Raw genomic sequence first — 112,051 nt, 5'->3', positions numbered from 1 at the left:
AGGGCTGTTCTTATACCACGGCTTTCAGCCAATCAGCATTCAGGGCTCGAACCACCCAGTTTATAATATTGGGTAACTCCCCGTTTGCTGTACTTGAGTTGAACTGTTCACTGCTATGGCGCCAATGCATTAGAACAAGGTGATTGGGAACTGCAGTGGAATTTTAGCTTGGTCCCAGAACTGTTCGTGCTCTCTTCCCAACTCCTAAGGTGACAATGACCAAAGGAGTTGGCAAGACAGCACAAACAGATCTTGGACCAGGCTAGTAGAATCATCAAGCACTGGGGAAAAGAGCAGAAAATCTGAGATGACAAAAGAGACAGGACTATGCTATGCACACCAATGGTGCATTGTCACAAACATGAGATGAGTGGAGGTGATCTATAAAAGAAAATCTAAAATAAGATGCAAGAGTCAAAAACCAGAGACAACTCTATATGTTACTGAAATAGATATGTTAAACGGAAGCCTTAATTTGAATACACTCCCCTTAAGAGACGGGCATGTGGGCTACATCGACCCAAACACCCCAATCCAGCTCAGGGAACAACAACAACACTAAGAGGAGAGGCATAGTCTTTTAATCGTTCATCATCCTCCCTCCCTCTTTCTTCCCCTTTGTATTTTTCTTTGGTCCCCCCCCCCAGTCTATTTTTAGATGCATGCTAGGGAAATCCAATACATTAATAGTGATATAAATAGCATGCTGTACATTGACTGCCACGCATGCAATAAACGGTAACACGGTCATAACCATGTCATAATATGTCATAACAATAGACATAACTTGTCATAACATGTCATAATATGGTCAAAACACTGTCATGACCCATATATTTTATGGCTGGTTATGACACCTACATAAGAGTGTCAAAACCCACATTTATTCAAATGTGTTTTTTCCCTGCCAAGAAGTTTCCATTAATTTGAAAGTTTGTTTCTTAAGCCCTTTGTTGTTGTTGCAATGCATTCTTTACAGTCATGTTTTTTTTCATCATACTTTAAATACTTGTAGAAAATACACTTCATGACACTGTCATAAAGCATTATGACCATCCTGTGTCACTTTATGTGGACTAAGAAAATAGGCTTTATGACACTGTCAAAAAGCATTATGACCATCATAATCATATAAGCCAGATAGGCCTATCACATACATGCCCTTATGTCAGTCATCAGTCACAAAGAAGGTGTCTTGTCCTGCTCCTAAAATCTGTGCTTGCATTCATCCCAGTCATTGGGGTAGGTACATGTCTGACATCAATCTGTCCGCAATTACAATGATAATTTAATATGGTCAATTTCAGAAAATGTTAAAATAACATAAACATACTGTTGACAAGTAGGCTATAGTGTAATGGAATGCTTTACCTTGTGTGGTAGGTTTTGTGGGTTTTGTCACTCTTATGTAGGTGTCATAACCAGCCATAAAATAACTACTGTTACGCACGCCTCTCGGAAGAGGGAACGCAACACCCTGCTACAACTCAACTCTCTGTGGTGTGAAAGAGGTATGGGACTGTAGGTGTGAGTAAGGATGACAAAAGACAGAGAATATCGTTAACAGGGGATTTATTCCTTCGCACGGTAAGTTTGGGGAAAAGGGGCTGGACGGAACCAAAGCAAAGAAAGTAAATATCAAAGCCCCCTCTCCTACCTTACCTGCCTACCCACTACTTACTTAACTAGCACCACCTGGTGCACTAACCAAAATACAAGGGATGGTCCGCCCAGGTCTTTCCTAGTGTGCATAGACAGTCAACTTCTACGGGTAATGTATGCCCGCGGGCCTCTTGCCTAAGCACTCTCTAGGTGCCTTCCCCTTCCCCCCTTGGGAACAAATGAAACAAAAATAGCACAAACTGGTTCACAACAAAACCTGAGAAAAAAACTAACTCAGGACATTAAAGAAACTCCGAGCCACAAACTAACACAAAACATTACAATTTGTTCTCAGAGCAACAACAACACAGTACATACCAAACTCTTAGCATACAACCAACATGCTGTAACTCTCAGCAATTCTGGGGCCCCTTTCCTGCCTTTTCTGAGCAACTGGGCTTTATATAGCTTCAGGGGGAGATGGTAAATTGGAGACAGCTGCGTCCTGACGAGGGCGCGGTGTCAGCTCTCCAATCATCAATGTTTTTCAAATCAATCAGCTGCTTGTTGGGGAATTTCAGGAACCCATTTCCTGAAATACCTACATGAGAATACACAAACCATAACATAGAAACTGGGGAACGTAACACGCCCACCACAAAAAATGCAAACATACAGTTTGCAATAACAAAAACCAACGCATCCCCAGTTATTAAACCCTTGATAGGGCGTCGGCAACCACATTTGCCGAGCCCTTCACATAGGCTATCTGTACATTATATCCTTGTACAATCAGAGCCCACCACATAAGGCGGCGGTTCTGATTGTACATTTGCTTTAAGAACACCAACGGATTATGGTCCGTGAAGACCATAACAGGCAAGGCACTGGAGCCCACATATACCTCAAAGAACTGTAAGGCTAGCAATAAAGCCAGCGTCTCATGTTCAATTGTGGAGTACCTTGACTGACACGAGTTGAACTTACGGGAGAAGAAACTGACGGGTCGATCCACTCCATCTTCATCTTCCTGCAAGAGAACCGCACTCACCCCCACTATACTAGCGTCTACCTCCAACTTAAAAGGTTTGTCAAAGTTGGGGGCGGCAAGCACTGGGGCACTACAAAGTAGCGCTTTAGCGGACTCAAAAGCATAGTTACAGTCCCGGGACCACATAAATGGTACCTTAGGACTAAGCAGAGATGTAAGGGGAGCTTCTACTGTCGAGAAATTCTTACAGAATGTACGATAGTACCCTACCATCCCCAGGAATCTGCGCAACTGGCGGCGATTCGTGGGAGCAGGAAAAGCAACAATTGCTTCCACTTTGCCAGTTACTGGGCGCAATTGACCTCGTCCCACTTGTTTCCCTAAGTAAGTCACAGTAGCCTTCCCAAACTCACACTTGGCCAAATTGAGGGTTAAAGAAGCATTCTCCTTAGTTTTAGCTTCCTCCATGGACATTACCGAAGTAAAACACTTGTGAAGACTGGTGTCTCTCTTTTGACATTCAATCACCTTCTCAGGGGTGACAGACAAAAGAATGTCATGTAATTGGGGCGCGATTTCACTTTCCCCTGCCTTAGTTTTTACGGGAGTAAAAACTGTCGGCATAGCAGAATGAATACTCAGTGCATTGTCTTCTACCTCAACCTTCTCAAAAATGGAACTAGCCAAATCCACCACATCTCCTAGCTTGCGAGATTGTGCCCTCGTTAACACACAAGCTGGAAAAACATGTGGAAATGCTTGAACCAGCTTTTCATCTGCAATTCTGATTTCTGGGTTGTCTACTACCTCTAACACAGGAGTGACATTACCACCAGCAATATCATTCCCTAGTAACAATGTAACTCCTTTTACTGGCAGTGTAGACACTACACCAACTCGGAAACATCCTGATACTGTGGGGATCTATTTTCTTACAACTAGATGTGATGCCTAGCTTAGAAAGAATACATTAATGATTAAACATAATAGGTTTGTGCTGTACTGATATAGATTGTTTAACATAACAAGCTGTGATTAATATGAGGAACCGTTAGGGGGTAGGCTGAGATAGACTTCTGACTCACACAAACACTGCCTCTTTGTTAAACCGCTCAAGGACATGTGTACTGCAACAGAAACAACTAACACCTGGCAACAGTGAAGCGCCAAGAGGCTGGGACCAGCCTGAGCGCCAACGATAGGTTGGGTAAGTTTAAACCACACCCAGCCTCTACTCTGACAGGCCCAGCCTGGAGCAGGAACTATCTCTGTCAGAGTATTAAAGAAGAACTTTGGGTTGAAAAAGTTAGTTCTCTGTCTGCCCTGCGTGGTGTTTCAGTGGGCCCGTATATACGAACATCATATTTACCATTCAAGTATTTGCATTAATTAAAATACTAGTCTATTTTAGAAGACGTGTGTTGACCTCTTTTTGTTCCTATACCAGATTTGAATTGACGCAACTTGACAATACCAAGTCTGACACTAAGTGGACCCAGTGTAATGGTACAGGTACTGTTTTTGTCTCGATCCCCTGTAATATGACATGCGAGCCACAATATGTTTCATGAGACCAGGGTAAAGCATCAGTAACCATTACTGACTGCGCCGCCCCGGTGTCTCGTAAGATTTGAATGGGCTTTTGATCAGCTTGTTCTCCAATTAAGGAAACACAACCGGCAAATATAAACGGAGCATAGACAGGATCCGGTTTCTCAAATGCTAAATCAATAACTCGGTCCAACGGACGAGCCAAAGACTTGACTAAACCCATACTTTTCATTTTTGGGGACGGTGACCGGGACTGTTTCGGTTTATTTTTCAAAACCGGGCAGTCCGCAATCACATGACCCTTTTGGTGACAGTAAAAACATTCACGGTTTTCATGAAAAGGCTTAGGGTTGTCAGAGGAAAAGCGACCTGAACGAGGCACTGATGATGTAATCGTTCGGTCTTCAAAACGAGGCGCACCAAAGACAGTCTTGTGTGTCAAAGCGTACTCATCTGCTAACACTGCTGCCTGGGCCAATGTCACCACTTTCTGTTCATTTAAATTAACTACAATTCCATCAGGGAGGTTGCTTTTAAAATCCTCTAACAGCATCAACTCCCGAATCTCAGCAAAGGTGTTAGCTTTGCTGGCTGAACACCAGCGATAAAACAGAGACTCTTTGTCCCTTGCAAACTCAACAAAAGTACGGTGAGATGTTTTTTTGTGGTTCCTGAAGCGCTGTCTATAAGCTTCAGGCACCAACTCATAAGCCCGCAACACGGTAGTTTTAACTGTATCATACTGTAAACTGTCTTCCAGGGAGAGAGCAGCTACTACCTCCTGGGCTTTCCCAGACAATTTACATTGTAACAGGAGCAGCCAAACCTCGCGTGGCCAATGTAGCGCAGCGGCCACACGCTCAAAAGCAAAGAAATAGGAATCAACTTCCGACTCTCGGAATGGAGGGACTAACGCTATATTTTTACTTACATCAAAGTGGGCTTGATGATAAGCAGTTTGTGGAGTCGCACTGAAGCCAGCGTCTAGCTCCAGTTGTCGGATTCTCACCTCCTTTTCCTTTCAATTTCCATTTTCCTTATTTCAAGTTCAAACTGCATCTGTCTCTCTTTATCTTTTTGCTCCATTTCTAACCGGGCCAGCCTCACCTTTAGCCTAGCGGTCCCGCTTGACCGACCTGAAGCAGAAGATAAAGGATCGAATCAGGGCAATGTAAAGGGGGTACGAGCAACCCCTTCCTCCGTCCTGTCCTCCGACTTGGCATCGTAAGGTCTACCCGTCTCCTCTCCTGAAGCCTCCCGCTCCTTATCTTGAAATGAGAGAATTCGCTCTCTCATTAAACCCTCCCTGACTAGCACCAAAAGCTCCGCCTTCAGGGCTTTCTCAGGGACAACAATTCCATAATGGTGAGCAATAGCGAAAAGATCTGTTTTCCAAAACCTCACCAAACTATCAACAGAGGGCGCTTCAATGAACTTGGAGATGGCTGAGGCAGCCATCTTGTATGCAGCAGCCTCCTGAATACACACACAAACTAAACAAGTATCCCAAACTCACAACCTACCATCACACCTCAATCACAACTCAGCTCAGTGCAGCAGGGTCCGGTGGGTTTAATGAAATCCCGGATGAGCCCCCATTATGTTACGCACGCCTCTCGGAGGAGGGAACGCAACACCCTGCTACAACTCAACTCTCCGTGGTGTGAAAGAGGTATGGGACTGTAGGTGTGAGTAAGGATGACAAAAGGCAGAGAATAACGTTTACAGGGAATTTATTCCTTCGCACGGTAAGTTTGGGGAAAAGGGGCTGGACGGAACCAAACAAAGAAAGTAAATATCAAAGCCCCCTCTCCTACCTTACCTGCCTACCCACTACTTACTTAACTAGCACCACCTGGTGCACTAACCAAAATACAAGGGATGGTCCGCCCAGGTCTTTCCTAGTGTGCATAGACAGTCAACTTCTACGGGTAATGTATGCCTGCCGGCCTCTTGCCTAAGCACTCCCTAGGTGCCTTCCCCTTCCCCCCTTGGGAACAAATGAAACAAAAATAGCACAAACTGGTTCACAACAAAACCTGAGAAAAAAACTAACTCAGGACATTAAAGAAACTCTGAGCCACAAACTAACACAAAACATTACAATTGGTTCTCAGAGCAACAACAACACAGTACATACCAAACTCTTAGCATACAACTAACATGCTGTAACTCTCAGGAATTCTGGTTCCCCTTTTCTGCCTTTTCTGAGCAACTGGGCTTTATATAGCTTCAGGAGGAGTTGGCAAATAGGGCGGCAGGTAGCTTAGTGGGTAAGAGCGTTGTGCCAGTAACCGAAAGGTCGCTGGTTCTAATCCCCGAGCCGACTAGGTAAAAAATCTGTCGATGTGCCCTTAAGCAAGGCACTTAACCCTAATTGCTCATGTAAATCGCTCTGGATAAGAGCGTCTGCTAAATGACTAAAATGTAAATGTAAATTGGAGACAGCTGCGTCCTGACAAGGGCGCAGTGTCAGCTCTCCAATCATCAATGTTTTTCAAATCAATCAGCTGCTTGTTGGGGAATTTCAGGAACCCATTTCCTGAAATACCTACATGAGAATACACAAACCATAACATAGAAACTGGGGAACGTAACACTACCATGGTAGGTTTTGTGGGTTTTGACACTCTTATGTAGGTATCATAACCAGCCATAAAATAATACAATATATGTCACAACAGGTCTAAATATATGTGCCATGACAGTGTTATGACAAGTTATGCCAGCTGTTATGACATGGTTATGACCGTGTCATTTACATTTAACATTTTAGTCATTTAGCAGACGCTCTTATCCAGAGCGACTTACAGTTAGTGAGTGCATACATTTTCATACTGGCCCCCCGTGGGAAACAAACCCACAACCCTGGCGTTGCAAGCGCCATGCTCTACCAACTGAGCTACAGTTGCATTTACAACTTGTCTAAGTCCATTCATCAACTGATTTCATTGTGATGAGTGTGATAGATGGAGTCAGGCACAGGAGGGTATATCACCGAATACAGAGTTTATTCTGTCGTACACAATTGCGCTGGATAGCAACAACAGAAAACAGGCACAGGGGAAACCATCTACCCCGGCAATACAAGGTACGAGTAGCTCCACCGAGCTCCACTACTCTCACAATAAACAATCACCCACAAGGACAAGGGGGCAGAGGGAACACATGGAATTATGATATATGGAGTGGCAGTGGCTAGTAAGCCAGTGACGACGAACGCCGAAGCCTGCCCGAACAAGGAGGGGAGGCAGCCTCGGCGGAAGTCGTGACATTCATTCAGTGTATGGCTGCGGATTGACTGCAATGTTTTAATGGAATGTAGGCATATTGGCAGTTAATTACAAAGTTATGTAATCATGTCTCTAAAACTATCAGGCTAGCTAACAAACATAGGCCTACAGTGCAGATAAATTCTTCAAATTCATTATTTTACACAATATCTTATCACAGCACTACAAAGCATGGATTAACAACTCCTCAACAAAAATGGCTGACATTTATACACCAGTTTCATGTAGGCCTAATAAATCCACTTGAGACTGGCATCACGTTCATAGGCTATAACCCCACCCCCACCCCCCAACCAACTCCCACCACATCCCTCAACGTTCATTCTCGCAATATCTACTGTTCTTTCTCACGTCTCTTGCCCATGCCTCGCATACAGAGTCCGACCACCATCACCACTGCAGAAGTTCAACAATTACAGGTAAGACATTAAGCAAGAATCTTTCCTTATTAATCTTTAGAATTAGAATAAGGATTGTATGCAATATGCATATGAAATGCTTCAGAAAGTTTTTTTATATTTGCATGTTAAGTGTTTGCAGAGCATAATTAGCCTAGTATTCATTTTCACAATATTAGCCTACATATCGAAATGCACATAGTTATCCTAAACAATTTTGCGTTGAAATAATGTTTACACAGAAAAGTAACCTACTTTGTACAATGACAGCTATGCCCAAATCAATAGCCGTGAGACTATTTACTTCAGCAAAGTATGCAAATATTCCTAGTGTGCATCAACTGTGTTCAGGCTGAATAGAGACTACTAAAAAGCTGTTAATAACGCAACATCTTATTTTAAATCTGATTTTGTCAGGTTTTTTACCTAGCATGTCTCTCTCTCTCTCTGCTGGTCTCACAAGTGGTAGATGTTAATAAACAGAATGTATTGATCTTAGCCTAGAAGACAGAGGAAGCTCAACATTTAGACAGATCTCCACTTGTAGGTTGTCTTTGTCCATGTACATTCATCAGTATATTCATCAGTTAATCAATGCAATGGTTTTGCTTCTGCTTTCTATGATGCTTCAGTATACAACACATTTTCTTATCCATTCAAGCAGCAATTGGTCAATGACTATAAAGGCATAATTGTTAACCAGGGTGTTGTGCATTTCTTTTCGCAGATAGCAATAGCCTTATCAATGCAATGGTTCTGCTTTATGTTTTCATGCACACACGCGCACACGCACATACACAGTAAGTATTCAGAGCTACTTGCCTCTCCTCAGCTTTTGCCGCACAGTTCTTCTTTACTGACAATACATTTTACATACATACAGTATGCAAATCAAGTGACTTTTCAGGATTCAGACCAAAGATAAGGAAAGTGTGTATCTCTGTGTGTGCTTCTGCATGTATGTTTGTCTCTTTGTGCATAATGTTTTTAATCAAATGTGCACAGTGTGGAGAAGTGCAACTAATATCGAGGTTATCCTCTTATTGTTTAGCCCATACTTTTTGTTCACTCTGCATTGTTATATTCTTACTGAATCTCCCCAATCACCCATCATTTAATGCCACATATACCCCAAAGCTGTATGTTCATGCATTTCAGTATGTGGTTCTGGTTTGTCCTTGAACCAGAACTCTTCCTTAATAATCTTCCTGTGTTTATGTTGGCGATGGCAAAACTCGTCCATATCTGTGCATCTGGGTTACTTGCTTTCTAAAAAGTACATACAGAAACAAACAAAAATATTCTATTGGTTTTGATATGGAGGACAATCATCTTTGTGTATGATTCAAACGAGTTTCGGTAGGTTCAGGTACAGATGTAACTACCTTTACTTCTTGAAAGAAACTGGGGTAGAAATTGTGAGTCATAAACCACTGTTTGATGACCATCACCTAACTTTTGGGCTATTCTATTATCATTACAATGTTCCTAGTGCAGAACACTACCGGTCAAAAGCTTTTTTTTTCTTTCTTTTAAATACTGGCCCCCCGTGGGAATCGAACCCACAAACCTGGCGTTGCAAGCACCATGCTCTACCAACTGAGCTACACAGGGCCCAACGGGGCCCAATGTGTTATGACACTGGGTGTCAAGTAAAGTCTTACCAAAGAAACATGTAAGAAACATAGAAACCTGCTTAGAATTTCAGATCAATGTTGATACTTGAACCTATGCCAATGAATATGCATTTCCAGTATGGCATGATAAAAAGAACAAAGCTATAACAGGAATGTTATAATATAATTCCGCCTACGTTTATGTATATTAAGACGCCACATACGTCAAACGTGTTTCTGTGTGTTTGTTTGGGGGGTGCGTCCTGTTGGAAATTCCCACTCTACTTATAAAGATTGTCTTGAATATTTCCATTATCTTGTTGCTGTGACAACCATGACTTCAAAGAAAGTCTGTCAGAAGAAAAAGGTGGGGTGGGAGAGGGAGAGAGGGAGGGAGGGAGATAAATAATGTATTCAGCAAAAAAATGTGGAGGGGTTTGACAGTGAGCTGTGAGTTGGTGATGGAGGAGGGAGGAGAAGAAGAGAGGGAAGCAGTTGAGGTGTGGTCTACGGAGAGCAAGGGGGAGGGGGATGAGCGTGTCCAACAAAGTGGTGGGGAACGTGGATGGGATACAAACACTGAAATTAACAAGCAGAGTGAGATATACATCAACAGGAATGTATACACAGCAGCTACCTGTATGTACACAGAGAGGGGGGGGGGGGGGAGATGAGGGAGAGAGGTAGAGCAGTTTCATTCTGACTTTTAGATCGAAATTTAGAAGGACAGGGAGGAGGAAGAAATTTACAAATGGTGGGGAGGGAAGAAAGGAAGGAGGGAGGGAGGGAGGGAGGGAGGCTCGAGTGACTGAAAAAAGAGAGGTTTTGCTGTTTCAACCATTACTAAACGGAGTGGTCAGCATCTAATGAGTGCAGGCTGAGGAAGAGGGGAGGACAGAGGAGGTGTGATAGACAAAGAGTGGGAGCGGAAGAGAGAAAATAGGGAGGAGACCGGATAAAATTGGAGTAGTGAGAGACGGAGGAATGCAGTAAAGGAATGAAGCTTGGAATAAGAGATGGGAAGAGATAAGGGAGGATGAGGGGTTGAATGAGAGGAAGAGAAGAATGATGAGGAGAACAACAAGGTTACAGTGGCTGGTAAGGAAGCGAGGAGAAACGAAATATTGGGAAAATGGATGAGGAAATTAGAGAATCGTTGGGGGGGTGAGAAATGTGTCAAGGGTTCAAAAGACGCATTAAGACTTGACGCAAGCTCTGTTTAAGTGTGCCTGAATCTTTTCTTTAGTGTGCAATAACACACTGTATAATATGAGGCAAATTCCACCAAATATTCCAGAATGAAAGCAACAACAGAGTTGATCCTCTTAATTTGGTCCCACTGTATAATATATACTGAACAAATGTTGGTCCCATGTTTCATGAGCTGAAATAAAAGATCCCAGAAATGTTCCACATGCACAAAAAGCTTATTTCTCTCAAATGTTGTGCACAAATTTGTTTATGTCCCTGTTATTGAGCATTTCTCCTTTGCCAAGATAATCCATCCACTTGACAGGTGTGGCATACCAAGAAACTGATTAAATAGCATGATCATTACATAGGTGCACCTTGTGCTGGGGACAATAAAAGGCCACTCTAAAATGTCATCTGCCGCCATCACCTCATGTTTCAGCATGATAATGCAAGGCCCCATGTCGCAAGAATCTGTACACAATTCCTGGAAGTTGAAAATGTCCTAGTTCTTCCATGGCCTGCATATTCACCAGACATGTCACTCATTGAGCATGTTTTGTGTACTCTGGATTGACTTGTACAACAGTTTGTTCCAGTTCCCGCCAATATCCAGCAAATTATGGGACAACATGCCACAATCAACAGCCTGATCAACTCTATGCGAAGGAGATGTGTCGTGGTGCATGAGGCAAATAGTGGTCACATCAGATACTGACTGGTTTTCTGATCCACGGCCCTACCTTTTTTTAAGGTATCTGTGACCAACAGATGCATATCTGTATTCCCAGTCATGTGAAATCCATAGATTAGGGCCTAATGGATTTATTTCAATTGACTGATTTCTTTATATGAACTGTAACTCAGTAAAATCTTTGAAATAGTTGCATGTTGCGTTTATATATATTTTTCAGTATATAATCGCTACTTTGTCGCAGAGAAAAACTTTGCCAAGCCTTTGGATGACATAAGTAAATAAATAATAATATGACTTTCACAGGAGAAAAAACACACGGGGCACATACACAATCTGGAAAAACTGTAGTTAGTTGTCATACATCTCATAATACTTACTATACTGTAGATGCTACGCTAATGAAATAATAAAAGAGAAGAAGGCCCACAGATTAGGAGGATAATTTATGACATAGTCGTGCACATACATATTGTCTAGCAGAAACGAACAGACAAGACATACATATTTATAAGCATATGCATGCATCCACATGGGGACACATGACCAAACACAGATTACACGCCACACATTTCCATAAAAACAGCCTTCAACACGCAGCAACTTCCATCCTCCCGCGTTGGGCAGAAGCCCCAGAAGTCGTGTTCTAATGGCAGAAGGTGCTGGAGCCTACAGGGCATTGGCAGTGAATGTGACTGACTCCTCCTCTCCATCTCTCTATATATAATATCCAGACACATCCATATGTATCTGATTCTGATGAATTGCCTAAATGCACTTCCATGCATCTGGATTAATATGGATTCAATGAGTCCATACATTAGGGCTACTGAGGAATATTAAGTGGCTGTTTTAGAGTGTTTTTGGTCTATGACCCAGTTAGGGGCTCGTGTCTGGCCAAATGAGAGGCACTCTGGGAAGCTGTGTTTTTTAGCCGCTAGCTACTCAGCTCAGGCACATCTGTGACAGAAGCCTTTTGGACCTCCAAATGTGTTTATGAGGACTCAGAGGCTTGAGTCCTCACTTTGCCATGTGGTGTTGAATTGTGAGGACATAGGGATTCCTCATTTTGCCATCCTTACAGTGTATCTTTGAGGATCTCAATGACCCGTGTCCTCACTTTGACATCTGTGGCTGTTTAGGTGTTCAAGTTTACTGAAAGCCTTCGGTACAGTGTGTTGGTGAGGACTCAATGACTCATGTCCTCCCTTTCACACCCAGTGTGTTTGTGAGGACTCAATGACCCATGTCCTTACTTTGATATCCAGTGTGTTTGTGAGGACTTACTGACCTGTGTCCTCACTTTTCCATTTGTGGCTGTTTAGATCTTACAGTTTTCTGAAGGTCTTCAAGTAGATCTTTCAGTTTCTGAAGGTCTTTAATTTAGCTACTGCTCCAATGGTGTATGTGGTATTTAATTCAAAATGACCTGATAATTACTCCAATTTAGGAGTTCATTCAAATATTTGGTACGAGACAGTTACCAATTGTGTTGAATTCTTTAAGGTTGCACCAAAAAGCAATGCTTGCTACCACACCAGTCAAATACCAACTGAAAAGGAACTATAAAATAAAACATTTCTTTACAATCCCTACATTAGTTGAAATCGATATGGAATTGACCCCAACCTTTGTGAAAAAGTTAATGGTCCCTCCAAAGTAGCTACAGACCCTCTCCACTGCCTCCTGAGACCACCGGAGTGATCCTGCCACTACCAATAATTTAATGAGAGAGAGAGAGAGAGAGAGAGAGAGAGAGAGAGAGAGAGAGAGAGAGAGAGACATATTTCCCTCAGATTACAGCGATCCACAAAGAATTCGAAAACAAAGCCAATTTTGATAAACTCCCTTATCTACTGGGTGAAAAGCCACAGTGTGCCATCACAGCTGCAATATTTGTGACCTGTTGCCACAAGAAAAGGGCAACCAGTGAAGAACAAACACCATTGTAAATACAACCCATATTTATGTTTATTTAGTTTCCCATTTGTACTTTAACTATTTGCACATTGTTACAACACTGTATATATACATAATATGACATTTGAAATGTCTTTATTCTTTTGAAACTTCTGAGTGTAATGTTTACTGTTACAGTTTTTCTCAATTGCTAAAACACAATTTCTGAAAACTTGCTCCATTTCTTGAAAACATTAAACACAAAACCTCATCTTCAAGCACTATTTACAAAACCTCTGACTCCTCTCGCAAAATGAAACATTTGCCTCAAAACAGTTTTACCTGTGTTCAAAATCAAACACTGCTCTCAAATCATAAACAAAGTGATCAAAATGATATACACTCTCAAACAGTCAGTAAACAATACACCGAAAAATAGAAAACACATTGTTCAAAGGGAGAAGTAAATTTTTAATCTCAAAACAAATGTCATATTTTTCCGTCATTGTCTTTTGATGAACGAAAACATGTTCTATCATAGTAGTATCAAAATTGATCAGAAATTACTACTCTGCTTTGCTCTTTGCAATTTTGTTTTTTGTTCTTCCTCCTCCTTGTACCCCTATTTTTACAGTACTGTACCATGCATCTCACAAACTTGTCCTTTGTTTCTGTGATACTGTAATTCTTGTTCTTTGTTGATATGAACCTGCAACCAGTCAAAATCTATTGAGCAGTCAGTACTGTTAACAAATGGAAAGCACAATGTTCAGGGCCATACAATTTGTCCATTGTACAGTATACACCCTACAATGCACTGTACTACAGTATACAATACTAAAAGGGACAAAAATCAAAGGAGTAAACATGTGATCAATGTGCTTCTTCTTGTCTTTGGGCTGGGTCAGGCCAGAGCACTTCGTCGACATCACAAGCAATATTGTCCCTCCTGAGGCAACGGGGGAAGAAGCCTCTTGTGTGCCGTATCCAGCCCTGACATGATTCCTCACCTATATCACCACAGGCTAAATCCATGGCTTGCAGCAGATTTACTCTGGTGTAGGGTTGTCTATCAATCACTTTCCATCTCCAAGAGGAGAAAAACTCCTCAATCAGATTCAGGAAAGGCGAGTATGGAGGGAGGTACAAGTTCATAAACTGCCCATTGATGTTAAACCATTCCCTTACCTGAGCAGCTCGGTGGAAACTGACATTGTCCCACACTATCACATAGGTGGGAATGGGATTCTCATGTAGCTCTTGATCCTGCTGCTCTTGAACCTGCTGCTCAAATAAAATATATCTTAGATTGGCAATACATCTTAGATGGTGCTGGGTGTTATATGGCCCGAGTGTAACATGGTGATGTAGAACACCATGGTTGCTGACAGCAGCACAGATTGTGACATTGCCACCTCGTTGACCAGGGACTTCAACATTGGCCCGCTGTCCAATCATGTTTCGGCCTCTCCTTCTCCTCTTTGTTAGATTGAAGCCTGCTTCATCGACAAAGATGAACTCATGGGGTATGTCCAAGGATTCCAAGTCAAATATTGTCTGTGTAGAAATACAATATACTGTATGTAGGATTTTGTAAGTCGTACAGAGACAGTGCTATACTGTAGAGTACAATTAGGCCTACTGTATGCACTTCTGATTCACATACATTGTATGTACTGAAGAGTAATGTCATTCACATAGTATGTGTTAGTACTGTAGACAATCTGGAATACAGTAAATTTTTCTGAATGTACAATTACTTGCACTTACTGAGCTCGCAGTTCTTTCACCCCTGGTGAGTTTTGTTCAAAAGGTATCCTGTTACGATGGAGGACACGGTCAATTGTGGAAATGCTCACACTGTCGATTCCCTGTGTGTTGCCTTGTATCACTCATTCCTGGATTTCTCTGAGTCGTATTGCATTATCTTGAAGGACCATGCCAACTATAACGGCCTCTTGCTCCCGAGTGAATATAGCTGTCCTTCCACCTGCATGTGGCAGCCTTGCAATTCTACAAAAAGTAGTTGTGCAGTTACAAAACATATTCATGCAGTACAATACATACAGTGATTAACTTTACAAATGTCTATTGAAACAGCTGCATATAGTGTAGTACAGTAAATTTGCAATTACAAAAATACAGTAGTATACTGTACCTGTTCTCTTCTCTGAATGTCCTTACTATGGTGGACACAGAAAATCGGCTCAAATTGGGTTGCACTCTAAATCCTGCTTCCCTCATTGTCAGTCCATGGACAAGAACATGGTCTATGACTGTTGCTCGAATTTCATCAGATATTTCCAATCTTTGTCTTCCTCTTCCTCTTCGTCCTCCTCTTCCTCTTTCTTGCCCTCCTCCTCCTCTTCGTCGCCCACCTCGCATACGCACTCGTCCTCGTCCTCTCACATTGTTTCTTCTATCCATTCTCAGACTTTCTCCTTCCCACCTTCAACAACCTGTTTGCTCTCTGAATTGGCTTATAATGGTTGTGTCGCATCATTTGAAACAGGTTAAATCAATTTTGAGTGGTTGTGTTCAATCAATGACATGTGTTCTCTATTTGTATATGATTGTTGCCACTTGTGTTTACCAGTATGGATGACATGTGCATTAGAGTGCAGAATGTGTTTTGAGAATGAGAATGTGTTTAGAGTTTTGCTGAAAAGTCCAAGTGAGATCTGCAAATTGTGTTTTACCATGTGAAATGGTTTAAGGTATTGACAACAGACTGCATAATTAGCTAAATGAGTCCAGACAACTGAGAACTTTGTTCAGCCAATGGGTTTTAGTGTTTTAGCAATTGAGAAAAACTGTAATATTTATTGTTTACTATCTACTTCACTTGCTTTGGCAATGTTAACACACGTTTCCCATGCCAATAAAGCCCTTGAATTGAGAGAGAGAGAGCGAGAGAGAGAGAAAGAGAGAGAGAGAGAGAGAGAGAGAGAGAGAGAGAGAGAGAGAGAGAGAGAGAGAGAGAGAGAGAGAGAGAGAGAGAGAGAGAGAGAGAGAGAGAGAGAGAGAGAGAGAGAGAGAGAGAGAGAGAGAGAGAGAGACTCAAACCATTGCTCCTGTAGCTCAGTTGGTAGAGCATGGCGCTTGCAATGCCAGGGTTGTGGTTCGTTTCCCACAGGGGGCCAGTACGAAAATGTATGCATTCACTAACTGTAAGTAGCTCTGGATAAGAGCGTCTGCTAAATGACTAAAATGTAAATGTGCAGAGGAAAGCATCTTATGGACTGTGCCTCCGGGTCGAGGTAGTAAAATTATCATATATACCATGTTACAAAAGCATATTACTATTTAGATTTCAGGTCTGATTGATAGATTGATACGTCAATGTCATCACATCAGTGAGCATAAAGATATATTGTAGATGTAATTTGGAGTATGTAATGACAGAGGTGGCTCTGAGAAATGTGAGATGTAATCAATCGTTAGATAACTATCTCGCCATCACACACACGCATGCACACACACACACACACACACACACTTCCTCTCTCTTTTACACTCACACATCCGACACACACATTATGTAACCCGCTTTAGGTCAAAATGCAAGAGCAATCTGTTCTTGTTAAACACCCCAGCACAGGACTGTTAATGGGCTTGTTAGGAGACCCAGGCTTGTTTTTTAAATTAATTTGATTAATTAAAGCACTGAAGTGTGCCAGCATTCAACATTGAAGGGGGGAACACCTATGAGACCAACAGTTAAAACGTACCCCTCATTATCTGCCTGTCCCCATATATTAGGGCAGCAGGTAGCTTAGTGGGTAAGAGCGTTGTGCCAGTAACTGAAAGGTCGCTGGTTCTGATCCGACTAGGTGAAAAATCTGTCGATGTGCCCTTATGCAAGGCACTTAACCCTAATTGCTCCTGTAAGTCGCTCTGGATAAGAGCATCTTCTAAATGACAATAACAAATATTACCCATACTACTGTCCCCGTATTACTGGAAAGCAAGGGATGATCAGTCTTCTGCTTTCGTATATTTACATTTTCTCTAATTTCATGAAGTGTAGTTGGCCAGCTTTTTATTATGAGCCAGGTGTGTACTCCTCCCTATGACACTGATGATCATTTGTCAATTGCACCTTTTGCACTTTTTAGGGCATCATGTCCTAAATAAATAAGATACATTTTTGCATCTGAGCCTCCATTTTGGTTTTCTCTTTGTTTTTCGACAGTTTGTGGCTATCTATCCCTCCTACACTCTCAATGTCTCTGTCGTATACAGGACTGTACATACAGTGTGTGTGTAATGCTTGAGTTCCCCCCCAGGACTGCTGACCTGGGACATGAACCTTAAAGGTCTAATGCAGCCGTTTTGATCTCAATATCAAATCATTTCTGGGTAACAATTAAATACCTTCCAGTCATTGTTCTAAATTAAAATGGTCCAAAAAAACAAACAAAAACATAGCTTCTTAGCAAATAGCAATTTCTCAAGCGAAACTGTTTCTAGGACTGTCTGGGAGTGGTCTTAATGGGGAGGGGAAAACTGAAAACTACCTGTTATTGGCAGAGGAGTTTGGAACTCTCTTTCTTATTGGTCTATTAACTAATTTACCCCCATGGTGATGTCACCAGGCAGGTCAAAACACCATCTCACCAAAACAGGCTGAAATTTCAGGCAATCTTTTCAAACAGCTCTTACACTAAAACGGCATAATGTTCACAATTTCACAGTATTATTCCAACCTATTATTCCAAATATATATAAAACACAGGAAAATCACATTTTTGACTGCAACGGGCCTTTATTTTTATTCTGCTAGGAGACATCTGCTACATAACATTTACATTACATTTTAGTCATTTAGCAGATGCTCTTATCCAGAGCGACTTACAGGAGCAATTGGGGTTAAGTGCCTTGCTCAAGGGCACAATGACAGATTTTTCACCTAGTCGGCTCGGGGATTAGAACCAGCAACCTTTCGGTTACTGGCACAACGCTCTTAACCACTAAGCTACCTGCCACATACAGAACATATACACTCGGTTTCGGTTTCCGTTGTCTGTTATGTAAATATATACTCAAACACATGCACACACACAAACACACACACACACACACACAAACACGTTTTCTTTACACACTGCAGTGTACACACTCTACCCCCCTCCCCCCTCTGCCTGTTAGAACACACACATATTTACTCTTCATCATAAATCAACCGCACTCTCTCTCCGGCACCCTCACGCTCATGGCCAGACACACTCTTCCGCACACACTCTCTCTAGCTTGAACACAAGCCCACACTAACTCTCTTTACCTCTCTGTCACATTCACACTCTTCTCTGCATAAACACACTCTTTTTCCCCTTGCCATGTGCACACACACACATACACATAAACACCAGGGAGGCTGCTGAGGGGAGGACGGCTCATAATAATGGCCGGAATGGAATGGTATCAAACATATGGAAACCACGTGTTTGATAGATACCATTCCCCTCTTCCGCTCCAGCCATTACCACAAGCCTGTCCTCCCCAATTAAGGTGGCACCAACCTCCTGTGACACACACATATGCACGTGCATGCACACAATTTCCCCCTTTATCTCTCTGCCACATGCACACACACACACACATGTTCTGCATAAACACACTCTTCCTTGCCCAGAATGTGCACTCACGCGAGCACTCTCCCTATCACTCCTTGTCACATTTTCACACCCCACCATCATCCTCGTTGGTCCTCCTCATCTCATATTCTTAGTGTGGTGCAGTGAGACCCTAGAGGGGGGCACAGCACTGGATCGTTCTGTGACTGTTACCATCTGAGGCTGTAGCCTACTATACCTTCTCTTTTCCCCATCCCTCCCTCACAGGAGAAAATGTACCTAACTCCAAATATATTATTACTTCTGTATCTAAATCGATATAGGCCTGGGCCTGAGTCGGCAGCATTTCAGTGGTGGCGTTGACCAGATCCTTCGAAGGCGTCCAGGCGTCATGGGAATGGGGCTCAAATTAGCCTCGTCGTCGTCGGGCGCCGGCAGTTCTCCAGGAATATGCGTATGGTGAGTGATTCATTCCACTGGCAACCGCCACGCTTTGCTGCAGACGGTGGCGGAAACATGGTACTGCACCTTACGCCGCGTTTCATACATACAAACTCCAACACCAAATGAGATGTAATGTGTTGAGACAGCACAAGAGCATCGACGTATCCGAGGTCGCTGGTGCTTGTGGGTCGTGAAGTTAGCCGAAGCCGCTCTTAGTAAAATCAGAGTTCAAAAGGAGAGAGGGCTAAGATAGTAATTAGTGCTCGAAACACCAATTTGATTTATTAGCATTAGGTCAGTACAGTAAGTGGGGATTCCCAGGTCCCATTTTGGTAGTTCTGCTGCCCTCTGGTGGAGTGAGAAGGACTGTGCTGCAGAACAGATAGAGCAGACCACTATTATGACTCATACATAGTCAATGCCCACCGGCTCGTCTGGCCATCACATGTTCATTTCATTTAGCTTCTTTAACTACAGTATAAATTAAAAAATTTACAGTTCAGAGGCCTTGTTAGGGGGGTGGATGTTGTTCAATGGTTTCCGATTTTATCTCATTCATCTTATATATTAAAAGAAAGAGGTTAAAGGAGCATATTTAACAGAATATAACATTTTCATGTGTGAAGTCTAGGTAGACGAGTAAATAAATATCACCAAATACTGCGTTCCATCTCTTCTAGTGCAGATATAGTGATTAGACCCGGAGCTTGATGCTGAACCAAACAGAGAGCATAAACCTGGGTTGTCCTACCACCCTCTGGCTGGCCTGGGCTACTACCGTTGGCCTGCCAACCGGCCTGTCAAATCACATCAAAGTTTATTGGTCACATACACAGACGTGCAGATGTTATCGCAGGTGCAGCGAAATGCTTGTGTTTCTAGCTCCAACAGTGCAGTAATGCCTAGCAATACAAAACAATACACACACAATCCAAAAAGTTAAAATTAAGAAATATCAGAACAAACAATGTCAGAGTCCGGAATATACACATTTTACATTTTAGTTATTTAGCAGACGCTCTTATCCAGAGCAATTAGGGTTAAGTGCCTTGCTCAAGGGCACATCGACAGATTTTTCACCTAGTTGGCTCGGGGATTAGAACCAGCGACCTTTCGGTTACTGGCACAACGCTCTTAACCACTAAGCTACCTGCCGCCCCATACACTGTATATATGGAGTGTATAGACAGTATGGACAATATATGAACAGAAAAGGTGTGTACAGCAGTAGTTATATAGGATGAGCCATGACTAGAATACAGTATACTGTATACATATACAGTGGCTTGCGAAAGTATTCACCCCCCTTGTCATTTTTCCTATTTTGTTGCCTTACAACCTGGAATTAAAATTGATTTTGGGGGGGTTGTATAATTTGATTTACACAACATGCCTACCACTTTGAAGATGCAAAATATTTTGTATTGTGAAACAAACAAGAAATAAGACAAAAAAACAGAAAACTTGAGCGTGCATAACTATTCACCCTTCAGTTCAGAACTTTGCTTGAATAGGTTTTGGGATGAGAGGTCTTTTAAAAAGTAATGAAGGAAGAACCAATGAGGTTGAAAGAATCCATAGACCTGTCTCCATGGATCTATATATCTCCCCATGTCTATCTCTCTAGCTCTCTGTCAGCTTCTTGCCCTTCACACTCTTTACACCTCTCCACCTCTCTCTACATCTTTTTACCCCCCCCCTTCTCTCACACATGTCTCTAAGCCCTTCTCTCTATCTGTCAAAGTCCACCTCTTCCTTCCGTCTCATTTAAATTCTTCATGTCTTTCTTGGGTTCTAGCCTTCTCCTCTTTTCCCCTCTCCTCTTCGTGTGTGTTCTCTCTCTCCTTTCTCCAGAGGGTGGTGCTGTAGATGTCCTGAGGTCAGGCAGTGTGCCCCCAATGATGCGTTGGGCTAACCGCACCACCCTCTGGAGAGCTGCGGTTGCGGATGGTGCACTTGTTGTACCAGGTGATACAGCAGTGATACAGCCCGACAGGATGCTCTCAATGGTGCATCTGTAGACGTTTGTGAGGGTTCTTGAGGGACTTTGGGGCCAAGCCAAATTTCTTCAACCTCACTCACAGAGGCAGGGAGCTGTGATGTAGTATTGGTCTCCCAGGCAGGAACACAACACTAATTGCATATCAATGCCTGTTTTACATGGCGGACTCATTAACAAGCTCTTCAGCTCCTCATAATGGCCAATATTTAGAAAATACACCTCAAGCTAATAGCCTGTAAATTATTAGACCTCTTTTAAATGTATCCTGTAGTTATTCTCATGTAGTATGCTAAGTGTGAGGTTTATAAGAGGATGTTTGTGAGGAGAATATGAATACTGTATTACTATTGATAGTGTGTTAATTTATTTCCCAGAGTGAGTTGATGCCAAATGGATGTTGTCAAATCATCAACAACAGTGTTGCTGAATGTTCAGTTCAGAACTTTGCTTGAATAGGTTTTGGGATGAGAGGTCTTTTAAAAAGTAATGAAGGAAGAACCAATGAGGTTAAAAGAATCCATAGACCTGTCTCCATGGATCTATATCTCTCCCCATGTCTATCTCTCTAGCTCTCTGTCAGCTTCTTGCCCTTCACACTCTTTACACCTCTCCACCTCTCTCTACATCTTTTTACCCCCCCCCTTCTCTCACACATGTCTCTAAGCCCTTCTCTCTATCTGTCAAAGTCCACCTCTTCCTTCCGTCTCATTTAAATTCTTCATGTCTTTCTTGGGTTCTAGCCTTCTCCTCTTTTCCCCTCTCCTCTTCGTGTGTGTGTCTCTCTCTCTCTTTTCTCCAGAGGGTGGTGCTGTAGATGTCCTGGAGGTCAGGCAGTGTGCCCCCAATGATGCGTTGGGCTAACCGCACCACCCTCTGGAGAGCTGCGGTTGCGGATGGTGCACTTGTTGTACCAGGTGATACAGCAGTGATACAGCCCGACAGGATGCTCTCAATGGTGCATCTGTAGACGTTTGTGAGGGTTCTTGAGGGACTTTGGGGCCAAGCCAAATTTCTTCAACCTCACTCACAGAGGCAGGGAGCTGTGATGTAGTATTGGTCTCCCAGGCAGGAACACAACACTAATTGCATATCAATGCCTGTTTTACATGGCGGACTCATTAACAAGCTCTTCAGCTCCTCATAATGGCCAATATTTAGAAAATACACCTCAAGCTAATAGCCTGTAAATTATTAGACCTCTTTTAAATGTATCCTGTAGTTATTCTCATGTAGTATGCTAAGTGTGAGGTTTATAAGAGGATGTTTGTGAGGAGAATATGAATACTGTATTACTATTGATAGTGTGTTAATTTATTTCCCAGAGTGAGTTGATGCCAAATGGATGTTGTCAAATCATCAACAACAGTGTTGCTGAATGTTCAGTTCAGAACTTTGCTTGAATAGGTTTTGGGATGAGAGGTCTTTTAAAAAGTAATGAAGGAAGAACCAATGAGGTTAAAAGAATCCATAGACCTGTCTCCATGGATCTATATCTCTCCCCATGTCTATCTCTCTAGCTCTCTGTCAGCTTCTTGCCCTTCACACTCTTTACACCTCTCCACCTCTCTCTACATCTCTTTACCCCCCCTCCCCCCCCTCCCCCTTCTCTCCCACATGTCTCTAAGCCCTTCTCTCTATCTGTCAAAGTCCCCCTCTTCCTTCCGTCTCATTTAAATTCTTCATGTCTTTCTTGGATTCTAGCCTTCTCTTTCCCCTTCTCCTCTTTGTGTGTCTCTCTCTTTCTTTCCCCATCTCCTCTTTGTGTGTGTATCTCTCTCTCTCTTTTCCCCTCTCCTCTTTGTGTGTGTGTGTGTGTCTCTCTCTCTCTTTCCCCTCTCCTCTTCATGTGTATCTCTCTCTCTCTTTCCCCTCTCCTCTTCATGTGTATCTCTCTCTCTCTTTCCCCTCTCCTCTTTGTGTGTGTCTCTCTCTCTGTCTCTGTCTCTGTCTCTCTCTCTCTCTCTCTCTCTTTCCCCTCTCCTCTTCATGTGTATCTCTCGCCCTCTTTTCCCCTCTCCTCTTTGTGTGTGTGTCTCTCTCTCTCTCTCTCTCTCTCTCTCTCTCTCTCTCTCTCTCTCTCTCTCTCCTCTCTCTCTCCCTCTCGTGTGTATCTCTCACTCTCTTTTCCCCTCTCCTCTTTGTGTGTGTGTCTCTCTCTGTCTCTGTCTCTGTCTCTGTCTCTGTCTCTCTCTCTCTCTCTCTCTCTCTCTCTCTCTCTCTCTCTCTCTCTCTCTCTCTCTCTCTCTCTCTCTCTCTCTCTCTCTCTCTCTCCCCTCTCCTCTTCGTGTGTATCTCTCGCTCTCTTTTCCCCTCTCCTCTTTGTGTGTGTGTCTCTCTCTCGCTCTTCCCCTCTCCTCTTCATGTGTATCTCTCTCTCTCTTTCTCTTTTCCTGTCTCTTAACTCCTGTGCACTGTCAGGGTTTACTTTGGCCTGGTTTCTGCTCTAGTTTGTCTAGTAGGAACAGGAGAGTGAACAGGCTGTTCAGCCAATATGACAAGTGTTCTGTCATCTATACATAGAACAGAATACGTTAACATGCATTACATACATATGTTACACAATAAACATGCTGTGAATGAATTCAGTGTAGACTCACTCAATATTAGAGAAATTAGTGATATAATTTTAAGTGGTGATATAACTTTTGTATTGCAATAACGGACAATTGTACTGTATACTGTAATTGCAGTGTAACAACAATTCTTTTCTAAGGACAGATTGTATTCTGCACATGTGCTCATGGAGATATGTGAACAGATAACTCACTCTCTCCACGCTTTCCCAATCATCCCTCCCGCACCCCGACAGAAAGAAAAATATAAATGGACGGAAGAGGTTTTAATACGAAAATTATTTTTATTCTGTTCTGCTTGCAGTACAGCACAGTATTGTCTTTTCAGTGGTGCGGCAGCCAACGTAAACACTGTGTTCTGCCCCAGTTTGGCACATTGATTCTCACACAGTGACGCAGTGCAAGTCCGTCTGGACACAGTGTGTAGTAAAGACTGCGCAGGGTTAGCGGACAGAGACAGCGCCGGACGGGGCGCTACAGTGGGGATTATTATGGAGGAACACAGTGTGTTTCTGTTTATTTCAGCATGACAGACGCAGCTTTGCAGAGAGGGAACACACACCACAGTCCTGGTATGGCTCACCATGGATAGTATACTGCTGCATGACGCAAAAAAGCCTGCTGCTGCCCGCTAGGCTGCATTGAGTTTCGGTGATTAAAGAAGTCGCTGTACACTTCAACTCATTGGTCCAGTTGAAATCCAGGCCCAGTATCTCACCAGACAGTGGTGTTATTGGGCAGACTATGCCCTGGTAAAATACCTTATAATCAAATTGTTATTAATAGTGTGTTACAGCCAAGGCCCAAACTCACACTACTACAGTGACACGGTCGTCAGACACACACCTCCGTCACATTGCGAATATCATTGTTAACTAATCGTGGTCGATGGTCGGTAAGAACACAGTTAGGTACTGGTCTCTGATTTCACTGGGTTTTGAGACAAGGGAGGACAGACAAAAAGACAGCTTCATAGATAATACTGTAAATTTAGTAGACAAACTTAACATATAAGATCTTACCTTTGAAATATATTATTATATATAGATATGCTATTATTGAGATTAACGAAATATTCACAGATACTTAATAAAAAATAGGAACGGTTTACAATTGCAGACACTCATCAACACAACAAATAGACATAAGGAGAAGGGGCAGAGATGTTCGTTAATTTGTGGTACAAATACCTTGGCAGGTAACATTTCACCCACGGTTAGCTTCCTCATTGGATTCTTGTAAGCTGTTGATTGTAACAAGCAAAGCACTGCTTCCATTGTGTTCCTATCGCTCTTGGGTTACCCAAGTTTTAAGAATGAAAACCTATACTTTTGGCAACAAAGAGTGCTCCAAGTTGTGGGTGAAAAAAGGGAGATATTTCCTTCACATGGAATATTCATATATTCTCTAATGGCACTGGAATGATAAACAATATCCCCATATCAAGATGCTAAACAACAATTTCTCTAACACTACCCAACTCCACAAATACATATGTGATATATATCTAGATATTCAAAGAAATGCAGATAAACTTTACACAACAATTTTGTGTTAACTTAGGTTACTCTTTTTTTCTTCAGCTGAAGTATGGCTCAGATGCAGTCACAGGCAGATGAATGAGCTAAACAGACTATATGGAGAAGATGGAACTAGCCTTGTGGGTTACTGACAACATGTACAAAAAGTGGTAACAGTATTCACTCTCCGCTACTCAACTTCCTGTTGCTAATGCTAAAGGTTGGTGGAAAACTGGCTGATTTGAAAGTACATCTGACTGTGCAGGTATCAGCTTTACTGTCAAATTACTATGAATAATCTAGCTCTTGATTACGGATTTACAAACACATCTCTGGTAGCATCCTTTAGGCACCTATCATGTTGACATCATTACTGGGACACAGAGAATGAATTCTGACCACCTGTGTGGCCACATGTCCGACAATTCCATCTAGCATATACACAATGGTTTTGTACATAGTCGGCCCCCTCGCCCCCGCCCCGCCAAAATGCTACAATCTTAAAGTGTCTTTATAGTTGCAGCAGACTAGGTCAAGGCTACATTCTGTTTTATGGGGGGGTGGGGGGTGGGGGGATGCTGCCAATGACGTCAGGTAGTTGAAAACATTTTGCGTGTACCCAATATAGTACAGCACAGTGCTTACATTTTGTCATAATGAATACATTTGTCTCAATTTATAATAACACTATAGTAAAATAACCTTTTAAAATATAAAATGCATGAACTGTTGGTCTGCAGGTAATGTATTGCTCAAGAGGGACATGAATGGGGGAGTACCTATGGTATAAATGAAACAGCATTATATGTAAGCTCCACTGAAGTTTGGCACAGTATAAGATCAGTCACAGTCGACTTACCCTGTTGTCAAGAATACAAACACGGTAAAACACAGACACACAGAATATCAAATATGAGTTTGAGAGGTGAGTGGGGAAACAGAGGGGGCTAGCTACTATTCTATTCTCCCTAAACGTGAAACATAGAACATACACAACTATGACCTCAGATTTCACAGGTCTGTGAGGTGTAAACAGTTTGGTAAAGGAACGTTGGAGGTTAATGTTTAGGGATGTAAGTCAAATGTTTCTGCATTGGAGCCCTCAGTAGGGAGGCCTATGAATGAGTACCTGAGCCCTCATGAGAAAATATAATTGAACAATAATAACCACTTCACTTCAAGATCCAAAGACACGCCCTGTCAGTAGGACGGACCCATTTCTGAGATCCCACTTCTAAAACCAATTTCAGTTTACCAACAACACATGTAGTCTTACAGATACTCTGACCAGAATGAAGAGAGTCCCAGTAAACATGACATTGCTGTGCACTCCCTCTGACTGGACAATGGGGGTTGTGCAAGAGTTACAGGACTGCAGTTGCCGCACAGTCATGACCCAAGGTTTCTGAATAGGTCAGCGGTTCCTATCCAGGTAGGTGTCTTTGATTCACCTCACACCTCGCTCTCCACACTGGAGAAGTGTGCGGACCCCCTCCGTGAGCAGAGGCTCTTGGCCTTTAGGGGCAGGTGAGGTGACTGTAACCTTTGGGGCTTGGGCACTGAGCGCAGTCTCTGGTACAGGAGTTTGGCACTAGCAGAAGCCATAGAAGACGGCTGGGGGGCACCTGGGGTGGAGGATACTACAGAGGGAGATGAGACTGAAGAGGAGGAGTTCGGAGGAGGGATGTGGATGGGATGGGATGAGGAGGGAGGGGCAGGAAGGGCTGGGAGTGTTGGTGGAGGGAGGGAGGGGATGAGGGCCTGCGATGTAGAAGGCTGTCGAATGCGGTCCGTCCTTTGGATGCTGAGGTTGGACTGGCTTCCCGATTTGGGTTGATTCTGGGTCCTGTTGGGTTTGGAGGAATGCCGTTTGGAATTGGCGCTGCTCACAAAGCTTTGACAGTGTAGAAATAGTTCTTCCTGGCTACGAGAGCTCACCCTGGCCCATTTAGAGTGAGCGTGTTGATGTTCGAGGGCAGATTGGCAGTTGCAAGCCACAAAACCTTGCCCTTTGACCTTGACCTTCCGTTTCTCTTTCTTCTCCTCCTTCACGGGAAGCTTGTCCACGGACCAGTATCTTCGAGGAGCTGGTGTGGTCAATGGAGGCGGAGGCCACTGTGTACCACCTATCCTCCCTGAACCCCAGGTTCCACCTGATCCACAGCCACCTTCCCCGGCTCCCCCGGCTCCGCCCCATCCCTCCCCACGCCCCAATAACGAGTCATCCCTACTGTTTATGCTGCCTGCTTTTTCTCTGGCGGGATAAGTGCCGAAAAACCAACCTCCCCCTCCTATTCCCCCAACCGCTCTACCCTCATGACCCTCCCAGTACCTTTCGAACTTTCCAAATTCTCCCGAGGAGCCGTCGTTGTCTGAATAGATGCCCACCATCTTATCACTTTCCCTTTCGGACTCTGATGCAGTCCTTCTTCTTCTTTCGTGTCTCTTCTCTTGCTCCACTTTTCTCCTTTCCTTTTCATCCTCATCTTCGGAATCCCACTCATGAAACGACAGACCTTCTTTGGAGTGAACCTCCACTCTCTCATTCCTGCCCAAAAGGGGGCACGTCTCCCCTTCTTTCCCTAGGGCCTCTCTATCTGAACCCTTACTCCTGCGTCTGGATGAGAGAGGGATCAGTGGTAGAAATGCAGATGAAGGAGTCTCTGACGATGGGTTTCCCGCTCCCCAGAATTTGACAGCGGTTGAGGGTTTACTGGAGCTCTGGTACTGCTTGCTGGAACTGGAAGGCCTACCTGCATGCCTGTGGCGAGAGTAAGGACTTCTGTGCCTTTCCTTCCCTCTAGTGTCCTCTCCATCATCTCTTTCCTTATCCTCTCTCTCTCTCCTCTCTTCATCCCGTGGAATATCCCATCCGTAACTTCTGATAGAACTTTCACTCTTTTTCCGCATAGAGTCACGCCTCAGAGCAGGGTAGGAGGAGTAGGCCTCTTGCGTTATCGCTTTGAGCTGCCCTCTCTTCTCACCATCTCCCTCCTCGTGCTCTGATCGCTTGCCCTGATCTCTTCTCTTCAACTTCTCCTCTTTCTTCCTCTTCTTTTTCACTTTATGCCGCTTGCGCTCCCGCTCTCTCTCCTTTTCCTCTCTCTTTTTTTTCTTCCGGCCTTTCTTCCTTCTCTTTCTCTCCCTTTCTCTCTCTTTGTGATGCCGTTTCTCCTCCTTCCCCTCAGCCCTGGTTCCTGTTCCTCTGCGTCTTTCTCTCTCGCCCCAGGAGGTCCACCACTCCTGCAGCTGGGCTAGCTGGCTCCCAGCCCTCTCTCTCTCATACTGTAGACAAGGCTTGCGGGGTGGGACAGGCGGAGGGGGTGGACTGCAAGGCAGTGAGCGAGAGGACATGCGTCGGGATTTGCCCTTTCTCCGTCCTAGCAGGAGGCTAGACTCCTCCGTCAGCTCATCAGTGTCATAGACGTCCTCGACATCCCTACTGCCAGCCCTGTACTTAAAACTTTGTGACGATGTGTATGAGGTGGTGGAGGATGTGGGTGAGTTGGAGCGTGAGAGGGAGATGGAGGATGAGGACGAGGATGAACTGGATGAGGTGGAGGAGCAGGAGCTGGAGGTGTAGAGGGCGGAGTGAGAGGGAGTGGTAGGGGTAGTGTGGGCAGGGGACGAGACAGGAACAGGCAATGGGAGTGGGGGAGGGTGACGGCCTCGTCTGCCACCTCCATCCCTTGCGCCGTACCGCCCTCCCCCTCTTCTCCCCAAGGGGAGGATGTTTTCATACAGAGGCCCCCCGGAGCCCTTTCTTTTCGGGAGGCTGCCTCTTCTCCAAAATGGCGGCCGATGTGGGGATGAGGGGAGCAGTAGAGGGGGCTTGGACATTAAGTGCCCAGGGGGCGGTCCTTTAGAAGGTAGCCGTGGCATTCCTGAGGACTTTGTCCCCCTCTGGTTCATTTTGGGGGTTTGGGAGCCACCTGTTTGTGGGTCAGCATTTGCCCCTAAGCCCTCTGGATCGATCGGGCCATAGTATCGCTTGTATTCATCTAGGCCCCCGTCCCCTCCACTGGCTCCCCCAGCCCAATGAGGGGGCAAGCCCTGTTGAAACTGTGCCATGTCTGGGATCCCACCACTGCCACCAATAGGTTTGTCCATGCTGGGCTTGGGACGGTTCCAGCGGTCTACAACAGCCAATCTGCGGTCATGGCGAGGCAGAAAAGTGGAGCACGGCATAGGACCCTCCAAAAGGGGACTGTTTGATGGCCCAAGGGCCATTGCAGAGTGCCCAGTAGTTGGAGGAGATGCACCAGGAAGCATGCTGTATGCTTGTTGTTGCTGCTGCTGCTGCTGCTGCTGGTGATGATGCATCTGCTGCTGCTGCACCATGACAAGAGTAGTGTTACAGGTTACAGCTGCTGAGATGTGGGATTGGGGTGGAGGTGGCATTGTGGGAACACTCTGATATAGGGGAAGTGTGTTTTTGAGGCCTCCAGAGATGGTCTCATCTTCAAACCTGCAGCAACTGTACATACCCTGGGTAGAGATAGAAGGGAAAGCTAATTAGGATACAGCTAGCAAACTACACATCCCAGTATCCCTAGATGGGAATACTGATACTGAAAGTCGCTTAAAAACTCATGAGTCTCGTAAAGTCTCGTAAAAATAGGTTACATATGTTGTGGTAGAAATGTAGCAGAAATGTGTCCCCATAGAGGTCTGCATACACTTACCTCAGTGTCTGCAATTACAGTGCACTCAAGCTTCAGTTCAAAGGATCTTTTTAAACTACCACCTAGTGTGCTGCGTACTCTGGAGCTCCCACTGCACTGCTCAAACAGTAAGTCAGAACTGACTCTTTTAAAAATTATAATCTCCCCTCTAGCATAGAATGTGACGTGCCATGAATATTGTGGATGCCGCTCTATGCAATCTCTCTCTACTCTGTACTCTGGGAAAGGAGGCAACTGACCACAAAATTCTAATGAGGGCAGAAGATGAACTTATGACAGGTCTAATACAGGTCATTTACTGCCTTAAAAGACTGCTAGGCTACAATTATCGGTTAAGTGTGTTGAATGGCGGGGCCATGGAAATCATAACAGCTTTATCACCTTTACTTGAAGGTGATTCATTCAATACCAATACGTCTTAATGAAAAACAAGAGTCATCCCACTAAATCTGAATTATCGGGAGGACACAAATCTGATGGACATGAATCAACATAGTCCGTTGAGCACATGAATCAACATTCTTTGAAATTGAAAGCGGGAGTCACAGTCGGACATATCCCGGGAACATCAGCGTAGAACGCAGCAGTAAGAAAACACTTGACTTTACACAATGTCACCTGAACTTGGAGAAAATTAGGCTCCATTTTGACTTGGTCACCTTTAAACAAGGTCACCGCATACTTGAATTAATTGAAGTAATACAGCCTATTTTGATAGAAGGACCTACCTTTTGAACAGTACTGCCTAAACATGTGATGTATTGATGCACCAAGCCCTTTCCCTTTCACCATCACCAGGGGGCATCACTACCACCACCACCACTACCACCACCAGGGGGCATCACTACCACCACTACCACCACTCAGTCAGTAACTCACCCTGCTGAGGGCCAAAAGGAAGTCCATGCCACCGGAGCCGCCCAGGCAGTGCCTGATCTTCCAGTACACCAGGTGCTCCCAGGCGAACACCAGCAGACTGAGCCCCATGGCCACCAGCAGCATGTAGAAGACCCCCGCCATGTTGTCAATGTCCAGCTTGGAGCTCATCACCTCAATCTTGTCGTTGTGACAGATCCCCGAAAGCCACAGGCGCTCGAGCATGTCGATCTCGTCTGGCGTTGGGAGAAGAGGGGACGGGAGGGAAATAAAAAACGACAAGAAGGGATTATCAGCCTTTGTTATGGGACATGCAGTGTTGTTTACCTTAAGGGGGAAGCTGGGAAGGTAATAGTTGAGAGGTAAGGAGGAGGGGTGAATGTGTGTCTGGCTCAGAGCTGTTGTACGATGGCAAAAAGAACGCTGAACATTTTGAAAATAGTGTGGGGGGGAGCAGGAATGTGAGAGAGTGAGCCTGTGTGTGTGTGTGAGAGAGAGAAAGAGAGAGAGAGGGGGAGAGGAGGAGAGCGGGAGAGAGAGAGAGAAGCTGCACAGCTTTGATGGAGGTCTGAAATGGCCTGGATACAGAGTCTCCTGTGCTAAGAGTGACCCTGACAGATGAAAGGTAGAGGGCACTAATAGGACTCCCGACACTACCCATTAGTTCCATATATCTAAAACAACTGTTACATTGTGAAGGGAAAATGGAGGAAAACCCAGAGTTTGTGCTCAGCGGAGAACAGACAACATGTATTGAGATGACAGCCACGTCTGACGGCTAAAGCCCCCTGCATTGCAAGAGTAGCTTCTTAAAGGATGTTTTAAAATCCCTGGTCATCAGAGTTATAACAGTGAAACATTAAACTATATTAACCTTAAGTTAACTGCCCCCTGTGTTGGAAATCCCATTGTAAAGCCCAAACTACATGGATTAGAAAAACAGGAATTAACCATGTTGACTGGAATGTCATAATCCACTCCAATAAAACTCAATAAAAAAAGGAATCTACCTAACAAAAACATTGGATATACTCGGAATACATATCCCAAAGGAAATAAATGATCTCACTTCAATACATTTTAATAGAAAGTTAGCAAAAATAGATAAGATCTTACTACCATGGAAAGGTAAATACCTGTCAATTTGTGGAAAAATCACCCTGATTAACTCTTTAGTATTATCCCAGTTTACCTATTTGCTTATGGTCTTGCCTACGCCTAGCGAACAGTTTTTAAAATTATATGAGAAAAAAATATTCAATTTTATTTGGAACGGCAAACCAGACAAAATTAAAAGGGCCTATTTATATAATGAATATGAATTCGGAGGACAGAAATTATTAAATATTAAAGCATTAGACCTATCACTAAAAGCTTCAGTCATACAAAAGTTATACTTAAATCTGAAATTGGTTCTAATAATAATATGCCATTTAGCAGACGCTTTTATCCAAAGCGACTTACAGTCATGCGTGCATAATATATATATGTTTTTTGTGTATGGGTGGTCCATGGGGATCGAACCCACTACCTTGGCGTTACAAGCGCCGTGCTCTACCAGCTGAGCTACAGAGGACCACAATTCTCAAGCAAATTAGTAAGATTGTCTCACCCAATGTTCAAGAATGGCCTTTTCCCCTTTATTCAGATTACAACAACTCATTTTCAGTTATTTGAAAAGGAAATCATCTCCCAAATATCACTATTTCTAAAACAAGCCATAGAAAGTTGGTTGCAATTTCAATTTAATCCTCCAGAAACGACAGAACAAATAATGCAACAAATATTGTGGTTAAATTCAAATATACTAATTGACAAAAAACCTTTATTTTTTGACAGAATGTTTAAAAAAGGTATAATCATCGTAAATGATATCATCGGTAGGACTGGTGGAGCTAACAAAAACATATGGAAATGTCTGCTCTACCCAAAATTACAACCAAATAATTGCAGCCTTACCGCAAAAGTGGAAGAGGAAAGTGGAAGGGGGAGAAAGTACGGAACTTGTCTGTCGGCATTTACATTACATTACATTACATTACATTTACGTCATTTAGCAGACGCTCTTATCCAGAGCGACTTACAAATAGGTGCATTCACCCTATAGCCAGTGGGATAACCACTTTACAATATTTTTTTTTTGTATATATTTTTTAATATATATTTTTTTATATTTTTTTTAAAATATATATATATATATATATTTTTAGGGGGGTAGAAGGATTACTTTATCCTATCCCAGGTATTCCTTAAAGAGGTGGGGTTTCAAATGTCTCCGGAAGGTGGTGAGTGACTCCGCTGTCCTGGCGTCGGCCTTGCATTAAAGAACATAATTGGTTAAGGAAAACTGTGATAAATAAAAAAGTATATCAGTTTCACTTAAGGACCAAAGGATTGACAGCCGTCCCATATAGATTGCAAAATAGTTGGGAAGAGATTTTTGACGTAGCGATCCCATGGCATAGTGTTTATGAACTGACACGCAAAACTACACCGGATTCAAAAATTTGAATCTTTCAATTTAAATTATTATATCAAATTCTTGCTACCAATAGAATGTTATTTATATGGGGGATACAATCTTCCCAGCTCTGCAGATTTTGCTGTGAAGAGACAGAATCATTAGATCATTTGTTTTGGTTCTGTCCATTTGTAGCTTGTTTTTGGACACAGGTCCAGGAATGGCTAAAGGATTACAATATTTACCTGGAGCTAACCTTGCAGATAGCATTACTGGGTGATCTGAAAAGTCATAGTCAATCGATCAACAATATAATAATACTTTTAGCAAAAATGTTTATTTTTAATTCACAATCTGTAGAAGCAATTAGAATAGAAAGGTTCAGAACTTTTGTAAAACATCACAGTACGGTTGAAATATATATGGCAAATAGAAATCCTATATGGATGGTGTTAAGAGATAGATGGGAGGTATTGAATGGAGTTGAAGGATGGGACTAATTACAAATAACAACAAATAATAACAAGATAACTAATAATGTAAGCATACTGTGTCCATAATACGTATATAGGTTGTATGTTGGGAGCTTTTGGAAAAGAGCACAGTTAGAAAGACATGGCATATAGAAGCAAACCGGATGGACATCATGAAAATGATCGGAGAGGTTGAGAGTAGAAGAAGTTCAGGAGCAAAAACAAATAAAATAGAATTATTGTAAAATTGACTGTGTCCATAAGGTGTAGATAGTAAGTATAGACCGGAAGTAGAGGCCTGGGCATTGTTGTTCACTAATTTACCCCAAGTAGGGAAAGGATGGCGGGGTTGAAAAGTAATAAAGGGGAGTATATATATAAAAAACATGGGGGATTGGAAGTGATGCAGACAATTACATTGATATAAGTTACAATCTATCTGCAATATTAAGCTGATCTACCCCCCCAAAAAATAAAAATAAAAATAAATAAAAATAAACATTATTCCAAGAATGTGTAGCTAAGAATTCACAGTCAGAGTTAAAGTGATCTCTCTGATTATATTTTTACATTTACATTTGAGTCATTTAGCAGATCCTCTTATCCAGAGTGATTTACAGTTATTGCGTTCATCTTAAAATACAGTGGGGCAAAAAAGTATTTAGTCAGCCACCAATTGTGCAAGTTCTCCCACTTAAAAAGATAAGAGAGGCCTGTAATTTTCATCATAGGTACACGTCAACTATGACAGACAAAATGAGAAAAAAAAATCCAGAAAATCACATTGTAGGATTTTTAATGAATTTATTTGCAAATTATGGTGGAAAATAAGTATTTGGTCAATAACAAAAGTTTCTCAATACTTTGTTATATACCCTTTCTTGGCAATGACACAGGTCAAACGTTTTCTGTAAGTCTTCACAAGGTTTTCACACACTGTTGCTGGTATTTTGGCCCATTCCTCCATGCAGATCTCCTCTAGAGCAGTGATGTTTTGGGGCTGTCGCTGGGCAACACAGACTTTCAACTCCCTCCAAAGATTTTCTATGGGGTTGAGATCTGGAGACTGGCTAGGCCACTCCAGGACCTTGAAATGCTTCTTACGAAGCCACTCCTTCGTTGCCCGGGCGGTGTGTTTGGGATCATTGTCATGCTGAAAGACCCAGCCATGTTTCATCTTCAATGCCCTTGCTGATGGAAGGAGGTTTTCACTCAAAATCTCACGATACATGGCCCCATTCATTCTTTCCTTTACACGGATCAGTCGTCCTGGTCCCTTTGCAGAAAAACAGCCCCAAAGCATGATGTTTCCACCCCCATGCTTCACAGTAGGTATGGTGTTCTTTGGATGCAACTCAGCATTCTTTGTCCTCCAAACACGACGAGTTGAGTTTTTACCAAAAAGTTATATTTTGGTTTCATCTGACCATATGACATTCTCCCAATCCTCTTCTGGATCATCCAAATGCACTCTAGCAAACTTCAGACGGGCCTGGACATGTACTGGCTTAAGCAGGGGGACACGTCTGGCACTGCAGGATTTGAGTCCCTGGCGGCGTAGTGTGTTACTGATGGTAGGCTTTGTTACTTTGGTCCCAGCTCTCTGCAGGTCATTCACTAGGTCCCCCCGTGTGGTTCTGGGATTTTTGCTCACCATTGCTCCCACAGTTGATTTCTTCAAACCAAGCTGCTTACCTATTGCAGATTCAGTCTTCCCAGCCTGGTGCAGGTCTACAATTTTGTTTCTGGTGTCCTTTGACAGCTCTTTGGTCTTGGCCATAGTGGAGTTTGGAGTGTGACTGTTTGAGGTTGTGGACAGGTGTCTTTTATACTGATAACAAGTTCAAACAGGTGCCATTAATACAGGTAACGAGTGGAGGACAGAGGAGCCTCTTAAATAAGAAGTTACCTGTCTGTGAGAGCCAGAAATCTTGCTTGTTTGTAGGTGACCAAATACTTATATTCCACCATAATTTGCAAATAAATTCATTAAAAATCCTACAATGTGATTTTCTGGATTTTTATTTTCCAATTTGTCTGTCATAGTTGACGTGTACCTATGATGAAAATTACAGGCCTCTCTCATCTTTTTAAGTGGGAGAACTTGCACAATTGGTGGCTGACTAAATATTTTTTTTCCCCACTGTAGCTAGGTGGGACAACCACATACACTATCTCAGTCATAGTAAGAACATTTTTCCTCAATAAAGTATCTATCAGCAAAGTCAGTGCTAGTAGGGGGAAAAAGTCAAGTGCGAGTGTTAGATCACGAACTTCACTATACTTCACTGCCAATTGTGTTTTTAACAATGGATGCTAATTTGCATGATCATAAACTGTGACAGACTCCTAATCTCATTCATCATATTTCAATAAGCACCTCCGTCCCCGCTCTCTTGCACATTCCATCCTTAATCATGACAGCAGCCAAACCCAGGGCTTCATAAAGCTGCTTTGACATCTTTACAAAGACTGCTCAACTGAGACAGAGCTACAACATCCTCGGCACTATCGAAGGAATAACACCACCCTTTAATCACAGAACCAGAGCAAATGAGTGACAGGAAAAAATATGTATTATGAAGAAAAAGTCCCAATTGTAACATTAGCAATACAAAGTATGACACAGTACTTGAGAATACATGTATGGAATCTTTAAGATCTTTTATGATGTAAGGATTAGTGAAACATTCTGGGGTGGTTGCACAGACCCAGATTAAACCTAAAGTACTCATGGACTAAAAGGCATGTTAAATAGAGAATCACCATTGAAGTCCATGTTAAGGCTTAATCTGGGTCAAAACCACCCCTAATAAAACCAACATTCAACATGAATTTACTGTCTTACAGTATGGTAAGCCTCCTGTAAAACAGAGTATGTAGGACTACTCTAAGACATACAGGTAACTGCAGTGCTAGAGGCGTCATTACAGACCCGGGTTCGATCCTGGGCTGTATCACAACCGGCCGTGATTGGGAGTCCCATAGGGCGGCGCACAATTGGCCCAGCGTTGTCCGGTTTAGGGGAGGGTTTGACCTGGGTAGGCCGTCATTGTAAATAATAATTTGTTCTTAACTGACTTGCCTAGTTAAATAAAGGTTAATTATATAAAAAATCAATAAAATAAAAAGTTAATGAGGGATACAAAGTCTATTGAAAGCAGGTGCTTCCACACAGGTGTGGTTCCTGAGTTAATTAAGCAATTAACATCCCATCATGCTTAGGGTCATGCATACAAATGCTGGGCAGACCATTATTTTCGCCAATATTTTGGCTACCATGACTATGCCCCCATAGGATGATAATGCACCCATCCACAGGGCACGAGTGGTCACTGAATGGTTTGATGAGCATGAAAACGATGTAAACCATATGCCATGGCCGTCTCAGACCAGATCTCAACCATTGAACACTTATGGGAGATTCTGGCGCGGCGCCTGAGACAGTGTTTTCCACCACCATGATTTTTTATGGAATATCTACATAGGCATACAGAGGCCCATTATCAGCAACCATCAGTCCTGTGTTCCAATGGCACGTTGTGTTTGCTAATCCAAGTTTATCATTTTAAAAGGCTAATTGATCATTAGAAAACCCTTTGCAATTATGTTAGCACAGCTGAAAACTGTTGTGCTGATTAAAGAAGCAATAAAACTGGCCTTCTTGAGACAAATTTAGTTCCTGGAGCATCAGCAATTGTGGGTTCGATTACAGGCTCAAAATGGCCAGAAACAAAGAACTTTCTTCTGAAATGCGTCAGTCTGTTCTTGTTCTGAGAAATGAAGGCTATTCCATGTGAGAAATTGCAACGCTGTGTACTACTCCCTTCACAGAACAGTGCAAACGGTCTCTAACCAGAATAGAAAGAGGAGTGGGAGGCCGTGGTGCACAACTGAGCAAGAGAACAAATACATTAGAGTGTCTAGAAACAGACGCCTCACAGGTCCTCAACTGGCAGCTTCATTAAATAGTACCCACAAAACACCCGTCTCAACGTCAACAGTGAAGAGGCAACTCTGGGATGTTTGAGGTGTTTGGATCACAAAGAAGAACATTTGTGAGACGCAGACCAAATTAAAAGATGCTGGAGGAATGCTTGATGGCATCTGTCAAGCATGGTGGAAGCAATGTGATGGTCTGGGGGTGCTTTGGTGGTGGTAAAGTGGGAGATTTGTACAGGGTAAAAGGGATCTTGAAGAAGGAAGGCTATCACTACATTTTGCAACGCCATGGATGGTGCTTGATTGGAGCCAATTTCCTCCTACAACAGGACAATGACCCAAAGCACAGCTCCAAACTATGCAATAACTATTTAGAGAAGAAGCAGTCAGCTGGTATTCTGTCTATAATGGAGTGGCCAGCACAGTCATCGGATCTCAACCCTACTGAGCTGTTGTGGGAGCAACTTGACCGTATGTTACGTAAGAAGTGCCCATCAAGCCAATCCAACTTGTGGGAGGTGCTTCAGGAAGCATGGGGTGACATCTCTTCAGATTACCTCAACAAATTGACGACTAGAATGCCAAAGGTCTGCAAGGCTGTAATTGCTGCAAATGGAGGATTCTTTGACGAAAGCAAAGTTTGAAGGACACAATTATTATTTCAATTAAAAATCATTATTTCTAACCTTGTCAATGACTACATTTCCAATTCATTTTGCTATATTTCCTATTCAAACTCATTTCATGTATGTTTTCATGGAAAACAAGGACATTTCTAAGTGACCCCAAACTTTTGAACAGTAGTGTAGGTCTACTGTAAAATGTACAGTATGTAGGCCTACTGTAAGACATACTATGTAGGTCTACTGTAAAATGTACAGTATGTAGGACAAACTGTAAAACTGTGAATGTGTACAGCATTAAACTGAATTAAGCAGTAGGTACTGCAGGAAACAAAACAAATCTTAGACAGATTGATGCTGCCAGCCTGCCACTAACAAGCCAGCACATTTATAAACTTCTCCTGCCTGTCCCCAACCCCTCTCTCCCCCGTCCCTCTCTCTCCCACTCCTTTCTCTCTCCTCACCGTCTCCCACCAGCTGCAGTAGGGCCAAGTCCACGGGGCGTTTCCAGCGGGTGTTCTTATGCAGGGCGATGCCGTAGCCCGTGGTGGCGAACACCTTGCCCGAGCCAATGGTCATCACCTTACAGCCCTCGTCTTTCCTCGCCATGTAGTTTAGCACAGCCGCATCATAGATGAAGGCATCTAGTTTACTGGAGGGGAGGAAGGGAGGGGAGACAGAGAAGACGAGATGAGGGTGAGATGATAAGTGAGAGTCCGGGTGAGGAATATGCTGCTGGTGGTCAAGTCGTCTTGGGGAAGTGATTAAGTGTCTCTCCTCTGCATGAGGCGCACAATTTGTTATAACTACTCTAATGCTTCCAACATGATAAGTGTATGTTTTATCTAATGTAAGCCAAATTAATCCAGTATTTTGCACTATAAACACCGACAGAGAGACATAAACACACATACAGTACGACAGGACCGCATGGGGAGATAAGTGTTGCTAAGAGGTTGCTATGCTGGGTCATGTTCATTAGGGCACACAACGGAAAGTGTTTCAGTCTGTTTTCTTCCGTTTGGTGCCTAATGAATATGGTCCTGGTTGAATGCAATGAAATGAACGGGATGTCATCTTCACAAACACACAAACTGACCCAGTCTTGAGGTTGTCGATGGCCTCCTCCACTCCCTTCTGGTTGTTGCGGATCATGAAGTTGTGCATGTTGGCGTAGTTGCTGCGGATGTTCTCCTCCGTGCTCCCGTTGGGGACGGTGCCAAATCGGAGCGGGGGGTACTGCTCAGTGGGCTGCTGGAACTGGGGGGATAGAGGAGGAACTAGGGGTTGATGTGGGAATTCAGGGTAAGAGTTGAGTGACAAGAGTACATTACATCGTAAATAATGCATGCATAGTGATCTAAGGAAGTTGGACAGGTGGACAATACCTCAAGCAACATGTCAAAAATCAAAGAACTGCCAAAATGCAAGAACATTTGAAAAGATTGCTGCTAAAATCTCCAACACCAACTCAGCAAGTTGAGCATCTATCTTTTGAGATGTTCTTGTGATTTTTGGCTGCATCTCGATGTGCTGTCCAGTGTCCACCCAACTTCCTTAGATCTCATGTAAAAACTGTTTCTTCTTCTCCCCCCAAAGTGAACAGAATTCCGCTCTCCTTGCATTTTTATTACAGAGTTCTTTAGAAAGGGAGAGAATTGAGAGGAATGAAAGTTAGAGATGGATCAATGCATAAATAAAGATGACATTAGCTGAATATTTTTTCATACCACACAAATGACTGAAATGAGTGGCTACTCTCACTGACAAACTGAAAACAATCTGGTCTTGAATTCAAACAAACAATAGCCCAGGCCAATGAAGCGACACACAGATTGCACAATGTTAGGAGGAAATATATATACAGTATATACACTACATGTCCAAAAAACATCTAATTCCAAAATCATGGGCATTAATATGGAGTTGGTCCCCCCTTTGCTGCTATAACAGCCTCCACTCTTCTGGGAAGGCTTTCCACTAGATATTGGAACATTGCTGCAGGGACTTGCTTCCATTCAGCCACAACAGCATTAGGTCTGGCTCGCAGTCGATGGGGTTGAGGTCAGGGCTCTGTGCAGGCCAGTCAAGTTCTTCCACACCGATCTAGACAAACCATTTCTGTATGGACCTTTCTTTGTGCATGGGGGCATTGTCATGCTGAAACAGTAAAAGGCCCTCCCCAAACTGTTGCCACAAATTTGGAAGCACATAATCGTCTAGAATGTCCCTTCACTGGAACTAAGGGGCCTAGCCCGAACCATGAAAAACAGCCCCAGACCATTATTCGTCCTCCACCAAACTTTACAGTTGGCACTATGCATTGGGGCAGGTAGCGTTCTCCTGGGATCCGCCAAACTCAGATTTGTCAGTCGGACTGCCAGATGGTGAAGTGTGATTCATCACTCCAGAGAAATATGTTTCCACTGCTCCAGAGTCCAATGGCGGCAAGCTTTACACCACTTCAGCCAACGCTTGGCATTGCGCATGGTGATCTTAAGCTTGATCTGCGGCTGCTCGGCCGTGGAAACCCATTTCTTGAAGCTCCCGACGAACAGTTAATGTGCTGACGTTGCTTTCAGAGGCAGTTTGAAACTCGGTAGTGAGTGTTTCAACCGAGGACAGACGATTTTTACGCACTACGCCCTTCAGCACTCAGCGGTCCCCTTCTGTGAGCTTGTGTGGCCTATCACTTCGCGGTTGAGCCATTGTTGCTCCTAGAAGTTTCCACTTCACAATAAGAGCACTTACAGTTGACCGGGGCAGCTCTAGCAGGGCAGAAATTTGACAAACTGACTTGTTAGAAAGGTGGCGTCCTATGACGGTGCTACATTGAAAGTCACTGAGCTCTTCGGTAAGTCCATTCTACAGCCCATGTTTGTCTATGGAGATTGCACACCTGTCAGCAACGGGTATGGCTGAAATAGCCGAATCCACTAATTTGAAGGGGTGGCCACATACTTTTGTATATATAGTGTGTATATCATAGGCTACAGTAGGCTACATTATGCAATTTTTTGGAAAACAGTGCTGCTGTTCGCAAAGAATTGGGAGTTGTTGAGAAAAATGTGTTTCTATTGGTTCTACAGAAAGATTAGAATCTGCAAAAGGCAAACCGACAACCGCAACCAACCATAGAAATATAATCCATAGATGGCAGTTCAATTCTGGACTGGCATCCATTGCTAGTGTACCCATGAGTTTAACAGTCAAATTGCCAGGGTAAGAAGTTACAAAACCCTTCTATGGATTATACAGTGAGGGAAAAAAGTATTTGATCCCCTGCTGATTTTGTACGTTTGCCCACTGACAAAGAAATTATCAGTCTATAATTTTAATGGTAGGTTTATTTGAACAGTGAGAGACAGAATAACAACAACAAAATCCAGAAAAACGCATGTCAAAAATGTTATAAATTGATTAGCATTTTAATTAGGGAAAGAGGTACAGTGGGGAGAACAAGTATTTGATACACTGCCGATTTGCAGGTTTTCCTACTTACAAAGCATGTAGAGGTCTGTAATTTTTATCATAGGTACACTTCAACTGTGAGAGATGGAATCTAAAACAGAAATCCAGAAAATCACATTGTATGATTTTTAAGTAATTAATTTGCATTTTATTGCATGACATAAGTATTTGATACATCAGAAAAGCAGAACTTAATATTTGGTACAGAAACCTTTGTTTGCAATTAGAGAGATCATACGTTTCCTGTAGGTCTTGACCAGGTTTGCACACACTGCAGCAGGGATTTTGGCCCACTCCTCCATACAGACCTTCTCCAGATCCTTCAGGTTTCGGGGCTGTCGCTGGGCAATACGGACTTTCAGCTCCCTCCAAAGATTTTCTATTGGGTTCAGGTCTGGAGACTGGCTAGGCCACTCCAGGACCTTGAGATGCTTCTTACGAAGCCACTCCTTAGTTGCCCTGGCTGTGTGTTTCGGGTCGTTGTCATGCTGGAAGACCCAGCCATGACCCATCTTCAATACTCTTACTGAGGGAAGGAGGTTGTTGGCCAAGATCTCGCGATACATGGCCCCATCCATCCTCCCCTCAATACGGTGCAGTCGTCCTGTCCCCTTTGTAGAAAAGCATCCCCAAAGAATGATGTTTCCACCTTCATGCTTCACGGTTGGGATGGTGTTCTTGGGGTTGTACTCATCCTTCTTCTTCCTCCAAACACGGCGAGTGGAGTTTAGACCAAAAAGCTCAATTTTTGTCTCATCAGACCACATGACCTTCTCCCATTCCTCCTCTGGATCATCCAGATGGTCATTGGCAAACTTCAGACGGGCCTGGACATGCGCTGGCTTGAGCAGGGGGACCTTGCGTGCGCTGCAGGATTTTAATCCATGACGGCGTAGTGTGTTACTAATGGTTTTCTTTGAGACTGTGGTCCCAGCTCTCTTCAGGTCATTGACCAGGTCCTGCCGTGTAGTTCTGGGCTGATCCCTCACCTTCCTCATGATCATTGATGCCCCACGAGGTGAGATCTTGCATGGAGCCCCAGACCGAGGTTGATTGACTGTCATCTTGAACTTCTTCCATTTTCTAATAATTGCGCCAACAGTTGTTGCCTATCACCAAGCTGCTTGCCTATTGTCCTGTAGCCCATCCCAGCCTTGTGCAGGTCTACAATTTTATCCCTGATGTCCTTACACAGCTCTCTGGTCTTAGCCATTGTGGAGAGGTTGGAGTCTGTTTGATTGAGTGTGTGGACAGGTGTCTTTTATACAGGTAACGAGTTCAAACAGGTGCAGTAAATACAGGTAATGAGTGGAGAAGGGGAGGGCTTCTTAAAGAAAAACTAACAGGTCTGTGAGAGCCGGAATTCTTACTGGTTGGTAGGTGATCAAATACTTATGTCATGCAATAAAATGCAAATGAATTACTTAAAAATCATACAATGTGATTTTCTGGATTTTTGTTTTAGATTCCGTCTCTCACAGTTGAAGTGTACCTAATGATAAAAAAAATTACAGACCTCTACATGCTTTGTAAGTAGGAAAACCTGCAAAATCGGCAGTGTATCAAATACTTGTTCTCCCCACTGTATTTGACCCCCTCTCAATCAGAAAGATTTCTGGCTCCCAGGTGTCTTTTATACAGGTAACGAGCTGAGATTAGAAGCACACTCTTAAAGGGAGTGCTCCTAATCTAAGCTTGTTACCTGTATAAAAGACACCTGTCCACAGAAGCAATCAATCAATCAGATTCCAAACTCTCCACCATGGCCAAGACCAAAGAGCTCTCCAAGGATGTCAGGGACAAGATTGCAGACCTACACAAGGCTGGAATGGGCTACAAGACCATCGCCAAGCAGCTTGGTGAGAAGGTGACAACACTTGGTGCGATTATTCGCAAATGGAAGAAACACAAAAGAACTGTCAATCTCCCTCAACCTGGGGCTCCATGCAAGATCTCACCTCGTGGAGTTGCAATGATCATGAGAACTTTGAGGAATCAGCCCAGAACTACACGGGAGGATCTTGTCAATGATCTCAAGGCAGCTGGGACCATAGTCACCAATAAAACCATTGGTAACACACTACGCCGTATAGGACTGAAATCCTGCAGCGCCCGCAAGGTCCACCTGCTCAAGAAAGCACATATACAGGGCCGTCTGAAGTTTGCCAATGAACATCTGAATGATTCAGAGGAGAACTGGGTGAAAGTGTTGTGGTCAGATGAGACCAAAATGGAGCTCTTTGGCATCAACTCAACTAGCCGTGTTTGGAGGAGGAGGAATGCTGCCTATGACCCCAAGAACACCATCCCCACCGTCAAACATGGAGGTGGAAACATTATGCTTTGGGGGTGTTTTTCTGCTAAGGGGACAGGACAACTTCACCGCATCAAAGGGACGATGGACAGGGCCATGTACCGTCAAATCTTGGGTGAGAACCTCCTTCCCTCAGCCAGGGCATTGAAAATGGGTTGTGGATGGGTATTCCAGCATGACAATGACCCAAAACACACGGCCAAGGCAACAAAGGAGTGGCTCAAGAAGAAGCACATTAAGGTCCTGGAGTGGCCTAGCCAGTCTCCAGACCTTAATCCCATAGAAAATCTGTGGAGGGAGCTGAAGGTTCGAGTTGCCAAACGTCAGCCTCGAAACCTTAATGACTTGGAGAAGATCTGCAAAGAGGAGTGGAACAAAATCCCTCCTGAGATGTGTGCAAACCTGGTGGCCAACAACAAGAAAGGTCTGACCTCTGTGATTGCAACAAGGGTTTTGCCACCAAGTACTAAGTCATGTTTTGCAGAGGGGTCAAATACTTATTTCCCTCATTAAAATGCAAATCAATTTATAACATTTTTGACATGCGTTTTTCTGGATTTTTGTTGTTGTTATTCTGTCTCTCACTGTTCAAATAAACCTACCATACAAATTATAGACTGATCATGACTTTGTCAGTGGGCAAACGTACAAAATCAGCAGGGGATCAAATACTTTTTTCCCGACTGTAGGCATACCAGTAACTGCCTAAATAAAGGAAACACTTGAGTAAACAAGGGATACAAAGTATACTGTATGTTATGGTGTGGGGTGCATTTTCCTGGCATGGTTTAGGTCCACTTGTAGAATTTACAGTGGGGGAAAAAAGTATTTAGTCAGCCACCAATTGTGCAAGTTCTCCCACTTAAAAAGATGAGAGAGGCCTGTAATTTTCATCATAGGTACACGTCAACTATGACAGACAAAATGAGAAATAAAAATCCAGAAAATCACATTGTAGGATTTTTTATGAATTTATTTGCAAATTATGGTGGAAAATAAGTATTTGGTCAATAACAAAAGTTTCTCAATACTTTGTTATATACCCTTTGTTGGCAATGACACAGGTCAAACGTTTTTTGTAAGTCTTCACAAGGTTTTCACACACTGTTGCTGGTATTTTGGCCCATTCCTCCATGCAGATCTCCTCTAGAGCAGTGATGTTTTGTGGCTGTCGCTGGCAACACGGACTTTCAACTCCCTCCAAAGATTTTCTATGGGGTTGAGATCTGGAGACTGGCTAGGCCACTCCAGGACCTTGAAATGCTTCTTACGAAGCCACTCCTTCGTTGCCCAGGCGGTGTGTTTGGGATCATTGTCATGCTGAAAGACCCAGCCACGTTTCATCTTCAATGCCCTTGCTGATGGAAGGAGGTTTTCACTCAAAATCTCACGATACATGGCCCCATTCATTCTTTCCTTTACACGGATCAGTCGTCCTGGTCCCTTTGCAGAAAAACAGCCCCAAAGCATGATGTTTCCACCCCCATGCTTCACAGTAGGTATGGTGTTCTTTGGATGCAACTCAGCATTCTTTGTCCTCCAAACACGACGAGTTGAGTTTTTACCAAAAAGTTCTATTTTGGTTTCATCTGACCATATGACATTCTCCCAATCCTCTTCTGGATCATCCAAATGCACTCTAGCAAACTTCAGACGGGCCTGAACATGTACTGGCTTAAGCAGGGGGACACGTCAGGCACTGCAGGATTTGAGTCCCTGGCGGCGTAGTGTGTTACTGATGGTAGGCTTTGTTACTTTGGTCCCAGCTCTCTGCAGGTCATTCACTAGGTCCCCCCGTGTGGTTCTGGGATTTTTGCTCACCGTTCTTGTGATCATTTTGACCCCACGGGGTGAGATCTTGCGTGGAGCCCCAGATCGAGGGAGATTATCAGTGGTCTTGTATGTCTTCCATTTCCTAATAATTGCTCCCACAGTTGATTTCTTCAAACCAAGCTGCTTACCTATTGCAGATTCAGTCTTCCCAGCCTGGCGCAGGTCTACAATTTTGTTTCTGGTGTCCTTTGACAGCTGTTTGGTCTTGGCCATAGTGGAGTTTGGAGTGTGACTGTTTGAGGTTGTGGACAGGTGTCTTTTATACTGTTAACAAGTTCAAACAGGTGCCATAAATACAGGTAACGAGTGGAGGACAGAGGAGCCTCTTAAAGAAGTTACAGGTCTGTGAGAGCCAGAAATCTTGCTTGTTTGTAGGTGACCAAATACTTATTTTCCACCATAATTTGCAAATAAATTTATTAAAAATCCTACAATGTGATTTTCTGGATTCTTTTTTCTCAATTTGTCTGTCATAGTTGACGTGTACCTATGATGAAAATTACAGGCCTCTCTCATCTTTTTAAGTGGGAGAACTTGCACAATTGGTGGCTGACTAAATACTTTTTTTCCCCACTGTATGCCAAGACACATTGAAGCTGTTCTGGCAGCTCTTGGTGGCCCAACACCCTTTAAAGAAACTTTATGTTGGTGTTTCCTTTATTTTGGTAGATACAGTGGCTTGCGAAAGTATTCACCCCCTTGGCATTTTTCCTATTTTGTTGCCTTACAACCTGGGATTAAAATTGATTTTTTTTTTTGGGGGGGGTTGTATCATTTGATTTACACAACATGCCTACCACTTTGAAGATGCAAAATATTTTTTTTGTGAAACAGAAAACTTGAGCGTGCAGAACTATTCACCCCCCCAAAGTCAATACTTTGTAGAGACAACTTTTGCAGCAATTACAGCTGCAAGTCTCTTGGGGTATGTCTCTATAAGCTTGGCACATCTAGCCACTGGGATTTTTGCCCATTCTTCAAGGCAAAACTGCTCCAGCTCCTTCAAGTTGGATGGGTTCCTCTGGTGTACAGCAATCTTTAAGTCATACCAGAGATTCTCAATTGGATTGAGGATTCATTCTCAAATCTCTGGAAGACTGAAACAGGTTTCCCTCAAGAATTTCCTTGTATTTAGCGCCATCCATCATTCCTTCAATTCTGACCAGTTTCCCAGTCCCTGCCGATGAAAAACATCCCCACAGCATGATGCTGCCACCACCATGCTTCACTGTGGGGATGATGTTCTCAGGGTGATGAGAAGTGTTGGGTTTGCGCCAGACATAGCGTTTTCCTTGATGGCCAAAAAGCTCAATTTTAGTCTCATCTGACCATAGTACCTTCTTCCATATGTTTGGGGAGTCTCCCACATGGCTTTTGGCGAACACCAAACGTGTTTGCTTATTTTTTTCTTTAAGCAATGGCTTTTTTCTGGCCACTCTTCCGTAAAGCCAGCTCTGTGGAGTGTACGGCTTAAAGTGGTCCTATGGACAGATACTCCAATCTCTGCTGTGGAGGTTTGCAGCTCCTTCAGGGTTATCTTTGGTCTCTTGGTTGCCTCTCTGATTAATGCCCTCCTTGCCTGGTCCGTGAGTTTTGGTGGGCGGCCCTCTCTTGGCAGGTTTGTTGTGGTGCCATATTCTTTCAATTTTTTAATCATGGATTTAATGGTGCTCCGTGGGATGTTCAAAGTTTCTGATATTTTTATAACCCAATCCTGATCTGTACTTCTCCACAACTTTGTCCCTGACCTGTTTGGAGAGCTCCTTGGTCTTCATGGTGCCCCTTGCTTGGTGGTATTTTGTGTATGTCCATTACATGAAATCCAAATAAAATCCATTTAAATTACAGGTTGTAATGCAACAAAATAGGAAAAACGCCAAGGGGGATGAATACTTTTGGAAGGTACTGTACCTGTATGTGAGTGTGATAAAAATGTATCCGTAATAATTTTTTATGAACTATTGATCCTCTGTGGCAAAATGATGCTCTGGGGTGGTTGCATAAAACAATTTAATAATACAAAAAATATCACCAGTTTTTTTTGCCTCTTCAGCCCCTGACTCACACAATTGACCAGTCACACTTATTTATTATGCAGTTTATATATATTTATTTTATTAATCAGTTACCCAATAAAGGCAGGGCCCCCCAGTTACCCATGTGGGCCCCCTACCTTCTCTCCTCCCCCATCTGATGATTAGCAGAGCGGCAGCAGCAGGCTGTCTACACTCATTGAGAGCGGGCTAATGAGTCCTTCTGTGGTTGGCGGTTGCAATAAAAAAATACAAAATATATACTATACTGAACAAAAATATTAATGCAAAATGCAACAATTTCAACGATTTTACTGAGTTATAGTTCATATAAGGAAATCAGTCAATTGAAATCAATTCACTAGGCCCTAATCTATGGATTTCACATGACTGGGCAGGGGCGCAGCCATGGGTGGGCCTGGGAGGGCATAGGCCCACCCACTTGGGAGCCAGGCCTTCCCACTGGGGAGCCAGGCTTAGCCAACCAGAATGAGTTTTTCCCCACAAAAGGGCTTTATTACAGACATAAATACTCCTCAGTTTCATCAGCTGTCCGGGTGGCTGGTCTCAGACAATCCCGCAGGTGGAGTCGGATGTGGAGGTCCTGGGCTGGCGTGGTTACACGTGGTCTGCGGTTGTGAGGCCGGTTGAACGTACTGCCAAATTCTCTAAAGCTACGTTGGAGGTGGTTGATGGTAGTGAAATGAACATTAAATTATCTGGCAACAGCTCTGGTGGAGATTCCTGCAGTCAGTATGCCAATTGCATGCTCCCTCAAACTTGAGACATCTGTGGCATTGTGTTGTGTGACAAAACTGCACATTTTAGAGTGGCCTTTTATTGTCCCCAACATAAGGTGCACCTGTGTAATGATCATGCTGTTTAATCAGCTTCTTGATATTCCACACCTGTCAGGTGGATGGATTATCTTGGCAAAGGAGAAATGCTCACTAACAGGGATGTAAACAAATTTGTGCACCAAATTTGAGAGAAATAAGCTTTCTGTGAGTATGGAAAATGTTGAGGATCTTTTATTTCATCTCATGAAACATGGGACCAACACTTTACATGTTGCATTTATATTTTTGTTCAGTATACATATATAATTGTTTGCTTCCTCTTGGGCCCCCCAAGGGGCTGGGCCCAGGGGCTTCAGCCCTGGTAAGCCCCTGCATACATATGGCCCTGCCACCAATTCAATGCTTTTAAATCCATAGATAAATAATGTGCAAGTGCACACTTTGGGAGAAGTGTGAAGAATTGAGGCATCACTGTGCTATGGAAACAGACATTATGGCCATCTTGGCCTTGGATCAGAACGCTCTCCTCACTCACACACCTTCTTGTCGCTGAGGCCAGACACAGTGTCGATGTACTCCTCCTGGATCATGAAGGCTGCCAGGTTGGCCGTGTAGGAGGCCAGGAAGATGACAGCGAAGAAGGCCCACACCAGCACCATGATCTTACTGGTGGTTCCTCTGGGATTCTCCACAGGCACTGAGTTATTGAAGACCAGAGCCCACAGCAGCCAGATAGACTTCCCTATGGTGAATTTAGAGCCTCCTGTCTCTGGATAGCGAGAGGTCGGGGGGAAGAGAGAGGGGGGAGTGGGAGAGACAATGAGTGAGAGAGAGCATGAGAGAGAGAGCGAGAGAGAGAGAGAGAGAGAGAGAGAGAGAGAGAGAGAGAGAGAGAGAGAGAGAGAGAGAGAGAGAGAGAGAGAGAGAGAAAGAGAGAAAGAAAGAAAGAAATGGACATTGAATGGGAAATAAATATCCCAGGGTACTACTCACACCAGTATGTAACTCATCACGACTACTTCAATTGCTTCAGGTGATAACCTGAAATAATAATGACCATACTGTAATAAATGACTTACTCTTTGCACTTTGCAGGCTGCGGTTGTAGCCGACGGGACTGAAGAACTCGAAAATAAAGACCGTGACAGCGACCACGGACAGGCACATGACGAACATCATCACCCACACAGCTGGGCTGTACGGCTCTGAAATATCACATCAAAAAGACAAGGGTTCTGTTCCAAGGTTCTCACTAGCTTATTACTTAGAATGAAGCTAAGCAAACAGCACCCTACGGGCCCTCGTCAAAAGTAGCACCCTGCAATCTCTTTCTCTGAGCAATTGCATTAGTATAAAATAATATACTTTCCCAATTTTTCTACGTCCCATATTCTACATTTGGTTCCATGTTCCTAGCATGCAATGACTACATAAAGCTTGTGACTCTACAAACTTGTTGGATGCTTTTTCAGTTCATTTTGGTTTTGTTTCAGATTATTTTGTGCCCAACAGAAATAATGGTAAATATTGTATTGTGCCTTTTTGGAGTCACTTTTATTGTAAATAAGAATAGAATATGTTTCTAAACCCTTCTACGTTAATGTGGATAATCCTGAATGAATCGTGAATAATGATGAGTGAGAAAGTTATAGCGGGTCAAAGATTGTACCCCCAAGACATGCTAACTTCTCACCATTACCAATAACAGGGGAGGTTAGCATGTCTTGGGTGTATGATCTTTGACCCGCTGTAACTTTCTCACTCATCATTATTCACAATTCATTCAGGATTATCCGTAATCATGGTAGCATCCACATTAATGTAGAAGTGTTTAGAAACATATTCTATTCTTATTTTTACAATAAAAGTGACTCCAAAATGACAATAATCTGAAACACAACCAAAACGAACTGCAAATGCATCCAACAAGTTTGTAGAGTCACAAGCTTGATGTAGTCATTGCATGCTAGGAATATGGGACCAAATACTAAACTTTTGACTACATTATTTATAAGAACCTTTAGGGGTGTCAATATTTTGGGGGTGGAATACAATATAGCTCAGTATTTGAATTATTTATTTTATACAGTCATTATTGCTCATATTTATCAAGGGTGTCAATAATTTGGGACCCCACTGTAGTAAACTACTTTTTAGTAGAGCCCTTTGGGCCCTCGTCAAAAGTAGCACACTACATAGGGAACAGGGTGCCATTGGGACACAGACAATGTATTGGACATGCATTAGATGATTGCTCCACCTCATCCCTTTAATAAGGCTAGTAAATGCACAAAGTTTTGATATAGAATGGATGCCCATTGTGCATTTACTAACCTTATTAAATATATATGGGTATGTGGTGGAGCATTTGTGTATGTACATTTTTACAAGGCCCAGCAACCCCCTAACAAGTGATGTGTGTTTAACTATACAGACAGATTACAGTCATGCATTCTAAGTGGTATTGCTAGCATTGACATTGGAGCATAGCCAAGGAGGGAATTCTACAAAAAAGCCATTCTCAAACCACTACACTCGTGTCATAGGTAAAGACAGGAGGAATTTAAAGGGATTGTTTTGTGGTACCATGATGTTGATTTGATACCTGTGAAGTAACTAATTACTTGTATTAATGTGTTATTACAAAGTAATGAAGCAATTGCTCTGTAATTGCATAGTAATGAAATTAAGAGGTTATTGATATTACACAAGTGGAATAAGGAATTGTCTTTAAATCATTTTTGGAGGTTCAGATTCTGTCTGACCCTAGTCATAGAGGAGTAACTTACAAGATCAAAAATATTACGGTCAAACCGAGATGGTTGAGAAAATGGCTGATGGTCTCAAGAAAACAGCCTTACAGAAAGAGTCAGGCTTGAAGACCCAAGATTTTCTTGGCAAGAGATTATTCTGGGCTCTGGCCAGCTAATACATACTAAGAGCAAACCAAGGACCCTTAGGTTACCATCAAATCAGTGACCCTTGATTCAGACTAAATTGCCTTGGGGTAAAAAACCTCTGGGTAGCCATTGGATACAGAACATGTCCAGATTGTCTACTAAATCTTAGTTGACAGACAGATATACGTCCATGTTTAAAATGAATCATTCAGGGGGGGAAACGACATACAGTCTGTGTTGTTTGAGTGTCTGAAACTAAGACTACATCCAGTTTGTGCTGTTTGATTGTTTGAAACTAAGACTATATCCAGTCTTTGCTGTTTGAGTGTCTGAAACTAAGACTATATACAGTCTTTGCTGTTTGAGTGTCTGAAACTAAGACTACATCCAGTCTGTGCTGTTTGAGTTAATGTCTGAACTAGCTTGTTTTACTTACAGCACAGCCGTCTCCTATGGCCAGATTGCTGTGTACTACTGAGTCATATCTGATGAGTTGCCATTACCCCGGTGCGTTTCACACTGTATTATCTAAGATCTGTCTGCAGATATAAACATACCATCACATCTCAATCGATGACTGTAGGATTAAAATGTCTGCCTTGTCTGCAGACTGAGTCTCTCTACATGGTTGGGCAAAGTCTAGAATTATGCTAAGGCATTTTGAAATGTAGAGGCGTTACCTTAGAGACATATTTTACTCTTAAATATCTTCACCCTTCATTATCGAGGGGCGGCATAGCCCACTGGAACACAGAATTTCATCAAAGGCAACAGTGAAAAATACATGAGTAAAAAATATAAAGAAAAAAAGAACATATAGACAGGTTTATGGATTTTATTTGAGAAGCCTGTGAAACCTTGCTTGGACAACTTTGATACTAAACCAAGAGAGAGAAATCAAGGTTTTCCTTGTTAATGGGGGATAAAGTTGGTTGGGGTGTCAGGTGTTGTGTGTTACCATAGACCCTTCATAGCCCATCATAGGCCCTTCACAGCCCATCATAGGCCCTTCATAGCCCCCTCATAGCACATCATATGCCCTTCATAGCCCTTCATAAACTCTTAGTCAGCCCTGCTCACCAAGGAAGGCCGACGGCGAAACGGTGCCGTTGCTACGGGAGACCATGACGCTGATGCCCGTCTCCACGAAGGGCACGGAGAACTCCACAGCCTCCGACCTCTCCTTGTTGACGGTCAGGGAGCCAATGGCCATGTCCGCCCGTTTATAAACCACCTGGTGGGCGGGAGGGGAACTGCAGTTAGGAACAGAAAAAAACGGGCCCATTCACGTTCACAGGCACTCACTTCCAGCTGTCTCAGTAGTAAAATGGTTACGTTAATGAGATTCGAGAGCGAGTCAAGCGACTGAGGAGCCTTGCAGCGGGGGAAAAGGGACACCTGCATCTGGTAGCAGGAGCCCGGTGGCTGTGTAAGCACAACAACACACCCTTAGCTGAGCTGTCACTGTGCGTGTGAGCTACACTTAACATCCCCATCTCTTCTCTGTTAACCACCCGTATTAATCCTGAGCACCCAGAGGGGGATTGTCTTCCCTGGAAATAACAAGACATCTGCCCAAGACTCCAAGCCAAACACTTCAGAGTTACTCCTCCATAGGAATATTAATCTATTTGACAGTTCTTGGTCTCATTCTGTCTCCACGTTTACTTTTAGGGGATTTCAAGGAGGAATTGCATGGCACCCCTTGAATATGTTTTTGAATACGTTCTTTTGAACGAGATAAAAGAAAGAGAGAAGAAGAAATACATGACCGCTGACCTCCCCGACCATGCCATTCCACTGCCCATCACTCCCCCTCTTCCCATGTCTGCCATTGGTCACCAGGTAGAGGTCATAGGAGAAGCCCACTATTTTGGCCAATCGCTTGAGGACGTCAATGCAGAAGCCTTTGCAGCAGTGCTTCGACGATTTCTCATCCACCGGCACACTGTGGTTACAGAGAGAGCGGGGGAGGGAAGGAGAGAAAGACAGGGAGGGAGAGGGGAGAGACAGGAGGCAGAGGAGAGAGAGAAACAGAAGGGAGACACAGAAGGCCAAGGAGGAACGTATGAATTATTAGCAAGAGCTGTAGTAGCTGGATCAATACTGCCTGTAGTTTGACTGCTCAGTTTTAGAGAGGGGGGGCACATCAGGACAGACAGGAAAGGAGAAGGAGGACTGCATTAAAACGGGATTAAATGCTATTTTTCTGTGTGGGTTACCCTCAGCAGGGGACGAGGAAATTTAACAGGACATATGTGGACTCTTTCCAAGCATGTAGCTTTACAATAAGAATGTCTACAGAAAAAGCCTGATGGTGGATCAAAAGCTAATTTTAACTGGATAAATATCAATGTGTGGTCCCTCCCTGTATGTCCATTATGATAACCCACCAGTCAGTGCAGGTTTTAAGATTCTAATGGAATGTTCAAAGTAGGCTGATTAACTGGGGCAATCTCCCTGAGCAAATATAATTGATGGAACCTTCAGCAGGTCTTGTTACCAGACATCTTCTCAGAGACAGACTGGGAACACACAACACACTCAGCAGACCTTTAGAGACCAGGACAGACTGTGAAACACTGAGTGAGAGTTTATAAGAGAGGACAAGAGAGAAAATATAACAGCACGTCAATGAGATAAACAGGCAACACATGTGTTTACTGGTTAGACTATGCTGCATCCCAAAAAAGTTACTTTAAGGAAAAACTTCAATCAAATTTGAGGTTTTGTTTGAAACCTTTTATAGTTCAAATGATATTTCTATGAGTGTACAAAACATTAGGAACACCTTCCTATTATGGAGTTGCACCACCTTTTGCCCTCAGAACAGCCTCAATTCATCGGGGCATGGACTCTACAAGGTGTCGAAAGCGTTACACAGGGATGCTGGCCCATGTTGACTCCAATGCTTCCCACAGTTGTCAAGTTGGCTGGATGTCCTTTGGGTGGTGGACCATTCTTGATACACACGTGAAACTGTTGAACGTGAAAAACCCATCAGCGTTGCAGTTCTTGACACACTCAAACTTGTACGCCTGGCACCTACTACCATACCCCATTCAAAGGCACTTAAATATTTTGTCTTGCCCATTCACCCTCTGTATGGCACACACAATCCATGTCTCAATTGTCTCAATGCTTGAAAATCCTTCTTTAACCTGTCTCCTCCCCTTCATCTACACTGATTGAAGTGGATTTAACAAGTGACATCTATAAGGGATCATAGCTTTCACCTGGATTCACCTGGTCAGTCTATGTCATGGAAAATAGCAGGTGTTCATAATGTTTTGTACACTCAGTGTATAAAGAAATTTTTACATTTCAAAGGCGTTATTATTTATTTACCACAATTCAGATGCTAAATCTTTACACATTCTCTGCAATTATTTTCCCTGAATGGCTCGAGGGGAGGAAATGTAACCCTGTGACATCATACTTTTAGGAGTTATGGCCTTTTTAGGTAGTGTGGCGTAAAGCATTGTATTTGAAACACACTCTCAATAAACTATATATGAATAATGAGGAGCAACATGGCCTACCACGACTTTTGAATGAAATGTCCCTTTACACTTATGATAGTTAAAACATTTAAACTACGTTGGTTACATGTTGGTCATGGTTAAACCATGGTCAGTCATGGTTAAACATCTGCATGGTTAGACCATGGTCGGTCATGGTAAACATCTGCCCCAGTAGCAGGCCTTACTTGGTGGTGTTGAGTGGTAGTCTGCAGGGCACCGAGTCCCGGATGCAGGAGTTGGTGCCTGGGTCGGCGGGCTCCACAATGACAAAGGGCCTCTCCTCCAAGGTGACCACCTTGAGGTGCTGGGTGTCATCCAGCGGCTTGAGGAAGGAGCCGTAGCGTGAAAAGGGCTGGATGATGAGATCCAGAACACCGTTCTGCCACGTGCCAACCTGCAGGAGATCATTTAGAGCCACTTAGAAAGAGTATAGGAAAAAGGAAACCTTTGTGCGACACAGTGTCTCTTTTGTTCACCGCGCCAGTTTGTGGTAAGTGTGGCATGTACTAAACACTTGAGAGTGTTTCAGTGTCTCGGCGGTCAAGCTTACATAGGAGACTGCATACTGGGGAAAATAAAAACCAGAAGCGACCGCGACCTGTGTTGAAGTGATTCTCCAATTAATTCAAGTAAGTCCCTGTTTTCTGAAGCACCATTTCCTCAGTTCTCCTTCAGGGCCACTTGAAGTTGTCTGGTTCTAATATCACTAGCAACAATGTATTAGACACTTTTATATTATTATCCTAATATTCTGAATAGTGGTTATGTTATACTATAGGGAACAGTATGTTACAGTACTTATGGATCTATGTAGACTATAAACGCACAGTATATCATAAGTGGTCTGACTTTTTCCATCATATAATGGTCTGGGGTCAACAACTGGTCCTAGACCTCAATCATCCACTGCTTGTTCACTCTCCCCTACTGATCTGAGTCCAGAGCCTTCAGTAAATATACTCAGAGGAGATGGGAAATGAACTGAAGGATCAATACCGCAGGGACCATGTTATCATACAGCTGCAACTGGGTCAGATTAGCCCACCTTGACACTGACAGTATGGACGCAGTGGTGTAAAGTACTTACAGTGCCTTGAAAAAGTATTCATCCCCCTTGGCGTTTTTCCTATTTTGTTGCATTACAACCTGTAATTTTTATTTGGATTTCATGTAATGGACATAAACAAAATAGTGAAAGAAAAAATTTCTAAAAAATAAATAACGGAAAGGTGATGCATGCATATGTATTCACCCCCTTTGCTATGAAGCCCCTAAATAAGATCTGGTGCAACCAATTACATTCAGAAGTCACATAGTTAGTTAAAGAAAGTCCACCTGTGTGCAATCTAAGTGTCACATGATCTGTCACATGATCTCAGTATATATACACCTGTTCTGAAAGGCCCCAGAGTCTGCAACACCACTAAGCAAGGGGCACCACCAAGCAAGCGGCACCATGAAGACCAAGGAGCTCTCCAAACAGATCAGGGACAAAGTTGTGGAGAAGTACAGATCAGGATTGGGTTATAAAAATATCTGAAACTTTGAACATCCCACGGAGCACCATTAAATCCATTATAAAAAAATTGAAAGAATATGGCACCACAACAAACCTGCCAAGAGAGGGCCACCCACCAAAACTCACGGACCAGGCAAGGAGGGCATTAATCAGAGAGGCAATCAAGAGACCAAAGATAACCCTGAAGGAGCTGCAAACCTCCACAGCAGAGATTGGAGTATCTGTCCATAGGACCCCTTTAAGCCGTACACTCCACAGAGCTGGGCTTTACAGAAGAGTGGCCAGAAAAAAGCCATTGCTTAAAGAAAAAAATAAGCAAACACGTTTGGTGTTCGCCAAAATCCATGTGGGAGACTCCCCAAACATATGGAAGAAGGTACTCTGGTCAGATGAGACTAAACTTGAGCTTTTTGGCCATCAAGGAAAACGCTATGTCTGGCGCAAACCCAACACCTCTCATCACCCCGAGAACACCATCCCCACAGTGAAGCATGGTGGTGGCAGCATCATGCTATGGGGATGTTTTTCATCGGCAGGGACTGGGAAACTGGTCAGAATTGAATGAATGATGGATGGCGCTAAATACAGGGATATTCTTGAGGGAAACCTGTTTCAGTCTTCCAGAGATTTGAGACTTGTCACGCCCTGACATAGAGTTCGCTAGTTGGTTTGGTCAGGGTGTGAGTATCTATGTAATGTGTATATCTATGTGTAGATCTAGTATGTTTAGATCTATGTTGGCCGGGTGTGGTTCCCAATCAGAGGCAGCTGTCGATCGTTGTCTCTGATTGGGGATCATACTTAGGTAGCCATTTTGCCTACCTATGTTGTGGGATCTTGACTCTTGTTTGTGTGTAGCCATTGTGAGCTTCACGTTACGTTGCTTTTGTTGTTTTGTCTGTGTTTAATTATTAAATAAACATGTATGCATTCCACGCTGCACCTTGGTCCAATCCTGTACTCAATGAACGTGACAAGACTGGGATGGAGGTTCACCTTCCAGCAGGACAATGACCCTAAGCATACTGCTAAAGCAACACTCGAGTGGTTTAAGGGGAAACATTTAAATGTCTTGGAATGGCCTAGTCAAAGCCTAGACCTCAATCCAATTGAGAATCTGTGGTATGACTTAAAGATTGCTGTACACCAGCGGAACCCATCCAACTTGAAGGAGCTGGAGCAGTTTTGCCTTGAAGAATTGGCAAAAATCCCAGTGACTAGATGTGCCAAGCTTATTGAGACATACCCCAAGAGACTTGCAGCAGTAAATGCTGCAAAAGTTGGCTCTACAAAGTATTGACTTTGGGGGGGTGAATAGCTATGCACCCTCAAGTTTTCTGTTTTTTTTGTCTTATAATATGCCATTTAGCAGACGCTTTTATCCAAAGCGACTTACAGTCATGCGTGCATACATTTTTTTTTTTGTGTATGGGTGGTCCCGGGGATCGAACCCACTACCTTGGCGTTACAAGCGCCGTGCTCTACCAGCTGAGCTACAGAGGACCACAATTATTTCTTGTTTGTTTCACAATAAAAATTATTTTGCATCTTCAAAGTGGTCGGCATGTTGTGTAAATCAAATGATACAAACCCCCCAAAAATCAATTTTAATTCCAGATTGTAAGGCAACAAAATAGGAAAAATGCCAAGGGGGGTGAATACTTTCGCAAGCCACTGTAAGTAAAAATACTTTAAAGTCCTACTTAAGTAGGTTTCTGGGGTATCTGTACTTTATTTTACTATTTATCTTTTTGACAACTTTTATTTTTACTACATTCCTAAAGAGAATAATGTACTTTTTACTCCATACATTTTCCCTGACACCCAAAAGTACAGGACAGGAAAATGGCCCAATTCACACACTGGTCATCCCTACTGATGATCTGGTGGACTCACTAAACACACATGCTTTGTTTGTAAATTATGTCTGAGTGTTGGATTGTGACCCTAGCTATCCGTAAATTTTAAAAACAAGAAAATTGTGCCATCTGGTTTGCTTAATATAAGGAATTTGAAATGATTTACACTTTTACTTTAGCAATTACATTTACTTTTGATACTTAAGTATATTTAAAACCAAATACTTTGAGACTTTTACTCAAGTAGTGTTTTAATGGATGACTTTCACTTTTACTTGAGTCATTTTCTATGAAGGTATCTTTACTTTTACTCAAGTATGACAATTGAGTACTTTTTCCACCACTGTATGGAGGCATGTTGAGCATATCATGATTCATGCTGAACAAATTATTGTTATTGTGGATGGATATCATGGGATCACTAGGCCTTAAGGCAAAAACGTGGGTAAACATACAGAGTACTGAAAGGTTAGTTGAAAACAGCAGGAATGGAGTGAATGGAGAGCTGAGGTAAGAGCATGGGCTTTCTCTCTCTCGGGGGAACAAACATTAGACGTCTAGTTTGCCTGTTAACGAAAGCTAACAAGGTTGACAAAACTTGAAGGAGGGGTAAGTAGGCACATCCGATGGACTGTAATAGTGCGGTTTGCGCGGTTAGCAAGATGAGGGGAGTGTGTGTGTGTGTGTGTGTGTGTGTGTGTGTGTGTGTGTGTGTGTGAGGATGAGTTAGCAAGACTTAATGGGGTGTGGAATGGTGGTTAGCCAGGTAAGCGAGCGTGTCACCTAATTAGCGGTTAGCGCGCTAACTCACTGACCTCCTCCCAGCCTTTCCCCTCGGTGTAGGAAATCACATCCAGTACTGGATTGGACAGGTAGCCATCGCTGTTGAACGAGTAGTCCCGGCCACTCAGCGTAATGTTACTGAAGAACCTGGAAGATAGGAAATGGAGTGAGAGAATGGCAGACAGAAAGAGAAAGATTCAGAGAGAAATAGAGGGACACACTAGACAACTTTAAGCACAGACATATCGACAGACAGACAGAGAGAGAAACAGCCAGAAAAACAAAGAAACTGAGAAATGGACAAACGGAAAAACATAGAAACGGAGAGGCATGCTAGACTTTCAGCAAGCTTCATGTTTTAGCTTGATGTGACAGGGAAGGCAATGAGAGAGTGGCAGAGAGAGAACGAGAGAGAGAGAGAGAGAGAGAGAACGAGACAGAGAGAACGAGAGAAGCAGGGGGCACTTAATACTAGATACAGTACACTATATATACAAAAGTATGTGGACACCCCTTCAAATTAGTGAATTTGGCTCATCTTGAGATAGGCTACTGCCACGACGAGCGCATCGGCCATCATTGTGAGTAGCCTATGGCTTCATCTTCATCATTAGGTGAGACAGTGTGCCACTGGACATTGTATAATGTAGCCTACTGTAGCCTATGATATATATACTATATATACACAAAAGTATGTGGACACCCCTTCAAATTAGTGGATTCGGCTATTTCAGCCATACCCGTTGCTAAAATCGAGCACACAGTCATGCAATTTCCATAGACAAACATTGGCAGTAGAACGGCCTTACTGAAGAGCTCAGTGACTTTCAACGTAGCACCGTCATAACAAGTCACCTTTCCAACAAGTCAGTTCGTCAAATTTCTGCCCTGATAGAGCTGCCCCGGTCAACTGTATGTGCTGTTATTGTTAAGTGGAAACGTATAGGAGCAACAACGGCTCTGATCTGAAAAGTCATAGTCAATCGATCAATAATATAATAATACTTTTAGCAAAAATGTTTATTTTCAATTCACAATCTGTAGAAACAATGAGAATAGAAAGGTTCAGAACTTTTGTAAGACATCACAGTACAGTTGAAATATATATGGCAAATAGAAATCCTATATGGATGGTGTTAAGAGATAGATGGGAGGTGTTGAATGGAATTGAAGGATGGGACTAATAACAACTAACAACAAATAATAACAAGATAACTAATAATGTAAGCATACTGTGTCCATAATAAGTATATAGGTTGTAGGTTGGGAGCTTTTGTGAAAGAGCACAGCTAGAAAGATATGCCATATAGAAGCAAACCGGATGGACATTATGAAAATGATCAGAGAGGTTGAGAGTAGAAGAAGTTCAGGAGAAAAAACAAACAAAATATAATTATTGTAAAATTGACTGTGTCCATAAAATCTTGATAGTAAGTATAAGCAGGAATTAGAGGCCTAAGCGTTGTTGTTCACTAGTTTACTCCAAGAAGGGAAAGGGTGGCGGGATTGGAAAGTAATAAAGGGGAATATATATATTTTTAAGGATAATGTGTATGTATGTATGTATGTATGTATGTATGTGTGTATGTATGTATGTGTGTGTGTATGTATGTATGTGTGTATGTATGTGTGTGTGTATGTGTGTATATGTGTATATATATATGTATATATGTATATGTATGTGTATATATATATATATATATATATATATATATATATATATATATATATATATATATATATATATATATATATATATATAAAACATGGGGGTTGGAAGTGATGCAGACAATTACATTGATGGAAGTTACAATCTATCTGCAATATTAAGCTGATCCCCCCCAAAAAAAAGAACTAATATAAAAATACAAAGAAAAAAAATGAAAAAGAAAAAAAGTGAAGTGGTAGGCCACACAAGCTCACAGAATGGGACCGCCGAGTGCTGAAGCTTGTAGCGCGTAAAAACGTCTGTCCTCGGTTGCAACACTCACTACTGAGTTCCAAACTGCCTGGAAGCAAAGTCAGCACAATACCTGTTAGTCGGGAGCTTGATGAAATGGGTTTCCATGGCCGGGCAGCTGCACACAAGCCTAACATCACCATGCGCAATGCCAAGCGTCAGCTGGAGTGGTGTAAAGCTCGCCGCCATTGGACTCTGGAGCAGTGGATACGCGTTCTCTGGAGTGGTGAATCACGCTTCACCATCTGCCAGTCCGACGGACGAATCTGGGTTTGGCGGATGCCAGGAGAACGCTACCTGCCCCAATGCATGGTGCCAACTGTAAAGTTTGGTGGAGGAGGAATAATGGTCTGGGGCTGTTTTTCATGATTCGGGTTAGGCACCTTAGTTCCAGTGAAGGTAAATCTTAACGCTACAGCATACAATGACATTCTAGACGATTCTGTGCTTCCAACTTTGTGGCAAAAGTTTTGGGAAGGCCCTTTCCAGTTACAGCATGACAATGCCCCCGTGCGCAAAGCAAGGTCCATAAATAAATTGTTTTTCAAGATCAGTGTGGAAGAACTTGACTGGCCTGCAGAGCCCTGACCTCAACCCCATCGAACACCTTTGGGATGAATTGGAACGCCGGCTGCGAGCCAGGCCTAATCGCCCAACATCAGTGCCCGACCTCACTAATGTTCTTGTTGCTGAATGGAAGCAAGTCTCCGTAGCAATGTTCCAACATCTAGTGTAAAGCCTTCCCAGAAGAGTGGAGGCTGTTATAGCAACAAAGGGGGGACCAACTCCATATTAATGCACATGATTTTGGAATGAGATGTTCGACGAGCAGGTGTCCATATACTTTTGTTCATGTAGTGTATCTTTCATGTGTCTTCAGCTTCAGGCTTTGTACTTGAAAGATACAACAAACGGAAGGGGGAGAGTGGCAGAGTGGCAGGTTGAGAGACAGCAGGACGCAGGTGGGCAGTAAGGCACTACACTAGAGATCGCTCTATGTCCCAAGCTGCATGATATTATGTTCCAGCCAAGTACAGTTACAGGTAGCTACATGACATTAAATATAAATAAAACAATGAGTTCATTAATAAAACATGTGAACTTGCCTCTCAAGAGAGGGCTTTGGAGTAACCAAAGTTCTACAAACGGCAGGTAGTTTCTGCATATCACATGGATAATGTGCAACGTGAGTGTTTGAGACTTGCAAAGACTGCAGTATGCAGAGAGGTAGGGTCGGCAGACTATTTTCCATAATCTTCGACGCATCTGTAACTCTTTGATCGAGAGTGCTAATGGTTTCCTAGCCCCACTCTGATAATCAGGGGTAAAAGCTATATAGCAATCCACACTAGCTGTTGGCTTTCATGTGGAATATTTTGCTGTTAGGGTTAGTCTGTCTGTTGCAGAGTCTGAGATGCTTCTGTGTCACCATGACAACACTGCACCTAAAAGCACCATTCACAGAGGACACCAGTTAGATAGAATGTTAAAAACCAAACACCGGTTTGGTTTTTCTCTCCTGTCCTTTGAAAGGCATTTGGAATTTGTCGGCAGCGCTTTCTTGTTTTCATGATGCAGCAATTGAAGATGCCCTCATTTCATTTCCCATTACTTATACGAGGCTGTCATATAAAAAGACTACTACACAATATGAGATTTTTATTTACGTCTCACACACTGACCTCTCGCTGACTTCACAAGAGCATTGAGCTGAATTATGATTTATAATTGATGGGTTTTTCAATATCATACAGTCTGAGGAATTATACGCATTCCGGCGCATGATCAGACAAGCTGGAGCCCTACGGCATGGCTTTGGGCTATGTTGGTTTTCATATCTATCCTGTTGCAACTGTACATATAATGGAATGTAAAGTAATGCAATGCAATGTATGTAAGGGCTGTGTGAAGAAGTCATAAAGGGCATTATTACTTTTTTATGACACACACACCCATACCCTATTACACACAATCACGGTCACACATGATTCGTCAAACCAAGCCCATAAAGAGAACACTGACGGCGAATAGAAATCCAAACCCAAGCATAGAGAAATGAAAGTAGGAAACTGTAAGTCGCTCTGGATAAGAGCATCTGCTAAATGACTAAAATGTAAATGTAAATGAAACGCCCTTGGTCTCCATTCTACATTCAAATGATTGTTTTATTGTTTGGAAAAAGAGAGAGAAAACCTGCTGTCAAGGCGTCAGTGTAATGCGGTAGGCGAAGTCAGGCGCAGGACACAGAGTTAATCAAAAGGCGTACTTTACTCGAAGGTAAAATAATCAACAACAACCTCCACGCAGGGAGGGAACAAACCCGCACACTAACGACAACCGAAACATGAACAAACACGCACAACACACAGTGTGAGACAGAAGGTTAAATAGGGAAGACATAACTACATAATGGGAAACAGGTGTGACCAAATAAGACAAAACAAGTCGAACATAGATACATGGATCGGTAGCAGCTAGTACTCCGGTGACGACGAACGCCGAAGCCTGCCTGAGCAAGGAGGAGGGGCAACCTCGGCTGAATCCGTGACAGTACCCCCCCTTGAAGCGCGGCTCCAGCCGTGCGCCGACCCCGGCCTCGGGGACGGCCAGGAGGACACGGAGCAGGGCAGGTCGGATGACTCTGGTGGAAATCCCTCAACATGGAGGGATCGAGGATGTCCCTCCTAGGGACCCAGCACCGTTCCTCCGGACCGTACCCCTCCCACTCCACGAGATACTGCAGGCCCCCCACCCGACGCCTCGAATCCAAGATGGAACGGACCGAGTACGCCGGAGCCCCCTCAATGTACCTCAGACTCCTGGAGTGGACCAGCTACTACCGGCCTGAGGAGAGACACATGGAACGAGGGATTAAAATGGTAATTAATAGGAAGTTGTAACCTATAACAAACCTCGTTCAATCTCCTCAGGACTTTAAATGGACCCACAAATCGCCGACCCAGCTTCCGGCAGGGCAGGCGAAGGGGCAGGTTTCGGGTCGAGAGCCAGACCCGGTCCCCCGGTGCATACACCGGGGCCTCACTGCGGTGGCGATCGGCGCTCGCCTTTTGTCGCCTGATTGCCCGCTGCAGGTGTACATGAGCAGCGTTCCAGATCTCTTCCGAGTGCCGAAACCACTCATCCACCGCAGGAGCCTCGATCTGGCTCTGATGCCAAGGTGCCAGGACCGGCTGATAACCTAACACACACTGGAAAGGCGTAAGGTTAGTAGAGGAGTGGCGGAGTGAGTTTTGGGCTATCTCTGCCCAGGGGATATAACCTGACCACTCCCCCTGCTGGTCCTGCCAATAGGACCTCAGAAACCTACCCACATCCTGGTTAACTCTCTCCACCTGCCCATTACTCTCGGGGTGAAAACCTGAGGTAAGGCTAATCGAGACCCCCAGACGTTCCATGAACGCCCTCCAGACCCTTGAGGTGAACTGGGGACCCCGATCCGACACAATATCCTCAGGTACCCCGTAGTGCCGGAAGACGTGTGTAAACAGGGCCTCAGCAGTTTGTAGGGCTGTAGGGAGACCTGGCATAGGAATGAGACGGCAGGCCTTCGAAAACCGATCCACAACGACCAGGATCGTGGTGTTCCCTTGTGAGGGGGGAAGGTCCATCACAAAATCCACCGATAGGTGGGACCACGGCCGTTGTGGAACGGGTAGGGGTTGTAATTTTCCTCTGGGCAGGTGTCTAGGTGCCTTACACTGGGCGCACACCGAGCAGGAGGAAACCTAAACTCTCACGTCCTTGGCTAAAGTACTTCCCACTAAGACAGTGCACTGTCTGACCGATGCCAGGATGACCAGAGGAGGGTGACGTGTGAGCCCAATAGATCAATCGATCACGAACCTCGAGTGGCACGTACATCCGACCCTCTGGACACTGGGGGGGAGTGGGCTCGGTACGTAACGCCTGCTCGATGTCCGCGTCAACCTCCCACACCACCGGTGCCACCAGACACGATGCCGGGAGTATGGGAGTGGGCTCAATGGACCTCTCCTCTGTGTCATACAGTCGGGACAGGGCGTCTGCCTTAGTGTTCTGGGAACCTGGTCTGTAAGTGAGAGTAAACACAAAACGAGTGAAGAACATGGCCCACCTTGCCTGACGAGGGTTCAGCCTCCTCGCCGCCCGGATGTACTCCAGGTTACGATGGTCAGTCAAAATGAGAAAAGGGTGTTTAGCCCCCTCAAGCCAATGCCTCCACACTTTCAGAGCTTGAACCACAGCTAACAGCTCCCGGTCCCCCACATCATAATTGCGCTCCGCCGGACTGAGCTTCTTAGAAAATAAATCACAGGGGCGGAGTTTTGGTGGCGTACCCGAGCGCTGAGACAGTACAGCTCCAATCCCAGCCTCGGACGCATCCACCTCAACCTGGAATGCCAAGGAAGGATCCGGATAAGCCAGCACCGGAGCCGAAGTAAACAGGTTCTTCAGATGCCCAAAAGCCCTGTCCGCCTCAGCTGACCACTGTAGACGCACCGGTCCTCCCTTTAGCAAGGAGGTAATGGGAGCTGCTACCTGCCCAAAGCCCCAGATAAACCTCCGGTAGTAATTGGCAAAACCCAAGAATCGCTGCATCTCCTTCACCGTGGTTGGAGTCGGCCAATTACGCACGTCCGAAATGCGGTCAATCTCCATCTCCACACCTGACGCGGACAGGCGGTGTCCTAGGAAGGAGATGGACTCTTGGAAGAACAGACATTTCTCCGCCATTCACATACAGGTCATGCTCCAGTAGTCTACCAAGCACCTGACGCACCAGGGACAGATGCTCGGCCCGTGTAGCGGAGTATATGAGAATGTCATCAATATACACCACTACACCCTGTCCATGCAGGTCCCTGAAAATCTCATCAACAAAAGATTGGAAGACTGAAGGAGCATTCATCAAACCGTATGGCATGACGAGGTACTCATAGTGCCCCGAGGTGGTACTAAATGTCGTCTTCCACTCATCTCCCTCCTGGATACGCACCAGGTTGTACGCGCTCCTGAGATCCAATTTCGTGAAGAAGCGCGCCCCGTGCAATGACTCCGTCATACTCGCAATCAGAGGTAATGGATAGCTGTATTTTACAGTGATCTGATTTAGACCACGGTAGTCAATGCACGGGCGTAAGCCACCATCCTTCTTCTTCACAAAAAATTAACTCGATGACACAGGGGAAGTGGACGGCCGAATGTATCCCTGTCTCAGAGATTCGATGACATACAGTGAGGGAAAAAAGTATTTGATCCCCTGCTGATTTTGTACTTTTGCCCACTGACAAAGACATGATCAGTCTATCATTTTAATGGTAGGTTCATTTGAACAGTGAGAGACAGAATAACAAGAAAGAAATCCAGAAAAACGCATGTCAGAAATGTTATAAATTGATTAGCATTTTAATGAGGGAAATAAGTATTTGACCCCTCTGCAAAACATGACTTAGTACTTGGTGGCAAAACCCTTGTTGGCAATCACAGAGGTCAGACATTTCTTGTAGTTGACCACCAGGTTTGCACACATCTCAGGAGGGATTTTGTTCCACTCCTCTTTGCAGATCTTTTCCAAGTCATTAAGGTTTCGAGGCTGGCGTTTGGCAACTAGAACCTTCAGCTCCCTCCACAGATTTTCTATGGGATTAAGGTCTGGAGACTGGCTAGGCCACTCCAGGACCTTAATGTGCTTCTTCTTGAGCCACTCCTTTGTTGCCTTGGCCGTGTGTTTTGGGTCATTGGAATACCCATCCACGACCCATTTTCAATGCCCTGGCTGAGGGAAGGAGGTTCTCACCCAAGATTTGACGGTACATGGCCCTGTCCATCGTCCCTTTGATGCGGTGAAGTTGTCCTGTCCCCTTAGCAGAAAAACACCCCCAAAGCATAATGTTTCCACCTCCATGTTTGATGGTGGGGATGGTGTTCTTGGGGTCATAGGCAGCATTCCTCCTCCTCCAAACACAGCGAGTTGAGTTGATGCCAAAGAGATCAATTTTGGTCTCATCTGACCACAACACTTTCACCCAGTTCTCCTCTGAATCATTCAAATGTTCATTGGCAAACTTCAGACGGCCCTGTATATGTGCTTTCTTGAGCAGGGGGACCTTGCGGGCACTGCAGGATTTCAGTCCTTCACGGCGTAGTGTGTTACCAATTGTTTTCTTGGTGACTATGATCCCAGCTGCCTTGAGATCATTGACAAGATCCTCCCGTGTAGTTCTGGGCTGATTCCTCACCGTTCTCATGATCATTGCAACTCCACAAGGTGAGATCTTGCATGGAGCCCCAGGCCAAGGGAGATTGACAGTTAGTTTTGTTTCTTCCATTTGAGAATTATCGCACCAACTGTTGCACCTTCTCACCAAGCTGCTTGGCGATGGTCTTGTAGCCCATTCCAGCCTTGTGTAGGTCTACAATCTTGTCCCTGACATCCTTGGAGAGCTCTTTGGTCTTGGCCATGGTGGAGAGTTTGGAATCTGATTGATCGCTTCTGTGGACAGGTGTCTTTTATACAGGTAACAAACTGAGATTAGGAGGACTCCCTTTAAGAGTGTGCTCCTAATCTCAGCTTGTTACCTGTATAAAAGACACCTGGGACCCAGAAATCTTTCTGATTGAGAGGGGGTCAAATACTTATTTCCCTCATTAAAATGCAAATCAATTTATAACATTTCTTACATGCGTTTTTCTAGATTTTTGTTGTTGTTATTCTGTCTCTCACTGTTCAAATAAACCTACCATTAAAATTATAGACTGATCATTTCTTTGTCAGTGGGCACACGTACAAAATCAGCAGGGGATCAAATACTTTTTTCCCTCACTGTATGTTTCCATAGCCGCCGTCTCTTCCTGTGACAGAGGATACACGTGACTCTGGGGAAGCGCAGCGCCTACCTGGAGGTTTATCGCACAATCCCCCTGTAAATGGGGTGGTAATTGAGTCGCCTTCTTTTTACAGAAAGCGAGAGCCAAATCGGCATATTCAGGCGGAATGTGCATGGTGGGAACCTGGTTTGGACTTTCCACCGTAGTTGCCCCTACGGAAACACCTACACACCTCCCCAAGCACTGACTTGACCATCCCTTGAGAGCCCTCTGTTGCCATGAAATAGTGGGGTCATGAGAAGTTAACCAGGGAAGCCCCAACACCACGGGAAACGCAGGAGAATCAATCAGATATAGACTAAATATTTCCTCATGCCCCTCCTGCGTCTTCATCCAGAGTGGCGCTGTGACCTCCCTAATCAGACCTGACCCTAAAGGGCGACTATCTAGGGCATGGATAGGGAAGGGCACATCGACTGGCACAATAGGAATCCCTAACCTACGGGTAAACTGACGATCAATAAAGTTCCCAGCTGCGCCTGAATCTACTAGCGCCTTATGCTGGGAATGAGAAGAAAACTTGGGAAATACAACATTAATACACATATGCGCAACAGGGAGCTCTGGGTGAGTTGGGTGCCTACTCACCTGAAACGGTTCATCAGTGCGCTGCCTACTGCCTCGACTCCTTGAAGGCCCTCCCCAGCACCGACCAGCAGTGTGTCCTCTGCGGCCACAGTTGGTGCAGGGGACGGCCCCTCTACCGGTCTCCCTCATAGCAGCACCTCCGAGCTCCATAGGGGTAGGGTCGGAGGTGCGGGGGATGGAATGGACGGCCCCTGATCCGGACGTCCGTAGGTAGCCAACAGGTTATCCAGTCGAATTGACATATCCACCAGTTGGTCCAGGTTTAGGTTGGTGTCCCTGCAGGTCAATTCCCGACGAACGTCCTCCCTCAAGCTGCAACGGTAGTGGTCGATGAGGGCCCTCTCATTCCATCCTGCGCTGGCAGCCAGAGTCCGAAAGTCCAGTGCACATTCCTGCGCGCTCCTCTTCCCCTGTCTGAGGTGGAATAGACGCTCACCCACCACTCTCCCCTCTGGTGGATGATCGAATACCACCCTAAAGCGGCAGATAAACTCTGCATAGCATACAGTTGCGGCGTCTATTCCCCCCACTCGGCGTTGGCCCACTCCAGCGCTTTACCGGACAGACAGGAGATGAGGGCGGACACGCTCTCGTATCCCGAGGGAGCCAGGTGGATAGTTGCCAGGTAGAGCTCTACCTGGAGCAGAAAACCCTGGCACCCAGCAGCTGTATAGGGATACCTCCTCTCTCCCATCGCTCCATAGTATTCACTACTTGTTCCATAGCGGTGCCGAGAGCCTGGATCATGGCCGCTTGTTGTTGGACGCGTTCCTCCATCGATCCGGCTGGCATAGCTGTACCTGCTGACTCCATGTAGATGGTGCGTGTTTCTGTCAAGGCGTCAGTGTAATGCGGTAGGCGAAGTCAGGCGCAGGACACAGAGCTAATCAAAAGGCGTACTTTACTCGAAGGTAAAATAATCAACAACAACCTCCACGCAGGGAGGGAACAAACCCGCACATTAACGACAACCGAAACATGAACAAACACGCACAACACACAGTGTGAGACAGAGGGTTAAATAGGGAAGACATAACTACATAATGGGAAACAGGTGTGACCAATTAAGACAAAACAAGTCGAACATAGATACATGGATCGGTAGAAGCTAGTACTCTGGTGACGAAGAACGCCGAAGCCTGCCCGAGCAAGGAGGAGGGGCAGCCTCGCCTGAATCCGTGACACCTGCCGACCAATATGAAACTATTCATCCCACTGTATAGTAGTTGCTTTTCTTATAAGATGAAAAAAGACAATGTGTCAATGTTAGCATTCACTTCAACTCTGCAATGCCACTGATCTCTCTTGGTGAGTGCCATGTTGTCATGGCGACACACAGAACATTGTGAGGTGAACAAACAACCAGAAGCTACGGACTATTTGAATATAGATTTGTCTCTCGTGCCGGAACAAAGATAACTCATAATGGCTAATGCATTCAGACAAAGAGAGAGCGAGAGAGCGAGAGAGAGAGAGAGAAGCTAGGAAAGAGAGAGAGAGGATAGGCAGAGAGGGAAAGTGTGTGGCTGTGTGTAACTGCCTCTGACATTTCTACCTTGCATTACACCATCATAACCAATTATCCAATTTACGTGTAAAAGATGCCGCATCAGATCTCTTTTAGAGTAGGGCCAAGGGAGGAGAGAGATGGGGGGAAAGGAAGAGCAGGGAGAGGGAAGAGATGGAGTGATGAGAAAAAGAGATAGAGACAGGGAGAAAGAGAGGAGCGAGAGGGCTGTGAACTGACAATCGATGGGAGAGCGTGGGAGGGAGAGAAGGAGGGAGGATGGAGGGGAGAGAGAATGAGATTAGATTGAGGATGAAATTGAATGGTGGAATAAAAACAATGCATGAAGAGCATAGCTGTGGGAGAGATAGAGGGAGGAGAGAGGGGTGCAGGGATGAGAGAGAGAAGGAGAGGTATGGAAGGGGATGCAGGTGAAATAATTGTGAGATAAAGAGGGGAGAGTGGTGAGAGGTAGAAAATTGTAGTATTGCCCTGACTGGTCAAAGAAATGCATTAAAGAGACCCATTATAGCTGGCACATTAACAATGAATGAACAGTAGGTGGTTATTAATAAATAAATTGGTACCATTTAGGCCTTTGGTAACACTTTATTTGGATAGTCCATCTGTAGATGCTTTACAGACTACAGTGCCTTCAGAAAGTATTCACACCCCTTGACCTTTTCCACATTTTGTTGTGTTACAGACTGAATTTAAAATGAATTAACTTTAGATGTTTTGTAATAATGTCAGATTTTTGGTAATAATGTCAAAGTGGAATTATGTTTTCAGACATTTTTACAAAATAATTAAAAATGAAAAGCTTAAATGTCTTGTCAATTAGAATTCAAACCCTTTGTTATGGCAAGCCTAAATAAGTTCAGGAGTAAAGAATTGCTTAACAAGTCACATAATAAGTTGGATGGACTCACTTTGTGTGCAATAATAGTGTTTAACATGACTACCTCATCTCTGTACCCCACACATACCAATTATCTGTAAGGTCCCTCAGTCGAGCAATGAATTTCAAACACAGATTCAACCACAAAGACCAGGGAGGTTTTCCAATGCCTTGCAAAGAAGGGCACTTATTAGTAGATAAAAAATAAAATAAAAAGCAGATATTGAATATCCCTTTGAGCATGATGCAGTTATTAATTACACTTTGGATGGTGTGTCAATACACCCAGTCACTACAAAGTTACAGGCGTCCTTCCTAACTCAGCTGCCGGAGAGGAACTAAAGGCCCATGGTGACTTTAAAACAGTTACAGAGTTTCGTTACAGAGTTTAATGGCTGTTAGGAGAAAACCGAGGATGGATCAACAACATTGTAGTTACTCTACAATACTAACTTAATTGACTGAGTGAAAAGAAGGACACCTGTACAGAATAATTTGTAAGTCGCTCTGGATAAGAGCGTCTGCTAAATGACTTAAATGTAAATGTAATAAAAATGTTCCTAAACATGCCTTCTGTTTGCAACAAGGCATTAAAGTAATACTGCAAAAAATGCTTTTTGTCCTGAATACAAAGTGTTATGTTTGGGGCAAATTCAATACAACACATAACTGAGTACCACTCTCCCTATTTTCAAGCATAGTCATGGCTGCATCGTGCAATGGTATGCTTGTAATCGTTAAGGACTGGGGAGTTTTTCAGGATAACAAATTAACGGAATGGAGCTAAGCACAGGCAAAATCTTAGAGGAAAACCTGGTTCAGTCTGCTTTCCACCAGACACTGGGAGATGAATTCACCTTTCAGCAGGTCAATAACCTAAAACACAAGGCCAAATCTACACTGGAGTTGCTTACCAATAAGACAGTGAATGTTCTTGAGTGACCGAGTTACAGTTTTTACTTAAATCTGCTTAAAAATCTATGGCAAGACCTAAAAATGGTTGTCAAGCAATGATCAACAACCAATTTGACAGAGCTTGAAGAATTCTGAAAAGAATCATGGGTAAATGTTGCACAACCCAGGTGTGGAAAGCTCTTAGAGACTTACCCAGAAAGACTCACAGCTGTAATCGCCAAAGGTGCTTCTACAAAGTATTGACTCAGTGGTGTGAATACTTATGTAAATGAGATATTCGGTATTTCATTTTCAATACATTTGCTAACATTTCTAAAAACATGTTTTCACTTTCTCATTCTGGGGTAGTGTGTATAGATGGGTGAGAAAAAATATGGGTGAGAAAAAATATAAATGTTGAATTCTATGTTGGCCAGGGTGGTTCCCAATCAGAGGCAGCTGTAGCTTGTTGTCTCTGATTGGGGACCATACTTAGGCAGCCTGTTTGGCACGGTTATTTTGTGGGATCTTGGTCCGTAAGGTTTGTTTTGGTGTGTTAACTTAGGACTTCACGTATCGTTTGGTTTGTTGTTTTGTTAGTGTTGTGTACGAAATAAAAGATGTACGCATATCACGCTGCGCCTTGGTCCGCTTCATCTTATAACGATCGTGACACCAGGCCTTATTAGTTATTATGGAATACATCCTCATCATTTCATTGAATCCCCCAATGCTAGTCAATAAACTAGCTTGATTCGCATAGAAAAGTAATGTATCTTCAACTTGAGTCGCATGGATGCAAGAAGTTATCTTTAACTTGATTCACGTGGACTCAACAAGTTATGTATCTTTAACTTGATTAGCAGGGACTCAACAAGGCTTGCAACTTTAACTTGATTCATATGGACATAAGTCATGTATCTTTAACTTGATTCACAAATTAACATGGTTCATGCATCTTTAATTAAACACAGGAACATGGCTCATGTTCTGATTCTGATTCATGGCTCATTACTTTATGCTGACACATACTGTATATGGACGGACATGGACATACAGCATGTACACATGGCTCATGTATCTTTCAGGCAAGTGTACTGAATGAATGACATGAGAGGGACTTGGAGGAGTTGCCTATGAGACACGGCTGACAGGCAACAAAAGACAGACGGAGGAAGATAAAGAGACTTCCCATACACAACTGGGAAACAGTCAGGGAGAGAGAGAGAGAGAGAGAGAGAGTGAGAGAGAGAAAATGAGAGAGCGAGAGAGAGAGAGAGAGAGAGAGAGAGGGGTAGAGGTGTTTCAGCTGTTGATGGGGAGAGAGAGGCAGACAAGGGGGAGAGACAGAGAAGAGAGAGAGAGAGAGAGAGAGAGAGAGAGAGAGAGAGAGAAGGAGCGGCAGAGACAGACACAAAGAGAGAATCACAGACGACAGAGTAAGGCAGACAGAGAGAGAGACAAGGAAAGCCAGAGGCAGACATACGGTGCATTCGGAAAATATTCAGACCCCTTGACTTTTTCCACATATGGTCTCCTGAGTGGTGCAGTGGTCTAAGGCACTGCATCGCAGTGCTAACTGTGCCACTAGAGATCCTGGTTCGAATCCAGGCTCTGTCGCAGCCGGCCGCGACCGGGAGACTCATGGGCGGCGCACAATTGGCCCAGCGTCGTCCAGGGTAGGGGAGGGAATGGCCGGCAGGGATGTAGCTCAGTTGATAGAGCATGGCGTTTGCAACGCCAGGGTTGTGGGTTCGATTCCCACGGGGGGCCAGTATAAAAAAATATGTATTCACTAACTGTAAGTCGCTCTGGATAAGAGCGTCTGCTAAATGAATAAAATGTAAATGTAAAAAATGTTACGTTGCAGCCTTATTCTAAAATGGATTAGGTAAATACAAATCCTCATCAATCTGCACACAATACCCCATAATGACAAAGCAAAAACAGGTTTGTACAAATTTTAGCAAATGTATTAAAAATAAAAAACACAAAAACCTTATTCACATTCAGTTGAAGTCAGAAGTTTACATACACCTTAGCCAAATACAGTGGGGAAATTTTTTATTTAGTCAGCCACCAATTGTGCAAGTTCTCCCACTTAAAAAGATGAGAGAGGCCTGTAATTTTCATCATAGGTACACGTCAACTATGACAGACAAATTGAGGAAAAAAAATACAGAAAATCCCATTGTAGGATTTTTAATGAATTTATTTGCAAATTATGGTGGAAAATAAGTATTTGGTCACCTACAAACAACCAAGATTTCTGGCTCTCACAGACCTGTAACTTCTTTAAGAGGCTCCTCTGTCCTCCACTCGTTACCTGTATTAATGGCACCTGTTTGAACTTGTTATCAGTATAAAAGACACCTGTCCACAACCTCAAACAGTCACACTCCAAACTCCACTATGGGCAAGACCAAAGAGCTGTCAAAGGACACCAGAAACAAAATTGTAGACCTGCACCAGGCTGGAAAGACTGAATCTGCAATAGGTAAGCAGCTTGGTTTGAAGAAATCAACTGTGGGAGCAATTATTAGGAAATGGAAGACATACAAGACCACTGATAATCTCCCTCGATCTGGGGCTCTACGCAAGATCTCACCCCGTGGGGTCAAAATGATCACAAGAACGGTGAGCAAAAATCCCAGAACCACACGGGGGGACCTAGTGAATGACCTGCAGAGAGCTGGGACCAAAGTAACAAAGCCTACCATCAGTAACACACTACGCCGCCAGGGACTCAAATCCGCCAGTGCCAGATGTGTCCCCCTGCTTAAGCCAGTGCATGTCCAGGCCCGTCTGAAGTTTGCTAGAGTGCATTTGGATGATCCAAAAGAGGATTGGGAGAATGTCACATGGTCAGATGAAACCAAAATTGAACTTTTTGGTAAAAACTCAACTCGTTGTGTTTGGAGGACAAAGAATGCTGAGTTGCATCCAAAGAACACCATACCTACTGTGAAGCATGGGGGTGGAAACATCATGCTTTGGGGCTGTTTTTCTGCAAAGGGACCAGGACGACTGATCCGTGTAAAGAAAAGAATGAATGGAGCCATGTATCGTGAGATTTTGAGTGAAAACCTCCTGAATTGAAGATGAAACGTGGCTGGGTCTTTCAGCATGACAATGATCCCAAACACACCGCCCGGGCAACAAAGGAGTGGCTTCGTAAGAAGTATTTCAAGGTCCTGGAGTGGCCTAGCCAGTCTCCAGATCTCAACCCCATAGAAAATCTTTGGAGGGAGTTGAAAGTCTGTGTTGCCCAGCGACAGCCCCAAAACATCACTGCTCTAGAGGAGAACTGCATGGAGGAATGGGCCAAAATACCAGCAACAGTGTGTGAAAACCTTGTGAAGACATACAGAAAACGTTTGACCTGTGTCATTGCCAACAAAGGGTATATAACAAAGTATTGAGAAACTTTTGTTATTGACCAAATACTTATTTTCCACCATAATTTGCAAATAAATTCATAAAAAATCCTACAATGTGATTTTCTGGAATGTTTTTTTCTCATTTTGTCTGTCATAGTTGACGTGTACCTATGATGAAAATTACAGGCCTCTCTCATCTTTTTAAGTGGGAGAACTTGCACAATTGGTGGCTGACTAAATACTTTTTTTCCCACTGTACATTTGAACTCAGTTTTTCACAATTCCTGACATTTAATCCTAGTAAAAATTCCCTGTCTTAGGTCAGTTAGGATCACCACTTTATTTTAAGAATGTGAAATGTCAGAATAATAGTAGAGATAATTATTTATTTCAGCTTTTATTTCTTTCATCACATTTCCAGTGGGTCAGAAGTTTACATACACTCAATTAGTATTTGGTAGCATTGCCTTTAAATTGTTTAACTTGGGTCAAATGTTTCGGGTAGCCTTCCACAAGCTTCCCACAATAAGTTGGGTGAATTTTGGCCCATTCCTCCTGACAGAGCTGGTGTAACTGAGTCAGGTTTGTAGGCCTCCTTGCTCGCACACGCTTTTTCAGTTCTGCCCACACATTTTCTATAGGATTGAGGTCAGGGCTTTGTGATGGCCACTCCAATACCTTGACTTTGTTGTCCTTAAGCCATTTTGCCACAACTTTGGAAGTATGCTTGGGGTCATTGTCCATTTGGAAGACCCATTTGCTACCAAGCTTTAACTTCCTGACTAATGTCTTAAGATGTTGCTTCAATATATCTACATAATTTTCCTTCCTCATGATCCCATCTTTTTTGTGAAGTGCACCAGTCCCTCCTGCAGCAAAGCATCCCCACAGCATGATGCTGCCACCCCCGTGCTTCATGGTTGGGATGGTGTTCTTCGGCTTGCAAGCCACCGTCTTTTTCCTCCAAACATAACGATGGTCATTATGGCCAAACAGTTCTATTTTTGTTTCATCAGACCTGAGGACATTTCTCCAAAAAGTACGATCTTTGTCCCGATGTGCAGTTGCAACTGTAGTCTGGCTTTTTTATGGCGGTTTTGGAGCAGTGGCTTCTTTCTTGCTGAGCGGCCTTTCAGGTTATGCCGATATAGGACTTGTTTTACTGTGGATATAGATACTTTTGTACCTGTTTCCTCCAGCATCTTCACAAGGTCCTTTGCTGTTGTTCTGGGATTGATTTGCACTTTTCGCACCAAAGTACGTTAATCTCTAGGAGACAGAACGCGTCTCCTTCCTGAGCGGTATAAAGGCTGCATGGTCCCATGGTGTTTATACTTGTGTACTATTGTTTGTACAGATGAACGTGGTACCTTCAGGCGTTTGGAAATTGCTCCCAAGGATGAACTAGACTTGTGGAGGTCTACAATTTTTTTTCTGAGGTCTTGGCTGATTTCGTTTGATTTTCCCATGATGTCAAGCAAAGAGGCACTGAGTTTGAAGGTAGGCCTTGAAATACATCCACAGGTACACCTCCAATTAGATTTAGATTTTAGTCATTTAGCAGACGCTCTTATCCAGGGTGACTTACAGTTAGTGAGTGCATACATTTTTTTTTTTACATACTGGCCCCCCGTGGGAATTCACTCAAATTATGTAAATTAGCCTATCAGAAGCTTCTAAAGCCATGACATAATTTTCTGGAATTTTCCAAGCTGTTTAAATGCACAGTCAACTTAGTGTATGTAAACTTCTGACCCACTGGAATTGTGATACAGTGAATTATAAGTGAAATAATCTGTCTGTAAACAATTGTTTGAAAAATTACTTGTGTCATCCACAAAGTAGATGTCCTAACCGACTTGCCAAAACTATAGTTTGTTAACAAGAAATTTGTGGAGTGGTTGAAAAACGAGTTTTAATGACTCCAACCTATGTATGTAAACTTCCGACTTCAACTGTAAGTATTCAGACCCTTTGATATGAGACTCAAAATTGAGCTCAGGTGCATCCTGTTTCCATTGATCATCCTTGAGATGTTTCTACAACTTGATTGGAGTCCACCTGTGGTAAATTCAATTGATTGGACATGATTTGGAAAGGCATACACCTGTCTATATAAGGTCCCACAGTTGACAGTGCATGTCAGATGGAAGCCACTCCTCAGTAAAAGGCACATGTCAGCCCGCTTGGGGTTTGGGCAAAGGCACCTAAAGGACTCTCAGACCATAAGAAACAAGATTCTCTGGTTTGATGAAACCAAGATTGAACTCTTTGGCCAGAATGCCAAGCGTCACGTCAGGAGGAAACCTGGCACCATCCCTACGGTGAAGCATGGTGGTGGCAACATCATGCTGTGGGGACGTTTTTCAGCGGCAATGACTGGGAGACTAGTCAGGATAAAGGGAAAGATGAACGGAGCACAGTACAGAGAGATCCTTGATGAAAACCTGCTCCAGAGCGCTCAGGACCTTAGACTGGGGCGAAGGTTCACCTTCCAACAGGACAACAACCCTAAGCACACAGCCAAGACAATGCAGGAGTGGCTTCGGGACAAGTCTCTGAATGTCCTTGAGTGGCCCAGCCAGAGCCCAGACTTGAACCCGATCGAACATCTCTGGAGAGACCTGAAAATAGCTGTGCAGCGTCGCTTCCCATCCAACCTGACAGAGCTCGAGAAGAATTGGAGAAACTCCCCAAATACAGGTGTGCCAAGCATGTATCTTCATACCCAAGAAGACTCTAGTCTGTAATCGCTGCCAAAGGTGCTTCAACAAAGTACTGAGTAAAGGGTCTGAATACTTATGTAAATGTAATATTTCTGTTTTTTAATTTGTAATAAATGTACTAACAATTCTAAAAACCTGTTTTTGCTTTGTCATTATGGGGTATTGTGTGTAGATTAATGAGGGGAAAAACAATTTAATCAATTTTAGAATAAGGCTGTAACGTAACTGTGACGTGTACTGAGTATACGAAGAGGCAGGACGCAGACGCAGGAATTAACAAGGTCAAGGTTAACTTAACAATGAGAAAGATAATAATAAAGAGCGAGTAAACGACACAACGCTAACAATTACACACAACATCATCCAGAACAGTCCAGGCCTATTTAGTGGTGGTGATGAGATGATGAGGTGCAGGTGCGCTAGAGGTGATTAGGATGTGTTGGGTTTCCTTTCCTGTGTTTTCCGAGGTGGTGCGCTCAGACCAGTGGCTAAGTAGACCGGCGAATCAGAGCACCGGAGGGGAGCAATGGGAGGAGACGTGACAGTAACAAAATGTGGAAAAAGGGGTCTGAATACTTGCCGAATGCACCGTAGACAGAGAGAGGAAGAGATAGAAAGAGAGAGGGGGGAGAAAGAGAAGAGAGAGAAGGAAAGGTATAGGCGCGCTGAGGAGAGACAGAAGCAGATGGACAGAAAGAGGCAGGCAGAGAAATAGAGAGAGAAGGAGATGGATAGAAAGAAGCAGGCAGAGAAATAGAGAGAGGAGGAGATGGAGAGAAATAAGCAGAGAGAGAGAAAGAGAGAGAGAAGAAGCCAGCAGTAGCAAGTGACACTCCTCCGCCACAGAGGAGAAGTTCTGAAGGAGCAGTTCTGAAAGAGCAGTTCTGAAGGAGCACCTACGCTCTCCTCACCTGATCCTGTCTGGCACCCTCTGCGTCTGGTTGCCATCTGTCTGGCAGTTGCCTGCGAAGTAGTGTGGCCCTCGGGCCCAGCCGTACTCCTTCCTCAGAGCCATGGCTCCGTGGGTCAGCACAGACACCCCTTTGGCAATCCTCCGGCGGGGCTCATCTCTCCAGCCCTGCGGCCGCACTGCGAACAGGGCCTTGGGGAGGCCCTCCAGGCCAAGGCCAGACAGGGCTGGCCCCACAGCGAACCACATGTGGGAGTGTCCGGCCTGACCCGAGGCCCAGGCCGCCTTGAAGATCAGCGCAGCCTCCTCCTGGGAGCAGTAGAGGAGACGCACCTGGAAGGAGCGGGGGAGGAGGAAGAGGGGGGAGAGCATGTGGTTACGTGGGAGTCTTGTTGGACCGAACTGGGTCAAATTATGTCAGTCACACTGTGGCAGTTTTGGGGGAGTTCACTGCCCTCTTTGAAAACATCTCAACTCAGATCATTTCTCATTCAGGCTGCAGCAGTGGACAGTTTTTGGGGTGAAATGTTATATTGTTACATAATTTCTGTTTATTTTTGTTCATTCTCCTATTTCTTATTTACATACACTATATATACAAAAGTATGTGGACACCCCTTCAAATCAGTGGATTCGGCTATTTTAGCCACACCAGTTGCTGACAGGTGTATAATGGTCTGGGGCTGTTTTTCATGGTTCGGGCTAGGCCCCTTAGTTCCAGTGAAGGGAAATCTTAACGCTACAGCATACAATGACATTCTAGACGATTCTGTGTGTTCTAGGTTTTGGTTTTTCCATTTCTGTTTTGAGGTTGGACTTTAGCACGTATAGCACGTTGGGCGCACCGATTGGTGTCACCTCGTTAGTCAGTATGTGTTACACCTGTGCTGGTTGCCGTCTCGTTAGTGGGAAGGTGTTTCAACTGTGCTGGCCCAGGTGCTATTTAAGTGTGGCTAGCCTAGTGCTCTTGAGAAATGTGGTGGGTTAACACCTTTAGTTGACTCGCCCTATTGCTAGAAAAACAATCCCTTATCTGATCTTCCCTGTTTTCGCTTTGCTCCACTTTTTGGTTTGCTTCCTATCCTTAAGTTTGGTGTGAGTTTTGTTTGACTCTTTACATTTTAGTCATTTAGCAGACGCTCTTATCCAGAGCGACTTACAGTTAGTGAGTGCATACATTATTTATTTTTATTTTTTCATACCTGCCCCCCATGGGAATCGAACCCACAACCCTGGCGTTGCAAACACCATGCTCTACCAACTGAGCTACATCCCTGCCGGCCATTCCCTCCCCTACCCTGGACGACGCTGGGCCGATTGTGCGCCGCCCCATGGGTCTCCCGGTCGCGGCCGGCTACGACAGAGCCTGGATTCAAACCAGGATCTCTAGTGGCACAGCTAGCACTGCGATGCAGTGCCTTAGACCACTGCGCCACTCGGGAGGCTTAGTGGGCAAAGTTAGTGGGCGCTCATGGTGGGTGTCTTTTAGGTTGCAGTTGTTGTTGCTAGACAACTTTCAGTGGACACCCTCATGAGTGTCTTTCAGAAACCCTCCTAAAACCCCACCTGGTTTGGTTGTTGTCAGTGACTCTTGTTAGTTCCACTTTCTTTTTGAGCAACAATTTTTTTTTTTCTTGCTGGGGAACTTAACAAAATGTGTGCTCATCCGGGATCTTGTTTCCCATGAGTATGGTTGTTGCTCTTATCACCTACTCTGAAGCTCTGCTGTGCCCAGATATGAGTGTTCAGAATAGCCTTTTGTGGTAGAGTTTCTGTCCCTGACATCCACCCTGAGGGGTTATAAGACTGGTGGAATCATTTTGAAAGTTGCATAAACCCACAGGCTTAAAACATTTAAGCCATGGACTTTAAGTTGGAAGCATTTGTGGAAAAACCTACATGGGAGATCCTAGATAAATGTACAAAGGCGAATCTGCTCATCATTGCAAAGCATTATGCCAAAGTGGTATGTGGCAATCCAAAAGCAGTAGTTAAAGAGTTGATCGGTACTGCTTTGGTGGAGGAGGATATCTTTCCGGAGAGGGAGGTTGATGAAAAGGGTCCTGCGGGTGGTAGAGTACATCCCGTAGACGTGCAACTAAGGGAGTTAGAACTAAAGGCAAAGTTGGAGCAACAAAGATTAGAGCTTGAACAACAGAAATTAGAGCTTGAGCACAAGGAAAGGGAAAGAGAACGTGCAGCCAGACTAGAACAAGAAGAACGTGCGCATGCCATTTGATTAAGAGAGATGGATCTGGAAGTACTCCGAATCCAGTCAGGCCATCCAGCACCCTCAACAGAGTTTGATCTTGGTCAGAACAGCCAGCTTGTACCGCCTTTCAACGAAAAGGAGGTGGGTGTATATTTTACTCTGTTTGAGCGGATTGCCACATCCCTAAAATGGCTGTGATATATTTGGTCACTGCTCCTCCAAATTGTTCTTGTAGGAAAAGCTCAGAAAGTGTATGCCGCTTTATCTCTTAACCAGAGTTCAGATTATGACACTGTTAAAACTGCTATCCTTCGGGCTTACGATTTGGTCCCAGAAGCATACAGACAACAGTTCCGTAAATTACGAAAGACAGTATCACAAAGCCATGTTGAGTTTGCAAGGGAACAAGCATGTCTTTTTGATTGGTGGTGTGGTACTCACGAGGTTAAGGACCTTGAGGATTTAAAGACACTCGTACTTCTCGAGCAGTTCAAGAATTGCCTTTATGAAAGGGTTGCTACCTACATTTCTGAGCACAAGGATCTCACTCTTGAGAAAACTGCAGTCCTTGCATATGAGTTTGTGTTGACATAAAACTACCTTCACAAACAAAGCACCCAGTAGTTATCCCTACGCAAAAGCCAATCCAGGGAAGTCACCTCCTACTACGAGGTTTCAGTCCTTTTCTACAGTGCCCAAAGATAAATATCGGCAGAAAACTGGTTTATCGTATCCACCAGTTTGTCATTACTGCCATGAGAAAGGACACATTGTCTCTGTGTCCTAAGTTGAAACAGAAAAATGAGAGAAAGAAAAAAAAAAATTCTTGTTGTGGGAGCACTGCAGCCCATTAAGTCTCTGGTTGGGACTGGTGTATCTCCTAAACAAGATTTTGGATCAGATGTGTATGAACCCTTTGTTTCAGACGGGTTCGTGTCTCTGCAGAGTGGCGATGCTGTTAAGCAGCCGGTGAAGATACTGTGAGACACTGGGGCAGCCCAGTTCTTCATTTTAAAGGGTGTTTTGCCTTTCTCTGGCACTTCAGCAACTGGTTACAGTGTGTTAGTACAAGGTGTGGAGATGGGTTGCATGGATGTTCCTTTGTATAATGTGGAACTCCAGTCTGATCTTAATTCTTGTTACGTTGTCGTTGGAGTGAGGCCTAGCCTACTGGTGAAGGGGGTCTCATTCATTTTGGGAAATGATACGGATGGGGGGAAAGTGGTTCCAAATCCTGTCGTTTGTAATGAACCCAGAGTAGAGGAACCTGATGGGTTATCCGAAATGTACCCTAGAGTGTTCCTGTGTGCCGTTACATGTTTCATTACACGTTTTGTTTTGGTTGTTGTCAGTGACTATTTGTTAGATCCCCCTTCTGTTTGAGCGACATTTTAGGTTTTCTTGCTGGGGAATGTAACACATGGAAGACAAGACTGAATTCAATGTCACAGACCAAACTATTTGAAGTATGCCAGGTAACTTAATAAGTATTCAGAGAAACTGGCGTAATGTCTTTGCATATTTCCAAGAACGGTGATTGGAGTGTCTTTCAGGTAATTGGTTACCAAGACGATACTGTACTAATCAGTGTCAAATTAATTCTCAGCAGGAGTGAAATCCGGTATAGCCTGCACAGCAGAGTCCTTGTGTCACGCCCTGACTCAGGGGACGCTTATATGTTGAGTCAGGGTGTGTATATTCCTTGTTGTGCTTTGTCTATGTTTAGGATCTAGTATGTCTAGATCTATGTTGGCCGGTGTGGTTCCCAATCAGAGGCAGCTGTCGCTCGTTGTCTCTGATTGGGGACCATACTTAAGCAGCCTATTGGCACTGTCTAGTTGTGGGATCTTGTTCCGTGTAAGGTTTGTTTTCTGTACTACCTTGGACTTCACGTTTCGTTTAGTTTGTCGTTGTGTTTATTTGGTTTAATAAACATGTATGCATATCACGCTGCGCCTTGGTCTGACCCGTCATTAAACGAACGTGACACCTTGGGAACAAGGTGGAGAAACACTGTCCAGCAGTACAGGTACACTGCAATGAAAGGACTGCAAAGACAGGACGATGGCATGAAATACAACAAAGGTCCCCACAGTCCTGTGCCTGGGGCTGGTATAGCGGGTTGAGCTACCATCTGCAGCACATCTATCCAGTCTGATGGTCCGTGGAGCTTTTAGTGCAGACAGGGAATGTGCAGGACTGGGGCATATACACAACTGCATGTTTACCCCTTCAGTGTGGGATCAAATCCCAGTCCCACAGCTATTCTGTATGTCTCCCTTCTACCTTCAATCCTGTCTCAAGAAATACAAATGAAAATGACAAAATGATTAAGAGGAGTAAATAAAAAGGTCCCCAGTGTAGACCCCCTGCTCTAGTGGTAACACACCCGCTCCTAGCACATATACATGCCTCCCTACCGGGGACCTGGTTTCAATCCCCAGTGTCTGTCCTTCCTGTAGTGTCTCCCCTCTTCATCAGTATCCCCCTCTACTTCTGTACCATCAGACAAAAAATCATAAAGCATAAAAATACGGCAGATAAAAAAAAGACGGTAGAAGCCATCTCACCTGCGCCTCGTTCTCCTTGAGCAGCCTGCTCGTGCGCGTCCCTCCCGGGTCGTCGGTGACGTTGAGCATGACCACGCCCTTCTTCTCCCAGCCGATGAAGGATCCGTCCGTCAGGGCCTCCACCATGGCCAGGAAGTCCTCATAACCATGGTGACGCGTGGCCACCACGGAGAAGGAGGTCCAGTCGAACTCCTCCAGCACCTCAAAGACCACATCCAGCTGCATGGCTGTAGAGCAGGTGAACTGGAGGTAGATGGAGCCGCTCTCCTGGGGGAGGAGGACAACAGTGGTGTAGAGAAGGGGGAGAAAACAGTTTGTTAAAAAGTGAAATGGGTTTTCAGGACAGGGAGGGGGAAAGAGGGAGCGAGAGAGTGCAGTGATCTGGAGGATGGAGCCGCTCTCCTAGAGGGTTGTGTTCAGTTGGGAGAAAACGTTTTAAAGCGGAGTGAAATGGGGAGGTAGTATCTGTCCATAAGAACACAGAATTTCATTTTCTGCTATAGAGGAGGAATCCAGGCCTATTATTCACAAAGAGTCTCAGAGTAGGCGTGCTGATCTAGGACCTGTTTTGCCTTTTAGATCTTAATGAGTAAGATACAACGACAGGAGAGATCTGATCCTAGATCAGCACTCATTCGCTGAGACGCTTTATGAATACAGTGGAGTCAGTGTTGTGTTTAATAGGGATTACATCCCTGCCGGCCATTCCCTCCCCTACCCTGGACGACGCTGGGCCAATTGTGCGCCGCCCCATGGGTCTCCCGGTCGCGGCCGGCTACGACAGAGCCTGGATTCGAACCAGGATCTCTAGTGGCACAGCTAGCACAGTGGCACAGATTGTTTTCGAGGAAACGAGGAGGTAGTACCTGAACTTGTCCAATAAGAACACAGATTTTCCCTACTGAACATGGCCAATGTTAGGAGTAATGTAAAATTAGAACGACAGTGTGAGCTTAATTCAGTCCTAGACGCATTGCAGTGGCTTAGTCAAATGAAGGCCTATTTAGACCATACCATTGGTTAAGAAAGATACATTAAACTTGTGGTGCATCAAGTTTCTTACCTGTTCAGTGGCTTACATTCATGCAATAGCAATTTTACCCACGGTTAAATAGGCCTATAATCACACAATGTCTCTTGGTACAATAAAACCCCTACTACTGCTGCTACCCCCAGGCAGACTGTTTTCAAAGTAAGAAAAGCTTCCTGTTTTCAAGTAAGAACTACATGCGTAGGTAGGGTTTTTAAACAAAGACACTGCGCAAACATCAATACGGCCATTGTAATTGAATTCCAGTCTCAATATCCTTCCTCCCTCCCTTTCTTTTTTTCTCTTTGTCTGTCTTGTCTACTGTGAAGTCTTTCCAGTACAGTCCTACAGTTTGTCCCAAATGGCACCCTATTCCCTTTATAGTGCACTACTTTTGACCAGAACCTTATGGGCCCTGATTAAAAGCAGTGCACTATTTAGGGAATAGGGTGCCATTTGGGACACCGCCAGTATGTCCCTGTGTTTTACCAGAAGTACATTCAATTATTCGTTATTCACTGTGCAACTATTTCTATTTTTTATTACATTTGTTATCTTAGCTTTAGCTCTGCATTGTTGGAAAAGGACCCGTAAGTAAGCATTTCACTGTTAGTCTACACGTGTTGTCTATAAAGCATGTGACAAATCATTTTGAGTTGATTTGAAATTCTGTATTGCACTGTAGGTCATGATTTTCAATGAAAAATACTTCCTTTCCTTCATCTTCACTGATCTGACCAGACTGGAAAGCCTACACTTGTCCAGTTCTTTTAGATTAGGATAAGAACAGATGAGGGAATGGAGACAGACAAGATAACAGAGGCAGAGATGGGCAAAGATACTTAAAAATGTTTCTTGTTACAAAATACAAAATACTTTTGCCAAGTCATGTATTTAATAAAAATACTTGCAAGTAGCCCCATTAACTACAACAACATTCTCAGTAACGGTTACAGAAACGTTTTACTTGCTATGACTGTGATGTTGTTGTTTATCTACCTTAGTTGAATACTCTGGATAAGAGTGTATGCTAAATGACCAAAATGTAAATGTTAAAAATTAGCACTTGCAAAGCACACTGGGTATTATTGTAATGAGCTCCACCCCCAAACAATTTGTTTTTGAATAAAATGTGGCCTTGTTTGTGGGCAGAGATAATTAGAATAATACCCAGTGCAGAATGCAAGTGTTCATTTTTCCATTTCCATTTTCACATCATAGTGTCATCAGACTTCTGATACCAATGCAGCAAATATGGGGTGATAGGGGGCCACAAAATTGTGAACCGCTATATTTTTTTTAAATGGAAAAGTATTTTGTATTTTGAAAATACAAAAATACAGCTCTCTAAAGCAGCATTTCCCAAACTCCGTCCTGGGGATCCCATGGGGTGCACGTTTAGTTTTTCGCCCTAGCACTACACAGCTGATTCAAATAATTAAATATTGATGATTAGTTGATTATTTTAATCAGCTGTGTAGTGATAGGGCAATAAACAAATAGTGCACCGCTTGGCGTCCCCAGGACCGAGTTTGGGAAACACTGATCTAAAGTATCTTGTTACAGAATACATTGGATTGTAGTTCAGGCCAGTGAAATACAAATTACAAAATACTTAAAAGTAATTAAAATACGTATTTCAAATACATGTAAAAGAAATACTGCCCATCTCTGAACAGAGGACTACAATTGAGATGGAACTATATTATGCATATGTAAATGACCACCGTTGAACTCCCTCGCTTTATTCATTATTCAGAGAGCTATTCGGCCAGCTCTAGGAAGAGTCTTGGTGGTTCCAAACTTCTTCCATTTAGGAATGATGGAGGCCACTGTGTTCTTGGGGACCTTCAATGCTGCAGACAATTTTTGTTATCCTTCCCCAGATCTATGCCTCGACACAATCCTGTCTCGGAGCTCTACGGACAATTCCTTCCACCTCATGGCTTGGTTTTTGCTCTGACATGCACTGTCAACTATGGGACCTTATATAGACAGGTGTGTGCCTTTCCAAATCATGTCCAATCAATTGAATTTACCACAGGTGGACTCCAATCAAGTTGTAGAAACATCTCAAGGAGGATCAATGGAAACAGGATCCACCTGAGCTCAATTTTGAGTCTCATAGCAAAGGGTCTGAATACTTATGTAAATAAGGTATTTCTGTTTTTTATTTTTAATACATTTTCTAACATTTCTAAAAACCTGTTTTTGCTTGTCATTATGGGGTATTGTGTGTAGATTGATGAAAAAAGAAGAAAAAAAACATTTTAGAATAAGGCTGTAACGTAACAAAATGTAGAAAAGGTGAAAGGGTCTGAATACTTTACGAATGCACTGTAGGACCCTTTTCACAGAGGGTTCTACATGGAACTCAAAATAGTTCTACCTGCAACCAAAAAGGGTTCTACCTGGACCCAAAAAGGGTTATCCTATGGGGACAGCCGAAGAACCCTTTTGGAACCCTTTTTTCTAAGAGTGTAGGGTTGCACAACTCCCGTCCTCGAGGGCCACTCTCTCTGTTTTCTGTTTTATCAACGGCAGATTTTTACCTTTGGAAACCAAGTGTTGAACCTTCCCAGCAATCATTGACATTAATTGTTCAATTACAGTAAGTGCCAGGCAGACACAAAGCAGCAGGACTGCGGCCCCCTCGAGGACTGAAGTAGTGTTCTCCTACTCAGACCACACTGTATTCAGCGGGCAATTTTCATACTAGTTGTATAAGGGGACATTTCGTAAACATATTTTTAGCAACCAGATAACAACCAAAATACAACGTCTTTCCCATGACGTTTTGAAAAATACATCTTTACCTGGTTGTAACAGAGACCAGTTGGTTGCAATCTGGTTTTATGGTGTCTTCTCAACCAGAAACCCAGTTTCCAACCAGAAAATGAAGACGTCATGTGCCAAATTCTCCCAACTGGGTAAGATGAATCTTCAAACACACAGTAACTTACGACTGATTGATTACTTGAAATCCATTAAGAAGGCAAAGTTCACAGCCAGGTAGTTACCTGTGGCTCCCTGCCCAGGCCGGCCCCTCCTCCCACGGCTACAACAGGCACTCCGGTCTGGGCCGAGACAAACTCCAGCATGGGGGCCAGGGGAGCCTGGTTGGGTGGCGGGGGCCTCTCCTCCTCGAACACCAGGCCCTGGAGCGGCGTGGTGGCCAGCAGCTCACACAGCTGCAGCAGAAGGCTCGCCGGGCTGCTCTCGTTCACCGTCAGGTAGATCACGTTGGCCGGGCCATACTGCGTCATCACACTATCGCCCACCAGAGCCGCCGACGCAGATGCCAGCGGCGCAGACACCGCCACCGTAGCCAATGACGACGAGGCCCCCCTCCCCTGAGGCCCCACCGGCCCGCCCGTGGCGCCCGTTCCCCCAGCAGCGGCCGTCTCTGGGAGCAGGGAGGAGCCCGAGTGGACCACAGCAATGTTGACTACGCCCAAGTCCCTCTCTCTCTCCCGGGGGCGGAGCAAGAGGGGAGGGGAGGAGCGGGCAGGCCCTGTGCAGGCCAGCACGGCCAACAGGAGGGAGAGGGCGGGCTTGGCCGCCATGGGGGTGGGGGGCAGTTTGGTGGGCAGAGCAGCGACGTCAGTGGTTCACAGGCGAAGAAGAAGGACCTGGAGTGGAGAGGCGAGAAGAAAGGATTGAGAGGGAAAAAAGTCTGAAGAATGAAAGACCTGTAAGTGAGTGAGGAGAGGACAATGATACACATAGAAGTAAGTAGGAGCTGCAGTGGCGAGGGATACTATTGAAAAACAATAAAGAGTAGGGTAATGGGAAAAGGGGCACTATCGAGAGAGAGAGAGAGAGAGAGAGAGAGAGAGAGAGAGAGAGAGAGAGAGAGAGAGAGAGAGAGAGAGAGAGAGAGAGAGAGAGAGAGAGAGAGAGAGAGAGAGAGAGAGAGCCTAACCTACCATACGATCAATCAACATCCAATAAGGTCAGTGTCAGTGTAAGTGTAAAGCCAAGTACAGCGAACTACAGAGGAACATAAGCTCACTGCTTAGGGACTAGAGTAGGAGTGCTCACCCCTTGAACTCAACCCTCCCCCCTACGGGACATCAGAATTCATTACCCCAGGAGCTGATTCATGGTTCGGTCCCACACCATTGGAGAGCTTTGAAGCTAAGCTATAAATCTTTTCAGTCATAAACCACCAACGGGTACTGTACATCTAAATGGACCGGGCTAAATTACAATACAAATAAAACTGGGGAGGGGTGGCGAGTTTAGTCGAGGTAGGTGTGTGTATGCACATTTTTATAAACAATTGTGGTTGAGGTGGGGAAATGCTCTGTGCAGTTCAGTGAGGCTACGAGACTGTACACTAAATGTAAGGAGATGTAAAGCAAGCAACACTCATTGAATCATTTTGAAGTCGCTTAGCGTGCCAACCCCCCTGCCACACCCCCCTCCCCTCCTTCTCACCCCCCCTTTCCATTCACTCTCTTTAATTAACCCTCCCTCTCCCCCTGGGGCACACATAAATAGACACAGAGTCAAAAACACACTCTCTCCAGATCACTAACACGCAGAACAACAATCAGTATCTGTCACTCCCTCTCATATTGCCTGTTTTTTCTCATAGTGTCAGTGGCTAATGCTTTGAACCAGAAGGCTTGCTGACGTAATATTCTCTTCACTCCTCCAAACAAACAGCTTATTTCTGCCTTGTTCTCTCTCTGTCTCTCTTTCTCTCTCTAATTCCGTTTTCACATTCCTACATCGCTCCTTTTGACGCTGAGTTATCATCTGAGGAAAAAATGCATTGAAATAGGGGGATTACGATGATGAAAAGCACTCCATTTGTGGGAAAAGGGGGATGTAGACAAATTAAAAGAAACTGTAGCTGTCGTGGAGCCAGATAGCCACGTCGGCTGTAAAGTGGGAGAGGCAATCAAGTATTGAGAGAGGATATAAAAAATAAATTTAAAATACATATTTTATTGTCACATACACCGGATAGGTGCAGTGAAATGTGTTGTTTTACAGGGTCAACCATAGTAGTATGGCGCCCCTGGCGCAAATTAGGGTTAAGTGCCAAGTATATCTAGGGGACTGTAGTAGGGGGCAGGGAAGAAAGATAAGTATTTAACACTGGCCTCAATATACCATTCAGACAAAGCCAGACCTCGGATTGAATGTCTCATCCGAGCCCTGTTGCATAATTCAATTGGATATTACTACCCTGGTTAAGCCTATGGGCAGAGCCTGCCATGAAACCTAACAGCCTCACCATTTTTCAAAGGGAGAAAGACTCTTAAATATGTCTCCCAGGCCCAGCCCGAAGGGCATGCAGCTTAATCCAGTTCAGACCTTATGAAACCAGTACAGACCACACAGGTTCTGTACTCAGTTCGAAGGGCATACTGCTGAATCCAGTACAAACCGCACTACTGTCCATATTCCGGAACAATCATTCCAGGCTAGTATTGCATCCGCTGGCCCTAAACCACTCAGCTTGTGTTGTCACTCCCCAGGGCTCTCGTACTCCCCACTCCCCAGGGCTCTCGTACTTCCCAGGGCTCTCATACTCCCTAGGGCTCTCATACTCCCCACTCCCCAGGGCTCTCATACTCCCCAGGGCTCTCATACTCCCCACTCCCCAGGGCTCTCGTACTCCCCAGGGCTCTCGTACTCCCCAGGGCTCTCATACTCCCCAGGGCTCTCGTACTCCCCACTCCCCAGAGCTCTCATACTCCCCAGGGCTCTCATACTCCCCACTCCCCAGGGCTCTCATGCTCCCCAGGGCTCTCATGCTCTCCAGGGCTCTCATACTCCCCAGGGCTCTCATACTCCCCAGGGCTCTCGTACTCCCCACTCCCCACTCCCCAGAGCTCTCATACTCCCCAGGGCTCTCATACTCCCCACTCCCCAGGGCTCTCATGCTCTCCAGGGCTCTCATACTCCCCAGGGCTCTCATACAGGGGTTTAATGGTCTTCCCCTGACATATAGTGCATTGTTTGTTGCCTATGTTAAATGGGCCCTTAACTGATGGGTTTTTCACACTCAACAGTTTCCCGTGTGTATAAAAAATGGTCCCCCACCCAAAGGACATCCAGCCAACTTGACACAACTGTGGGATAAAAATAAAAACACAGCCAAGACAACGCAGGAGTGGCTTCGGGAAAAGTCTCTGAATTACCTTGAGTGGCCCAGCCAGAGCCCGGATTTGAACCTGATCGAACATCTCTGGAGAGACCTGAAAATAGCTGTGCAGTGACGCTCCCCATCCAACCTGACAGAGCTTGAGAGGATCTGCAGAGGGAGAAACTCCCCAAATACAGGTGTGCCAAGCTTGTAGCGTCATACCCAAGAAGACTCGAGGCTGCAATCGCTGCCAAAGGTGCTTCAACAAAGTACTGAGTAAAGGGTCTGAATACTTATGTAAACGTGATATTTCAGTTGTTGTTGTTTTTTTTATTGCAAAAATGTCTAAAACCCTGTTTTTCCGTTGTCATTATGGGGTATTGTGTGTAGATTGATGAGGGGGGAGTATTTCATCCATTTTAGAATAAGGCTGTAAAGTAACAAAATGTGGGAAACTATGCCTATATATTCCACATTTGTTAGGATAAATCCCTTTGAGGTGATCTGTCTTGTTTCCAAGGAAGTGCCAGGAGAACAACATAACTAATACAGGGCTCCTTGAGCTTTAAACAAGTAAACATACCTATTTTGTTTTAACAAAAAATATTCCCTTACAGTCAGCACAGCAGTTAGTTATACGGAGCTACTTAAATAGGCTATTTAAGATAAATGGTATAAAGGAGTTGCCTGGATGAAATGCAATCATTACTTTATGCACTTGTATTTCTCTTAGAATTTTGCACCAAATAAGGACAAACAAGAAGCAATTATTTTTAACTTCCTACTATACCTCCAATTCACCACTGATTTTGTGGCTGAAAATGAGGAATATCGCATTCCATTTTATTGGGGATGTGAATCATTACCTCATGCATCCTCTTTGCATGAAAGTAATTTGGTGGTGAAAATTGTACTGGGATCAAACTTTGCCCCTTAGCACTCTGCATACAAAGGATCAATATTATTTATATAAATAATTGCTACTCTAAAAATACATATCACAATGCATTTGCTGAGGGTCATTGGTGGCATTCTTCATTTCCCATATGCTGCGGCTATGGATGGTGGGAGGGGAAGGAATGAATGAATGCGGGCCTGCTCGGCTCAGCACACAACACTGAGGAAGCACAGAGGTATTTTAGAGCGTCTGCTCTCTCTGCAAAGAAGTAATCAACAGGTTGGCCAGTGACCTTGCTAACAATGTTTTTAATAAACATGACCTTCATTAGATTTAAAGAGAAGCTGGTGAAGGGAGTTATGGGTAAAGGGGCAGAGGAAGCAGAGGAATGAGATGAACTGAGCAGCAGTGGGATTCCACTGGGCACAGACGTCAATTCAACATCTATGCCACGTTGGTTCAGCGTAATTTCATTAAACTGACGTGGAAATCACTGGCCACTTTAAGAAATAGAACACTAGTCACTTTAATAACGTTTACATATCTTGCACTACTCATCTCATATGTATATACTGTATTCTATTCTATAATATTCTACTGTATCTTAGTCCATGCCGCTCTGTCATTGCTTGTCCATGTATGTATATATTCTTAAATTTAATTCCTTACTAGATTTGTGTGTATTGGGTATATGTTGTGAAATTGTTCGATATTACTTGTTAGATATTACTGCACTGTCGGAGCTAGAAGCACAAGAATTTCGCTACACCCGCAATAACATCTGCTAAACACGTGTATGTGACAAATACAATTTGATTTGATTTGAAACAACGTTGATTCAACCAATGTGTGCCCAGTGGGATATAGGATGCTGAGGGTCTCTGATGCTCCCTCGACCCCCCTTGGTATCTTGCTCATGTTTGTTCTACCGCCTTCTATCTCTCTCTCCTCTCTCAACCATTCCATCTATCTCTTCCTCTCCCTCTCTAGCTATCCCTGGCCTGTCCCGCTCTCCCTCTCCCACTCCCTCTCTATCTATCCCTGGCCTGTCCCGCTCTCCATCTCCCACTCCCTCTCTATCTATCCCTGGCCTGTCCCGCTCTCCATCTCCCACTCCCTCTCTAGCTATCCCTGGCCTGTCCCGCTCTCCATCTCCCACTCCCTCTCTATCTATCCCTGGCCTGTCCCGCTCTCCATCTCCCACTCCCTCTCTAGCTATCCCTGGCCTGTCCCGCTCTCCATCTCCCACTCCCTCTCTAGCTATCCCTGGCCTGTCCCGCTCGCCCTCTCCCACTCCCTCTCTAGCTATCCCTGGCCTGTCCCGCTCGCCCTCTCCCACTCCCTCTCTATCTATCCCTGGCCTGTCCCGCTCGCCCTCTCCCACTCCCTCTCTAGCTATCCCTGGCCTGTCCCGCTCTCCATCTCCCACTCCCTCTCTAGCTATCCCTGGCCTGTCCCGCTCTCCATCTCCCACTCCCTCTCTAGCTATCCCTGGCCTGTCCCGCTCTCCATCTCCCACTCCTCTCTATCTATCCCTGGCCTGTCCCGCTCTCCATCTCCCACTCCCTCTCTAGCTATCCCTGGCCTGTCCCGCTCTCCATCTCCCACTCCCTCTCTATCTATCCCTGGCCTGTCCCGCTCGCCCTCTCCCACTCCCTCTCTATCTATCCCTGGCCTGTCCCGCTCGCCCTTTCCCACTCCCTCTCTATCTATCCCTGGCCTGTCCCGCTCTCCCTCTCCCACTTCCTCTCTATCTATCCCTGGCCTGTCCCGCTCTCCCTCTCCCACTTCCTCTCTATCTATCTATCCCTCTCCCTCTCTTGTGTCTTATTCTCTATCTATCCCTCTTTCTATCTTTCTCCATCAGCTTCTCTTCCATTATCTTCCCTGTCCCTCTTTCCCTAACCTCTTTCTTCCTCTCGCTCTCCTTCTCAAATCAAATCAAATGAAATTGTATTGGTCGCATACACATATTTAGCAGATGTTATTGCGGGTGTAGCGAAATGCTTGTGTTCCTAGTTCCAACAGTGCAGTAATATCTAACAATTCACAACAATACACACAAATCTAAAAGTAAAAGAATGGAATTAAGAAATATTAGGACGAGCAATGTCGAAGTCCGGAGTGTATATATACAGTACCAGTCAAAAGTTTGGACACACCTACTCATTCAAGGGTTTTTCTTTATTTTTACTATTTTCTACATTGTAGAATAATAGTGAAGACATCAAAACTATTAAATAACACATATGGAATCATGTAGTAAGCAAAAAAAGTGTTAAACAAATCAGAATATAAAGTCAAAGTAGCCACCCTTTGCCTTGATGACAGCTTTGCACACTCTTGGCATTGTCTCAACCAGGTTCATGAGGTAGTCACCTTGAATGCATTTCAATTGTTAAAAGTTAATTTGTGGAATTTCTTCCTTCTTAATGCGTTTGAGCCAATCAGTTGTGTTTGTGTTGGAGTGAGTTGGAGTGAGTAGTCATGCTGTACTTCGCTCCGCAGGTAATATGACACACATTACATTACAATGGAACGATTTGATTAGTGTAATGTTAACTAGCTACATAGTTGTCTTTGTATCAAAGATAAAGGTGTAGTATAGAGAAACTATCGAGGTTAGCTAGCCAGCTACATTCGTTCACAGCGACGCCGTTTTTCAAACAAAGTCAACACTGCAGCCATTGCTAGCTAGCCAACACTACCAGCTAGTAGTACTGTAGCAACTAAATACAATATCATTTTAGCCAGCTACATTCATTCGCAGCAATGCCATTTTTCAAACAAAGTCAACACCGCAGCCATTGCTAGCTAGCCAACACTACCACCTAGCAGTACTGTAGCAACTAAATACAATATAATTTTAGTCAATGAGAAATTTGCAACGTAAAGCTTCACTTTCTGAACATTCGAGATGTGTAGTCCACTTGTGTAGCTAGCATGACTGACTTTGTGCTAGCTAGCCAACATTTAATTATTTCTGCGTTATGAAAGGAACTAGACACAGACACAAATTATCTGTTTAGTGTGTTAACACACTATTGGTAGTTTGTTGTAACCAAGTATTGGTGCTAAACCGTGTGTTATTGGATGCTAGCGTGCTAGTTAGCTATGGTGTCATAGGATACGGTGCCCTGGGCGGTTTTCACGGAAGAATACTGTACCAAGTTAGCTAGCTGAATAAACTAAGTTAGAGTCTATTCCTAGAAAACATTGAACCGCTGTAGTTTATAACAATTATAATTTCTAAAGTGGAAGTTGGGAGAGTTATATTTGAATGTTTCAGTGAAAGGTAAGTGAGGGAGGCCCAGCTCTCTCGCTTCCCCAGATGTTTAGTTAATTTTATTCCGATCTCTTTTGCATTATTGTAGCCTTTTCTGTAGCCTGTAAACTATGTATCTATCTATCCCTGTTCTCTCCTCTCTGCACAGGCCATACAAACGCTTCACACCGCGTGGCTGCTGCCACTCTAATCTGGTGGTCCCTGCGCGCACGACCCAAGTGGAGTTCCAGGTCTCCGGCAGCCTCTGGAACTGCCGTTATGCGGCCAACAAGGCAGAGTTCTTGGCGCTGACGGAAACATGGATTACCATAGAAAACACTGCTACTCCTACTGCTCTTTCCTCGTCTGATCATGTGTTCTCGCATACCCAGAGAGTATCTGGTCAGCGCGGTGGTGGCACAGGAATCCTCATCTCTCCCAAGTGGACATTCTCTCTTTTCCCCCTGACCCATCTGTCTATCTCCTCATTTGAATTCCATGCTGTCACAGTCACTAGCCCATTCAAGCTTAACATCCTTTTCATTTATCACCCTCCAGGTTCCCTTGGAGAGTTCATCAATGAGCTTGACGCCTTGATAAGTTCCTTTCCTGAGGATGGCTCACCCCTCACAGTTCTGGGTGACTTTAACCTCCCTACGTCTGCCTTTGACTCATTTCTCTCTGCCTCCTTCTTTCCACTCATTTCCTCTTTTGACCTCACCCTCTCACCGTCAGGTGGCAATACGCTTGACCTCATCTTTACTAGATGCTGTTCTTCTACTAATCTCACTGCAACTCCCCTCCAAGTCTCCGACCACTACTTTGTATCCTTTTCTCTCTCGCTCTCCTCCAACACTACTCAATCTGCCCCTACTCAGATAGTAATGTGCCGTCACAACCTTCGCTCTCTCTCTCCCGCTACTCTCTCCTCTTCCATCCTATCATCTCTTCCCTCTGCTAAATCCTTCTCCCTCCGATCTCCTGATTCTGCCTCCTCAACCCTCCTCTCCTCCCTTTCTGCATCTTTTGACTCTCTATGTCCCCTATCCTCCCGGCCGGCTCGGTCCTCCCCTCCTGCTCCGTGCCTTGACGACTCATTGCGAGCTCACAGAACAGGGCTACGGGCAGCCGAGCGGAAATTGAGGAAAACTAGACTCCCTGCGGACCTGTCATCTTTTCACTCCTCTCTACATTTTCTTCCTCTGTTTCTGCTGCTAAAGACACTTTCTACCACTATACATTTCAAGCCTCTGCCTCTAACCCTAGGAAGCTCTTTGCCACCTTCTCCTCCCTGCTGAATCCTCCTCCCCCTCCCTCCTCCCTCTCTGTGGATGACTTCGTCAACCACACTGCCACACTGCCCTACCCTATGCTTTGACTTCTTTCTCCCCTCTCTCTCCAGATGAAATCTTGCGACTTGTGACGGCCGGCCGCCCAACAACCTGCCCGCTTGACCCTATCCCATCCTCTCTTCTCCAGACCATTTCCGGAGACCTTCTCCCTTACCTCACCTCGCTCATCATCTCATCCTTGACCGCTGGCTATGTCCCTTCCATCTTCAAGAGAGCGAGAGTTGCACCCCTCCTCAAAAAACCTACACTCGATCCCTCCGATGTCAACAACTACAGACCAGTATCCCTTCTTTCTTTTCTCTCCAAAACTATTGAGTGTGCCGTCTCTAGCCAACTCTCCTGCTATCTCTCTCAGAATTACCTTCTTGATCCAAACCAGTCAGGTTTCAAGACTGGTCATTCAACTGAGACTGCTCTTCTCTGTGTCATGGAGGCTCTCCGCACTGCTAAAGCTAACTCTCTCTCCTCTACTCTTATCCTTCTAGACCTATCTGCTGCCTTTGATACTGTGAACCATCAGATCCTCCTCTCCACCCTCTCTGAGTTGGGCATCTCCGGCACTGCTCACTCTTGGATTGCGTCCTACCTGACAGGTCGCTCCTACCAGGTGGCGTGGCGAGAATCTGTCTCCGCATCATGTGCTCTCACCACTGGTGTCCCCCAGGGCTCAGTTCTAGGCCCTCTCCTATTCTCTCTATACACCAAGTCACTTGGCTCTGTCATATACTCACATGGTCTTTCCTATCATTGGTACGCAGACGACACACAATTCACTTCTGGTAACCAGGTGGCGAATCGCATCTCTGCATGTCTGGCAGACATATCAGTGTGGATGACGGATCACCACCTCAAGCTGAACCTCGGCAAGACGGAGCTGCTCTTCCTCCCGGGGAAGGACTGCCCACTCCATGATCTCGCCATCACAGTTGACAACTCCATTGTGTCCTCCTCCCAGAGTGCAAAGAACCTTGGCGTGACCCTGGACAACACCCTGTCGTTCTCCGCTAACATCAAAGCGGTGACCCGATCCTGCAGGTTCATGCTCTACAACATTCGCAGAGTACGACCCTACCTTACACAGAAAGCAGCACAGGTCCTAATCCAGGCACTTGTCATCTCCCATCTGGATTACTGCAACTCGCTGTTGGCTGGGCTCCCTGCCTGTGCCATTAAACCCCTACAACTTATCCAGAACGCTGCAGCCCGTCTGGTGTTCAACCTTCCCAAGTTCTCTCATGTCACCCCGCTCCTCCGCACACTCCACTGGCTTCCAGTTGAAGCTCGCATCTACCTCAAAACCATGGTGCTTGCCTACGGAGCTGTGAGGGGAACGGCACCTCCTTACCTTCAGGCTCTGATCAGACCCTACACCCAAACGAGGGCATTACGTTCATCCACCTCTGGCCTGATAGCCCCCCTACCTCTACGGAAGCACAGTTCCCGCTCAGCCCAGTCAAAGCTATTGGCTGCTCTGGCACCCCAATGGTGGAACAAGCTCCCCCACGACGCCAGGACAGCAGAGTCACTGACCACCTCCCGGAGACACTTGAAACCCTACCTCTTTAAGGAATACCTGGAATAGTATAACAGTAATCCTTCTACACCCCCCCCATTGAAAAAAAAGAGAGAAAAAAGCGTGGTTGTCCCACTGGCTATGCTAAGTTGAATGCACCAATTTGTAAGTCGCTCTGGATAAGAGTGTCTGCTAAATGACTTAAATGTAAATGTGACAAGGTAGGGGTGGTATACAGAAGATAGCCCTATTTGGTAAAAGACCAAGTCCATATTATGGCAAGAGCAGCTCAAATAAGTGAAGAGAAATGACAGTTCATCATTACTTTAAGACATGAAGGTCTTTGAAAGTTTGAAAGTTTCTTCAAGTGCAGTCGCAAAAACCATCAAGCGCTATGATGAAACTGGCTCTCATGAGGACCACCACAGGAAAGGAAGACCCAGAGTTACCTCTGCTGCAGAGGATAAGTTCATTAGAGTTACCAGCCTCAGAAACTGCAGCCCAAATAAATGCTTCACAGAGTTCAAGTAACAGACACATCTTAACATCAATTGTTCAGAGGAGAATGTGTGAATCAGTCCTTCATGGTCGAATTGCTGCAAAGAAACCACTACTAAAGGACACCAACAAGAAGAAGAGCCTTGCTTGGGCCAAGAAACACGAGCAATGGACATTAGACAGGTGGAAATCTGTCCTTTGATCTGATGAGTCCAAATTTGAGATTTTTGGTTCCAACCGCCGTGTCTTTGTGAGACGCAGAGTAGGTGAACGGATTATCTCCGCATGTGTGGTTCCCACCGTGAAGCATGGAGGAGGAGGCGTGATGGTGTGGGGGTGCTTTGCTGGTGACACTGTTGGTGATTTATTTAGAATTCAAGGCACACTTAACCAGCATGGCTGCCACAGCATTCCCATCTGGTTTGCGCTTAGTGAGACTATCATTTGTTTTTCAACAGGACAATGACCCAACACACCTCCAGGCTGTGTAAGGGCTATTTGACCAAGAAGGAGAGTGATGGAGTGCTGCATCAGATGACCTGGCCTCCACAATCACGCGACTTCAACCCAATTGGTTTGGGATGAGTTGGACCGCAGAGTGAAGGAAAAGCAGCCAACAAGTGCTCAGCATATGTGGGAACTCCTTCAAGACTGTTGGAAACGCATTCCAGGTGAAGCTGATTGAGAGAATGCCAAGAGTGTGCAAAGCTGTCATCAAGGCAAAGGGTGACTACTTTGAAGAATCTCAAATATAAACCCGTGGCTCGGGCGGTTGGTGTACTTGATGATCTTTTTGGCCTTCCTGTGACATCGGATGCTGTAGGTGTCCTGGAGGGCCCTCTGGAGAGCCTTGCGGTTGCGGGCGGTGCAGTTGCCGTAACAGGCGGTGATACAGCCCAACTTGATGCTCTCAATGGTGCATCTGTAAAAGTTTGTGAGGGTCTTCGGGGCCAAGCCAAATTTCTTCAACCTCCTGTGATTGAAGAGGCACTGTTGCAAAGTGATGTGTTCGCCGAGGAACTTGAAGCTTTTCACCTTCTCCACTGCAGCCCCGTTGATGTGGATGGGGGCGTGCTCCCTCTTCTATCTCCTGAAGTCCACGATCAGCTCCTTCGTAGGTCTTGGGTGTCAGGTAAGGTGGAGGTGATATGATCCTTAATTAGCCTCTCAAAGCACTTCATGATGACAGAAGTGAGTGCTACGGGGCGATAGCCATTTAGTTCAGTTACCTTTGCTTTCTTGGGTACAGGAACAATGGTGGACATCTTGAAGCAAGTGGAGAAAACAGACTGCGATAGGGAGAGATTTAATATGTCCGTAAACACTCCAGCCAGCTGGTCTTCACATGCTCTGAGGACGCAGCTAGGGATGCCGTCTGGGCCGGCAGCCTAGCGAGGGTTAACACACTTAAATGTCTTACTCACGTCGGCCACGGAGAACGAGAGTGGCCCGCATCGGTGGCACTGTGTTATAACTGCACTGTTTGTATTCGATCATAATTCCAGTCACCTTGCCTTGGTAAAATGTGGTGGTTCACACTTTCAGTTTTACGCGAATGCTGCCATCTATCCTCGGTTTTTGGTTTGGGTAGGTTTTAATAGTCACAGTGGGAACAACATCCCCTATACACTTCCTGATGAACTCAGTCACTGTGTCAGTGTATACATCAATGTTATTCTCAGAGGCAACCCGGAACATATCCCAGTCCGCGTGATCAAAACAATCTTGAAGCATGGATTCCGATTGGTCAGACCAGCGTTGAATAGACCTTAGCATGGGTGCTTCCTGTTTGAGTTTCTGCCTATTTGAAGGGAGGAGCAGAATGGAGCCATGATCGGATTTGCCAAAGGGAGGGCAGGGGAGGGCCTTGTAGCCATCCCGGAAGGGAGAGTAACAATGGTCGAGAGTTTTTGAAGTGCAAATACTACAGGCAATGTGTTGATAGAACTTCGGTAGCGTATTCCTCAGATTTGCTTTAAATGCTACAATAAATGCGGCCTCAGGATATGTGGTTTCCAGTTTGCAAAAATCCCAGTGTAGTTTCTTGAGGGCCGTCGTGGTATCGGCTTGAGGGGGAATATACATGGCTGTGACTATAACCGAAGATTATTATCTTGGGAGGTAATACGGTCGGCATTTGATTGTGAGGTATTCTAGGTCGGGTGAACAAAAGGACTTGAGTTCCTGTACGTTATCACAATCACACCATGAGCAGTTAATCATGAAACATACACCTCCACCTTTCTTCTTTCCGGAGAGTTCTTTATTCCTGTCTGCGCAATGTACTGAGAACCCAGCTGGCTGTATGGACAGGGACAGTATATCCGAAGAGAGCCGTGATTCCTTGAAACAGAGTATGTTACAGTCCCTGATGTCTCTCTGGAAGGAGATCCTTGCCCTGAGCTCGTCTACTTTATTGTCCAGGGACTGAACATTAGCGAGTAATATACTCGGAAGCGGTGGATGGTGTGCCCGCCTCCTGAGTCGGACTAGAAGTCCACTCCGAATACCTCTTCTCCGCCGGCGGCGTCTTGGAGCAGCCTCTGGGATAAATTAAATTGCCTTGGGGGGTATGAACAAAGGATCCAATTCGGGAAAGTCGTAATTCTGGTCGGACGCTGGTGAGTTACCGCTGTTCTGATAGCCGAAAGTTATGTCCGGCTGTATGTAATAACAAAAAAAAACTTTCTGGGCTAATAATATAAGAAGAAAAAATATATATATAACTACAAAAAAAATCCCACTCCCTCTCTATCATCCCTCTCCCTCTTTTGTGTCTCCTTCTTTCCTCTCCTCCCTCTCTTCCCTCTATCCTACTCCCTCTCCCTCCCTTGTGTCTCCTTCTTTCCTCTCCTCCCTCTCTTCCCTCTATCCTACTCCCTCTCCCTCCCTTGTGTCTCCTTCTCCCCTCTCCTATTTCTGGCTCCCTCAGCCTCTCACATGCTTTTAAGGGTTTCATGTCTCCAGAGCCCCATTTGGCCAGGCCTAATGAGTTGGTATTTAGCTGGCTCACGATCCTCAACTTTGACCCCAGGGGAGCTGGCGGATTACAGATCTCCGCCGGTGGGTGTCTCGGTTGTCACGCCACAGTAAAGAACTGGCAAAGGTGCCTATCTACATGCCCAATGCGGTGCCCTTGCAGATTAACGACCTGTTGCATTCCCGGGCACAATGGAAACCCCAAATGAGCGGCCATATTGTTACACAAAGCTTTATGACCAGCTTTATTCAATCCATGTGTCTGACAGTAGGCCTATTTATTTCAGATAGAAGTATGTAAAATGCCTTGGCAGTGGTTTGGTGCTAAGGTGGAATAAAAGTTTTTCAAGGTAAACAAAGACAAAGAAATTGGCAGGGTCTGTACACAAACACAGCTATTGCAGGGAAGGTACGCCTGGGATGAACGAAAGAACAATAGAGAAGAAAAGTCTACAGTATGTGATACCAGAGGCAACATACACACAACATCTCTTTATTTCAGACTCTCTACATTGTCTTTCTCTTATGCCTCATTCAGCTCCCTCTCTCTCTCTCGATCTCTCTCTATTCCTAGACATGTACTGCACATAATGTACTGGGTTTTGTGCCAAAAACATGCCTCTGTGAAAAAGGTCCATAGACTTATTCATCAAACGGTATTCATCGGCTCTGTCAGATTTGCCCAACCAACTGCCAATCAAGCAACCGAATAATAAACCTGCCTTTCAGTAGAACTGACTCAGAAAGAAATACAAAAACACATCTGATCTGAGATATGTAATCATTTGTGTTGGTCAGAGTCGTAGTGTAGCTGACTGAAGCTTAATTGCTCTCCTCAGAGGAAGTGAAATCAAGACAGGCGTTTCCAGTTGCACTGGTACAAGAGGCTGTGGCCTAACAGGTTGAAGCAGTGACTTCATCAAGCCAAAGTGTGCAAATGAAATGTCAATTTACATTTGAACGAAGGGGATTTACAATCAATGCCATTAGCCAAATGTTAGCTCTCACCGAAAAGGGAGATGGAATTTATGACCCGATTAAAACGCCATGTTAACAGAAAGCAAACCAATCTGTTCCACAGTGTTCTCAACAAGTATTATAGCTAGTATTATTTAGACAGTATCAGCCCCATCATAGTCAAGTACAGAGTCCCTCCATGTCCCTTCATACCAAACTGTTTGCAAAAGCCTAAAAAGAGAAAAAGAAAATCAATAACGACCAAGGTTATATAGCCCCCTGAATGTATTAGATCAAGATAAAAGCCTATAGAATTTTTTTTAACCTGAAGACTTTTTGGAAAGAGCGCTCAGCTCACAGTAAAGGACAATTATTAATTCATGGACATGCTGTAGTTCCTCATCGTGGGTCATTATCAGGTTTTGTGCCTTAGAAGTAGAGTAGACATGGCAACACCTACACTATATCCATGATATACCACAGGCCTATCTGCAATGGATAGACACTGGCTGGCTGCACTGTAAATACATCAACAGTGATACAAGAGGCACCTTTAAACACCAGTTCAGTGAGTCACCAAGGCAAGAAGCTTGAGTTGGTTATCATTGCAGTCCTAAATCATTTATGACCTGCCAAACTACACACAGCTGATACAAACAGAAAAGGAGCATCCGTGTATTTTGAAAGTTAATTTGAACATTAGATATATCGGCTCCCAGACAGGCTTGTGATAAATGAGAGGGCGCCTTCTTTGGTCAATGTGCTCTAATACTGAGAATGATAGCATTTAGGCCTACCTTTAGCCTAGCCTCCTGTGAGCTATCTGACTAGGCCAGGGGTATTCAACTCTTACCCTAAGAGGTCCGGAGCCTGCTGGTTTTCTGTTATACCTTATAATTAATGCACACACCTTGTGTCCCAGGTCTAAATCAGTCAGTGATTAGAGGAGAACAACGAAAAATGCAGTGGAATTGGCTTCAAGGTCCAGAGTTGATTTTGAAGGGACTAGTCAATGCAGCAGGCCTAGCTAGGTTAATCCAAACAATGACAATAGAACATTTGGAATGAAGATGTGGTTCAGAAGTTTCGGAGTGGCCTTCAAACAGGGTCTGGGTGGGTCAAAGGTGAGGTTCTGATCACATTATTCTGTCACGTACATTCAGTCTTTGGATGCGACCTTGCGGCAGGCCCCCACCTCCAGCTCACTACTTTGACGTTAAGTTGGATCGAAGGCTTAATCCATTTTTTTCATTCAGGAAAGTTGAGCAAGTTTCATGGTGTGTCCCCTGGGTGTAGCCAAACCAAGCAACACTTTGACCACCATCACAATTGAGGAAAGCAGGGGCCACTTGGCTTGTCTCTAAAGAAGATGAAGCTAAAATGGCCTCCTTTTCCACTCTTAGCAGAACAGGGGATTTCAGTCCAAGGATACCAACGTAACTGACAACATCACACAGCCAGCAACCATTCATCCATACATGAGTGATTCAATGGAACACCTCAGACTGAGTGCAATTCTCAGGGATGAAGAATAACTTTTCTAAAGGACATCCTGCTTTCCTTTCCTTGTCTGCTATATAGAGTGTTTGTGTTCATTAGGCACCAAATGGAAGAAAACAGACTGAAACAGTAAGGAACTACCTGGACTTCTCCACAAAGAAACAGTCATTTTCATTTTCTGTTACTTAAAACGTTTTCCGTTGTGTGCCCTAATGAACACAACCCACCCCTGCCTGGAAGTTGGAAGCACAGAGCTGAATCCTCAGGTGACGCTACTGGTGCAGCCTTCCACCTCTTCCTCCTCTGTCTCCTAGTCAGTGGACCTGAACTTCTGAGTGTCACATTAGTCTGATGATTTAATGGGACATGTCCCCACAAGTCCAGAGTTACTCAAGAGCTGAAACAACTGTCTGAAAGAAGCTTCCCCTGAGCGACTTGGGCCTGTCATTGTCGGATTTGTTTCTCTTCATAAAGGGGTCCCTCAGAGATTGTTTAGCCGAAGTCATTCAGAGGCCATGATATCAGCCGATGACAAATAGTAATATGTGTTTCAACATCCTTCCAGGATTAAATGGATGACATAGAGCATTTTGGATTAGGACTAGTTCCACAATCAGTTTCACTGAAAACGACCTAAATTAGACTGTGTGGCCTGTTACACATTGTGTGTGTGAAAATTGATGACACATGAAACTAGGTCCATTATAGTCCAATAGCGAATCCCACCCGCTTTTATGATCACATGTCCAGTCCAGAAAAACTAACAAAATAAAACATGTAAGGTACAGTGTCATCAACTGAACAACAGGTTTTCAGGCAGACAGTCTCAAGATTTCATGCTGTCAAGCACTTGAGAACCCCAAACATGGAAGGTGTCCCTTCAAAGCTATCTATTCATTAATGATCAATGAAAAAATGTGTTTCAACTTCCTCTAGGATAGAAATAAAAGGCCTACAATATTGGTTTTCACAAGAATCAGAGTTTATGCATGGACCGTTTAAGGATGCAAATATGATTTAATCATGCCACTAGCCTACTATAGGTAAAGTATTTACTCAATATACACACAACAGTGCAAGTGGGATAGTTTGCCTATGGAATTTTGATAAGATCAGGGCAAATTACCTTCTGCACAGTTCAGAATTGTAATTCAAATAGTTGTCTTCCAATGAATTCACACATAGTGGGGAGCACAGCTGACAGATGGGTACCTACAGAAAGCTCAAGGATTGATTCAACATCTGAAAGCTGCCTTGGGCAAATACCAAGAGATGTGGCAGGAAAACGGCTACAACGTGTTCTCCGTGGACAAGAAAACAATTAAAAGGACAAATGTACACATGCGCATAAACCGGCTTCAAATTAAGGCAATGTGTATACTAATAGGGAATGGTAATGTACCCAGATAGACATGCGGATTTGGGGGAGATAAGAAAGGTACACATTTCTTTCATCACTTATGTAAGTTATGTGTTGTGACTCAGAACGTGTGTGTGTGTTTGAGTGTGAATAAAAGCTCGTGCCAGCGTGTGTATGTACAGTAGGTTATGCCTGTGCAGTGTTCGTCTGGAAATAGTCAGAGCACTTGGAGTGTGCACGCGCATCAATGACAGAGGGGTCAAAGCCTCGCTCACCGGCCGGTTGTCGCCTATCCATCAAACTAGCTGCCAATACGATACATAGAGCCTCGAGAAACACTACGCCACTATTCCGGTCCCCGTGCATAACATTCAGCGAATTTTGAAGGGCAAATCTTGGAACACTTCTTAAAGAAAACCTAAACATATCACCCTCACAGCAAGGAGAAAATACTCACTGTTTTTCAGGAGCAAGACACTCTCTTCTCCCCTCGTCTCTCCATCCACATTACATCCATTCCTCTTCTGGCCATATCCTGCGGGTTATCTCCCGTTGTGTAGCCTATATATTTAAATGTTGCACGGATACACAGTGTCGACCTTTTCTTTACTCAGCGAGCCTACATGTTGCTGACTACCTCTCTCTCTCTCCCCTCCCTCTTTCCCCTTTCACCAGTTATTTTGTTAAAATTCAGTATATACGCCTCGTCACCTAGCAACCTCCCTCTTCATCACTCCCGCGACACGTGTTGAATGCTAAACTTGTCGTTGTGCAATATTATTTTACGAGGGAGTGGATGGATACACACTCTCAGTGGTGTATCAGTATGCAATCAAGATATGTATTAGAACTCTCTCCCCCTTCCCTCTCTCTTTTCCCCTCCCCTTAAACCCATCTGTAAACGTATATTCCTCCTCCCTGCTCCCTCACCCTCATCTCTTCTCTCTCTCCAAGCAAAAGAGAAGTCAGTTTATAGATACCTTTTTTTTAACACTAAAGAGAATTCAAGCCTCGCACTTTGCGGTTATGTGTGTCCTAAGGGAATACATGATAATTGCAACTGTTTATAATATTCAACTCAGGGCTGAACTTTTTCACTGCAAGGGAATTTTTCACTTGAAATGATTACACACAGATAAATAACTTATTCATGCATATGTTAGAGATACACCTATAAAAGATCATGTGTTATTTAATTACTGTAATCCTGTCTGCATTTATCTGGTAATTATTTGATATCACAATATTAGGCTTTTGCAATTGTTCTACTTCTGAAAATAGGTACTATAATTAGCCCCTATGGGGAATAACAGAGAAAAAAACGTATTCATCCTTTTTCAAATTTTCTGCTCAGCATCAGCCATTTTGTCCTCTATGCTGGACATAAAATGTTTGACTGTAGTAGAGAAAAAGAGAAGACATGCGCCTCTGTACCATGCACACACCCCCCCCCCTTTTATCTTCATGTAATCATTAAGGGAAATAATGTGTGTGTGTGTGTGTGTGTGTGTGTGTGTGTGTGTGTGTGTGTGTGTGTGTGTGTGTGTGTGTGTGTGTGTGTGTGTGTGTGTGTGTGTGTGTGTGTGTGAACCTCTACCTTCTGTGTCTATGTCTCTGTTTTGTTTCAAGTGAATCCACATTCACTGTGAAACCATTGGTATTTTTCTAGAAGCTTGTTTTCATGCGTAAATATAGAGCTGCCACGCCGCCGATCAGTTCTGTGAAATATTAAAAATAGGCCCTAATTAACAGGAAAAGTGGACACTCATCTTGGTTTGTTACCCTGTTGTTTTGTAATTGGAAGACAGGGCATTGACCTCTTTTGTCATGAAGTCTGGTAGGAGAGAGAGAGAATAATAGGAGGAATATTGTGATGAGGTAGAGGAAGCTGAAGCAGCCTTTCATAGGAGGAATATTGTGATGAGGGAGAGGGAGAGGAAGCTGAAGCAGCCTTTCATAGGAGGAATATTGTGATGAGGGAGAGGGATAGGAAGCTGAAGCAGCCTTTAATAGGAGGAATATTGTGATGAGGGAGAAGGATATGAAGCTGAAGCAGCCTTTAATAGGAGGAATATTGTGATGAGGGAGAGGAATAGGAAGCTGAAGCAACCTTTAACAGGAGGAATATTGTGATGAGGGAGAGGGATATGAAGCTGAAGCAGCCTTTCAAAGGAGGAATATTGTGATGAGGGAGAGGGAGAGGAAGCAGAAGCAGCCTTTAATAGGAGGAATATTGTGATGAGGGAGAGGGAGAGGAAGCTGAAGCAGCCTTTCATTAATATACAAATTGAGGAACAGCTGAAACAAGCTGCCACAGATAGAACAATACCAAGTGGGTATAAAACCATGTGGCTTTGATACCCTACAAGCACTATCATCTCTGTACAGTCACTGCTTCTGAGTGTGTTATTAAATATCTAAAGGAGATAAAAAGCTAACCAAATCCTCCTTAGCTAACCAATCTAATCATCTTAGAGAATAATTACAGACAAATTGTATTGGAAAGCTGCCATGAAGAAATAACTATATTTCTTCACACTTTTGAAGGCTGTGCCTCGCTATTGGGATGATACAGCATATTAATTATTTGTTAATAATTGAGTTAAAGCAACCAATATTCTCAGAGAAATATGACAGCACACTTTTAATTTAGTCTATGGTAAAAAATGTAACGTCAGAATTCTCCCTTTCTCCGTTCTGACTGGGAATACAATGCAGTAAATTGCCTTGAGTTTTTCAATAAAAAATACAAGCAATTGACACATTTCTTTTTTCTCACCGCAGAAAAAGAAAGTTGAGGCAAAATGAATAAATTAAGTGGTAGCTTGACTGAATACAGTGAAGTGACAATACAATTAGCTATTTAACAAGGTTCAAAATCAAAGTTTGTCAGATGCTTTCAGATCTCAAAAGTGGTCTGATGTCAAGATGAGTCGTCAATCCCAGGTAAATAGAGATTGAGGCGCATATAGCTGGATATGGATATATGGCTGGAACAGATGGCATGGGACGTTAACCCACTGTGGAGGTCTGAAAACATCTACAAACCTTGATTTTGGAGTGAACTATCACTTTAAGTCTTGTGACACTCCTTGCTCTCAAAATATCCCAATTTAAGCCCCCCAAAAAATCACCTGAAAATCTAATCAAATCTAATCAAAATGTATTTCTAATGCAATTTCACAAAACATGTTGCAGTACAGAAAAAAAGGATAGGTGGAAAAACATAAGCACAGTACTTTCTCACCACCAAATGTAATGTAGATCCATATCTGCAACTTGGCCAAGTGAAGGAAGCCTCTAAGCAAATTTGACAGGAGACATTGCCAGATCATTGGGAGGATGATATGTAAACTCACAGCCTTGGTGAGAGGGAATCTAATAGGGGCAACCAGACAGCGACATCCAAGGCATGTCAGTATCTCTGCAGACTTAACAATGGAGACGTGCAATACACTTAGGCATTTAGCACGTATAGCCTTGATTGGACCATTGACTGATAACATGTATGTTACTAATGACACAAGAACTTACTCATTCTCTGGCTCATTAACTCACTCACTGTTCCAATAACAAGCTTGCATGCCATCCACAGTGAGCTCTGTTGTAAGTGTACATCTCTTCAGTATAATAAGACCAATGAAGATGTGGGTTTGTGTTGCATAACCCTAACCCTACCAACCCATTACTCGTTAATTGTTGTTTTTTTCATTTACTTCAAGCGTTTGGGGTTCCTGCCTGGTGTGTCAGATGGGTTGGGGTTGCCACTTTGGGACTATTCCATTGGATCCATTGCACCAGGCAAGCTCAAACAAGCGCAGATTAAGTATTTCAAAGAAAACTTATACTATTTGAACCCAGGTCTGCAATGTTCACAACTGTAGCGAGATAGCAAAGAGTCAGAGAGCAGTATGTCCAATGACATTTAATTTATTACCTACAGTTGAACAATTCTAAGTTTAGGGGGATTGGGGAAAATAACAAATCTATTGACAGTCTATCAGCAGGCATTCCAGCCTATAGCCACAGCCCAGCACAGCTGTGAGAAACAGTCTCTCATTAAGAGCTCTATGCCGAGCTGTCCAAGCTAAAGTGACTTTAAAGCTTTAGTGGGTTTTCTCTGTCCATGGTGCTGAAACATTTACAATGCTGCATCACATTTTACGAATCATTATTACTAAAGTGTGTTGCTACAAAGTGCAACGTTAATGTACGTATGAGGAACTGTCCAAGGTGCTGAAACGGTGCTTTAGCACTGGTTTAGCATTGGCTATGCACCGTTTGCTACGCACATTTACAATGCATCATTACTAAAGTGCAATGTAAATAGTTTAGTGTTTCATATCACACAACAGTTTTACAAGCTTGTTAAAATATACTGAATGTGTCTCATATTGGAATAACACATCAGCATTCACCTTGAGAGGGTCACTATATATATATTATTTATCAACTTTAGTGCAACATTGGTTTTTGGGCAACAAAACGGATATTAACGATTAGCTTAACTTTGCAAAAAGCTTTAGGAAACTCAGCCTGTCTTCTTTTTGCAGATCACTTTTATACATTCCCTCTCCGTGATTAAGTCACATTATTTTCATTCATCCGGAATTGCTTCTTACCACAACCAATCATTGAAATGCTATTTTTCAGACCTCCCAATCGCAGAATCTCAACATCTCCCTGATAAGGAAGGCTGCAATTTCTTCGGTTCCCGATCTGAAATAGAAATTTCATCAGTGTCTTCATCCCTTGAATGTATGTTGAAATAAAAATAATTCAATATGCATTTACCTTATCAATTCTGTAGCCCCGTTTTTTTTAAAGTGCAGGCAGACAGACAGATGGACGGACGGACAGATGGACAGACAGGTCAAAAGAGGTAGACAGGTCAAAAGAAAGTCAGCCAGTCAGAAAGACATACAGGTTGAGAGATAGACAGATAGACACCCAGAAACTCTGTAAATACAGCCGATAACCTTTGACCCCCCACTCAGTTGGCGAGGGATCCTAATGTGGCGTGAAACTGTAATCCTCTCCAGTTTTATAGTCTTGGTGAGTCTAATCTTTGTGCCACAAGCCCATGACAACCTCATTTTATTTGCATGGTTGACTCCCTATTGTTGGACATCGTTTTCTCCTGACGGTTTCTGCTCATTAATCATAATGAACATCATGTTGGAATGGATTCAATAAAGGCTACCTCTGTACACCTGTGAATCGGAGTACATCTCCATCTATTCCCCAGGCCCATATAATTGGCTGTAAATCCGGAGAAGCAGAGAGAAGTCAAGGAAAATAAAAGTCTAATCACACATCTGGTCAAAACCATTCCAGAGTTCTTTATCATGAGTCAGATGACTTTTATATTCGCCACCAGAGATATTGGGTTGTGACCCGAAATGACCTACAGTCAATGTACTGTTCAATGTATGTACTGTGTTTAGCCTATGGAGTTCATATTGGGGTGCAATAGTAGTTTAGGTTAGATTAGCTAATCCCAGACCAGGTCCTGAGGTGCCCTGTACATTGCTGGTTTTTATTCACGCTAGTCTGGAGGACTCACATAGGATGACTGTGAGATCATTATCAAGGTCCAATGTGAAAATCTGTATGTACACTGAGTATACAAAACATTAAGAACACCTGCTCTTTCCATGACATAGACTGACCAGGTGAATCCAGGTGAAAGCTAGGATCCCTTATTGATGTCACTTGATAAATCCACTTCAATCAGTGTATATGAATGGGATGAGACAGGTTAAAGAAGGATTTTTAAGCCTTGAGACATGGATTGTGTATGTGTGCCATTCAGAGGGTGAATGGGCAAGACAAAAAATGTAAGTGCCTTTGAATGGGGTATGGTAGTAAGTGCCAGGTGCACCGTGTTGTGTCAAGAACTCCAACGCTGCTGGGTTTTTCACTCTCAACAGTTTCCTGTGTGTATCAAGAAACCACCCAAAGGACATCCAGCCAACTTGACACAACTGTGGGAAGCATTGGAGTCAACATGGGCCAGCATCCCTGTGGAACGCTTTCGACACCTTGTAGAGTCCATGCCCCAATGAATTGAGGCTGTTTTGAGGGCAAAAGGCAGTGCAGCTCAATATTAGGAAGGTGTTCCTAATATTTGGTATACTCAGTGTATGTCATAGGCTTGATTCATTGATAGATCAAGGTTAGGATGAATAGCAGTTTGCACAGGGGGCTCCCAAACTTAGACCAGGAGACACTGGTTTAGATCATACAGAACCTCATTTTACCTGGTTGTATCTGTTCACTGTCTGCTGAATTCCATGGATTTATGGAATTTATGGAAATGCACTGATCGTTTTCTGGCTAGTGTCAGGGCGGGTCAAGGTTCCATGAGACAACATTTCTAGGAGTATGATGATTTCTGTTTGCTATCGGGAATTTCTCTGCATATTTGTTGACTTTGCGGCATGGTAATGATGGGGTTTTGTATTCAGGACGCTCTTTGGTAAGGTCTCAACTCCGGTATAGGTGACCTAGCTGTTTTTGTTTAATTATATTTAAATCAGACCACTTGTTTTATCAATGGGAACTGTTGGATGTCCATGGAGGATGTGGCTTCTATATAATTATTAGAG

The 112,051-nt window shown here is 44.1% G+C and overlaps 2 protein-coding genes across 2 annotated transcripts; both read right to left on the bottom strand.

Moving 5' to 3' along the window:
- Positions 1–26,313: 26,313 nt before the first annotated feature.
- On the bottom strand, positions 26,314–84,224 carry LOC121586417 (glutamate receptor ionotropic, NMDA 2D-like). Its single transcript, XM_041903074.2, has 12 exons — positions 83,983–84,224; positions 79,202–79,533; positions 59,479–59,593; positions 55,471–55,679; positions 53,541–53,709; positions 52,842–52,995; positions 49,941–50,066; positions 49,401–49,630; positions 39,510–39,670; positions 38,875–39,062; positions 30,915–31,147; positions 26,314–29,838 (listed from the first exon to the last, which is right to left on the bottom strand). Exons 1-12 carry the CDS (start codon positions 84,205–84,207, stop codon positions 26,803–26,805), a joined length of 5,178 nt encoding a protein of 1,725 aa, XP_041759008.2. The 5' UTR covers positions 84,208–84,224; the 3' UTR covers positions 26,314–26,802.
- Positions 84,225–88,014: 3,790 nt separating this feature from the next.
- On the bottom strand, positions 88,015–106,158 carry LOC121585766 (glutamate receptor ionotropic, NMDA 2D-like). Its single transcript, XM_041902072.1, has 2 exons — positions 105,898–106,158; positions 88,015–88,644 (listed from the first exon to the last, which is right to left on the bottom strand). The coding sequence occupies exon 2, from the start codon at positions 88,576–88,578 to the stop codon at positions 88,015–88,017; it is 564 nt and encodes a 187-aa protein (XP_041758006.1). The 5' UTR covers positions 88,579–88,644; positions 105,898–106,158.
- Positions 106,159–112,051: the final 5,893 nt, after the last annotated feature.

The sequence above is a fragment of the Coregonus clupeaformis genome, chromosome 17 (assembly GCF_020615455.1).
Source record: "Coregonus clupeaformis isolate EN_2021a chromosome 17, ASM2061545v1, whole genome shotgun sequence".
Lineage (NCBI taxonomy): Eukaryota > Metazoa > Chordata > Actinopteri > Salmoniformes > Salmonidae > Coregonus > Coregonus clupeaformis.
The sequence above is the reverse complement of the archived record's forward strand: the minus strand, read 5'-3'. Positions and strand labels throughout refer to the sequence as shown.

Bases quoted from the DNA above. Each gene is read 5' to 3' on its own strand.
- LOC121586417 (XM_041903074.2), bottom strand. From the start codon at position 84,207: ATGCAGCTGGATGTGGTCTTTGAGGTGCTGGAGGAGTTCGACTGGACC. The intron at 59,594-79,201 runs GTGAGGAGAGCG...CCTATCTTCCAG, and splicing joins AGGGTGCCAGACAGGATCAG to GTTCTTCAGTAACATTACGC. The intron at 31,148-38,874 runs GTGAGGAGAGAG...TCCCAACGCCAG, and splicing joins ACTGCAGCTGGTGGGAGACG to ACGAGATCGACATGCTCGAG.
- LOC121585766 (XM_041902072.1), bottom strand. From the start codon at position 88,578: ATGGCGGCCAAGCCCGCCCTCTCCCTCCTGTTGGCCGTGCTGGCCTGC.